General features: G+C 37.8%; 5 protein-coding genes and 1 non-coding gene across 15 annotated transcripts in view; 3 read left to right on the forward strand and 3 right to left on the reverse strand.

Moving 5' to 3' along the window:
• Positions 1–838: 838 nt before the first annotated feature.
• Positions 839–14992, reverse strand: senp2 (SUMO specific peptidase 2). 2 transcript variants are annotated; one of them, XM_067373901.1, is made up of 17 exons: positions 14657–14990; positions 14234–14289; positions 12075–12181; positions 11884–11962; positions 11396–11480; positions 9793–9952; positions 9607–9713; positions 9440–9528; positions 9224–9281; positions 9050–9128; positions 8262–8411; positions 7383–7514; positions 6096–6302; positions 5800–5879; positions 3274–3358; positions 2535–2630; positions 839–2389 (listed from the first exon to the last, which is right to left on the reverse strand). In XM_067373901.1, the coding sequence occupies exons 1-17, from the start codon at positions 14818–14820 to the stop codon at positions 2324–2326; spliced, it is 1800 nt and encodes a 599-aa protein (XP_067230002.1). In that variant the 5' UTR covers positions 14821–14990; the 3' UTR covers positions 839–2323. The 2 variants fall into 2 exon arrangements, with proteins under 2 accessions (XP_067230002.1, XP_067230003.1); XM_067373902.1 differs by lacking the exons at positions 839–2389; positions 2535–2630; positions 3274–3358 and adding an exon at positions 3394–4928 and having other exon boundaries at positions 14657–14992.
• A 2681-nt stretch (positions 14993–17673) lies between these two features.
• Positions 17674–24142, reverse strand: zgc:112416 (uncharacterized protein LOC550509 homolog). Of its 3 annotated transcripts, XM_067374643.1 has the most exons (10): positions 24095–24142; positions 22774–22823; positions 22568–22625; positions 22232–22305; positions 21001–21183; positions 20671–20782; positions 18815–18963; positions 18535–18719; positions 17907–17961; positions 17674–17806 (listed from the first exon to the last, which is right to left on the reverse strand). In XM_067374643.1, the coding sequence occupies exons 2-9, from the start codon at positions 22804–22806 to the stop codon at positions 17919–17921; spliced, it is 837 nt and encodes a 278-aa protein (XP_067230744.1). In that variant the 5' UTR covers positions 22807–22823; positions 24095–24142; the 3' UTR covers positions 17674–17806; positions 17907–17918. The 3 variants fall into 3 exon arrangements, with proteins under 3 accessions (XP_067230744.1, XP_067230742.1, XP_067230743.1); XM_067374641.1 differs by lacking the exon at positions 24095–24142 and having other exon boundaries at positions 22774–22908; XM_067374642.1 differs by lacking the exon at positions 24095–24142 and having other exon boundaries at positions 17677–17806; positions 17918–17961; positions 22774–22908.
• A 291-nt stretch (positions 24143–24433) lies between these two features.
• pcnt (pericentrin) lies at positions 24434–72902 on the forward strand. 6 transcript variants are annotated; one of them, XM_067372713.1, is made up of 55 exons: positions 24434–24638; positions 27824–27997; positions 28597–28788; positions 29561–29710; positions 31082–31177; positions 31268–33220; positions 33413–33601; positions 34317–34412; positions 34526–34669; positions 35435–35690; positions 35830–35909; positions 35998–36232; positions 36635–36735; positions 36825–36936; positions 37136–37382; positions 37921–37999; positions 38676–38892; positions 39538–39737; positions 39978–40411; positions 41155–41758; positions 41868–42077; positions 42224–42376; positions 44620–44766; positions 46793–46953; positions 47091–47272; positions 48129–48346; positions 48717–48879; positions 49009–49200; positions 50042–50068; positions 50473–50705; positions 50871–50990; positions 51892–51912; positions 53093–53329; positions 53543–53710; positions 54828–54980; positions 55150–55311; positions 56451–57446; positions 59112–59282; positions 60141–60641; positions 61490–61592; positions 61680–61852; positions 61936–62130; positions 63492–63662; positions 63772–63967; positions 64087–64309; positions 64418–64568; positions 65247–65945; positions 66371–66541; positions 67732–67890; positions 68113–68277; positions 68957–69183; positions 69780–69874; positions 70002–70149; positions 70647–70777; positions 72428–72902. In XM_067372713.1, the coding sequence occupies exons 1-55, from the start codon at positions 24591–24593 to the stop codon at positions 72469–72471; spliced, it is 12873 nt and encodes a 4290-aa protein (XP_067228814.1). In that variant the 5' UTR covers positions 24434–24590; the 3' UTR covers positions 72472–72902. The 6 variants fall into 6 exon arrangements, with proteins under 6 accessions (XP_067228814.1, XP_067228817.1, XP_067228815.1 ...); XM_067372716.1 differs by having other exon boundaries at positions 63772–63934; XM_067372714.1 differs by lacking the exon at positions 51892–51912.
• Positions 72903–73765: 863 nt separating this feature from the next.
• trnak-uuu (transfer RNA lysine (anticodon UUU)) lies at positions 73766–73838 on the forward strand. Its single transcript has one exon. It is a non-coding gene; the product is annotated as a tRNA-Lys (tRNA).
• Positions 73839–74153: 315 nt separating this feature from the next.
• Positions 74154–85044, reverse strand: atg9a (ATG9 autophagy related 9 homolog A (S. cerevisiae)). Of its 2 annotated transcripts, XM_067374152.1 has the most exons (16): positions 84910–85044; positions 84548–84609; positions 83962–84109; positions 82348–82391; positions 82158–82222; positions 81928–82077; positions 81679–81820; positions 80699–81447; positions 80413–80566; positions 79087–79266; positions 78725–78964; positions 78288–78523; positions 77303–77420; positions 76829–77033; positions 76602–76744; positions 74154–75550 (listed from the first exon to the last, which is right to left on the reverse strand). In XM_067374152.1, the coding sequence occupies exons 3-16, from the start codon at positions 84062–84064 to the stop codon at positions 75542–75544; spliced, it is 2538 nt and encodes an 845-aa protein (XP_067230253.1). In that variant the 5' UTR covers positions 84065–84109; positions 84548–84609; positions 84910–85044; the 3' UTR covers positions 74154–75541. The 2 variants fall into 2 exon arrangements, with proteins under 2 accessions (XP_067230253.1, XP_067230254.1); XM_067374153.1 differs by lacking the exon at positions 74154–75550 and having other exon boundaries at positions 76596–76744.
• A 10831-nt stretch (positions 85045–95875) lies between these two features.
• Positions 95876–144179, forward strand: part of myo10l1 (myosin X, like 1) — a 79772-nt gene continuing 31468 nt past the window's right edge. The window contains exons 1-4 of the mRNA XM_067373904.1: positions 95876–96109; positions 122940–123038; positions 137337–137495; positions 144153–144179. The exon at positions 144153–144179 is cut by the window's right edge and continues 161 nt beyond it. Coding sequence (XP_067230005.1) covers positions 96089–96109; positions 122940–123038; positions 137337–137495; positions 144153–144179 — 306 coding nt within the window. The 5' untranslated portion in view covers positions 95876–96088. The remainder of the gene's footprint in view (positions 96110–122939; positions 123039–137336; positions 137496–144152) is intronic.

A 144179-nucleotide genomic window follows, 5' to 3' on the forward strand; every position in this document is an offset into this window, starting at 1 on the left:
AGACATACAGTAGGGCAGATATTTGTTTCATCACGTGAAGACCTGCTGCTGTGTTTTCCGAACACACTGGGCTGTCTAAATAATTCAGGCTTATCAATAAATTAGCCTGTAGGTCATGTGATGGCAGAGCAGGAAGTGCATCACTGACAGTTGTCTCCTGTGAACAGTACACCATGGAACTGTTTCCAGATAGTGTGTGAAGTGAGGGCAAGGAGAGTGCAAGGTTACATTTGTGTGCTTATTTGACACCTGTTGGCCCTACTGATTAGAATAGTGTAATGGATGGAAAAATATAGGCCTACCTTAAACTTGTTGACTGTATAGCACAGAATGTCGAGAGCGCATATTAAAAGACTGCCTAATGTGCTGCCTGAAATATTTTCCATCTCTGTTCACAATGTTTACAATAAAAAATAGACTTTAAATGTTAAGTGAATATTACAATATTCAATAAATATAAATGAAAAGTTTGGTGTCTGTATGATTAACCGTTTTCTGTTCTCATACATTTTAAAATGTAATTTATTCCTGTGATGTCAAAGCTATTTTCAGCATCATTACTCCAGACTTCAGTGTCACATGATCCTTCAGAAATCATTCTAATATGCTGATTTGGCTCAAGAAATGTTTCTTATCAATGTTGAAAACAGTTGCTTAGTAATTTTGTGGAAACTGGATTATTTTCATTAAGTTCTAAAGAGCAGAATTGACTTGAAATATGAATCTTTTTGTGAAAATGTAAGTCAATTTAATGCATCCATGCAGAACAAACGTACTACATAATTTTAAGTTTCAATGACACTGCATTAACTCACTATATGTAACTAAACAAATTTATTTTGCTGCATATGGTGCTTTAATTACCAATTAACCAGATAAAACTATATGGAGACCTTCTGAAATGTTTCAGTTGAATCAACTTCTTGTGACAGGAATTTGACCTTAGTTGCTGTATTAGAGAGTGGGACTAAGACAGAAGACATGTTTCTTTTTTACATCTTTATTACTTACAAAAATAATGACCAACATTCTGCATTAATGACAAAAACGGTTCATTTGCAGTGGGCCTTTTCATTTTCTATATTAAAGCTCGCATCAGAACTCACCCTCTGCCAATCGAAACACTCTCCATTCTCACAAACAATTCCACTTCAGGATATGCACTCAAGCTCAACCTAAACCAGAAGAGCCACATACAAACAAATAAATATAGACCTTTTTCTTCTTTTTCACTTCAAGTCGGAATTAAAGCACTTTTTGATCCTTTATTACTGGATGAGAGAGGAATATTGCAGAAATGAACCACTGAAATGTCCGTTTGGCACAACTTCACTGCTCCACATTTCCAGTTCAATAAGAATGTCTAATACAGCCATTGGGATTATGAATATAGCAATTAGAATCAGAAAAATGAGACCAATGCATTCCCCTTCCCATCATCCAGCTCTGGTTTTTACTTGTGTTAAGCTCTGTTGCATTCTTACACACAAAAAACTATGTCAGGTGTGAGGCCATAACACTCAACATTTCTATCTTACGGCTTTTAAATATGAGATGCACTCGGATCAAGGCACTTGGAGGCCAGGACTGTGTAAAGACACAAAAGAAACAAAACCAATCCACTTAATACTGTTGCTTTCAGTGCAAGTACCATCATCATCATGCACATTAAAACTTGCTAGTAAGATGCTCTGAGACTAATGGGTACGATTGTTGGTTTTAAAACACACAAGTCTTGACATACTAAGCTGATATAACTGCATCTCAGTCAAACAAAATAAATATATTTACTATTCCTTATTAATCCAAATATAATGTAAAAAGAGATATGTTTATGCTAAAACATCCCCACGCTAAGAAACTCTGACAGCTTACTGAAAAAAAGGTCCATTTTGTTTTACCCCCCCATTGTAACTAAACATGGGAACATCAACAGCTACTTCTGTGAGTTGGGAAGTGCTCACAGTATAACCTGTAGGGGGCGATAAGACTACATTCTTGGAATGAGAACAATTCCGGCCTCTCAACAACTGCTAATGAGGCTTCCACCTGCACAAATCTATTCACACCCCAGTCCAGTGTTCTGCTCCTTGAACCACATTTGCGTTTTTAGTGTTTGGATTAATACAGCAGGGGTTGGTTATTTGTGCAAACAAACCCAGTCGGGAACCAGTAATCCACTGTCTGTTAATAGAATTGGGTGGAATTTTGCAACAGGCCAATATAAAGTCAAAAGTCTCTTAAAAAGAGCAGGAGGGACAGATGTATGGTGGTCCTGTGCTTTGGTCAATCTGATTCAGTCAGTACGACATTCCCAACACTCCTACTGCAGCAGCTTTTGGTTGAGGATCTCCCAGATCATAACTTTCCTGAAATATGGCATATGATTCTAGAGAGAGAATAAATAGTAAATCAAAATTCTGCAAATAATTCATATTATATATATATATATATATATATATATATATATATATATATATATATATATATATATATATATATATATAAAGTGTGTGGGTGTAAATAAGCAGTACCTGTCTGAATGTGAGATTTCGTCCTCTGGAGATATAATCAGCATATTTGCATACGAACACACCACAATCACTACCATTCTTCTGCTGCGGGATCTCCTACAAACAATAATTAAAACTGAGCTTAAAGTGCAAGTTTTATTCCTACCTCAGAATGAAACTCTTCTACAGCTGTCAAATTAAACTTTGGAACTTTGATTTTGCGTTCAAATGCGACCTATATTCAGTGTTTTGCACACATCTAGAACCAAAAGCAGACTCTATACATTTTATCTGCTTACAATATAAATCAGTGCCGTTTCATTTATATTTTGCGCCCTCTTGTGGACTGATGAGACAACGTTGGCTAAGAAGTATGGTGATTACTGAAGTCTTATTAAATTCATTTAGAATTTTGATAATATTTAAGTGAACACTTTAAATCAAGTTTCTCAGCCTGTTTGACAGTCTTAGGGTGTGTTCACACTTGTAGTTTGGTTCTCTGGATTCTTTTGGACCGGACCAAAAAAAAAAAAAAAAAAAAAAAAAACAACAGTTTGTTTGGAAACAGACCGAGACCCACCTTTTCAGGGGTCCCAGTCCACTTGTTTGGTGCGACCAGGTTTCAAACGGCAGCTTATTCTAATAAGCCGCACTAACAGCAATTGCACCAATCAAACCAAGCTTGCCAAGTGCAAACACACCCTTACACTCTTCTTATAGGATTTTTATGAACAACTTGTGTAAATATATAACTGCTTACAGAAGGACGTAAACTGCTCAAGGTCCACTTTGACATGTCCAAATCTTTTCCCTTCTTCACCTTGAACTCCTCTTTCAGATAAAGCCTAGTAGACAGATGCAGTCATTAGGTTAATACAAACGAGTAGTCACCTGTGGAAAACAAACTTAAAGGGATAGTTCACCCAAAAATGAAAATTTGATGTTTATCTGCTTACCCCCAGGGCATCCAAGATGTAACCGCTGCCGTCTGTCAGTCAAATAATAGCAGTGATTGGGAACTTGAACAATAAGAGTCGAAAAAACTTCCATAGACAAATCCAAATTAAACCCTGCGGCTCGTGACGGCACATTGATGTCCTAAGTAGGGCTGGGTACCGAACTCGATACTTTTTAGGTACCGATCGAACTGCCTCGATACTATCGAGTATCGAAAAGTGTCTTGTCATTCGGTACCAAATTTCGGTACCTCAGAATGGAGCCGAGTAACTTAGAGGGGCGGAGAAATGCTTTCGCTGTCTCGTTGAGGAGCAAGTAACGTTGCGCTACATTATTATTTATATCTAAATATATAAAACTATACGCGCGAGAGAGACCCTATGTGCGAGAGGGCGAGTGAATCAACGGTTTCGTTTTCAGTTTATCTCCGAATGGACGGGTGAGAAACGGCTGGTTATGTGAGCAGCCGGTTCACTACAGATACTGCTAACAGAAAACAAAAGTGTCGCACTGCCTGCAGAAACAGCGGAAGTCGCTGGTGTGGAAGTATGTTGGATTTCCAGTGAGTTATGTTGACAACGTTCGTGTCATCGACAAAAAAAACAACAGTTTGCAAGCTATGCTTATGTGCGTGTACCATACGAGTTTGCCGTCTTGTAAACGTGCACGCGGCAGATGATGTCAAACACAAAGCTCACCTCATTCATGTGCAGCAATGGATAACACGAGGCTTTTATTTATTTTTATTTGTTTGTTTATATGAAAATGTTGTACACTTCCCCATGTTAACAAACTTTCAAGACTATCAAGTTTATAAATGACCAACTTATGAAAACAAATTTATAGCTGTCTTTGTAAAGAAATTCTCACTATGCAGCTTTGAGCCGCTGCTGTGACACTGTACAAACGCTTCCATTGTGAATACTCGCGCGTCTCTGCTGCTGCAGTGACGGTGTAGTTACGCTCATGCGCTGCGCACGCGACGCTCACGCGACGCTCACGCTTGCAGTGTGAAACAGGCGTTAGGAGTATTCATAGCCGCAGACTTGCAACCTTATTCGGTGGTGGAAAACTCCAATCCCAAGTAGAGCGCATCTCACAGCTACGGTGATTATATTGCATAAAAGTCTAGTCTGAAAAATGGCATAGCAACCTGTGCTTTAAAAAAAATAAATGTAAAAATCGAGAATCGAATCGAATCGAACCGTGACCTTAGAATCGAAAATGTAATCGAATCGAGGATATGGAGAATCGTGACACCCCTACTTGTTAATAATAATTAATTTTTTGAAGAAGAACAATTGCTGAGTGATTTAAAAAGAGCCTCACATACTGAATTTTTGCATTGAAAACTAAACTTTATTAAAACTATTTGCACTGATTTTTTGTGTTGGGTAAATTTAGTTAATTTGTGCTTTTTTTATTCCCCGCAGTGGCTCAGGAGATGAGTCTTTGAGTCTGAAAAAAAGTCAACAAAATTAAAATATAAAACCAAATATTTTTTTTTGAGGTCATGTAATCTTGTTTAAACAGATTTTATAAAATTGGTATCGAAAAAGGTATCGTTTAGGTATCGGTATCGAAGTCAAGGTATCGGTATCGTCTCGGTATCGAAAATTTTTGAACGATACCCAGCCCTAGTCCTAAGACACGAAACGATCGGTTTGTGCGAGAAACCGAACAGTATTTATATCATTTTTTACCTCTAATACACCACTATGTCCAACTCCGTTCAACTTCCGGCTAGTGAGGTCTGATCGCGCTCTGACAACGGAAGTGATGTCTCGTGCTCATTGAAGTATATGGCCAGAGACATCACTTCCGTCTTCAGAACGCGTTTTTTGACCTCACTAACAGGAAGCTGAACGAAGTTGGACATAGTGGTGTATTAGAGGTAAAAATTATATAAATAAATGTTCGGTTTCTCGCACAAACCGATTGTTTCGTGTCTTAGGACATTAATGTGTCGTCACGAGCCGCAGGGTTTAATTTTGATTTGTCTAAGCAAGTTTTATTTACTGTTATAGTTAAAGTTCCCATCTACTGCTATTATTTGACTGACAGACAGCAGCGGTTGCAGTTAAAAAATCATAATTTGCGTTCGACTGAAGAAAAAAAAGTCACCTACATCTTGGATGCACTGGGGGTAAGCAGATAAACATCAAATTTTCATTTTTGGGTGAACTATCCCTTTAAACAGATACATTTATCAGCGCAAACAGCACAATTACACAAAACTTCTAATTTTAGCTGCAAACTGCTTGTCTTAAAATATAAATGCAGTGGGATATCATTATTAAGTATGTTGCTCCACAACATTATCACTTACAGAATCATGTTGCAGATGTCGTCATGCCGTTGACCCATGGAGTCGTACGATAGTACAGACTTTGATTTGAAGTCAACAACCTACCGAGGAAAAAGGAGGAAACTTTACACAAAGTCATCACACGGACACAAATTAAATAAAAGCTAATAAAATATTCAAATCAATCCTGTAACACTATTCATCAAGCACCAAACAATGAAAGCTTGTGTCATTTTTATTGTGCCACAACAGACTGCTACTGTTAATATAAGGGTTTCTGATGTTTGAATCCATAACACTTATAGTTAATTACTCACAGCAAGGGACCAGTGAACACCCAGGTGAAGGGGGACCAGAATGATGTCATACAGGAAGAGGTCTACAGCCTTAGTCCAGCGCCGTACTGAAGCATGTCCACCACCATGCAACTTGGGAAAGAGGAAGGTACTGAAAGAATAGACCCTTCTGCCTCCTACTTCCTGCTCACTACGGGACATCACGAGATTCATGTAGAAGTTGATCACCTGAGAGCGACAGGGTTACATGTTCAATCAAAGGTAGTGTTTCTTAAGAACTTTCAGATTATGTGTATCAATTAAACAAAATGGTCAAGTCTGACCTCTCTAAGATTATGACAGACAAAAATTATGAAAATTATTTTCATGTTACAGCCAATAACCGATAAATGACTGAATAAATTCGATACTATTTTGCCTAAAAGAAGAAGAAAAAAAACCCCCACTAAAAATACTATTAAATGCTACAAATACATTTAAATGCACAGTATGCAGCAGAGCGGAAGCAGCGCGTGAGCGTGAACTGCAGCTGCAGAGACGCGCGAGTGTTCACACTGGAAGCGTTTGTACAGCATCACAGCAGCGGCTTGAAGCTGCATATAAAGTGAGCATTTCTTTACAAAGACGGCTATAAATTTGTTTTTATAATTGGTCATAGTTAAACTTGATAGTCTTCAAAGTTTACAAGACTGCAAACTCGGCGAAAAAGGCAGCAAACTCGGGTTTGATTTGGGTATGCAAGAGCCTATATTGCAGTCTATGTAATAACTAAAATGTATATCTCATAATTTCTGGCTAGTTTAGTTTGTTTTTTTTCTATAATAGGCCTATACCATACTTTAGCCCAAACTGAATAATTAAAAACAAGTATAAATGAGTAAATCTTCTATAAATATTTTTTAATATTGATTTTCTTTCATGACATGCTTCAATTCTTGTTAAAACACACTAGATATGCTAATTCTGTGCATTTTGAGCACTTTTGGTGTGAAATCATATTTATTTTGTCCATCAAAGGTGTACTTTCACTTTAATTGAGCGTTAGCAGCGCAGCAAAAATAGACCCAGCGCCGAAACGATCGCGGCACTGCTGCTTCTGCTCTGCTCCGCTCTGCGCTGCCGCGCAGCCTCTGCGTGCGGTGTGAACCCGGCCTAACATTTTTAAAGTTTAACTTTTGGCGAACATTAGATGGTGAAAGTATTGTAAAAAGGGGGGGAGGTGGAATGCAGAACTAAATATACATTATCAGCCGAGTACCAATATGGGCACTGTGCATTCCTAATTAAAGTCTTTTGAAATGACGCTACCTCATCATTGAGCCAACTTCCTTCTTGTAGGGTTGCCAGGTCCCTCTGTGTGATACGCAGTTTGAAAGCACTGCACAGAACCAGGTTTGGATCACTTTGAGCAAGAGCAGCACTCACTTCCTGCTGCATCTCCTGTTATATAGACAACAATGACATTTAAACAAGAAGCAAATGAACAAATGTGACGATGAAACATAACTGGAAACAACCGAGACCATTACATGCACATCATTGTTCAGTAAAAGGTCTTTATTCTGAAAAAGGTTTACTCTTCACAGATATTGGAACATCCCTGTTTACATGGTGGGTGCACACTGTGCGATATATAATACTCCTTTACAATTGTTGCTTGTCAGACTGTATGAACATGATCGTCATGTCACACTGTGAGATCTCAGCTGTCCTATATGTCAGAGTGTAGGACAGTCAAGACATGTTAAAAACGGACACGCGCATGAAAACTTGTCCAGAGTTTTACATCATCAACCCACACACATTCGGTGACAGTGAGCTGCATTACACATGGGACTGAAATGGTGGCTAACAAAGAAATCTCTACCATTAATTCTGATAATGGCTTGTCTTGAAAAACAATTTGACATTCGTCGTAGGAGAGGTTACACTGCAGGACTGTGCGCTAAATCATCTGACACTGCCAGAATTTCATTGGAGGTAAAATTTGATCGCAACGGTCATTAATCGGCTGTCGGTGAACATGTCAAACTAGCGATCAAAGACTACATATTTTTGCCTAGGATTATAGGAATCTTTTAGGATTCTCAAAATTTGTCTCAGATGACCAAATCATGGCCAAAATCGCACAGTGTGCACCAGCCTTAATTGAACTTGTAAAGGGTGGGATTTTTATAAGACACTAACCTTGGTCAGTCTGGGAAACTCCTCCTCACTGCGCCTTACTGTATCTGTAATCAGTTCAGATCTGGATGGTAGCAAGGGTCCTGCAGCTGTGTCTTTCTCCTTGAGATTCAACCTGGCTTCAACCTCAGCTGACAGATCCACATCTACAGGCTAGAGAGAGGGTGAGGAAAACAGAACTACACTTGTAAATCAGACTATAAGAAGCCATTAAATACCATATAGCTTTGAAGTGTGGTCAAATTACAGCTTCATAACACTATTTTCAAAAAACATTTTAATCTTACATTTTAAAAAATTACTTATGACAGCAACACTTGCATGACATGAACTAAAATCATTTATCTTCCAATCATTAGTTTTTGATTTAATATTGAAAGCAAAAAAAAAAAAAAATTAGAAAACAGTGCCAAGAATGTGGTTTTATTTTATTTTATTTTACATTCAGGGGTAGTAAACAGCTTGAATATTCAATCTCTACATGTGAGCGGGAATGAAACCGATTGGTCAGCCAGACAATTAAACCGTGTCGACATCAGTTGTTCCTCAATTCTGCTCAACAGAATAATAGTCATTTGCTGCTTTAAGAATTCGTACGACTGCAGCAGCGGATGACTTATTCTGCTGAGCAGAATTGAGGAACAACTGATTATTCACTTTCTACTTTTGTATATAAAAACGAAAAAAAAAAAAAGGCTTTCAATAGTAATAGAAGCTTTCGGCTCCTGCTTTCAATATTAAATTAAAAAAAACTAATGATCGGAATATACACAGATTCACTGAGCACTTACGATTATTCTTGCAGTTTGATTATCCAAGGCTCCTTGCTTGACATCATTTCCTGGTGTGCTGTGATTAACATCTATTTTTCTATAGCAGATTTAAAAATAAAAGAAATTTGAATCAATAAATGTAGATGTGCATTTATCTACCAATAATGTTTATGCATCATGTTTAAGTGTTACCTGTCTTTAGTCTGCATCAGTGACACTGGATCCCGCCACACAGACATGTTAGGGGTGGCTGAAGGCAAACAGAAAATTTGATTTGAATGTAAAAAGAATCATGGAAGGTCTTCATCAAAAGGTTAAAACTGTTTCAGAGAGTTACAGGATAACAGCACAGAAGAAAAGTAAACACTCATTTGGGATGGGGCTAATTGAGATCTTAATTAATCTCACCTCTTATTGGAGCAGGTCTGCTCATGTCAGTAGTGCGATTGAGGGAGGCATGTCCATTGGCCTTATGCCCATCAAGGGAGAAATTTGTGCTAAAAGATTTTAATAAACATAGCATTAACTTCCTCCAGCAAAGCTACAATGATTTCAAAAGTGTTCTAAGGACTTACATTGGAGGCTTCATCCGTCCAAACGGCAATGGTTTGCTTTTTGAGTATTTCTCAGACGCCATCTCTACTAGCTTCCTGTAATGCTCCCGATCGCTCTCTCTCAATGCCTACTCAAAACAGAGATGCTCAAATCAAAGACATCGACTCACCAAGCTTCACAGTACATTAAAAATGGAGTTTTCCTACCTCCTCCACAGTCAGGCAAGGTTTGTGTGTGCGGCTCGGGAGCTCCATCTCAGCCGGTCTTGTGCTCAGACCGTGGGTGGTGCAAGACGGCACTAGCTTCAGGGATCGGCGCATCTCCCTGCCTCTGTCCTGGCTTGCCTTGAACAGCATTGCTCCACTGCTAAACAAGATAAATGCAGAGACTGTTACAGAACAAATCATTTTAGTAACATCAACAATCCAGAATTTTTCAGTTACGAAGCAGAAGTATGTATCTCAAGCCTTATTTTGATACTTTTGTTAGCATATGACAAGCAAGGTTCATCTGCTTATTAATGTCTGAAATGAAGGCTTCTTGATTAATTTGTAAAAATTACTTTTTAGAAGTAATTTCTGCTATCATTCACACACACGCACTTTGCAGGCAATTCACACACTGTTTAATGGCAGCAATGTACACAGTACACTAGTAAATAAGTAAACAAGTCATGGCGGAGGAAAAAAAACAAACCTCCACCTCATTTTACACTAAATTGTGTGCATACCCAATTTTCATGAATGCTTCTTATCGTTTCCATAATGCATGATTATTCATAATTACTGAGTGTTTATTGTTTGGCTGAATAAACAGCCAAACAACTGTCAGTCGACGAGACAAGGCTTAGTCGATATAAAAAAAATAAATAAAAAAAAAGGTATTAGTAAGCTGCAGTCTGTGACGGACAGATCTTTAAGGGCAGGATATCCAAACATTCGCCTATCATTCAACAACTTATGAGTTGAAACATCTAAGTAGTAGCAACTTTACAAGTATGCTCACTCTAACGTTAACCTAGATAAATGTGCGCTATTAACTGGCACATATCCAAGCGCTCTTACTGCATCGGTGCGATCAATTGCATTTAACTCAAAATACTCCATTTTTGTTCATTCAGATAAGAATATGTAATCCAACATACGATACTATAAATGGTTTGCTTTTATTTCTGTAAACTCACAATCACAACAAAATTTGTGCTTTTGTAAAATAACGAAAACAAACAGAATGCGCTTTCTGCCGTCTCGGTCTCAAGTGAAATTGAGCGTGTCACAAAAATGAACCGAAACTTAGCGTATACTTGCGTCACAGACATGAGAATATATCTATGGAAAGCTTGAAATGTCTACTTTTAAAATAACCAATTCAATCTAAAACAAATATTCTCCAGTTATGTAATCCATATGAAACTTGCATATAGTCAGCATTGTCGACTTCATCTCTGCAGCCAAAAACACACAAAAACATTAGATTATCAATAAATCATTAAAATGTTCAGACAGTTTCCTTCTGTTTTTTTTTCACACAACATTCATAATAGTTACGTTAACTGCAAGCTTTACGCCTGTGTTTGAGCGCCTATTCAAGGCTCATTAGTATGATTTATATGGTTTATTAAATATAAATATGCGATTAGTCGTCAAATCGCTTAAATGAACGACTGCTTGATGATTAGAAAGATCTCTAGTCGAGGGCAGCCCTAATTACAACTTGATATTCATTACATCAAGAAAGAAAAACACAATTTGAGAAGACCAAGAAACAGCTTAAAATTCACTTCAAAATTTTTGACTAAATGATACTTACTCAGGTTTACGTAAAGCCTGGGCATTGTGGTGGACATTGGCTGCTGTTTTTTCTTTATTTTTAAGTCCCATTTCAATCTGTTTATCTAAATAGAGATAGGCTACATTGAAATCATTACAAAACTGACAAGTATGAAATACGCTTTATGTGCACTACCATTTAAATGTTTGGGGTCAGTATGATTTTATTAATGTTTATGAAAAAAAGCATCTTACGCTCACCATTTGTTTTACAATTTAAACTGTTTCTATTTTAATATATCTTAAAATGCCAAAGCTACATTTTCAGCATCATTACTCCATTCTTCAGTGTCACATGATCCTTCAGATATCATTCTAATATGCACATTTCTATTATGAATGTTGCTTAATGGGTTCAAAAGAACAGGAAAAAACAAAAATACTACTGATCCCAAACACGTGAACTGTAGTGCATGCCTGTCAAATTTTCCACCAGATCACAGAGACATGCTGATAGGTCACACTCACCCATTCCGTCACTCTCAGTCCATGAACTCAGGCTGTTGCTGTATATGTCATCAATACCCATAAAGGCAACACTGCCAACCTGAGCCACCAGCAAGCACAAGAAACAGACAATGTGCAGAATTCATGAAACCAAGGCTGTACAACAAACAACGCATGTGTTTGCATATGCTTAGTAGTGATTATGAACATACCTGCGTAAAGGCTTTCTGCTTTTCATGTTCTACCTTTCTGCGGTGTCTCGACCGGAACAGCCCAGCAATTCCTGCAAAAGTCTTCTTGACAACCCTGATGATCACATCTGTTGACGGAAACAATGATATATTTTCTTTTTTTTTCTTTATTTAACCAGATAAAACTTTCTGAGATTAAAAATCTCTTTTACAGAAGTGACCTGGCCAAGATGAGCAGCACAGCATTCTTTATAAAAATAAATAAATAAATTAAAAAAAACCACAATAAAGACACATCATCAGTACAAATCAAAAACATTTACAAATCATTTCTTCCTTTAACAGCTCGCTAATAAAAGATTTAAAAGTGTTCATCGACACCGGGGTCTGTAATTTCAAGTCATTTTGTAAGAAGTTCCAATCATTGGGTGCCGCGTGCCGCGACAATACTTGTCAGTTTTGTAATGATTTCAATGTAGCCTATCTCTATTTAGATAAACAGATTGAAATGGGACTTAAAAATAAAGGCTTGTTTTCCAAATTCAGTTCATATAGATGGAACTGAAAGGATGTACAAATCTTGTGAACGCAAAGAATAAGCTCCAAAAGATTTATGTTGGGTAATGGAGCAAAGATATGGAGGCAACTGGCCCAAGATAGATTTATAAATAAAAAGGTACCAGTGCTTACGTCTGCGTGTTGATAATGACAACCAACCAACTCTATTATACAGCTCACAATGGTGAGTGCTATAGTCACAATTTAATATAAACCTAAGAGCACCATGATATAAAATATCCAAAGATTTTAAAAGTTTTGAAGTTGCTGATTTATACAAAATATCATCGTAATCAAGGACAGGCATAAAAGTGGCGGAAACTAATCATCTTTTTGCTTCAAAAGAGAAGTAGGATTTATTTCTAAAATAGAATCCCAGTTTTAGTTTTAATTTAGTCATTTTAAAATATTAAAAAGATTTAAAATATAAGGAGTCATCCAGCATAAAACCGACACTTATATTCTGTCACTACCTCTATTATAGTGCCTTGTTTTTTTAAGGTTTTTTAAGGGTTTTAAGAGATGGTTGATTTGCCACTTGCTTCTTTGATCTTGAGAAGAACATTGCTTTAGTTTTAGTCTCATTCTAAGTCAGGCTTAAATCACCAAGGCTTTGCTGCACATCATCCAAAGCACATTGTAGCAAGGACACAGCGTGCACTACAGTAGATCAGTGTCGTCGGCATAAAAATGAAAGTTAACATTACTAATATCAAATGGTTAGTTCACCCAAAAATGAAAATTCTGTCATTTATTACTCAGCCTCATGTCGTTCCACACCCGTAAGACCTTCGTTAATCTTTGGAACACAAATTAAGATATTTTAGTTGAAATTCGATGGCTCCATGAGGCCTGCATAAGAGCAATGACATTTCCTCTCTCAAGATCTATTAATGTACTAAAAACAAATCAGTTCATGCGAGTACAGTGGCTCAATATTATTATTATAAAGCGACAAGAATATTTTTGGAGCGCCAAAAAAACAAAATAACGACTTATTTAGTGATGGCCGATTTCAAAACACTGCTTCATGAAGCATCGGAGTATAAATGAATCAGTGTATCTAATCACGATTCAGATCGCGTGTCAAACTGCCAACGGCTGAAATCACACGACTTTGGCGCTCCGAACAGCAGATTCGACACGCTGATTCATTTGTGCTCCGAAGCTTCCTGAGGCAGTGTTTAGAAATCGGCCATCACTAAATAAGTCGTTAATTTGGTCTTTTTTTGGTGCACCAAAAATATTCTCTTCGCTTTATAATATTAATATTGAACCACTGTACTCACATAAACATTTAAATATGTTTTTAGTACCTTTAAGGATCTTGAGAGGAAGTGTCATTGCTCCCTATGCAGGCCTCACAGAGCCATCGGATTTCATCAAAAATATCTTAATTTGTGTTCCGAAGATTAACGAAGGTCTTATGGGTGTGGAACGCATTGAGGGTAAATAATTAATGACAGAATTTTCATTTTTGGGTGAACTAACCCTTAAATGTCAAGATTATTGATATAAAGAATAAAAAGTAAAGACCCCATTTTAGAAGGTAAATGAGAAATGTTCAGTTGAGTTGCATCAGGCACTGTTGTTTACATGGAAGATCTCATCTAAATGTTTACCATGTCTTGCTCTTTTGACCTCTGGATATTCTGTCACACCATCAGTAGAGTACACACTGAAACCCAGGAGAACACAAAACACTTCAGGATTAAGAAGAAAATCCACTTGGCCTTAGTCAAGAACATGCATATTTATTCATATACATATAACACTCCACATCATATAGTGCAGTTACCAAAATGACAACCAAAACTGTAATAAGACCAATTACAACAAACAGTCCATTAATTAAGTTGTAAATAGATTGTTTACATTGGACTGATTCCTGTCCTTAAAGACAAATGCTAATACTACACTGCCTATTGTTCATGTACACAAAGACACAAAATGACAAAAACAAAGCACTGTGTGTTCACAAAAACAGAAAACAAAACAAATTCAGTTCATTCAGAAATGAGGAATACAAATGACTAATACTTCACCTTTGATAGTTTCGTTTGGCGGGCCTGCTGTTCTCCTGCCGCTGCGCGTCTCCTGCCGCTGCGCGTGCTACACCGTTACCGCGCTCACTAGGCCAGGCTGCGGATTTCTCACCAGAAAAGGGCACGAACAGCGATGCTAATCCGTCAACTATCCATTCATACATCACAAACCACCACGATGAATAAGACTCTGTTTGGTTTATTAGTGCCAGGTCTCTATACTGAAGACTATGTAACCGAGAAATTGACCCACTCGCGTTTCAATAGCCTTCCGTAGCAGTTACGCTTACTGCGTCACTGATTTGTCAACTGCGACACCCCCACACCACTAACGGCTCTGAGCCCTCCCACTCTCCACCGAGAATGGCGTTCCATCACACCGCCAGTTACGGCGCTGCAGAGCCTGCTTCTTCTTCTTCTTCTTCTTCGTTAGTTTTTTGGCGCGTTGCATCCTGTGTGCATATCGCCATCTACTTTTGCTGTTATGCAGTCATGATTTTATTTTTATTAAATTTCTTCCTTGTTTTTGCTCTTATCTAATTTTTCACATATACTTATATATCTAATTAAATATTTATTGATGCTCTATACTATTCCTTTTTCCCAGGAGGACCCACCTGGCTGGCGCTGCGTGTTCAGCTCCTCCAGACTAAATCCGTGGTCTCCTAAGATCCAGTACGTAGACTAGAGCATCCGCGTTCTATATGTAAATCCATTAACTTAGCCCAGTAGTGTATGTATATTTTATTAATATCCTGTGTCCAACTCATCATAGCCTAACAAATATTCTAAATTCTTATTTACTTTTCCTTTTTTGTTTAAAAATGATATTAATTCCTTCCTTTCTTCATCATACCTTTTACAATCATATATTACACGTTCCACTGTTTCTTTCTCCCCAAAATTCTCACACAGACCAGTCTCATGTATTCCAGTTATAAACAATGAAGCATTCAATCCCATATGTCCAAGTCTCATCCTAGTAATTAATACCTCTTCTTTCCTATTCTACCACTTATATTTCTTTTAATATTTACCATTTTTTTAATAATACATAAATGCCTTCCCTTATTATCAGTATTCCATTTTTCCTGCCATTCTTTATTAATATTTTCCTTAATAATTATTTGAACTTCACTTTTACTTAAAGGAACATTAAAATCTATGACTTCCCTTTTTAAAGTAGTTTTTTGTTAATTCATCAGAAGATTCATTACCATCTATTCCTACTGTACATGTGATGGCACCCAGCAGAATCCAACTACCACACCTTTTCTTTGAATCCGCCATAATAATGTAAATATTTCACACATCAGATCTTCTCTAGAAGAAGGATGAGTTGATAGCGATCCTATTATAATAAATCTGGAATATTTATTCCTACTCCTGTAATACCCGTTTTGGGGTCTTTGGATCCATCCATATAAATGTGCATACTTGCATAAAATCTTTCCTAAATATACTTATTTACATTATATTTAATCTTATCCATTTCCTCCCATTCCCTTTTCTTCTCTAGTATCTCTAAATCAATTTTGCTACAGAGCCTTTGAAGGATCAAAGAATATACACTAACAAGAATCAATTTAATTTTCAAAGAATGTGGTGGTCTTAATTTTCTACTTACCTGTGATTTTAAATGCAACAAACTCCCAATTAAGTTGTCTAATTTTCACAAACAAGCTTTGAATGCCTGGAAATTAGTCTTCAAACATAATTTCTCTCCCCATTCCTGTGTAATTTGGAATAACCAATATATATTATTCAAAAACAAAACCATTTTTTTTGGAATGATTGGTTTGACAAAGGCTTATTTTTTGTTACAGACTTGATAAATCAGTCAGGTGACTTATATAATTATAATGACTTAAAGAATATTTAATATTCTTTAAAGAATATTTAAAACTCATTCATTATCTCACCGAAACTACAAAAAACGAAAAGATGTATAATCCTGTAATTGGTTCTCTTCCTGCTCTGACTGTTGAGAAACTTTCCATTAGGGATAAAAAATGTAATAATATGTATATCAGAAGAATATTAACCAAAGAAAAAAGTGCTTCACCTAAGGCAATGGTTAAGTGGAAACAGAATTATCACTCCCTTGTTTTTCAGAATTTGTGGTCAGATATAAATAAATTTGTAATTGCTAATAAAGTCAAAGAAACTCACTTCAAAATAATAAACAGATACTATCCATGTAACAATTTTATTAGTAAATTTAAAGAAGGGTTTTCGCCATTATGTAGTTTTTGTAAAGAAGAAACAGAAACAATTGTACACTTATTCGTCAGTTGTAAGTATACCAAATTATTTTGGTCCCAAGTTTATATTTTTCTTTTTGACTTGTTTTACAAGTTTGTCACTATAACTGATGTAATGGTCTTGTTTATGGATTGTGATACTGGTTTATTGGAAATGGATAATATAGTTAAACTTCTTATTCTATTAGGGAAATATCTTAAGCGAAATGTATATCAACTGTACCAAATGGTAGACTGTTTTCCACTGATTTGAAGATTTTTTATGACTCTAACATAAATACAGAACAATCGAAAAGCTGTTAAGACATCTAAGCTGTTGAAAAAGATACTAGAAACATGACATGTCTCAAAGCGGAAGAAAAATATTGAGTGGATGCTCTTTTACCTGTTAAATATTCTATATCTGTTAAACCTTGTTTACAGCAGAGAAGGCGTGTGTAGTATTTTAAACATCACCATCATTACTTGACATGACATACCCTCACTCATCCAGACTTATGGGCTTAAGCTCTGTGTTGCGCAAGACAGCATTACACACTGTACTGCCTGTATGACTTTGACAAGTAACCTTACCCTAGTATGACTGCACTGCACAGTAAAGATAGGGTTGTATTTTAAAAGTGTGTTGCATGGCAGAACAGCGACGAAAACTACATACCAGTGAATTTAACATTTTTATTAAACCGAGTAACACAATTGAAGCTCTTTTAAAATATCTCTGTAATAACATTTAATAAATCCTTAAATTATTAGGCTATAACGAAATTAAAAACACAATAAAATGCCTGCCGTATTGAAAACTTTAAATTAAATATAAAAACATTTATGTCAATGTGTAATCTGTTTTTGAAGATGAAGCAGGATCCATCTGCACTTGGCAATTTGGCTGGAAAAAGGGAGGAAATAAGATGTTAAACTTCTAATATCTTTAAAAAAAATAATATAAATTGTAATATAATAATATAGATAAAGAAAAGGGAGATTACTTTATGTTTACCTCAGTGTCCAAGTGGAGTTCTGGAGTTTGCATCAATTCCCATTCTTCAAGGCAAAACAAGTTAACATGAGTATATGATTCACCATGACTGACAAGTGAATGTTTTAAACCAAAAGTACCACAAAATACACCATACCTATTGAGGCTAATTTTAAAACGATGTAGTGATTTTTGTTTTTGGCAAAAACATTTGTACTGTACATCCAGTATGTGAAACATCTGGTATTGTGACCCTATATATGTATGAACAACATATGTAAACAACATGTAAATGATAAAGTTGATTTAAGGTCCTGCAGGGGCCAGTTGCATAAACTAAATCACTATTTTAAGACTGAGTATAAAGAAGTAGTCTGACCAACTAGCAGTTAGCCAAGGAGTATTCAGTCTTATTTTTCGAATTCAAATTAGACCAATCTATGGTTTATGTAACTCAATTTACTGACGATATGACCAGTCTTAAAAAATAAGACTAGTCTAAGCAGTTAATGAAACCGACTAACAAGCATATAAAGTATAGAGACAAGACTTACAAGCAACTGTTCCCAAATAATTTCTGATCCATTTTAATATTTATTTATTTTATTATTATTCATAGTTACACTGTTGACTCTTACGTGTTTAAAGGAGGCAGAGTTACAGGACCAATCACATGCTGCACTGCTGGCTGATAAGTCCCGCCTTGTCCTGCTGACATTGTAGAGGGCCAAACAGAGTAGCCAATTGGAGGGAGAGGTGGTCCATGGGAGCCGTAGTGATGGTGATGATGAACAGCCCCTCCTCTCACTGTTGAATAATGTTCCTAAACAACATCAAATTAGCATTGTAACTTACTACTACATTGAGAAATGAACACATATCAACTTTATGTTGAACACAATATCCCCTGATGGTTACCTGCCCTGAATGTGAGGCTGTGTGAGGAGTGATATGACTGGGATTTCCTCCTGGGGACACAGCCACTGGTGGAAGAGCCTTCAGCATCATATTGTGCATGATGATCTGATGCATCTGAGCATTCTGCATGAGCATCAACTCCACCATATCTGTCGTCATAAGAACAATGAAGTAAAGATCGCATGGCCTATAGCTATGTTGTTTTAACTTCATTTAGTTTGTTCTTATTGACTATTAATGTTTCAGGCATGCAACTTGAACCACCAACTACACTACTGTTGAAAAGTTTGGGTCAGTAAGATTTATTTAAGCATTTTAAAGAAGAGTCTTCTGTTCACCAAGACTGAAGAAATTTTTTTTCTGTAATGTCAAAGCTCATTTTCAGCAGACATTGCTCCAGTTTTCAATGTCACATGAAATCATTCAGAAATCATTGTGATATGCTGATTTGGTGCTTAAGAATCATTTCATATTATTACTTGAAAATGGTTGTGCTGCCTGATGAAGTATGGAAAGTATGGAAGTGCTTTATACAGGATTCTGAACAGAAAGCATGAAGAACAGCATTTCGCCACCTTGGAATTATAAGGTTCTATCTAAATTCTTTGGAGTTTTGAGATAATGAGCTTCAAAGTTTTTGCATTCCATACTCCTTTGTAGATGGAACCTTTTTATTTTCTAAAAAAAAGACCCAAAATTTACACAACTTAAAAAAAATCAAATCACATAGTATAAATAAATTGTCACAGAATAAGAATATGCGAATAACTCAATTTTGACAAAAAATGTCAGACAGAACCTTTCAATTCCAAGGTGACGATTTATTTGAAATATAAATCTTTTGGAACGTTATAAATTGTTTTTACTGTCACATTTGACTATTTTAATGTGTCCTTGCTAAATAAAACTATCAATTTCTTTCAAAAAATCTTTCTGACACCAAACTTTTAAATGGTAGTGTATTTGTTAAAGAATAATCAGAAGCAAAATATATTTTCTCTCTTATAAGTTGCTTTTTGTTGGGAAGTACCTGTAAACAAGTTTAAATGGCCTATAGTCATACTTATTATCAGTGTTGGGGAAAGTTACTTTTAAAAGTAATTACGTAAAAGTAACTAATCGCATTAGTTACTTTTTATGGAAAGTAATGTGTTACATTACTTTTGCGTTACTTTTTCTTATCTGGGCTAGTCTTGTTTGTTTGTTTTTATAACAACAAAAAAGTTCTATTTTTGGCAAATGTAAAGACCCTTTCACACCAAAAGTGAAATGAAGAAGCCTCAGGCTGAAGGAAATGCAAATTCATGCCTGTACAGTAGAGGGCGCAGCTCAAAGAAACAAGCCTTTCAGCTGCTGGCATTCTGGAATACAGAAGAATAGGATGCAGGAGAAGAAGTAAATGAGTAAATGCTTAGTTCAGAACTACAATAACCATCATGTTAACACTGCGCACACAACGCCTCTGCACTTACTCCCGATTTCTCTCAACATGGGGACAGGAGAGCTGTCAGTCAATAAATTTTAAAACAAAGTAACTTGCATTACTTTTTTAAAAAAGTAACTCAGATATTTTGTTGTAAATTTAAAAGTAATGTTACTTTACTAGTTACTTGAAAAAAGTAATCTGAAAATGTAACTCGCATTACTTGTAATGCATTACCCCCAACACTGCTTATTATTACTTAGTACTTTTATTAGTTACTTTTTGGCTTAGTACATTTACATTTATTCATTTAGCAGATGCTTTTATCCAATGTGACTTACAAATAAGTATACAATAACAGTTGTTGTAGTATACAAGGCTTAGTATACAATAACTTCTGGGGGTTTTTTCTGTATTTGATGTCTGGGTATACCTTCTTTAATACTTCCTGATCTGTAGGGAAAGGTTTGTGGGGGTGGGATTTGTGCTATGAGAGGCTGTTGCTGTGGTAACTGCTGGATAATGGTGGCTGGCTGCTGAGGAACCTTGTGGAAGGAGAAATATAAGTTATTAGAGGACAGCCAGCAATATATCATTGTTATAGACACACACACACACAAATTGTTTATATGTACTTGTATATTTTAGAACAGGTATTTCAATGAACTGGAATAGTAAATATAGATATTCTGTGCAGGATCAGGCCAGTATAAGATGCTAGAAATAGAATACAACAGCTGGAGGGTAAGAAAAGGTTTCATACGGTGTGTTGAATGATTTGAGGGGGTTGAGGGGCAGGAGGAGGAAGAGGAGCAGGTGGTGCACTTTGGTAGACATGGATGGGAGGCACATGCTGGAGTGGCCCAAGAAGAGGTTCATAATGATATTGCCTATGAGATCCACCCCATGTGTGTGGCCTTCCCAGATCCTCCATCATATGCTGTTCCTGTTACATACACATAAACATACCCAAATGCACACTTATATTTGTGATTTAAATGATAAAATGTTTCTAACTACTATTTTCATGACACTTTGTTCAAGATGAGAGGCTGTGCATTGCAGAGCCAATGTGTGGAGCTTGACTTTCAGCTCCCCATCTCTGGATGTTATGGGCAGTGCTTGAAGGTCCAATGTGACCCTAACCCTAAGCTTACCCTATACCTAAACCTAAATTAGGTTAAAGGGTTAGTTCACCCAAAAATGAAAATTCTGTCATTAATTACCCACCCTCATGCCACTCCAAACCTGTAAGACCTTCATTCATCTTTGGAACACAAATTAAGATATTTTTGATGAAATCCGTGAGCTATCTGGCCTCTGATAGACTGCAACACAACTACCACTTTCAAGGCCCAGAAAGGTAGTAAAGACATTGGTAAAATAGTCCATGTGACTACAGTCATTCATGTTATGAAGCGACAAGAAAACTCTTTGTGCGCAAAAAACAAAAAAACATAACAACTTTATTCAACAATTTCTTCTCTTCCTTGTCCGTCTCCTACACTGTTCACGTAGTAAACACAGTGCAGCGCTTCCGGGTTCTTCGTCAGAATGCCAGCACAGTATTCGCTGACGCTGAATGAAGTCATTAGTTTTGTTTGTTTTTTTGTGCACAAAATGTATTCTTGTCGCTTCATAACATTAAGGTTGAACCACTGGAGTCACATGGACTATTTTAACCACGTCTTTAATACCTTTCTGGGCCTTGAAAGTCTTAATTGTGTTGCAGTCTATCGGAGGCCAGAAAGCTCTCGGATTTCATCAAAAATATCTTAATTTGTGTTATGAAGAGAAACGAAGGTCTTACCTGTTTGGAGCAAAATGAGGGTTGATGACAGAAATTTAATTTTTGTGTGAACTAACCCTTTAAGTTCCACCCATTAGTTACTTGTTAAATTGAAAACCACTTGTTCAAGATCTTGATAATTTAACAGAAACTTTTCTTATGTGAATAATAATCACTTTAGTATCATCTCTGTGAAACATTATACCCTCAGTCTCTGTAGGAGGTTTCTCTTCCGTCTCAGAGCGCTATGTAATGCATATGCCTGACCATCATAACTTCCTGCGGAATTAAAAAACAAGGAATTAGTCTTGTTGTATTCTGTATTTACAACATCCTCATCTGCTTTTGTTTTTATTCCTTGATAGGTTTAATGTAGGCTTAGCATAAACTACTGAGATAATTAATAAACAGGCAATCTGTCTGGCAACATTTTTTTTTTCAGGTCAGAATTTTAGTAAGAGAGACAAAGCACAAATCATTTCAATCATGCAATATAGTTCAAAACTCTAAAAATACAATAATGCAGTGCACAAAAACATACTTGTGGAAAGTGCTGAACCCTCTCGTTCAGTGTTGTCATTTCTCTCATTCTCCAGTCTCTAAAGAGGAACAAACAAATGATAATGAAGCCTCATAGTCTCTTCATAAACAAGATAGTCTCATGATAGAATGTTGTCAACAGGAAAGAAAGAAAATGATGTCAGTAATGTATAACTGATAAATATTTATCACATTAAAATAACTTACCTTTTCCAGCATTTTCAATCTCAGCCTTGTCATTTGGTCAAACACTGGATCTGCCATTTTAAAAACACCTTTTAGATAAGTTTATTTAGTTATTGTCCATGCTTGCTGTCGAAAGGTGTCCGTTGTCAAAAACATTTCTGTGTTCTTTGCCCAACCCTCACGTTGCTAAGTTACATTAGAAATCCAGACAGAGGCTCTTTTGTTTATGGTGTGGTAGACCAATAGTAGACTACTCTAAAATAATAAATAAATAAATAATTAGGCTAAATGGAAGAACATATTGCAGTTTTAAACAAACTAGTTTGAATTTGCATTTAACCCTAGAATGCATAAACCAAAACAAAAAAAAAAACTACATGAATGCTTAAAGGGGGTCAAAATGAACCACTGGAACACTGTAAAACATTTCAGCTGGTTAAACTTAGAAATGAAAGTTCACCTGCTGCCTTAAAAATGTGAGTTAACTCAACTAAACATAAGTTAACTCAACTTGAAAATAACCTTTGTTTCAACTCACAAATAGTCAAGACAATGCATTACTTTAAGTTTAATTTTTCATTTAAAATAATGCATTGTCTTGACTATTCGGGAGTTGAAACAAAGGTTATTTTTAACAAAGGTTATTTTTTCATTTTTAAGGCAGCAGGTGAACTTTCATTTCTAAGTTTAACCAGCTGAAAATATTTTACAGTGAATTAATGGCTTTCAATATTCAAGAAAATAGGTATCCTATTAATGAAATCATTTAAAATGATTAGTGATACACTAATGTTTTATTATATAAAACATGTGTATTTGTCTATTTTCCTTGCATATATACATTACAAATGATGAAATGTATTCTTTTTAAAATGCAGTTGTATTTTTTCTAAACTCTAAACTAATTTAGATCTACTGTAAAGTATATTCTAGTCTGAACATTCATTCCACGTTTTTCACAGACCATGTGAAAATTATCTTTTCAGAGAGTTTGCACCTCTTCCTTTGTTTATGTATGTGTTTTAAGCATTTATAAATGTATAGCATTACGTTTTATTTGTAGCATTTTATACAACATTATCAGTATGTCATAATTAATAGAGATAATACATATAATATTACCTTTTTTGGAATTTTTTGGAACATTTTTATACCTTTATACTCAAAATAAAAGGTAATGATTACATTTGTTCTATTTTTTATAATATTATATTATCAAAAGTGTATTATATAGCATTTACAATTTATGAGACTGGGCCTTATTTTATTAAGATGATATAAAGAGAAAAAAATAACAACAACTTTTGTTATGTCGTTTCCAAACTCAGCCTTTGTTACTTACTGGTTGATCTTATTCACCCGGGCTTTTACCCGCGTCTCTCATTTGTCAATCGGATTCGAGAGTACCATAACAAATACACAACCTACGGAGGATGTCGTTTCTCACTACCGTGCTCCGCAATAGGCTCTAGAGGTTGTCAATCAAGGGGTCATGCTTGAAAACGCATTTTGATTGGCCACTCGGGCCCAATGCATTTAAAGGAGGGCGTTTTAAAAAGAGCAGGTGCATTTCTGCAACAACAAATGTCATTGGCTGCCAAGTTCACGTCCTTTGTTCTAATAGGTTCTCGCAGGCTGTCAATCCGATAAGGGCGGGGATAAACACACTTCGCGGCCATGTTGAAAATTACATTGACAGTTACTCCTTAGGAAAATCTCTCAACTCACAAAACATTGCGAAAAATTCGTTTGGAGAGTTTTACGGAAACACAGTTTTGGTCTGCTTGGCATCCGCTTGAGCGTTTCTTTCATTCCCATGAAATTCCTTGATCCAGGAGATGGATCAGGATGAAAGGCAGAGAAAATTAGAGGCCGGACGAGCAAAGGTAAGTGCTAGCATTAGCAGTAACTTTACACAGGCTTGTTTTGAATTTGAATGCTCCTTTAATATTCTTTATGCCTGTAATTACATCAGCTATTACATTTAATTAACATTAGGTGTTTTTTTCTATCCTTTTATTTCGGCTTCCCAGAGAAATCGCAGTCAATCCTATTCTTGTTCTTGTACAGTATCTTATTACAAAACTTGTTGGAACTAATCAGGCCGGATTTATTTGTCTGCACATCACTGCCTAACTGAGCCACAGTGCTGAATATTATAGAAATATGTTATTATTTAGTGATAATGGACAAAATTAGGATTAAACACTGTACCTCGTTCATTTGCAATGTTTCCCAAATTCAGAACGATATTCCTCAGCTCGAATGTTTGTTTAATGTGTTAAAATACAGATTTGGGTATTTATTTAGTTTGCATTTGGGCTGAAAAGTACAAGTTTTGTATGCGAATTGTTTTTCTTTCTAGCGGAAACTTATTTTATTTGCTTTTGGTATGTTTCAAGTTGCAATTAAAGTTATATTTGCTGTTGAATATGAAGGAAAAGTGATACAGCTCTGTCTCTAGGCAGGATCAGTGCAGCTCACAGGTATCGACAGTATATATTTAGCTCGAGAGCTTTTATGGGAACTGTGCTTTATCTGCATTGAGAGGAAAACCCCGAGATGAAGTGACCGATCTTTTCATTTGTTAGGCGTTTGTTTACGTTCCTGCTTTAAAAGGTCAAACGCTTCAAATAATGTGAACCACCCGATACTGGCTGTATTTCTGAATAATTTCTGATTGTTGAATGACACTTTTCAATCAACAGAAGAATCCAGCCTGTTATTTATTAAGAGACCTGTAGGAGGCACAATACGATTAAAATATCAACACCGCAAAGGATGCATTTCAGGACTCTTAAAATTGAAATTGTCATAATTTGCTTATGTTTCATAAGTTTAACTTCCATATTTATTTTATGTGGAACATACACATTTGTACTTTAATTGTATGGGGGAAAGTCCTCAGTCTTTTGTGTTCCATGAAAGAAAGTCATTACTGATTTTGCAGCATGAGTAATGACAGAATTCATGAATTTCATAATTTGAGGCAACATTTTTGGTCGCTAAAGAGCTTGTATTTTTCATTAAATGTTTATTATTATAAATGACATGGAACCTTATTGGTTTGTCTGTATTATTCAACTCATTCTCACTTCCAAAGGACCAAGCAATTTCATCAAATCCTCTTCTGTTATCCAGGCAGCTATAATATCCCTGTAGTGACTTGGCTGATTCTGCACCATTTGCAACAAACTTGAATACATCATGATAAAATTCTAATTATTTGGTTGTTGGTGTATGTTTACACATTCATAATCACTGTAAGATGCCCTATCGGAGGTGGCTGCTGCATTGTCAAGCATATTATCTGGCCTCAATCTCTCTTGCATTGGCTTTAGGTCATTTATCCACATTAAATGCATTAATGTTCAAGTATTTAACAGTTGACTATGGGAAGTGTCTGGACTGTTGTGTGTTTGTAGATTCATTAAGCTCAAAGATTAAACCGTTGTAGATTGGCTTGCAGGTTGCCATGGCGTTTGTTAAAAATCGTTTAACTGATTAATTGGTCAAAATTCTAACTGTCGGTTAACGGTTAACCAGTTAATTATGAGCATCCTTACTTGCAAGTGAACAAATTAGGACAAAAGTATTGTGATTTCCCTACTGTAGTGTATAGTGGTGTATACTACTTTTATATATATATATAATATAAAATCTAAAATCTAAAATTTTTCTAAATGTTTAGCATCCTAAAACACCAGGGTGAATGTAATGCAGGCTGACACAGTGTATCACAACCTTTAAAATCCAGGTACAACTCAATGAAAATACTCTTTACTCTGTTCAATTTGTACACTGATCATCGGTTGTAGCTCTTAAATTTGAACTAAAAATGCACCAAATCAGACCATTTTAACTTTAAAATGTGCATTTTCATATTGGGGACCATGCCCCCAGACCCCTCTAGAAGTACTGAGGTCCAACCTCATCTCACAAAATCCTGTGGGAAACATTGGACCTATAATGTTTAATCAATGTCATAACTGGACCTTCCATTGAAAATTAGACTTTTTCTGGTCCATTTAAAAGATATTATTATATATTTTTTTAAACGCACGGATAAGTATATTTAATATAAATAATATTTCAGATGTGCATTTTAGTGAATGTTACAGAGAATGTCCTGAATATTGAATGTAAGCCGCCGTTCCAGAAACTGTTTGTGGCTTGTCGTCCCCCAGGCTCTCTTCATATCAACATCTTATGTGATTTGACATTCAGTGGGCGAAACACAAACCGATTCCCTACATGTTTATGAAAGCAGGTCAAAAGTAATCCAGCAGAATAGCCTGCTCTTGTGATTTTTCAGGTGTATTCATACTCCGATCTGGGTTAGAGGTTTAGTCCAGAGGGTGGGTCCACACAGTATGTACGTTTATGTGAATGGTTTGCGTGTATTCACTCCTCCTCTTCCTTTTTCATTTGGTTCTCAATGAATCCTACAGAGAACAGCTCTTCACTTTGCGTTTCTTGGTTCTCATAGTCGTAGACCTGCCCAGAAATCATAAGGCATTCTGTTTGGTTGATGGATTGCTGTCATGTGACTGTAATTTAACAGCCTTAGGGGTTATGCTGATGTTTGTTCATAGAAGCACCATTGTAATATTTGGTCCAGCAGGACTCATTTCAGCTTGTTTTAATCTGGAATAAGCTTCTTAAGGCAGTTGTGAGAAACGTCTCTTGCAGAATTGTGCGTATTTCAGGCGCCACAACGTTTCCATACTTGAGGATCAGGGATTCTCCAAAGAAGGAAGAGGATGATAGTTTTTAGAAGATGAAGAGCCCATCATTTTTCCTGCCTTAAACATCATCTATTTGGATATCATATTTTTTTAAACCTGGTTTTCTTGCTGTTGTCTTTCACATTATGGATTAAATCATCCCTTAAGATGAATTTGCCTTATTTTGTTTGTTCTAATTATGAGACATTAGACATGCAGGAGATGCAGCCATTTGACGTTTGACATGGCTCATATTTCAAGCTCACCAAAATGCTGATTCTATGTTCTTGCTATCTTATCCTGATGTACGTTTCCCTCTACCTGTCCCTCAACCTCTGGCGCAGCTTGCTCACTTTAGACAGCGTCGGGCGAAAAGCGACAGTTCGAGCACGCAGAAAAAGACGGCGAAGAGGAAGGGCCCGACTGGCCAGACAAATGACCTGTCAGCGCAAGAGCGCCACCTAGAGGAACCACAGACAGACGATTGTCATGGAGAGATCAGCAAGGAATACTTGGAGGTTTGCTTCTTATTTTAAGTGTTTTTGAATTCACACAATTGCCCTGTTTCTTTGTTACAGCTTACAAATTATTTAATACAAAACGATCACTAAATATCAATAAAAAAAACTTTGTGAAGCTAAGTCAGATGCATCAACACAAACCAAAAAATAAAAAATTCCAGAGTATCTGAACATTAGAAATGAGCTTCTAAAACAAGATTCCTTAAAAAAAAAAAAAAACACACAATGGTTGTAGAAAATATGGCACAAAACTTTACTGAAATATATGTAGGCATTGGGGGAAAAATATGACCCCTTTAAAAAATGGGTCAGTTGATGATTTTATTGAATTTAATGGCTAGTCTGCTTGACAATATTAATGTAAAGTCTTTCACCATTCAGTTGTTGCATGTCATTTAATGTACATGTATATGTATATAGCATGTGCAAGTTGCACAATTTGCACAAGCAGAGGCAAATTTCAAGTCTATAGAATGTATATTTATTCTCCCTCCCCATCTGACAAAAAATAGGTCAGTTAACATAACATGGCTGGGGGGTATGTAGTCATGGTAACACAAACTGTGGAAAATATGCATGTTTGTCTGAACATTTAGGCATCACTCAGGCTTGACGGCACAGACAGCAGTGTTTCAGATGTCCATCAGTGCAGCAGAGAGGCAGATGAAACTAATGCCCAGGAAAAGAGCTCCTCTGGCTCTCTGGCAGAGTCAGAGCTGCCCGATCAGGCTGAAGGCGAACTTGCCGAAATGATTATAGTTGCACATACTGGCAAAGAACAACTGAAGGTAAACCTTAACACACAAAACGGTCCTATACACTTGAAGTTATGTTGTTTTCCCATGCTTGCTATGCACATGTAGTATGTTTGCCTATCCCATTAGATCAGCAGCTGAACAGACACTTTAGCAAAAAAAAAAAAAAAAAAAAATTATTTATTTGGCAGTATTTATTTGATTAGTTGGCAGTTTTTTAAAATTTTTTTTTTTTTTTTTTTTTTTTTGTACATGCACTACATTTCCCCCCGTTTTTGTCCATTTTTGTGTGAGGAACATGACTAACACACTTTTCTCAGATATTGCTGTTGAATAGTTTTCTCAAAATCTAAAGGAAGATTTCAGTGTGGTGTACAGCCATTATCCTGAAATAGAAACAAGAGTCTCTCCAAACTGGGTTACATCTGTCCATTTGACTGGATTAATTTGTGGTCATGGTTATGAACACATCTAGAAACCTGAGGCAGAGTACTGTTTTCTGGAGCGTAGTGTTTAAAATAATTGGTTTGCATTTCTGATGGTGCAGAGGGAAAGAAGCAACCAATCAGATTTCACAGATGAGGTTAAACGTATCCACGTTCATTGCACTCATGGATTTAAGGATTATGATTTCTTGCTCCAGTCATGTTTTGACTTACTGTGTACTCTTCCTGAGTAAGCCTCAATTTTTAGGTGCCAAAAAGTGTTTGCACTTATTCTGCAAAATGTAACTTGAGTCCAAATTAGAATTACTTTTGTTTTTAACTTAAAGAATACTGTTGAAATTGCTTAATTCTTCACTCAGCAATTGCAGGCTGCAGTAGAGAAACGGAATGAGATCATATCACAGCTTAGTAAGAACCTGCAGGTGGCGCTGCAGAGCAGAGACCAGGTACAATTGGAGGCGCAGCAGCTCACGGGTCAGATTCAGGCACTACAACAGCAACTACAGCAGGTAAAGTTCAAGCATTAAAGGGGACCTATTATGCCCCTTTTTACAAGAATTGATATAAGTCTCAGGTGTCCCTAGAATGTGTCTGTGAAGTTTCAGCTCAAAATACCCCACAGATCTTTTATACCATGTTGTAAATGCCTTTTTTCTTTTTCTTTTTTTTTTTTTAACGGAACCAAAAACAAGCTGTTTTCGTGCATGTATCTTTAAATGCAAATGAGCTGCTGCTCCCCACCCCTCCTTCAAGAAGAGGGCGGAGCCTTTACAGCTCGTGCCTTGATACGCTGCCAGAGCATCTGTTTGGGTTTGATTATCATCTCTATTGTGGTCACACTCACGTGACATTGTAGTTCTTAGTCATCATGACAGTTTATTATTTGCATGCGTTTTAAAGCCATATCAGTTTATACTTCTGATATATGGTCATATATGGCTGGCTGTCAGATGGCACGTCGCGTGAGTATTAAACAAATTTCTCTTTCACGTCTTAATATTGTGCTTAACCTTGTGTGTATTTGACAGTTTATGTCAAAAGCAATTAAAGTTCACATAAGTCTGTCTATGAACGTAAACAGCAGGGAACAAAATTGCATGTTTATTAATATATAATAAACGTAATATGCAATACCTACTGCTGTAGAAGCTGTTAATATGAATCAAACAACAAAAGAAAAACACAAAATCATTCGCTGCTCATGATTTAATATTTTTAGTAGCTTTAGTAAGAATACATTTCTTACTTGAATGCTGCTGTTAAATGCTTTAGCGAGCAGATAAACATGGAGGGCTGTGTACAACTCACTCAGGGGAGGAGCAAAGCTAATAGGGCAGATTCAGTCGCCAATTGTGGGCAGAGCTTGTTTGATGCCACATTGGAGTACATTTCTGAATGGCTTATTTTGAGATGTTGTTTCTGATTTATGGGGAAAATAACAAACTGATAGGATAGATTTTTACCACAACAGGGTGGTTGTGTACACACGCTGTGGACACATAATCACATCCATTAGTGTATCTCACTCCTGCTCCTAGAGTCCACAACACTGATTTATTCACTTATAAAGCACTCTAGTAAAAATTTAATTGGGTATATCTGGTTTAAGTTTAAAATGTATACTTTTGGGGTTGGAAAGAACCAAATAGAGAAATGCTAGTTTCACTTTGGCATGAAACATGTTCACTAGTATTGACTTCTACCGACAATACATCTAATCCTCTGAATATAGTTTGGTCTCCTGAATGGCTAAATGAGCAAACCCATAAGTTGTTAGTCCCCAATGTGCAACAAATCAGTTTTTTTTTTTTTTTTTTTTTCTTCACAATAATACACAACAGTGTAGGAGTTTAAACAAGTAAATGTTATACTCTTTGCAGGCTAAAGAATATCTACGTAGCAAAAGTCAAGGTTGTGTGGATCTGACCCAGGCTGCTCAGAATCAGCTTCACGTACAGTTGGAGGAGACACAACAGGTCAGGCCGTTTGTATCCTTTTAACAGTTAAGCTTGTCTATTAAGCAAAATATGCATTTGTGTTAGTAACATGTTTCATTTGTTTAAAAGGTGACTAAGGAGCAACAGTGCCTCTTGGCCCAAAAAGAAGCTGAGATCTCAGATCTGCAACAGAAATTGTGTGTCATGGAAAAATCCCTCTCTCAGCTTCAACATGCCTTTACCCAGAGAAGTGCTGATCAAACAGATCTAAGGCTTGACCATTACGGTGATTTGGATTTATCCACTGTGAGCCCTCTTCTCCCAGATAACGGTCTTGACTCATACTCTGAATCTTTACTGCGAAGCCTTAGAGCTGAGCTAGAGGAAGAGCGTAAGAACAGCCAGCGAGCTCAAGAACAAATAGAAGCGTTTCAGAAGAGGGTACAGAGTCTGGAAAATGAGAAGACCCTGATGGAAGCTCATCTGGCTGCGTTTGCTGAAACACAAGCCCAGGAAGCCCAGAATTATAAAGCAGAAAAAGATGAACTCAACCAAGAAATGGCCAGGTTAGATAACCTTGTCAAGGAGCTTCAAAATCGTCTTCATGAAGAGGAGGAGACGGGGCACCATATGCGTTCCAAATATGAAGCTGATATTTCCAATTATGATCTCAGGCTTCAGACTCTTGAGGAGGAAAGGGAATTGAATGTAGCTCAGCTTACCGAAGCTCACGAGGCTGCCCTTAGGCGTCTACAGGACGAGCACTCTGATGAGATCAATCGTATCAAGGAGCTTCTGAACCAGGCCCAAAGTCAACATTCTGATTCTCATCAGAACGTTTCCAAAGACAATGGTGCAGATATACCCTGGAACATAATCTCCAAAGAGCACTACAATGAGGAGACGGCCATTGAGTGTGTTGCCAGAGACTACTATAGTTTTGATGTCTCTGCAGGGGGTTTCCAGGATGTTCTGATGGAGCGATACTTGGCTTCGGAAGGGCCTCAAGAAAGTTCATTACTTGAAGGGAGTCTGGAGGAACGCAGCCTGATGGAGAACTCTGAGACGTCCAGGTTTGAGCTAGACAGTGAGGTCTTATTTCATGCTTCAGATTACCCTAACAATGTCACATCTGAAGGTGATAAGTCAGAGCCAGGACCGTCCGTAGTTTCTGGCGTTGATGTGCACCAACCGGATGAAATGTCCTTCACTGATGCCCAGTGGCAAAACTCAACCTCAGCCATTGAAGAGTTGAATGAGAGTACAGGCACTGTGGACTTGGCTAAAGAGCTTCTGATCCAGCAGTGCAGAGACCTGTCAGAGCAGTTAGAGGATCGGGAACGCCAGCTTGAGGTTCTTCAAGAAGAGGTTCGGCACTCTGCGGAAGAGGTAGAGGAGGCACGGGAGCGTTGGAGCAAAGCTTCGGAGGAGCTTGAGGAAGCTAAGTGGGAGCTGGAGATGGAACGTGAGAAAAGAATTCAGTACGAGGAAGTTATCAGCCAGAAAGCGAATGAAGACAACCTCAAGAACAAACTAAGTGATCTGCAGGTTCAAGACAATGCAAGGATAATGCCCAACAAAACTGATTCCAATAAGACCTCAATCCCTTTGTCTACAGAGGAGTTGCTAAAGGAACTAAGGGAAGAAAAGGCCCAATTGGTGCTACAGCTCAAGCTTCAGGAGCAGCTAGTAAATGATGTCCATGAGCAGAAAGCAGCAGGTGACTCTGTAAGTAGTGAGTTTTCGTCTTTGCAAGCTCAGAGAGATGAATTTCAACTTCAGCTGGAGCAGCAAAGGGAAAAACACCAAGCTACTTCAGTGCTGCTTGGTCAAAGGACCTTACAGCTGGATCAAGCCAATAGAGAGCTTCAGCAGCTCAAAGCTGAAGTAGAGGAGAAAGCTGGACTGTTGCAAGACTTGGAAGAAGAGAAGACAGACCTAGAGTCTAAACTAGTGTGCCTTAAAGAGAACCTCACCAACATGGAAGAGGAGAAAGCTAGCCTTGAAAGACGTCTTCAAGTTTTGGAGGACCAAGCAAAGAGCATGGAGATGGTTCTAGAATCAGAACTGAAGAACTTTGAGGTTTGAATCTTAATTGCTCTTTTAAAATATGCGATATATTGAATGTGTAAACTACAGTGTTGCTGGTTAAAAGCAGAGTAATAAGAACAAACAAATGCATACCTTTGTTTTTTCAGAATGTGAAAATCCTGGAATATATTATGTATTTGACATGAATGTGATCCTCCAAGTAACTCATACCTGTATCTTTAGCACCAACTTGAATCAAAGAATGCAGAGCTCAAGGAAGTAAGGGAAGCACAAGAGAAGGCAGAAGAGGAATACATGGAAAAGGAGAGTGCCTTAAGGAAAGAACTCCTCACAGTCAAACAGGATCTAGAGGAAAGACAAAAACAACATGAGGAGGAGCAGAGAATCCTGGAAGAGAAACACCAGAAAGAGGTGAGGTTTAGGTTGCTACAGTGACTAGAAGAGAATGTCCATTTAAAAAAAAAAAAAAAAAAATGGGTAAAAAATAGTTCTCATTAAGATATGGTGATGCCCCCCTTTAAACCTTTAACCCCCTCCACACCTCTGACTACCAAATAATATCACAAAAAAAACTGACAATGTAAGTTTTCATTTTATTTATATATATGATATATAATTAAAATCTACAGTGAAATACACCTGCAATTGTTAAACTTTATTGCTGTTAAATATGACAAGAGAACAGATCAGAACTTTTAAAAAAATCTTGGTGATGCTGCTTTGTATGAACAATATAAAATCAGTGGCTGCATTGAGTTCTTTTGACGGTGACCTCACAAGCACAGCTTCTTGTATGTTTTCTTCCCGGAACGTGACAGGGGAGCGTTGAGCTCACAATATCAGCTTGTGATGCTGTCTGCTGAAGAGGTGCTGTTCTACAGCAAGGGTCTTCTATATCGTGCTTGTTCAGATTGTGATTCAAATGGTGAATTGCTGTTTGGTGCTGCTTTATAAAGGCAGAAAGCCAACTGCCATTCACACACTCAAATGCCTTTTGCACCGCTGTTTTCTTTTTTGTTTTCTTTTCTGTGGCTCTCCCACACCCCCCTTACAGTGGGATCAAAGGGAATTGCGTGAAATGCTGTGCATTCATAACTATTGATCTCTTATGTTTCCCTACCTCCAGGTTAAATACTTGAATGTTCGATTTGAGCGGGAACTTTCCGAGCAATCTGCTCATCTGGAAGATGAGCAGAAAAGACAGATCAGCTTGATCAAACAGGTTAAACAACTTACTATTTACCTATTTATTCTAGCCATGTTTATTTCACCCTTTCATACGAGACTTGTCCTTTTTAAGGCATACATATGTCTTTGTCATCTCTGCTGTACTAGGTCTATGAACGGGAGCATGAGAGGGAGTTGACGCAGCTGGCAGCTCAACAAAGCGAGGAAATTGGCAGACTTAAAGATGAGCTTGTCAGGGAGCTTCAAGACGGGCTGGAGGCTGCACACCAGGCTGAGCTACTCCAAACACAAGTACCTTTTTGAACTCATTTGATTTTGTAATCTCGGGGGATGTTTTGGAATGTAATGCTAACATGCTGCAAATTGTTCAAAAGTTTGGGGTCAGTAAGAAGGTTTTTTTTTTTTTTTTTTTTTTTTTAAATAAATAAATAAATGCTTTTATTCAGCAAGTGTGCATGAAATTGATCAAGTGGTAGTAAAGCTAAATTTAATGGTTTCCACAAAAATATTAATCGGTACTGTTTGTTGTTGATAAATGTTTTTTGAGCAGCAAATCTGCATATTAGAATGATTTTTGAAGGATCATGTGGCACTAAAGACTTGAGTTATGGCTGCTGAAAATTCAGCTTTGCATCACAGGAATAAATTACATTTTAACAACAAAAAAAATGTGTTAAGTGAAAGTATTTTACTTTTTACTTTATTTTTGATCAAATAAATGCAGTCTTGGTGAGTATAGGACACTTCTTTCAAAAACATTTGAAAAATCTTACCAACCCCAAACTTTTGAACAATGGCATATGACATGGAATGCAGTATGCAGCTACTTAAATTAGTCTTTCATGTAAACATGATGGATATGTAAAAAAGATGTAAATGCATTTTTCTTGGCCAGTTGCCTACAGCTCTTCAGCAGCATGAGCACAGGAATTCAACCGCTGTCAACGTGTACTGAATTCTTAATAGCAGATCGGCAGTGTGCTATTCTAAACCTACTCATACCCTCAATTCCACTCATCAGCTAAAATGTTGGTTGATTTTACTCTTTGTAATCAGAGCCAGCACAAGCTAGAGCTTGAAGCCTTGCGTCTCAGCCTGACCAACTTGCACACAGCCCAGCTGGAGCTTTCTCAAACCAACATGCAGAAAGATAAGGAGGTGGCCCTCAGTGAGCTGCAGACCATGTTACGAGAGAAATGGGCACAGGAGAGCGCCATGCTGCAGACACGCCAACAGTTTGAGCTGGAAAGAATCCGGGAGCAGAACCAAGAGCAGGAGCAGCGAAACCAGCGTCTGCACCAACAAGAGATGGGTGAGGGTTTGGCCTGTAGTTTCTTCAAAAAAGATTCTTCTTTTTAGTTTTACACTAGTACTTTGACAATGCAGTGGGACATATTTTTGTTGGCTGAAGTATATGTGTGTGAGTGTATATATGCTCTTTCACTGCATAGATAATCTGAGTCAGGAGTGGGAGAGGAGAGTTTTGGAAGAGAAAAGCTCTGTGGAACAGTTGCAGGCCTGTAAACTGGAGGTGAACTGTTTCTCTTTTGATGGGCTAACATCTTGACCCACTAAAATATTGTGGCTGTAGTGCAATTTTATTTTTATTTTCTCTGCAGGACCTAAAAGGCAAGTTGCTATTGGAGGCTGAAGAGGCAAAAACTGAACTTCAGAGCAGATTAAATGATGCCCATCATAAACTGAGTGATACCCAAGTTGCCCTCACCGAGGCTGAAGCAGCTCTGTCTGAGACGCAGTGTAGGCTAGAAGAACTGCAGCGTTCCAGAGATCAAGACATCAAGAGTCTGGAGAAAGAGCTCAACCAGGCCTTGACTGACAGAGATGCTGCTGCACGTGAGTGTCATTTAAACCATTTTCTCACTTAGTTTTGTTCATTTAGGCATTTAAAAACAGGAGCATTGCAAGAGCTCTGTCACGTGTGTGTACAGCTACAGATAAAGCCACAATAAATAAGCCCATGTAGCTAACTAATAGTGCCATCTATCAAGATGTATTGAGCAGAACCACAGCAAATAAACAGGTGCACTCTGACCAATGAGAGGACAGTTTTAAAATGTGACTTGCATTAATGCATTTTGGTATGCTTTGAAATGTTGCTTTGAAATGTTACCTTGAACCGTGAACCGAACCAAGAAGAAAATGCAACATTGTAACAGTTTAAGTCCCTGTTTTGGAACCAAGCTAAACGTTCCGCATCTCTGAGAACACCCTAAGTTCCCATCCTTTCCCCTTCAGGTGCAGTTGAGGAGTTGGTTGCGTGTCACAAGGTAGCACTGCAGGAGCAACAGGAACGTGCCCGAGCCTTGGAACAGAGAGAAAAAGAGCTGACGCAAGAGGTACCATTCACAACTTGCATTTATTGCAACATAATTGCAATGCATATGTTTTCTTTTCGTTTGGTACTGAGGCAACATCTTTGTGAAAGGTTGATCGTCTGCAGTCAGAAAGGGAGGAACTGAAGGCCAATTCAGAGCAGGAGATCTCAAACCTCTGGTCCCAGTTGGAGTGCATGAGAACCAACAGACAGGAGCTCGGAGGCAAGCTGGGCTATTTCCCTTTGAGACTTTTCTGCTTTTGAATATCTCTTTGGACTTAGGCTGCTGTATTGTTTTACTCATTTATTATTTATAATAGAACAGTTTTATTTTCTTCTGAACTGATGTTTGTGTTTCCAGCCAAGTTCCTACTATTCAGTGCTGATGTGAATTAAAAGGAATTTGAATTTTGTCTTTATAGAGCTGAAAGAGCAGCTGTTAGCACGCTCATCACGGGTTGATGACATTGAGCGACTGAAACAAGAATTCGCTCAGCAGCGGCAGGAAATCAAAGAACAGAATGAGGCAGAGCTGGAAAACCTCCGCACCTATTTCGAGCAGAGACTCAGAGTCACAGAAGAGGGTCATCGGGAAGAAATCGCACTCCTGCAGCTGCGCCTCGTAGAGGGAGCCCTGGAGGACTCTATACTGAAGACTGGAGATGAGAGGTTTGCTTGCATTTCTTGGGGTTAGGGTCATGCACTTGTGTTCAAGGCTACATTTTAGTAATGATAGTGATTCTGTAATTTGAAATCTTTGGCTTAAGCTTACATTTACATATTATACAATTGGAAACCATTAGGCATCATTTACACCTGATACACCTGGTATGATCACCTGAGATATTGACTATCAAGTGTAAACATGGCAACCTCTATGCTATGCAATGTACAAATGGGGAATAATACAACATTATTTGGCATGCAGGCCGAAATTGGCCCTTTGTTTTGGCCCACCATGCCATTTCACAAGAGGGGTATTTGCCATTTAAAGTATTTCTTTATTTCTAAAGAATGTACAGAATGAGTGAATTTTTTTATATATAAAATAGTTGGATGTAATGCAACATTTATAATGCATTAATTCTCACAGAACAAGAAAACAAATCGTGTATCGTGTACATACTCATTTATATATTTTACATACAAAAATATGAAACTGCATCCAAGGACATAACACAGGGTAACACAATATATTGTTTTGTAGCTTTCTCTCAGAAGGGAAGAGTGAAGACGACAGGAGTGATGCTATGGCTGAGATCACAAGACAACTGGAGAAACACAAGGTGAATTGTGTTGTAGTTGGTTATGTTGTTGAGTTTTAGTGATTAACCAAGGTTCGTACGGCCATGAAAAACCTGGAAAAGTCATGGAATAATAAAATATCAATTTCCAGGCCTGGAAAAGTTTTGGAAAAATAAACCCAGAAAGTTTTGGAAAAGTTTTTCAAAATAATTATATAATATAATATGTTTAAGTGTTTCATTTTGCAGCGTTGAGCATTATATCTAATCACACACGTTTCTGTTGAGCTTATGAATGTGATGGCCAGATGTGACATTCAGATTAGTCATTGCTGAAACAAATAATTTTATATCCCATCATTCTCCCACCTTGTAGTTAAAGATGGCTTTTATTAATGATAACATTTTATTGGTACCCGTCTATATAGTATTCTGAAACTTAACTGTAAGTATTTGACATAAGAGATGACATGGGTAATCACAAAAATTGCACTTATGAAAAAAGCCCTTAGAAATCAATAGCAAGGGGCCACTTAATGGAAAAGTTCATTTCTGACCCTGGCCTGGGGTTAACGTCTGGCAGATACAGCTTGTACTTTGGTCTAAATTGCAAATGACTACCATTGACCAATTTATTAGTAATAGAATGAGTTGGGGATGAACAAATGCATGTGCGTGCATGTCACTGTTCTTTGAGTTCTTAACTGTTTTTGTACAGGAGGAGCTGGATTCCCTTCGGCTGCAGTTAGAGCAGAGACACCAGCAGGAACTGGAGCAACTGCGGTCTAGCATGACTCTGGTTTATAAAGAACAACTGCTCCAAGCTCGCACTGAGCTCACTGACCGATACTACAAAGACATCGACCAGCTCAACACCAAACACGCCCATGAACTAGAGCAGCTCCGTGCCAAACTCTCAGACAACCATATCAAAGGTGAAGCTTTGTTCAGTGTGTTCCAAACTGTTTGTCTTTTTTGAAAACCATAGCAACCACTCGGAACACCTCAGCAACCACGCTTGCACACTTAGGAAAACACCCTAGCATTGTGGCAGCAATTGCATGGGGAACACCATGTTTTCTTCAGAAAAATACACTACCGTTGAAAAGTTTGGGGTCAGTACTTTATGTAATTTTTTTTTTTTTGAAAGAAATCAATACTTTTATTTAGCAAGAATGCATTAAATTGATCAGAAGTGACAGTAAAGACATTGTATAATGCTACAAAGATTTCCATTTATAAATAAAATGAATAGAAACTCCAAAACAACAGCATTTATTTTATTTCCATTTGTCAAAGAATCCTAAAAATATATATATAATAACTTTCACAGAAATGTCAAGCAGCACTGTTTAAAAAGTGATAATACGAAATGTAACTTTATTATGAAATCAGCGTGATGCTGAAAATTCAGCTTTGACATCACGGGGATAAATAACATTTTAAAAATAACCATTTCTACTGTAATGTATTTTAAAGTGTAATATTTCACAACATTAGAGACTTTTTTCAGAAACATCTTACCAACCCCAATTTCAACGGTATATGAATTTTTTTTTTTTTTTTTTTTTTCTCATCAGAAATAAACAAGTTGCGGCTGCAGTCTGCACAGGACGTAGCAAGGCAGGTGGAGGCTGAGGTGAAGGAGAGGACTCAGCAGCACCAGGCCAAAGTGAGCCAGCTGGAAACCCAGCTATCTCAGCTCTCCCAAAAGCACTCAGAGGAACTGGAGAAAGTGGCAGAGCAACATCGTGAGCAGCTCAGACAGATGGAAGAGACAGTAAGTGTACACATAAGAGCAGGCCTTTATATGTGGGACAAAAGGGCTTTGGTGGAGATTGTAGCCAAAGGCTGGTACCAAGCACTGTCATAAGGTGGAGAAATAGTGGTCATGCTGTAGACAGATGAAACTCATGCTGTTTTTTTGTGGAGACCCTTTAGCAATACTGTAATATCAATTATCAGTGGCGTCTTTATGAATACGGTTCTTTTTTTATGCTGTGTTCTCTTCCTTTTAAAGCATCAGAAAGATGTTGCTGAAGAGTTGAGGGTGCGCCTTGAGGAGGCACAGAAGGCAGAGAGGAATCGTGTGAGTGAGGAGTTTACTAAAGAGCAGGCCCGACTGAGGGAGCAACTCCAATTGCAGGCTGAGGAGCATTTGGCTTCCCAGAGAGTGCAGCTTCAGAGATCTGCACTTGAAGAGAAAGGGGAGTTGGAGCAGAGGCTTCTGGAGGTCCAAAAGCTCCTGGATGTGGAAAGGCAGAGCCTTCAAGCACTGCAGAAGAGTCTGGAGTGTGAAGAGAACCCTCAGGTGGTGGCGTTGAAGCAGAAACTTCAGGCTCAATACGAGAGAGAGATGTGCACTGCAAAGAGTGCCATGGCAGCAGAGGTAAAAGAGCTGAACGCTCTACTTCAAGATCAGATGGAGAGCAAGCTACAAGAGGCCCTCTGCAGGTTAGAGACTGCATTACGCTGAAACTGTATACAATGTTAATACTTTGGGCAAATACAGCCCAGAGCTGCTTAAATTAAACCTCAATATAGTCCTATTACTATTATCTGTACTCTTAGTATTGCTTATTTTTTTTGAATGACCTAGGGCTACACGATATGGAAAAAGTATAATTGAGAATTAGGGGTGTAATAGTTATTTTTATATTGTGATATCTTGATATAATAATGTACCATGTATCGTTGATGATTTGCAATATAGTTATTTTTATCTCAGTTTACTGTATTATAAGGTATAATCCGCTCAATAATATAAATTCTGTCATCATGTACCCTCATGTTGTTTCAAACCTATAAGAATTTTGTTTAACTTCCAAACAGAAATGAAGATATTTATGAAACCTGAGAGATTACTGTGCCTTCATTTAAAGTCCATTCCTCTAAAATTTAAAAGATTCAAACAATGTCTTAAAGGCACCGTAAAAATAATCGAATGGTCTAAAGAGACACAATGACAATAAATGATGATCGGTTTTGCAATGACGCGCAAAGGCTTCTGTTGTAAACAAGCATGCGTGACATGCAAAAACATGAGTGAGTAAATGTAGAAATTAAACATTGCAGAATAAAATTGCACAAAATTGCAATAAAAATAACAAAAAAAAAATTATTATAACAGGACAATGCACAACAAAATTGAGAATGTAGTAAATGTGCTCATTATCATCTGTATGTCATACATGTAGGCACCAAGAAGAGCAGAAACAACTGGAAGAGAAGTTGACCCTTCAAAGAGATGCTGCCATGGGTCAACAGAGAGAACAGCATGCCGTGGAGCTGCAGGCCCAGAAAACACTCCTGGACCAGCGAGCTGCACAATTAGAGCATCTTGAAAAGGAGTGTCAAGATCTCAAAATACACCACCAGGAGGAACTGAAGTCCCTGAGGGCCAATCACAAGACCGCCTTAGAGACCTTGGAGATGGAACTTACAAATAAACACAAGGCGGAGCTCGACAAATTAGAGGCTGTCCTTCAGGAGACCAACCTGGCACAGCTTGAAGCTCAAGAGGCGGAGCTTCAGGCACGACACAAACAAGAGAGGGAGGAGCTTGAGGAGAGGCTGTTGGCAAACATGGATACACTGGAGAGCACGTACTTGAAGGAAATTCAGGCTGTACGGGATGAGAAGGAAGGAGAACTGTGTGACCTTCAAGAACACTGTACTCGAGAGATTGAGAGGGTGAGAAAGGAGGAGCAAACCATCAGAGAGGACCTCAGGAGTGAGCTTGTTAAGGTCCATATGGATAACTTCAGCGCCATGACAAGAGAGTTGCATCAAGCCCATCAGGTGAGCACTGTAATGGAGGGATAGATTTTGTGAGCATTTTTGATGCAAGTTTAGTTCATTTGGTATGTAAAGTTTATTGCAGAAGCAACATGTTAACTTGCTCATGCAGGCGGAGATATCTGAAGCGGTCTCCTCTGAGAGGGCTGCTCTGGATGATGAGCATCGACGTGCTCTGGAAGCTCTTCAGCAGCAAGTAGTTGCTTTAGAGAAGCAGCATAGCGCCGCCCTTCTGGAGATCACCGATATTGCCACTGCAGAGAAAATGCAACATGAGCAAGAACTGGATGAGCTGGCCACTAAACATCAGCAACAGCTACAGGTATATGTTCAGGAAGACAAGAGTATGTCATTTCGTTTAGAGGCGTTTAGCCTTCAGTGTGGATTTAGCATAGTTGAGTCTTGTTTTGAACTAAGATGATAAGAGCTTCTTACCTTAACTCTCCTCTCTCCCTCTTTGTACCTCAGGAGTTAAGGGGAGTGTCTGCCAGGGAGCTGGAGGCTCTGCGTAGGGAATTAGAAGAAGCAGCGTCAAGGCAACGCCTCCACTACCTGGAGGAGGCTGAACTTCTCAAATGCAAGTCTGAGGAGCAGTTGCAACAGAAAATTGCACAGTTAAAGGTGAGGAGGACGAGGTGTTGGTGTTTTAGAGTAGCCATATTCTACACTACTATTTCCCTTCATAAGTGCATGTTTATTGGTCAGGGTTTCTAACGCCAAAAACGATGGTAGGTTTTAGTTCTTAAAGGTGCCCTAGAATTAAAAATTGAATTTACCTTGGCATAGTTGAATAACAAGAGTTCAGTACATGGAAAAGACATACACTGAGTTTCAAACTCCATTGTTTCCTCCTCCTTATATAAATCCTAATTTGTTTAAAAGACCAAGCGAGAAAAGAACAGGCGAATCTCAACATAACACCGACTGTGTTACGTAACAGTCGGGGTGTACGCCCCCAATATTTGCATATGCCAGCCCATGTTCCCAACATTATGAAAGACAATTAGACAAGGGCAGCCAGTATTAACATCTGGATCTGTGCACAGCTGAATCATCAGACTAGGTAAGCAAGCAATAACAACAGCGAAAAATGGCAGATGGAGCGATAATAACTGACATGATCCATGATATTTTTAGTGATATTTGTAAATTGTCTTTCTAAATGTTTCGTTATCGTGTTGCTAATGTAGGCTACCGTTGGTTAAAGTTACCATCGTTTATAACTGTATTCACGGTGACGAGCCGTCTATTTTAATTTTTAAACACTTGCAGTCTGTAGAATTCATAAACACAACTTCATTCTTTATAAATCTCTCCAACAATGTGTAATGTTAGCTTTAGCCACGGAGTACTATCAAACTCGTTCAGAATCAAATATAAACACCCAAATAAATACTATACTCACATGACCCAAAGAATGCATGCAGCATACATGACGAACATCTTGTAAAGATCCATTTGAGGGTTATATTAGCTGTGTGAACTTTGTAAATGCATTGTTTTATAGGGTCGCGAGCTCGATGGGCAGGGAGCATGAGATTTAAAGGGCCAGCAGCCCCTGAAAGGTGCATAGTTAATGATGCCCCAAAATAGGCAGTTAAAAAAATTAATTTAAAAAAAATCTATGGAGTATTTTGAGCTGAAACTTCAGACACATTCAGGGGACACCTTAGACTTATATTACATCTTGTAAAAAAAACGTTCAATGGCACCTCTTTAAATGTTTTTATTATATTTATGTGTTTGTTTCATATACATCTCTCTGACCCTTTTTAAGTAGGTTGGCAGGGTCCCCTGAAGTCTTTTTTTTTTTTTTTTTTTTTTTTTTTATTATTATTATAGTTTTAATTTGTTATAATAATATCCCTGTATTAAATTGACATGTAAAATCGACATTGTTTAATAACAAATATTAAAATAAAACAAAAGGGAGCACGTGATACTTGGTAATTTCATTCATTTGAGGGTTTTAAAGTTCATACATGCTAAATTTGTAATTTGGGGTTTGGGTAATATTCATGAGAAATAGTAATCTACTTCTCTACACTTAAAAACTTAGGCAGTAACTATAAACATTGGCACAAAATTAGGCCTAAGAAAGAGTGGCTCATTTTACTTGCAAGCTTGCTTCGCACTTATGAAATCAGTATTAATTTATCATCATTAAATGTAACTTAGACAAGTTGCAAAAATTTTTTTTATAATTTGCAATATTTTTCCTTCCACATGTTCTTGTCATTATTGCTGTGACTATTGTTCGGTATGATAATATTTGTGTATATGTTACTCACAGCTTTTATAAACAATAGCTGAGCTCATTGGGGGAGGGAGTTAACATCTGGAGTGGGGGACGATCCACTCTAAGCTCAAATTATTTCTAATCCCCACCCTGTACTGTACATTTATAGCTTTCATCATTCACAGTAAACCTTTTCTCTGGATCTGACGCTGTCAGACTTTTGCATTTGACCTTGTAGAGCTGTTCTCTAGCTCAAATCTGTCAGCAAGGCCTTTCTGACATTTTACACTGGTTGGTTTGTCAGTTGGCCACTTTCCCATTGGAGCTTTAGAGATCCTCTGTCAGTATTAATCCTACAGATGGGAGGAATTGTAGGGACACGTGAGTGATGGCTGACTGAATGAGGATTTGAGGTTTGTGTGGGGCTTATTTTTTGGTCAATGATCACTTTTGTTTTTGTTCTTTATAGAGATCACAGGGTAAATTCAGATCGGTTACATTCAGGACATTTGGCTTATGTTTGTTTTGATTGGAGAATGAGATGCTGAAGAGTGATATGGGAGTCATCGCCTCTGCCTGTTTCTGCAGCGTTGCCCATGATTTGTGTGTGTGTGTGTTTTTTTAGGAGGAGAGTGACCAGGAAAAGGCTGTTGCTCTGGAGGAGCTGGAAAAGACTTTAAGACAGCAACATGAGCAAACCGAACTCTCCTACAGTGACAAGATGAGCCAACTTACTGCACAACTACAGCAGCTGGACACTGTAGTGTCACAGGTACAACACCCAATCAGTCAGCTTGTCACACAGCCACAGCAAATAAGCAGTCAGCTCAGTGTAGCATTAATATTTACTTAACCTTGAAGTAAACAATCAGCAGTTGAAGTTTTTCACACTTGAAGTTTTCCAGTGTTCTTTTAATTTGTATATAAAGACTTGAATACACTACACAAATTGTGCTTTTTGCCCTGATTTTTGCCCTGATTTGCAGTCTGGGTGAGAGAGCTGGCTAACAGATTTCACAGAAAATCAAGAAGTATATGATGGATGCACACACTCTGATTATCCATCCAGTCAGAGTATATTTGACATCTTTTATATTTTGAGCTGATTTTAGAACACACCTTGTGCACCTTGTTGCTAGAAGTATGACAGATGAAAACAATGCGTTTGTTGTTTTTGGAACGACTTAAAGTCTAGTTTATTTATTATCAGTCTAGTTTATTTAAAAGACTATTTTATTTATTATTAGTTTATTTATTATCAGTCATTTAGTGTATGATGCCCAGCTTTTCTCTGCAACCATTTACAAATTCAACAAGCGTAGTATGGCAGTAAAATAATGACAAATGTATTCTCCAAAAAAGCATGTTATATTGCATTAACAGTGCTTGCATTTTAATGCATTGTATTTTCAGGGCTTGCATTTTTAGGGTCTATATTTAAGCTGTGAATATTTCTATTTAAAACATTTCACACACATTTTCATTATAAAAAATTGCCTTCCAGGCCTCAGTTCTAAAATATTTAGTCTGTTTAAAAATATAACCTATAATATTTAACAGGCAATTTTTGGTCCATTTCATTTCACTTTAAATTTGCTGATTCAAATTCAGTAGAATATCCAACATTGCACATCCAGGAACTGCAGGAATAGCAGTAGAGATACAAATGTAATCTTCACCTGCTGGTGAGCTGACTAACAACAGATGATGTTAAGCATAGCAGGGCTTATTGCTAAAGATTGGTTTAAATGTTTATTTGCAACTGCCAAAATTTTCACTGGCCCCACCAAAAAAGTAATAAGTTGAAATGGTTATTGTTTAATTGTGTTTGACCCATGCAACCTTAAAAAATAAGGTTATGACTCCAAATTTCAGATACCAGTGAAATTTTACAATTCTCGATTCTACTTTTGATATCACAGCAAAAACTACTAGCCTAACTTAAAGTAAACAGTCAGTAATAAAATATGTACAAATAATGGCAATAGCACAAGTATATACAGTATATTACATAGGAAAAAGACTGTTTTTCAGGCGCCATCCGAACAGTGCGTCCGAAGCGGCTTTGTGGACATGCACTTCGGATGTGTATGCACACAACTTCTCAGTGCAAGAGTACTGAATTGAGTTCTCTTTTGCGTCTTTTTGCACTTGAATATTTAATCAGGCAGGGATTAAAAACGCATGCAAATGATAAACTTTTGTTACGACATAGTACTTGTCGTTCATGCTCGCCCTTGGCCTTCGGGCAGTCCTTATTGTCAATCTCTGCAGAGAGAGGTTTAGGTTTTACAGAATCTAGACTTTATTCATCTGTCTTTCCAGACAGATGAGTCGCTATTTTAAGGTGTTTTGGATGCTGGTACACAACATTAACCTGTACATAAGAAGTGGTGGGTGGAAATGATAACAAAGGGCCTAGTTGGTAGAGCTGGTTGTTATGGTTACATCTTTGCGGGCCTCTTGGCTGGTGAAATACATCACACATTCTTACAGGAGCCTTATTTAAATGCGTACTACATTGTCTCTTTTGGCTGTTTCCCCCCCCCTCTTTTCCCTCTTTTTGGCTTTGGATCCTTCAGGCTTAAACGGGACATGCTGTTCATTCTGTAGAATTATGGGACCATCCACAAACAAACGTTGTTTCGAAGTAGCAGCAAGGCAGCAAGCTTATTTTATGATTCTTCAAGACGTTGACCTCTTCCTTTGTTAGTTGTTGACACCTCTCAGGCAGTCACTTTCTTGCCTGTTTGATGACTGGTTTCCTGTCTGTGGTGTCTCTCTTGCCTCTTCCTCAGCTGCGAGCGGAGGTGAACGGGCTGCAGGTGGAGCTAGAGGGCAAGCGGGCAGAGATGGACACGCTGGAGACTATCTTGCAACGCAGAGACCGGGAGAACCAGGAAGGAGACAATCTACTGGCCATGCTCAGAGCAGACCTCAACACAGCCACAAAGGAAAGGTCAGCTGACCCAGAGAGATGCAGAAAGAGGGATTTTGGAGAAGCTGTAACTGACAGTCTACATGCTGTTTTTGGAGAACATCCTTGTTTTCATGCTTTTTGTTGATCAATTAAACATTTTATTTTGTCCCTATCAGACAAGACATGCAAACAGCACGTGACAAACTACAGCGGATGCTCATAGAGATGCTTCGGATCACTATGGCAACAGAAGAGCACATCAGCCACAAGTTAGGGGCTTGTGAGTCAGGTGGTCGGTCTGGAGACAAAACACCCAGCTCTATGACAGCTAGGAGTAGCCGAGATTCACATGAAACTGGTACGTTTCTGTGGGTTTGCTGAATGAAAACTATGTATTTATCAGATTCCAAAATAATTTTTCCAAAAACTTTACTTTTTACATGATTAAATGTTATTTTCGCAATGGCAGTATATTATTCATATAGAAATCGTTGAATTCTCCGTACTACTATCTTCTAAACTTCTTTCTAAAAAAAGCCTACTGCTTGTATATATTCCGAAGGTCTTTTAGGTTTGTGGAATTGCACACACAGACCAGCCACTAGTCATGTGACGATCACTGAAAACTGAGACCCACAGCATTTGATCACTGGATTTACAGAAATCATTTCACTTTTAAGAACTGTTTTCTCAACGTTGCAACATTGCATGTCTAATCGTATCTAAACTTCTGACGATCACAATAATTATTATTTGAATTATCATTCAGTGAGTCTTCTATTACTGTATTTTGGAAGGCTTTTGTCTTTCAAACACATTAAAATGTACAATTTCATTTTGCATGCAATGCAGGGATTCCCCAACGTTTTTACCAGCTGAACCTATTTTACCTAATATATTTACTGGAAATTCCCCTTGATATTTTAAGTTAATAAGTTAGGCCGATAATAATAAGTCTAATGATAATAATAAAAATAATAATAATGAAAGAATAATAAAATTAAGTTCACCGTTCCCATGTCAGTTAAAATACACATTTATATATATTTATTTGCACCATCTCTTAAGAATATTTGGAAGGAAAGCTTTGGCTGATAATCTCAATGTAATCTAGTTAAATTATTATTATTATTTTTTTTGGTTGGCTTTCAAAAGGATTTTAACATTTTAACAATAAATTTATTGTTCCCTTTTTTTTTTTTTCTTCCCTCCAGGGGAGGTGATTGGCACCGAGAGAGATGCTGATTGTAGTGTGTGGTCTTCGGCTGTGGACGAGGGGTTGGAGTTGTCTCAGAGACTGTGTGAGAGTGTGTTCTCTGGGCCAGAGGGGGAGATGGAGGCAGAAGGAGAGGAGCTCATGCTGGGAGCCTGTACACGTCTGCGCACCGCTGTGGATAAACTACTGGAGCTGCTATCTGAGTCCTCACAACAGGTGCTGCACTTAAACTCACCCCTGCCCCATCCACTGACTTTTGCTAAATTTGCATACTGCCTATTGTACAGAGTAAGCAGTGTTGGTGGCCACAAGCACATGGAAGTGCAATGCTAGAAAGGAGCGGTTAGTGATCCATTATATTTATGCATATATATGTGCACAAAATGGTTTGTGTTAACAATTTTGTGGCATCGTTTCTTCATGCTTTAATTTAAATGAACTTATTTCTAGCTTAGTATGTGGTACTTGACTACACTGCTGTTCAAAAGTTTGCCGTTGGTAATTGTTCTTTTTAGGAACTGTTTAATCCTATATTCCTCTTAAGCCATACGTCTGTCTTTTCTCTTTCTGTCTTTCTCTGCTGTAGTTGGAGCAGATGTGTGGTCTGCAGGCCGTACTAAATGAGCGATTCAGAGATGGAGGTGAGGCTGGAGCATCTCTGCTGTTTCAAAACTCTCAGCTCCTGGAGCAGCTGGATCATGAAGCCAGTCTGAAGAGCCAACTACAATTGGAGCTGCACAAGGCCGAAGGTCAGGACTTTCATGTTTATGGTCTGTTGTTAACAAAGGATTAATATTTGTGTATCCCTACTTCAATGTCAGTCACTTTTATGACTTCTCATTTGCTGTCCTGTGTGCATTTTACATGTGTGGCTTTAGGTCTGATGGAAGGCTACATAGCTGAGAAAGCTGTTTTGGAGGAGGCGCTTCAGCAGAAGGAGACGAAGGAGCAGCGTCTGGCAGAGGAGCTGGAGAGCACACGCATCCAACTCCAGCAGCTCAATGAAAATCATGCCCTCCTCCTGCGTCAGAGAGAAGCCCTGACGGCCAGCCTCGGAGACACAGAGAAGGGTGAGAGAGGAAGGGGTGTGATTTCATTTTAAGTGTTAGTTCACCCAAAAATGAAAATTCTGTCATTAATTACTCACCCTCATGTCTTTCCAAACCTGTAAGACCTTCGTTCATCTTTAGAACACAAAGACATTTTTGATGAAATCCAAGAGGTTTCTAAAGCACCCATGGGCAGCAATGTCATTGCACCTTTTAAGGCCCAGAAAGGTAGTAAAGACATTGTAAAAGTAGTCCATGTGACTACAATGGTTCCACTTTTATTGAAGCGATGAGAATACTTTTTGTGTGCAAAAAATAACAACTTCAGCAATTCAGCAATTTCTTCTCTTCCCTGTCAGTCTCCTACACTGTTGACGTAGTAAACAGTGCAGCACTTCCGGGTTCTACATCAGAACATTCGGCTTAGTATTGGCTGAAGCAGTACACATGTGCAGCACGATGCATGTGTGTGATGCTGACGCAGGAGCCTGCCAATAATGAGCCGGCGTTCTGAGGTAGAACCCGTAACCGCTGCGCTGTGTTGCACAAAAATGTCTTAATTTGTGTTCCGAAGATGAACGATGCTCTTAGGGGTTTGTACCAACATGAGGGTGAGTAATTAATGACAGAATTTCATTTTTGGGTGAACTAACCCTTTAAGATGCTGTGCTTTCATTTAATTCTCAGAATGAATTACATAACGTGCAGTTACGTAACTAGTTTTGTCATTTGGTGCATGCCGAATAGTCACGGCCTGTTTAAATATGCGTGTTATTTTGCACACAGTGAAATTTCTGTGAAAGATTCTGTGCTTAAGATGGAAGGGTTTAGTTTCATCCTACAAATTCTTTCTGCTCTGTAGGCTTCCTCGACGCAGAGGAAGAGACAGGTTTGTGACGATAATCTGCGACTGAAGTAAATGTTTGAGTTAAAAAAACATTACTTTTGCATTTTTGGACACTAAATGCATCCATTTCAGATGAAGTTTGCGATTTTATTTTTAAATTTGTGGTTTATTAATGCTCTTGCTTATCCTGTGATCTTTTTTTGCAGTCTAACTTGTTCTAAACATTTGGTTTTAAAGGTCCAAATACTTTTTAATTTCTCTTACAAATCTTTTCATCTCGATCAAGTTTTCTGTGCTTTTATTTGTGCGTTGAGAATGCACAAATGATCCGGAGCTCCTGTGCATGTTTGCATCTTAATTTGCATTTGCAGTTTGTGTGAGTGTTTTGTTGACATGGACTCTGCTGTTGCACATTTTATTCATTGGTCTTTCCGGGCTTTGTGCAGCTCTGCTGGCGGAGGCTGAGCGTCTGGGGCAGGAGTGTGTGGAGGTACAGATGCAGGCGGAGAAGGACTGCAGTGGTTTGGCGTCTCGTCTGCAGATGCTGGAGCAGGCCCTGGAGGAGCAGGAGAGCCGTGCGCATCAGCTGGAGGAACAGCACCGTCTGCAGACTGAAGACCTGCAGCAACACATTGATGCTCTTGAGAAACAGCTCAAACATAACCGCCAGTTCATAGATGTGAGTCTTTCCAACAGTTAGTTTTGGTGCAAAGAACTTCAGACAACAGAACAATTCACACCATGTCTGGTGCTGAGAGAAATGTGAATGTTTTATACTTTATTTCATTTCAGTCTTGCCAGACTTGGCGTGAGCTTAGGGAAATAAATGACTGTGATTGTACAGGAACAAGCAGTGGAACGGGAGCATGAGAGAGATGAATTTCAGCAGGAAATCAAGAATCTGGAAGCTCAGCTGAGACATCCATCTAAAGGACACACAGGAGGAGACCGCAAGGGTCAAAGGGTATGGGTCAATGTCTAGAACTTTAGATGTGTCTGACACCATTTTTGTGAATATTTGATAATCTTTGACAAGAGTATGTGAGCAGAATGGAGTGCCAACAACTTCCCCTCCTTGCTCAGTCACTTCAGCTCCACTGCGGTTTTACATTTTCTCGTTTGTAAAGAATCTTATATTTGATGAACGAATCTTTTCTCATATTTTTTTTTTTTTTTTAAATCTTTTGCTCACCAAGACTACATTTATTTGATCAAAAATAGAGTAAAAACACTAATATTGTGACCTATTTTGTTTTATTATATCTTAAAATGTAATTTATTCCTGTGATTGCAGAATGGAATAAGAATGCTGAAAATTCAGCTTTGCCGTGTCACATGATCCTTCAGATTATATTTGATATTTTTGTGGAAACTGAAAGTTATGCTTTTTTCTTCTGGATTCTTTGAATAGAAAGTTCAAAAGAATAGCATTATATTTAAAAATAAAAATTGTACAATTTTGGTAAAATTGTACAAATGTTTACTGTGTTGATTTAATGCATCCTTGCAGAATAAATAAAAAAAAATATATATAAATATATTTATAAAAAGTATAAATATTATATACAGTCTATTAACTGTTTAATGCACTGAAGTCTTTCCTGCAGTTGCTTTTTTGGCTGTTAACATCCCTGTATTTTTCTTGATTGTGAGGTAATAGACTGATCTTGGAGTAAGAGAGAACATCAAAAAAATCCATGCTTTGCAGGCAGAATCTGAGAAACAAAATTCTCTTCCGTACCACATTGCTCACGTACTCTTTGTGATGTAGCCATTCTGATACTCTGACATCTGAGTGATTTGAATGTTTTCATCTAGATACTTTTTTTTTTTTTTTTTTTTCTTTCCCTAACTGAATGATGTAGATTGAGGACTTGGTTCTTCAGGTATGTTATTCAACTGTAGTCATTAATGTGCATGTCCTGTAGCATATATGCATGGCTTATGCAGCGTTTCTAGTAGTAGAGCATGTGATGCTATTGTGCGTTACGTTGTCTTGCTTGTCACAGCCTTTTTTCAGCAGATATACAGTACATCAGTCACATCTGTATCTGTTATTTTTTCCACTTCCATCCACCCATTTAAACTCAAACACATGCTTATCCTATTTCCTCTGAAATGTCTTTGCTTACTAATGTAGTAGCTGCTGAAAGAGAGACTTTGTCTTAATTGTCCATCTTGGCTCATTATCTGTTCCTTTTTAGGATTGTCTTCTTGTAGCCCCTTTAAATGTCTCCATCCTTGGCAAAACTGTTGTTTTATTCATTCATGGCAAATTTGTGATGCTGTTTGACCTATATTCCCACATGATGCATTTGCAGGACTCCAGACTGTTACTGACCTTTTTCCTGCCAGTGTGACTACATTTTGTTAGGGTTCGCACTGGTGCCACCACCACGTTGCCCAACTGATAAACATCAAATGTCATTTTTAATGTGATGACCAAAAAAATTTGTTCTTCCATCAAATACTGTCCCCATTTGTAAAACTAAAAGTTAGGAAAACACTTGGTGGCAAACAAACACTTATTAAAAAATAAAAGACATAATTACAGCTATAACCAGCAGATGGCGCCAGAGGAGCACTTGTCTGCTTAGCCATTTCCACTCTAGTTTTGCTTTTAAATTTATATTTAGACATTTTGAAATCATTGTTATAATTTATGAAATTATCAGGAATTTTTTTTTTTTTTTTTAAAGGTTTAATTTAAAAAAAAATTGTCTTGAAGGAAGTAGGAAGTCAGTCTCATCATGAGAAATTTTTTTTACTTGCTTTGTGTAATTCAGTCGCAATTTGAAGAGCGCTCCTTTTATAACCACTGAAGCTGTTGGTCCGTTCAGTATGATGCTATAAAAAAACAGTAATAAATTTAATAGGAGTAGAATATTTACTATTTACCCTCCCCCCAGCGCTACCAAATCCGGTGTTGGTACCACCATCTGTAGAACCTAGTGGCACCGATGCTACTGCTTTCAAATGTTAGTCTGAAGCTCTGATTTGTATTCAAATATTCACACACTCATTCCATTTTGGTCCATATTCTGTATGTGTGTGATATTTGTACAGGTGGAAAGTCTTCAGGCTCTGATAAAAGATAAGATGGAGGACTATAGTGAACTCTTGTCAGCAAAAGAGCAGTGCCAGCGTGATGTGGAAGAGCGTAATGAAGAGATTGAAAAATTGGCAACTCGTATCCGTGAGTTGGAGCAGGCATTGCTGAGCTGTACGGAGGCCAGCTGGTCTGTCACACAGCTGGAGCAAGAACTTCAGAAAGCACGCAAGAACCTTCAGGAGCTCACACAGGTGCACAAAAATGCACATAAAAGTTCACATTTGTTTTGCATGTATTCTGATTTTACAAAAATACTGCCACACATTTGGGTACAAAATTAGGTTATTAGTCACTGCTTCATTTTGGGTGTTAATGTTTTGGGATATTTAGAATTCATTTTCCATTTAACACCAATATCTATGTAGTTCTAACCCGTATTGATCTGTGTGTGTTCGTTCTTTCAGGATAAAGAAGCTTTGCAGCAGCAGCAGTATGCTAATAAACTCCAGATCTCTGCTCTACAGTCCAAACTTGATGAGACCAGACACCGCTTCCCTGATATGATCCCTGACCCCAATCTCCGAGAGCAGCTGGAAGCTACACAACAGGATCTGCAGACCAAAGAACAACAGGTGTGTGTATATCAAGTGCAGAATGAGTGATAGAAATATGAGGAATGTCATGATTGAACAATCAGAGTAACCGAGTAATTTAATTACTTAAACATATACTGGTACGCATAAAGCTTGCCACAAAGCACCGACAAAAGTAATTATTATGAATGTCGAAAAAAATGGCAAGGAGATATTCGCCATCTCCGCAGTATAGTGGACGCGCCTTCAGAGAGAAATGCATCTTTCATGCGGATTATATAATCAAAGTCTGACCAAATATTGAGGTTTTTAAAGTTGTTTATGCTGTTATCAGGAAAAAATGCAAGTGATCCATGTCATGCAGTGAAGCGCACTATACTTTAGCTTCCACACTCTACACAAACACTTGGATATGCGCCTAGTAGTAGCGCACATTTATCTCGGTTAAAGTCGGAGCGAGCGGCCAAGTAAAATTGCTACTACTAACGTTTCAAATGATAAGCCACATTTAAGGTTGATGGATAATAGTTGATCGTTTTGATTTCCTGCATACTGGAAGTGAAACTTTTGTTCTCTTGAACACATGGGATGGAAATGGTGCTTTAATCCCAAATGTTTATGCGTCTTTTGTTTTCAATTTTGCACATTCGCTATGTTTCCATCCGAAAATTTTTATTTTTTTTTTTTTTTTTTTTTTTTTTTTTTTTTTTTAGCTCGTCTTTTTGAATTAGAATTAGAATTACAATTTCAGATTAAACAATTTTTACTCAATGAGCAACAAAACTGGGGCTCTGGAAATCTTCTCCTGTTCATTTCCAAAGCACACCTACCTATAACTTTATCACCACAGACCAATGGTAGTTTGAAGGTGTTTTCCAGCCATAGTGAAATTTTTAGGGAGTTTGTTTCAGGCAAGCTGTTTCAGAGTCCAGAAATGAATTCCAAATGAAATTCTTTTTTGGCCTGATTTTGTTGGAAATTGTCACCAGTTCATTTTTCGATTTCACTTGAAGTATATCGGGGCCTTAAGATTTAATTTAAGAGTACAAAACACAACACCATGATCTAACAATTGTAGGTGCAACATGTTTTCAGCATATGGTAACTCCTTGTTCTTTGTTACATTGAAATTAATACAAGACTTTTTGTCTCTTAGGTGGAGTTGCTGTCGGAACGTCTAAGTGAGCTTGAGAAGGATGTGGTAGTGAGGGAGGAAGAAGTCGGACAACTAACACTACAGTTGGAGCTCAAAAACAGAGAAAGCAGAGCTACGGAAGAGCAGCTCCACGCTCACATCACACACCTGCAGGTAAGGCTGTGGCTCAGCATAGCTGTATAATGACTGTAGTCTGGCAGTCGTATTGTGATGGCCAGTATGTTCACAACCTTGAATAAATTGTAGCGCAGTACCTTCATAGAATATGGTAGGTTATTTTATGGAGGATGTGAAAAGGTCCTCATTGTGTCTGTCCTTTTAGGAGACTGTGGAGACTCTGACAAGGCGGCTCGAAGAGGGCAGCGACGAATCCATCTTTCAGCTGCCTTCTGCCCTTCTGGAGGAGAAGAATTTGGAGATCGACCACTTAAATCAGCAGATCCTCCAGCTGCAGCAGGAGCTGGACATGACCAATGATAATAAGGTATGTCCAATTCCCAAACAAATGTGTTTTATTCATTAGATCTTTTTGGTGAATCAAAAACCCAAATCAGTCAGAGCTGTTACTGAATGTGTTTGCCTCTTACTGAACAAGTCATTGTTTGTTTTGAATCAACCAAGAATTGTTACTGTTTCTAGAATTATGTAGCACTTAAGGCTTATAACAGTCATTTTTAAAGCCTAGTAAAGATGTATAATAATGGTAACACTTAACAAGGTCTCATTTGGTAACATAAATGTTAGTTAATACATTAGAGCATTACAGTATATATTCATCTTTGTTAATTTTAATGAAAACTAGTTATTCACTGTTTGTTTGTTCATGTTAGTTCACAGTGCATTGATATTAACGAATACAACTTTTGGTTTTAATAATGTATTAGTAAATGTTGAAATTAACATGACCTAAGATTAATAAATGCTGCAGAAGTATTGCTCATTCATTCTCATACAAGTAGTTAACTAATGAAACCTTATAAAATGTGGTGTAAATATAATTTATTCTGAAGCAATATTCTCATCAGTGATTTTCTTTCAGCTTTGACATTTACATCTGCATATTTGTGATATTTATCACAAATATGCAGATGCCCCCTGAGGGCTTTTTTTTTTTTTTAGGGTGCTTTTTTCCCTAATGTTATTTAATGTATGCCTCATTCTAACTGAATTTAAGTATTTGAAATGAAAGATAAGACAGTATAGGGCTGTTACCAATCAAATTAAATGATTTTCACTGAATAATTAGTTCTATACACAGGAATAAACAAAATTGATTAATCCTTATAAACAAGTTTAAAATGATATGCATAGTTTGCAGCTATCATGCATGATATGATAGTTTGTATGATTTAGATTTATTGTAATCAGAGGTATTTTTTTATTTTATTTTATGGAAGCGAATACATCTCATTTCCTGTTTCTAAAATGTAATTGCTTTTTTTTTTCTGCACCTTTTTATACTTTTAGTTGATTCTGTTATCAAAAGTACACTTATTACAAGGAAAGTAAATCTAAGGTTTAGTGTCTTGCTTCATTTGAAGACTTCTGTCATTTATTTTGTCCTGATATATATATTTTTTAAGTATGCTGCTGGTTTGTAACTGGTCCTCCAACCATTTTCAGATTCTAGAGGAAAAGCAAGCTGAGATTGAAGAGCTGCGCTCTCTGGTCGAACGCCTTCGTTGTGACCAGGAACGTTTACAGCAGGCAAAGGAAGAGGAGACAGAGCAGCTCCATGAGGTTATTAACAAGCTTCAAGAGGAGTTGAGCCAGCTTGACCCCAACCATCATGAGGTCAGTGACCCCAGCACTGACAGCCCCGAGTCCTCGTACTTTCCCTGGTCCACTCATCCTCGCCAACAGAGGGCATCCGAGGAAAGCCTGTGCCAGGAGCTCAGCAGCCACACTCTGCAGATGTCTCGTGCTCGCTTGCAGGAGTTACAGACTGAGCTGGAGCGTGCCACCGGGGAGAAGGATTCTCTTCAGAGGCTGTTGCTGTCCCAGGAGGAACAGTATGGAAGTCAGGTGGAGGTGCTTGGCCGGAGTCTCGGAGAGGAAAGGGGGAAGGTGGTCCTGTTGGAACAAGAGGCAAATGAGCTGAAAGTACAGCTAGAGGGTAAACGGACAGAAGCTGAGCGATTGGTGGCCCATGTGGAAGAGTTGGAAGCAACAGAGCGAGCTCATCAGTCCAGCCTGAGAGAGTCGGAGCTCCAGTTGAGAAGGGTGGAGGAGAAAAAAGATGAGGTCCAGCAGGAGCTTGACAGGCTGCAGGAGGAGGCGAAGAACCAGCGTGTTGAGAAGGAGCTTCTGGAAAACCAAATCTCAGAGCTGCAGCACAAAGAGGAGCAGCATCAGAATGAGCTGGCTGCTTTACAGTCCAAACTCACAGAGCTTGAGGAGCATGTCCAAGCAGGCAGAGCCAGCATCAGTGCCTTGGAGACCAGCAACAGAGAACTGTACATGGAGAAAGAGGCTCTGAGAAAACGGGAGGGATGTCTCCAGGAGGATATAGAGCATTTGAAACAGGAAATTTCATCAAAGATGAACTATATAAAAGAACTACATGAGCAACAGGAGGAGATGGTGGCTAAACAAGGGGAAGCCCAAAAAGAAGTACTGGTGAGATCCTTTTAAAACTTTATTTATTTATTTATTTATTTAAATGAAAGGGTTAGTTCACCCAAAAATGAAATTTCTGTCATTAATTGCTCACCCTCGTGTCGTTCTAAACCTGTAAGGCCTTCGTTCATCTTCAGAACACAAATTAAGATATTTTGATGAAATCTGAGAGCCCTCCATAGAAAGCAATTTATTTACCACTTTAAAGGCCCAGAAAGGTAGTAAAGACATTGTGAAAATAGTTCATGTGACAGTTGTTCAACCTTAACATTATGAAGCGACTAGAATACTTTTTGTGCCATTAACAAAACAAAAAAATAATGACTTGTATAAAAAAATAATGATTTCTTCTCTTCCCTGTCATTCTCCTATGCTATTTAAATTGTATAGGCAGTGCAGCACTTCCGGGTTCTACCTCAGAACGCTGGCTCATTATTGGCTGGCTCCTGCATCAGTGTTAACGGTGTCGGCCAATAATGAGCCAGCGTTCTGACGTAGAACCCGGAAGCGCTGCACTGTTGCCTATACAACGTAAACAGCGTAGGAGAATGACATGAAAGAGAAGAAATTGTTGAATAAAGTCATTTGTTTTCATTTTCTTGCACACAAAAGGTATTCTTGTCATTTCTTAACATTAAGGTTGAACCTAGTCACATGGACTATTTTAACAATGTCTTTTACTACCTTTCTGGACCTTGAGAGTGGTAATAACATTGCAGTCATTTGGAGGTCAGAAAGCTCTCTGATTTCATCAAAATATCTTAATTTGGGTTCCGAAGATGAACAAAAGTCTTGCAAGATTGGAACGATGTGAGGGTGAGTAATAAATGACAGAAATGTTTCATTTTGGGGTGAACTAACCTTTTAAACCTTGCTTACTCTTGAGTATTTTAAATTAATATATAAGTTTTAATTTCTCCTTTGTGGTGGAATTTTAGCAACACAGCAATACAAACAAACTGTAGTTGATATGGATCTCTTTCCATGTGCTGTGATGTAAACACTGAGTTATGTGGGAGGTTGCCTCATGGGTTTTAAGCTTTCCAGAGTCTGTAATTAGTTGCAGATCAACCATGTTGTGTGTGCAGTCTCAGTAGTGCCTGAAATTAACAGCAGGAAAAAAGGGGAGGAACAGACTGATTTAGTCCAACCCTCTGGCACAAGAGGACCGCTAACACAGGAAGTAAACTTACAGAAAAAGGAAGTCTGTCTGAAGTCTTTTAAACGGTTTATTTTTAAGCTTGATCTAAATTTAGGATTGGTTTATCACAAGGTAAAGTGGAGAGCCGTTCTGTTTATATTTGCTGCGTTCTGAGTACAAAGGAGCGGTATTTTATCAAATAACTTCTCTTGCTAGTGACAAGTGTACTTTTTGTTGTGGTTAAACAGGAAGCAAAACACCGGTTGCTTTAACTTGTAAAAGTTATTATTATAGAAATTATTATTTGAATTGTTTCATGTTCACTAGCTACCTAGGAATAGTTTATATGTTGAGTCATGCATTTACAAGAGACTTGCTGTACATTTAAACTTGTGCATTTAAGCTCTGCTCATTTATCGTAGAATGGCTTTAGCTAAATTAAGTGACATTTGAAACTGCTGATGTTATATATTTTGAGTGAGTGGTGTAAAGGACTGTGACATTCAGTGTTTTTATGTTTGCAGACATGTGCTGAAGAGACCTTGGCTAAAGCTGAGACTGCTTTACGTGAGAGGGAACAGCAGCTGATCCACCTGAGGGCGGAGCATGATGCTCTAAGGGCGGAGCTAACAGCAGTGAAGGAGGGGCTTAGTAGCAGCACAGAGAGAGCAGAGAAGCTACGGGAAGAGGGACAGGTATGTGCATTTGTGTGTTTTTTTTTTTTGTTTTGTTTTGTTTTTTTTTTCCTTAATTAAACCAGAATATATTCTAACATGTGGATCATCAGTTATATTATTTATTTATTTATTTATTTATTCAGATTTAGGATTTATAGCCAAAGTCTTATTATCCAAGTAATACATTATCAACCATGATTTGCAAAATTATAAATTTCCGTTACTTGGAGATGCCAAGTGAATTAATTTAGTCATATGGTCATTATCATGAAATAAACAAAAAAAAAAGGGTTTGAAATATTGATTTTAGTTATTATTTTATAATCTTACCTGTATATTATCTTTTACACTTGTTTTTTATTCTTTAATATACTAATATTAAAGGGTTGGTTCACTAAAAAATGAAAATTGCTATTATTCCACCCTTATGATCCAGACCTTTTAAGAGTTTCATTTATGTTTTTATGTATTAATGAAACTTCAGAGATGGTTACTCATGGATTACTTTTACAATCTCTTTTTACAATTTTTGAAGCACCAAAGTTTTGTTAAAAATGTTCATTTGTGTTTTGAAGATGAACCAAAGTGTTATAGGTTTGTAATGACATGAGGGTGAGTAATTGATGACAGTATTGACATTTTTGGGGGGAACTAACCCTTTAATAGAATAGAGTATTCCATAGAGCCGTGCAATTCCATTATATTGCCGGTTTTAAAATCTTGACATAGTTTTACGTAATTTGTGATATAAATAACACCTCAGTAAGAACCCTGCCACTGACCTTCAACACTCCAGCAACATGGCAGCAAATTGTACACAACACCACTTTAGGAAATGTAAAAATCAAGTTTCCTGATTTGATCTTTCACCATCAGACGAAAGATCGTGCGTTGGCTGATCTCGAGGTCCATAACCAGGATCTAAAGGTGGAGCTACGGAGACTGCAGGATGACCTGGCTGTGCAGGAAGAAGAGTTGGCCTATCAGCAGAGGGAGCTAGAGCAGCTCCGACAACGTTGCAACCTGCAGGACCACCATCCCAAACGCGGCCACTGCTTCGTTGAAGGCCTTTCCCGTGACCCGTCCCTCTCCGCCTCCCTATCTTCCCCAGAAGTACTGCGCAGGTTGGACTGCAGCGAAGAGCGCCCCTCTCGTTTGCAGGTATCTCATCTCTCAGAGCTCAGTGCACTACACAACGCCAGCCTGGAGCTCCACAGCAAGCCTTCACCCATGGATCGGGACAAAGAGAGACCACATGCCAGACAAACGTTTATCCCACCTTCAGAGGAAGTTCCACCCATCACACATTCTGCATCCCCATGCTCGCTTTCTGTGTCCGAACACCTCTCTGTGCTCGATTCGCTGGATGCAGATAAGGTAAGCATGCATATAACTTTACAAAGAAATGTTTTTTTTTGGTCCCACTTTATATTGGGTGGCCTTAACTACTATGTACTTGCATATACTTATTGTGTTCATATTGTATTACAAAACACTTTTGCTGCTATTGAGGTGGGATACATGGTGAGGTGGATAGGTTTAAGGGAGGGTTAAGAGGTAAGGAATGGGTTAACAGTGTAATTATAAATGTAATCTAAATTTATCATCAGAAATGGTGTCTAAGGAAAGAAACTTGTAAATCTTTTTACCAATTTGACCAATCGTATTTAGTCAAATACAAATAATTTACAACAAAATATTTTTGTTATATGAAGTGCTTCTATACTGTATATTTAAACATGGATGAAACGGTAATGTTTTTATTATCATATCATATATTATATTTTATTATTATTATTATTATTATTATTATTATTATTTATTTTTATTTATTTTTTAAGTTGAACAGAAGTTTTATTTTGCCATTTTGTCATTTGAGTTTCTGTATCATGAACCTTCTTTTTTTTTTGCTTGCTTTTTTAATATTGATTTATCGCCCAGCCCTAATGCCAGAAAATAACATTTGACATTTAAATGCTAAATTTTACTTCATGGGTGTGAAACCAACCACTTTTCTTGCTAGATGAATTTTATTAGTTTGTCCACCATATCTGAAAATGCTCTTACTTTGGTTCCCTATGATTTTTGTTGTATTTGCAGAAAGTGTCCTAAACAAATGTCAATAGTTGGAGTTGGTGCTACATATGCTATTGGTTCTCTCAGTTGACATCATGATTAGCAAGCTAATGGTGTGATTGTCCTGATAAGTGTGCTATGTTTTTAAGGTTCATGAATTGGACAACTCGGATGTAACGCCATCTCGGTCTCCACTTGGCTCCACCTCTCCGGAGTCTGTGCCAGAGTGGGTCAGCGATGGATACGGCAGCAGTGAGTTGTCTATGCATGCGTTTGTGAAAGAGACTGCATTTGTTTAATGGAGGTTAAAATAATTTCTGTGTATTTGTGTGTGTGTAGACGTGAGCTCAGAAATAGAGGCCATGCTGAAGCTTGAGTTGGAGAATACAGAGCGTTTAGATGCTCATTTTGTAGAGTATCTGCGCTGCAGAGGAATGTCACCTGCTCAGTACACAGATAGCGCTGCAGGCAGCATGCATGAGAGCCATGATGCTCTCACACCTGAATTACAGGTAAACGGTCATCAAAATGTTGCCCTCACTTATACATAAAGAAATGGTTTATTGATTTATATTTGTCTCTGTTCCATGCATAGGCAATGTTGAAACGTGTCTACCAGGAAAGCTGCAGAATCCTGTCTTTGTCCCATCGCCCTGCCCCATCTGGCCAGTCTCGCCCAGATTCTGAGCCTGCCCCGCCCCCCTCCTGGCAAAGGGAGAGACGGGCCTTACAAGAGACCATCCTATCACTCAGAGAGCTGCTCTGCAGGATGGCTGACAGGGAACCCAGGGTAAGGCTCATTTGTGCATTACTTCCGTATCATTGTGACTTTAAGGATCTATCAGGTAAGCAGTGACAGTACTCTGACACATCCAAGTGAAACGGAATCAAATCCCCACTAATTGATTGGCATACATTGTAGAATAAGGAGCTCATACTTGAGGAATTTTATTCAGAGGCCCAAACTGAGCTAAAATATGCAATTTTGGTGCAGCTGCTGATAACAATATCTTACTTTTTGACAATGTTTATGTAAATCAATGAGTTTTGGATTGAATTGTTATTTTGTACAATTTATAAACTTGTCAAATAAATTTCAAGTATCCTTATAATGTATAGCAGACTACTTAATCATATAAATATCATTCATCACTATATAGCCCAATAATGTCTTAGTAAGATGTTTAAAAGCTTAGTTTTATGATACTTGCATTTTTAACAATTTTTATTAAAAAAAAGAGAAAAAGGTAAAGAAAGAATGGATAATCAAGTACACCTTAGTTGATTCAGTCCAGTAAGTGTTCATCTTGAAATATTACTAACAATATAAAATGTATCCTTATGTTTACTTTAATCAGTAAAGATTTCACAGCAAAAAAGACGTGTATCCTGACCTGATGGTGGACAGTTTTAGAATTATACCAAAAAACGTGGTAAAAAATACTCAATCACATGACAGAAGGCGTGTAAAAGATTCTGTAAAACAGGTTATTCAGCAAAGTTTTGACAATGTTGATAATTTAGAGGCCTTAGAAATTTGTGGATCAGTATATTACTATAGGCTTTGTAAGGGTAAAGACTTTGGGTGTGACAAGACAGTTAGTTTACGAGAACTGGACAAGATTTTTACAAACTCGTGAGCTGAGTATTTAAGAAATCCTCAGTGATGAAACGCATGAATATGAAAAATAGCCTGCAGGTGCATTTGAATTGTTTTAACTAATCAATTTTGTAATGAATGTCATTCTACAAGATAAGACATTTATTAGATGCTTAGGCTCTGTTGTGCAAAGAATCCTCCGCCATGTTCTTGTCAGTCAACTCATCACTTACTCTCGTCACATGATCAGTGAACTGCTGCACTACGTATGACTCTGCAGCTTAAGTGATTTTTATTTCTATGAAAAAAGCAAAACGACAGTGGAGGCATAATGGAAATTTAGCAGTGACGTATTGTATCCTAATTTCACCCTCACACTCAGTCATGGCAATATATCGAGACATCTTTTCACCTCAACTAGAAATCTTGTCACATTTTAATCTCGTGGCATGAGATCTCGTCACACCCCTAGTAAAGACATAACATGGAAACACAAGTGATCCAACAGTCCTTGCATTTTAATTTTGTGTTTTGTGTGTACACTCATGAAGACTGACAGTGGGGACGTGGACTGGAGGCGCGAGCTGTTGCATGCAGTCCGCAGTGTGTTTGACAGTGAACGGGAGTGGCTTCACTCTCAGCTTCAGGCTTTCATGACATCCAGCACCCAGATGGACCTCACCCCTTTGCTAGACCAGTTGAAGAAATTGTTTCAGAAACAGGTGCTGAGCAGCCCAGCATGTGATGCTGTATTCAAACCATTCATGTTCTTTCATCTTCATCTTGATGCATTCATGTGCTTTTGTCGTTCATTAACTTTTGCTCTTTCAGGAGGAGCAGCAGTGGAGATCTTTAGAGCAGTTGTTCAACGCAGACCGTCACAGTCTATTGGCTGAGGTGCGCAGCCTGCATGCGCAGCTGCATGCAAGCACCCAGCAGAGTCAAGAACAGCTGCGGCAGTTGCAGGATTCACTCCAAACCGCAAAAGAACAGGGTACGGAAACGCAACATCAGCTGCATAGAGATGGTAAATACTTCAGTGTCCTATATTGTCAAAGTGGGATAAAATTACAGCAAATATTGAAAAGAAAACAAAACAAGAAAATCGGTCATAAAGGCAGATTTTAACTTTGTGCACTGTTTTAGTTAAAGAGCTTGAGCTGCTGCTGCAAAAGGAACAGACAGTGTCAAATGATCTGCGCTCTACTCTGGAGGCTGAAAAGAGTAGAGGATTGGAGCAGCAGGGACAGTTAGAGGCAGAGCTAAAGGCTGTGTCAGTGCTGAAGGCGGACTTGGAGGAGACCAGACTGCAGCTTCAGTCAGCATACAAAATTCAAGAGGAATTAAAGAGCCAAATTCAAAAACTCGGGTACAGCAAACTTGTGCATGCACCCCTTTGAATATGAATTATCACTTTAACTGTATGATGTGAACTTTTTTTTGTTTTTTTGTTTTTTCCAATATTTTCCTTTTTAAGGCTGAACCTGGAAAATGTCGAGGCTGAACGTCAGGCCTATGTACAGGCAGTGGAGAAAGAGCAGGCCAGATTACAGGAACTGCAAGAGGACCTTCAGCAGCAGCGCCTCAACAGTCAACAAACAATTGAGCAAAACCAACAAACGCAGGAGGTAATACACATTTTTGATGTACAAACCTGATTCATCTCAGTGAATTAGTTAATCAAAGTTATTTTTTCAGATTCATTCACTGAATTGTTCAGTGGCTCTTTGTTGGGGTTACATTATTTTGCCAGTATGTGGTGGCTCTTTGTTTTGTGTGTTGTAAATGAGTCATTGAATCACTCAACTGACTGTCTTATGGGGGAAAAAAATAAATAAATCTGTAAACAGTATGCGCGCATAAAGATTATATATATATATAATATATATAATATATATATATATATAAAATATATATATATGTATATTAGTTTACATTTTGCAACAATATAAACAATCACTCATATATTTGCTCTAGTATATATTGATTTACTTCAATAAATGGTTCTAAATTAAACAAAGCAACCCTCAGTTAACACATTTCATAGCATATGAAAATATAATATATGTATATGTGTGTGTATATGCATGTATGTGTGTATATAATAAATCCACTATGAAATTTGTTAACTGAGTTTTTTTTTATATGGTGATTTTGAGGGTTGCTTTGTTTAATTTCTAATCATTTGTTGCATTAACGAACCTAATTACTGTTTGGTGATGTGTATCAGCCATGGTTAAATGATGTGTATAAATGGCACATAAAATGTGGATCATTTGCCCTTGTTTTTTTTTTTTTATAAACAGTCTTTGCACCTGGCTTTGAACGAGCAAGCATCACACGTCAATCAGCTTAACGCTGCGCTGGACCAGGAGCGCATCACATGCAGTAACCTGCGCTCTGAGCTCCAGATCGAGCAGTCTCGCTGTGAGGCCCTAATGGCCCAGGAGCGAGAACGCACTGAACTTGCACTTTCCCGCCTGGAGGAGGAACGCTCTCGATCGACGGAGCTCTCGGAATCACTTTCCCGCCAAGCCCAGGAACACGCACGCCGTTTAGAGGAGGAAGCCCGCAGACAGGAAGCAGCCAGTGCCCATGACAGAGAATTCATTCAGGACCTACGCGCACAACTAGAACAGGAGAGGCGTCAGGGGGAAGACCTGGCAGCCATGTTGGAACGTCTGCAAGGGCAGGTGCTGGAAGGAAAGCGCAGGCAAGCGGAGGAGGCAGAGCAGGAGGCACACAAGGAGCAGGAGGAAGTGAGGAGGCTCCGTGCTGCTCTGGAGGGCCTGCAGACTCAGAAGACGGAGGTCGGGCGCACTCTAGAGGCAGAGCGAGAGAGAGCCGCTCAGTTACAAGTGGAGCTGAATGTGATGAAGGAAAAGATGAGAGTGGTGAAAGAGAGGGAAAGAGTGAGGGAGGAGGAGATGGAGAGGAAGAGGAGACAGGAGAAACAGGAGCAGGTGGAAAAGGAACGACGACAGGAACACACCAACAAGAAACTGGTGAGAAAGATTAAAGGGTTCACCCAAAAATGAAAATTCTGTCATTAATTACTCACCCTCATGTTGTTCCACACCGGACAGAAGGTTAATCTTTAGAGCGCAAATTAAAATATTTTTGATTAAATCTGAGAGCTTTCTGTCCTTCCGTAGACAGCTATGAAACTGACACTTTGATGCTTCAAAAAGTTCATAAAGAGATTGAAAAACACACCCATATGAATTGAGCGGTTTTGTCCAAATTTTACTGAAGAGACTCGATCACTTTTTATGATGAACAGATTTAATTTATTCACATATAAACATTGATGAACAAATGAGAATAGATAAAAATCTTTTTTTTTCACCCCAGCCTCATTTGATATGTACGTGAGCATTATAACTTCATTGTTCTAAAAGAGTAATTGAATTTTTAAAAATTCTCTCAGTTGGAGATGGAGTTGTTGCGTCAGAAGGATCAGCAGAGATTGAGGCAGCTGCAGCAGACGCTTGCTGACTTGGAGCGGGAAGAGAAACAGCTCACATCAGAACGCCTGCAGAGAAACACACACTCAAATGGCCTGACCTTTGACCAGAAAAAACTTGTAAATATCTCTCAGGTAACGTTCTGCATCCCTAAATTTTGAATGGGTATTGAGTAACAGAGATGGTGTGTCAGACATGTACTGTCTAATTATAAACCCAAACCTAACTCAGACCATTTTTGACCCAGGAAAAAAAATTTTTGGTGGTGACAGACATGGTCATCCACACAAACAGTAAAAAGTGCCCTACCCATGTGATCTGCGAGCCCGATACTGATAATAAAGTACCTGTCATTCTCACTGTAATTCTTTCTTGCCCTCTTTGCAAAAAAAAAAAAAAAAAAAAGTGATTTTTATAGCTTTGTAAGAGAAGATGCTTTTTTGCTAAACCTGAAAAGTATTAAAAAGTAGCATTTAGAAGTTATATTAACTAATAATATAATTTTCTACCATATACAATTGAATGCACCAGCTAACAACAACTTGCTTTGTTCTGGTTTCACCTCACTCCAGTCTAAACTAACTGATTTTATAGGTAGGACTAATTTACTACACATTGTCATTTAAATAACCTGAAAATATTGTGGATTATTAAGGCTAATTTTACTAACCACTTTTGCTTAATGGGGTAAGCACACTTATGTTCTCATTTCAGTTGTTTGAGTAAATGATTCATTATAGACCGTGTGGACAGATCAGTTGTTGTCATGATTCATTAAAATGAATCTGTTCAAATGAGTCATTAGGTCACGAATTGGACATTAGCGGACGTTGACGCGTTGCGTGCGAATCGCGACTGTTATTAGGACATCGCAAAAGATTTGTCAACACAGAAAACACTTCACCGCTGGATAGGATTTTCTTTTTGTTTACTGAAAGTGTGGTTTATGTCAGTTGCACGTGCAGGGCGCCTGTCAGAGAAGATGAGGTGACGTTCTTTTGAGCATCACGCCCATCGGTTATTCAGGAAAAACATTCTCCGAATGCGCCTCGTGAAACATGGATTCGGTCTTACGAACTTTTAGCATTGTCAGTTGATTGATTTATTATGTGTGAAGTAGAGAGAGTGTAAAGACGGTGCTTACTTTGAAGACAGCTTGCTTTGAACCTGAAGAGCTTGCGCGCACGAGAACGGCTCCAGGTTCAAAGGTCAATACAGAATGAATTAATCTGTTTTGTTTTTTTACGCTGAATTTTTTCTCAGATCGAAATTAACGCGTTATTTTGACAGCCCTAATTGTAATATTTGATCCTGTGTTCCATAGGACTCTACCTCATTCACTCCCTCTCTAATGGAGCGTTTGCTGAAGGAGAACACGGAGTTCTCTGAGTGTCTCGCTGCTCTGAGTGAGGAGAAGATCTCCCTCAAACACACTATATCCTGTCTGGAGAGAGACCTACAAAGCCTGAAGCACCAGGAGCAGGTAATTTTTTATTAAAAATGCAAAAATTTAACGGCAAGCAAGACACAATGATTTTGAAAAATGTTTGCATGTGAGTGTGTAAAGGTTGAAAATGGCAGTTCATCATTTGTATGGGGTCCCAAATCTGCATCTCTGTGGGAATGTGGTGGTTAATGTTTTAGTATTTAAGTGGTTTGATATTAGTTGTGATGGTTATGTGTACATTTCTGTCTGTCCGGTCAGGTGAAGTCTCCTGATGTCACAGAGCAGTGCGTGTTATCGGAGAAACTGGCCTGGCAGAAGGAAAAAGCAGCTCTTCAGGCTGCATTACGAAAGGCAGAGGCTGAACTGTCAAAAGTCACAGCTAGCAATGAAAACCGACCCATCCATGACCTCTCGAGCAACAAGGTAAATTGCCTCAATTTCAAAATGTACAATTTGTCCCTTTATTTTAGATGTTTAATGTACAGTGATTGGCTCTTTCAGTGTTTTAGCTCGGATACCACTACTTTTTTTTTTTTTTTTTTTTAACCCTTTGACCTAAAAAAAATGTAAATTTTTATTTGAATTTTAATGTTTTATTGTACAAACTAATACTGTATGTTTTTAAGAGAACTGTAATATTTTAATAACATATTTGCATGTTTGTTTAAATTTTTTAATGAAGTTGAGGTTATATATATATATATATATTATATATATATATATATATATATATATATATATATATATATATATATATATATATATATATATATATTATATATAATTTTTTTTTTTTTTTTTTTTTTCATTCAATTAATTTTCATCAACTCTCTAACTTGTACAGTTCCCTCACAAACTATTGAATGAAGTCATAGACCTGTCTCTACTTTGAATAAGAGACAATACTTCTTTAAAAAATAGGATGTACCAGTACATTTTAGATGAAAAAGCTTAGGTCAGAGTTCAAAGAGAATTTTTACGAATGTTTGTCAATTAATGTCAATTAATTAAAAATGTTTGCCATTTTTGTTTCATAAATACAGTCTAAAACTACATTTAGAATCATGTTTGAACTGCTTGTTTTATGAACTTGTTCCTGTAGGTGCAGCGGCTCTATGAGAGATACCTGCGAGCAGAGAGTTACAGGAAGTCACTGGTGTATCAGAAGCGCTATCTGCTGTTGCTGCTGGGAGGGTTTCAAGAGTGCGAGCAAGCTACACTTGCGCTCATAGCACGTATGGGGGCACAGCCAACGTTAAGCCAATCGCACGTCTCCAGACCTCTAAACCGCTTCAGAACGTCGGTCCGAGTAGTCATCGCTGTCTCAAGGTAAGGAAAAAATGCCTGTGTCTGGCAGGGTTAGTATGATGGCATGAGATGAAAATTCACCACATCTATTTTCTAAATGTGTGTTATAGATCTTATTGTAAACAGTGTTTAATCAGAATGTACGGAAGAGGATTAGGGCCAAGCAATAATAAAAAAATAAAACCATCTCGAGATTAAAGTTGTTAAATTTCGAGAAAAAACTTGTTAAATTTAGAGTAAAAGGTCGAGATAAAATGTTGAGAATAAACTCATTAAATTGAGGAAAAAGTCGTTAAATTACGAGAACTTTTTTCTCATAATTTAATCTTTATTCTCAACATTTTATCTCGCCTTTTTTTTTTCTTTAATTTTAACGACTTTTTTCTCATAATTTAACGAATTTGTTCTCATAATTTAACAACTTTTTTTCTCGTAATTTAATGAGTTTATTCTCAACATAATCCTCTTCCGTAAGAATGTCATTATTGGACGGTGAAAAGAAACTTCTGTTTAGTGATGTGCAGAAATTCTCCAGTCAAAAATTGTGGTGCTGCTGCTGTTTCATTGTGACTTTAAAGTTAAAAATGTGCTTACTTATTGTCTTTTAACTTTTTTAGACTGAAGTTCCTGACCAGGAAATGGCAAAGAGCTACAAGGAAAATCTCAGTAGGCAGTGCCACTGTTAACGGCCATGGAACTGGACCAAGCACAGGTCAGTGTGGTCACTTGGTTAGCAGTAGCATGATTCACTTGTTCAGCTGGAGTATTCGTAAGAGACTTGATTTGGTAACTTAAATCATTAGTCATTTGTGTGCCATCTCTTCTTCCTTCTCTCTTAGTTCCTGCTTCGAGGACTGAAGTGCTGAGGCCGCAGCAGACGGGAGTTGCGTTCAACTCTCCACCCACCCGTGAACATGCCTTCGCTCAAAGGGGTGTGGTCTCATCTCTAGTGCCACCAATCAAATCACCCTTCAGGCTGAATAATAGGTGACATGTTTCTTACTACACGCAGTAATACTGAATTCCCCCCTAAACCAGTTCAGTGGAAATCCCACCCTGGAGCCAATTCTAAAGATTTCATTGGTCATGTCAATCACAGTGACAATTGCCTACACCAAACTCTGATCCCTAAACCTACCTGTCACTGTAACCTCAGCCAATGAAATTGGTTGCAGGGCAGGATTTCTGCTGAACTGGTTTGGGGGGAGAAAAATCATGCTTGATCTACACTGGGGGGGAAAAATAGGTGGAGAAACAATTTTCACTCAGAAATTGCTAGTAAATTTCACAAATAATTATAAAGAAACTGCAAGTAACACTGGATTGAACATGAAAATTTGAAGTAGAAAGAATGAAACGGTATTTTCTTGTAAAACATGCTCTAATAATCTTTCATTTACAACTTCAAAGAAGTGTAGGTTGTTTTTCCTTCTAATAAGCAAACACTGGTTTGAATAACTTTTCTCCTATTCTCTTCCTCTAAGAATGTACACAAGTTCTGTGCTGGGACCAGCTGAGCGCTCCATCAGCTCTTCCCAAGATCAGGAACGTTCCCTTACAGAGTATATCCAACATCTGGAGACTGTCCAGCAGCGTCTGGGAGCCGGTCATCCAGGTAGGATGAGGCCAATGGAAATTTACCTAACAACAATACTGTCATCTTTTACATAAACACCATCCCAATCTTAACTGCTGTAACAAAATGAATAATAACTTCATTCAGCAGCATTCGTGGAATCATGTTAATTACCATAGAAAATAATTTTCAATGTTAAAAAACAAAACAAAAAGGCACATGTAATCAACAGAATACAATTTCAAAAGACATTACTGTTCAAAAGTTTAGGATTTATTTGATCAAATAGTGAAAACGGTAAATTGTGAAAAAATTACAATTTAAAATGGCTTTTCTGTTTTAATGTTTTAAAATGTACTTTATTCTTGTGACGGTAAAGCTGAATTTTCAGAATCTTTTCAGCATCACTCAGTCTTCAGTGTCACATGATCCTTCAGAAATCATTCTAATATACTGCTTTGGTGTGCAAGAAACATTTCTGATTATCAGTGTTGAAAACAGTTGTGCTGCTTCATATTTTTGTGGAAACTGATGCATTGTTTTTTAGGATTCTTTAAGCAATATGTTAAAAAATAGCATTTATTGAAAAAATCTTTTGAAAGTCTTTAGTGTCACCTTTTGATAAATTTAAAGGGACACTTCACCCAAAAATGAGAATTATCCCATGATTTACTCACCCTCAAGCCATCCTAGGTGTATATGATTTTAAAGCAAAAAAAAGTGCATCCATCCATCATAAAAGTAATCCATACAGCTCCATGGGGTTAATAAAGGCCTTCTGAAGTGAAGCGATTGGTTTTTTGGGGGGGGCTTCAAAACATGCCCCCTTGTTCACTACCATTATAAAGCTTGGAAGAGCCAGAATATTTTTAAATATATCTCTGATTGTGTTCGTCTGAAAAAAAAAAAAGTCATGTACACCTAGGATGGCTTGAGGGTGAGTAAATCATGGGATAATTTTTGATTTTTGGGTGAACTAACCCTTTAATGACTTTGCTGAATAAAAGTATTTATTTCTGTAAAATTAATGATAAAAAAAATCTTACTGACCACAAGGTTTTAAACAGCCAATAAATACAAAATTCTAAATATATACTACTGTTTAAACCTGTAACATTTCATGAAGAGAGAAATTTGCACTGACCTCTACTGGACAACTGAAGCATGTCTCACTCTACAATCGCTCTTGAATTGTGGTCTTGCATTCAAATGGTAGTGGAATTAACATACTTTGACCTTGTTTTTGAAACTGATTACACAAGATGGGTAGGGATCCTAATAAAACACAAATACTGTTAACACTGAAGGTGAAAGGATCCAAATTAAATAATGGGCATTTGTGACTTCTGACCTTAACATCTTACAGTCCCCAGAGCGGACAGGAGGCATAGCCTCCCCGATACCATGAGCTATCGGCAGAAGTGGTTTCTAGAAAATAGAACCTGGCTGTATTTGAGTTGTTTGGCACCGGGGTCCATGCGGCCTTTAGGTGAGTGACGGTCTGGCCTCATTTCATGTTACCCAGTCACAGGAGTTCAAAGACAAATTCACCTTCTTGTGTGATCAGTCACGTTCTGGATGGGCTTGTTTCACAGAGGTGTGCATGCCTGCTCGTCTGCACCAATACTCCCCTGTGCTGCAGTTGGCAGGTTGATGTCATTTCTGATAATATTTTTTTTTTTTTCCCAGGTTCACCAACGGTGCTTCCATATGCCAGAAAATCTGACCGATGAATGAAGAAATCTGACCATTAGTGCCAGTCTGTTCAAATTTTTTTTTTTTTTTACATTTCATAAATACTTTTTAATTGCTATCTTTTTGTCGTTGTCGTGCATTTTAATTTCAGCTAAAACGTCACCAATAACATGTTATTTTATTTTTGCAACCAGTGCTTGTCATTTTTTTTTTCACTTTGTTTTTTGTAAGCAATTTTCAATGGTCTGGAAATGTTCAGTTAATATTATTTTTTTACATGTTGTCCACCATAAGCATTTAAGAGTTTTGCACTTGAATTTGTGGTTTTTAATGGATGTCACTGTTTAAATGCACATGGTTGGACATGTTTTGTAAAATGTTTTATATAGTTTTTTTATGGACGGTATTTCTATGAAAATCAATAAATATTTTAGTGAATTATTCGTTTGTAATTTCTATTGAAATAGGAGTAGCGCTGCTTAATTTTATTCATCATGGTATTATGTGTACTGTACTATAATTTTTTTTTTTTTTTAAACCCTGTGTTGCACCTCTTGGTAACAAACAAAATTTCTTAGCACATGATGCATATAAAATGGTTAATAATGAAAGGAAGATGAGAAGCACTTTTTTTACAGTATTTAAGTAATGGAGCCAGTTTTATCCATTCATTAAACAGACTTTCAGTAATAAGAACTAGTTTGCACAAATACAACCTGGTTTCTTCGATACCATAATAATGCAAAACGTTCTCAAGCACGAGGTCACATGTCTGTACAGTAGCTGTATTCATTCAACTATTCTTTCTATGCAGAAAATTGGGAAATGTAAACCTAAGGACTTTAAAGGGAAATATAGGGGTAGTTGGTATATTTTTATAAGCCGTTATTAACTTAAGGTTACAAACATAAGTCACTCGCTCTATACGACTGAAAGGATTGTGTAGCGTAGTAGACACTGCGCATGCGCTGAAACCAAGTACGTTCTGAATTGTTGAAATGCACGTTAACGAGTATGTGAATCGGATTGTGAACTTTAAGGCACACATATAATGTTCTTTTCAAAATCTGAAATCTGATTGGAGTTATTCGTATTGACGAAAATGAGAAAACATGCGTTTATATTACATTTTGTAGTGCTACCACCGTGCTTGCTGCTGTAGGTCACGTTCAGCGTTTGATGTTGTTCATATCCCACCTTTCGCGAACTCATGTAACACATTGTAGTATAGCATGTGTATTTACCTTTCTTTCTTGATTGTTTATTTATTTATTCTAGTATTGATGAAGAAAAGTGTTGGTGAAAAAAGGGGCGCCGTAGCTCGTCTTCAGGGCCCGGATAGCTCAGTCGGTAGAGCATCAGACTTTTAATCTGAGGGTCCAGGGTTCAAGTCCCTGTTCGGGCGAAACATTTTTCATTACTTTTACTAACGAAAAAGTAAGTACCAGTCTGAGTGGTTGTATTAAATGTGTCCGGTTGATTTTCAACCCTTTAATTCTCGAACTGGTAAAAACATTAAGTTCTGAATAGGTTTGCATACAAAATCATATGTATTTTATACATGCATTCATGACAAGAAAATGACTAAAACCAATCATAATGGCATCCCTAAATGCATTTTTTTTCCACAAGGATGATTTATTTTTTTGGCACAGTATTTGCACTTTGACCCTTTCAATTTTTTGAAAAGTAATGGTCTGAAATTAGAATATACACAAACTATTAAATACATTTTATTGATGCATCTTAAACTGTACAAAATGTAAATATACAACACAGTCTAGAAAACTGAAAACAAAAGAGAATGGAAAATGCACAGCTGCAGTTGCTAGTTTAGTTAAGGTCACAGAAGCATTTTACAGGCCAATTATTACAAACACATACCAGAATAAAGGTCAAGGGTCATGCACAATTTGCACCTTGAACACTCTACATTAGCACGATGTATGTGAGATATGAGAAATGATGTCAGTTCATGTGAAACAAAATGTACACTTTTGCCATTTTATGTAGTGATGGTCTATGAATGAGATCCAAACATCTTTGCAGTCACACACAAATTACACAAAGGTTTGTCTACTTCCTCTTAGTAGTTCTGGGTTTGAGGATGGAAGGTGCAGCAGTCAATCACCCAATAAGTGTCATGCACTTTTTGGGCAACTTCAGTGCCAAAAACAAGCCGGTCCTGAGATATCTGTAATATATAACACTTAAACCCCCCCATTCTCACAAATCTTGTTTTATTCACCTGAGCCATGGTAAATAAACTGAAAATGATACTGACAAAATCCCAGGGTTTTATCCTATAGACAGAAATATACAACTTCCTTTATAACTGCATGTTTATAAAGAAAAGAAATCTGATTTGCCCACTGCCTTTGAGTCATCCTTTGGATCTGAAAAATGATAAAGTGCATTCTTGTTTGATATTGTGCAAAAAATAAAACTTAAGATCATGCGCATGCATTATTTCTACAGTGCCATGCTTGAATGATCCTCAGTGGTTTTTCCTCCTCACGGAATTCTGGGTTTGACAATAAAATCGAATTTTGCAAAGCGTTACAGTTCATAATGGCACATTGCATGTTATAAATATTTCTTCATCCTATGAAAACTATTCAAAGTAGCTCAGAAATTCTAAGCACTAACTTCTTACATCAACATCGACCTGTACTTTTTGACGAGAACGGAAAAGTCAAGTGAGTGCAATCCTGCTAACTGTTTACTTGACTAATGGGAAGGCTTTCTGTCAACTGCTTAGACCAGTTTGCAAATAGACTTTCCTATTCACAATGAAATGGCAAAAAAAAAACAAAAAAAAAAGAACAGATCTAATTTTGCAACTTCTGTCAGGCAGGTCAATATGTAAATGTATGAATAATTGAATATATTGATGATGTACTTCAGTGTGTCAATTCCTAAAAAGCTCAAACCATTGTAATGCATTTTGAAATTTTGATACGATGCCACGCTGTGACATATAATGATTAGGCTCAGACTCTCAAGTTCTGTTCAGGAGTCAATAAATATGACTTTTGTGATCCAAAGTGTCCAAAAGAAAATGGATGGTGTGAGTCTCTCTTCTGAACTTCATGTACGATATACATGTTAAGTCACCTAAAAAAAACAAGAACAAATTAAGTGCAGATCAGTGCTGCTTCATATTTACCACTTGTATATGTGCCACACAAGCAGGTTTGCCAGGTCTGTGCAACAAAACTAGCCCAATGGCCAGTCAAAATGAGCCCAAAGCGAAGTTCTCCCAAATAACCTGTGGCAACAATTTAAAAGTAGCCCTGGCAACCCTGCAAGTCCTTAAAAGTGAAGCCAAAACATTTAGATCGCCCCCTGGTGGCTGGCTGCAGTATAGGTCATAAACCCCACACTCTCCATGCGAACGAACAGTAGGTGAGCCAAACTAAACAAATCAAATTACACTTGAAATAATGTTTTCCCAAAGACGTTTACTGTCATTGTAGGAAGTTCTTATCACACTGATGTATGTTCAAGTGTTCGTTTTTCTAATAAGTTTGCTTTTAGCTAGTTATTTGATGTAAAATACTACCAAAGTCCCTTTAAGACAAGTCATTTCACTCGGTGGCCATCTTTGAAACACCTCTCAGGCATGCAAGTGCAGCTCCAATCTCTTTGAATGTGGAAACATCAAATTCTCCTCAGCTGTTTGCCAAGCTTTCGATTAAATTTAATATTTGAAATCACCAATGAAATCTGACAACTGCCTCGTAAATTTTGTTTCTAAACGCTCAAATAATGACAAAAAAACTGTGTTTTTCAGGCTGGATCAAGCTAATGCACATGCGCAGTCCTAAATGCGCGTCTCTTGTGTCTCATTTCGGAGGTACGCATCTGACTGTTTCTATAGGAACCAGAGCTTCTGACGGCCGCTGCAGTGACGTGATGACTTTACCAGTCGGCGATTGGCTCTTATTTAGAAGGCAGGACTTATTCCACAATATTGCGCGTTGCATTTTCTCCCATTCTAAGCAATACGAGTGATGCGTCTTGTGTTACTCTATAGTCTTTGCTGCTGCGCAGATTCTGGCTCCAAGATGGCTGCAGCTATTTCTGTGACATTTTGGCTTCATTTTTCTACAGTGGAAGAAAGTGGTCACATCATCCATATTTTTTTAACTGTCTATGGTTATACCTTATGGATGTGTGGTGGTAGCTCGTCCTCAGACCCCTCCTCGGGCACTGGGTCATGATGCCGGCCCATTTGGTTCTCCTCAGACCAGCCACCCATAGGCATACGAGGTGTCCTCTGGACTCGAAAGCTTCCAGAAACGGGATCTACAGGAGACACAGTTTGTTGCTCATGTTATGGAGGAGTCATACTTCTCGTTCTTGTGAATTGCGAACAGTCATTTCTAGTACCCAAGGTTCCGCCAAAGCGCCGCTGGCTGCCGCTCTGCTGTGCTTCCCCCTGTTGGTGTGAGGTGGAGGCACAAGGGAAAGTGCTGGAACGGGGGAAGTTGCGAGTAGCTTCCACGTCTTCATTGACACTCTCACTGCTCTCGTCACTCTCCTGTCGGTGCCAGGTGTGTCGAGACAGCTCACCTCGCGATTGCTGCTTATGCATCTACACACACATTGGATATAGTTATTAGTCTTCAGGTGTAGACTACAGACTGAATTTTTTCAACAGAATCAGACATCACAACATCACAAATGTTTTTCGGTAATTGGTTGATTTGGATGGCTTAGTGAAGGAAAAGCAGTATAGGGAAGTGTGGGTAGTGTAAAAAAGCTTCTGCTAAATTCCATACATGTATATTTGAATCAATAAATTCATTGAATCTATTCCATAATCTAATTTTGGTTATATCAGCTGCTCATGTGTTGGTTTACCTCATGAATGTAGAGAGCATGAATGCTCATCTCTGTGGAGGCATATTCTGATAGGACCATACTAGTTAGCTGGCCTTCCCAGGCGCTACTGCCAGAGCTGATGGTACGGGCATCAGTGCTAGATGAGGACAAAACAAGATTTAAGAGGGAGAGCAAAAAACAAATGAATGATATAATGATAGTCAAATCATTTTAACGCTGACAGGGACCATTTAAAAATCATTCCAGCTATACAGATGTACAGATAAATATATTGCCATTCAAGAAAGTTTGGAGTAGGTACAAGTTATGTTTTTGAAAGAAGTCTCTTCTGCTCACCAAGGCTGTATTTATTTGATCAAAAATACAGAAAAAAACAGTAATATTGAGAAATATTATTACAATTTTAGTCTATTTTAATGTATTTTAAAATTTAATTTATTCCTGGTGATGCAAAGCTGAATTTTCAGCATCATTACTCCAGTTTTCAGTGTCACATGATCCTTCAAAATTCACTCTAAAATGCTGATTTGGTGCTCAGACACATTTCTTATTATTGTCAACAAACAGTGCTGCTTAATTTTTTTGTGAAAACCATGATGCATCATTTTTCAGGATTATTTGATGAATAGAAAGTTTAAACGAGCAGCATTTGAAGTAGAAACCTTTTGTAGCATAAAATATGTCTTTACTGCCACTTTTAATCAATTTAATGCACCCTTGCTGAATAAAAGTATTAATTTATAACTTAAAAAAATCTTACTGTCCCCAAACTTTTGAACAATAGTGTAATACACACACACAGAGATCACCAGTTCTGAAATCTTTATGTGGTTGTCAGTCTATATAAACTTGCTATTTAAAAAAAAATCATGTAGTTCTAACAAGCTGTATTAATTTGGTTCCCACTTAATAGGAAATCATTAAAGTAAAAACGTTAACAGGACTCATTCATTAATAATTGCGCACAAGTTGCGTATTTATCATGCTAAATTTTCATCATTACCTAGAGCCTGTCATTGCTCGCCCAGCCACCACAGCTGGATGATCCGGTCGTGGCAGCCTGGCAGATGGGTAACTGCCTCGGAGGTGTAGACTTGTGCTGAGAGGAGAGAGGGATCGGAGAGCAGATGCTCCCTCACTCACTCCAATGGACACAGGATTGATGGAGCCCTCTCGACCCAGATGCAGCGAGGCCAGAGAAGGGGGTCCGATGAGAAGATTTGCAATAAGACTGCGAGGCTGAAATTAAAAAATAACCAAAATTAGACCTCCTTTTAAAAAAAGAATCCATCCAGTTCTTTTTGTAATCATATTGTATTTAAACTTTAAAGTACTTGGTCCACTTTTCATCCATACTGATTACTGATATTATGTATTAATGATAATATTTGCTGTTAGATATATATCATATGTATAATCTGAGTCCAGTCATTTGAATACCTCTGAATCAGACTGTAATGAATGTGTTGAGGTAAAGACAGTGTTCTCTGCTATGACTCCCTGCTGTCCTCCGGCGGCCTCGCGGTACACCTTCTCTTTCAGAAGACTGATGAAATGTGTGCTCTCCCGAGGGGGCTGCCAGTGTGGATTTGTGATTGCAAAATGCATGAGTGACAGTTCTGTCTTCCCATCTTCTGCCTGCTGATAGATGGAGGCCTCTGTTTTCCCAGCAGACATCCACTATAGTAAACCCAAAAAAGAACATCAGAGACGTCAATAAAGAGAAAACTAGGTAGGTACATCGATCTCCAAAAAAAAGCACAATAATTGAAATAATAATAAAAAAAGGTTTGTGCCCTTACTGCAGGATGACCATGTTGACGGACATCCATCTGTGCAAAAGAGCAAGTATCACCCACACCGACCACATCCACAGTGAAGTTTCGGAAAAAATCGATTATCTCCAGAGATTTGCGGCGCAAGCAAAAAATGAGAATGAAGGGAGTGATGACAGGACTCAAAAGCTCCTCAAGAATAAACACCTACAAAAACAAGAGATCAAAGAGTCAGCATGAAATGAAAATCTCTTTTCTAAATGCACATCATTGATCGTATTGTTAAAGGTGCTAAAGAGGATGTTTTGTTTTATACATTTTTGCAATATTACTTGAAACTGTCTTTACTAACTGTTAAAAGACTATTTATTAGGTGCACTGAAAGTAATAATATTAATATACATCATCTGTGCACGAGGTAGGGCCTTAAAAACATTAGCCGTTCATCACGTAAACGATTGGCCATCTGGCTTGTCAATCACTTCCGTGACGTTCCTTGTGCGAGACGTGCGCGGCTGCGCGCTCCAGTAACTTTCCACACTCCACAGGCGCCGCATGCAATGTTTTTGTCAGGAGACAGGAGTAACAACTGCAGATTATGAGTTACCTGCGGTGAGTCCGACATAATGAATCCACTAACACAACACAGAGAATTCCAGTGGTAAACACTCGTGGCACGAGTTTTGGGAGGCGTTGCCTCGAAATGAGCTGTGAAGGAGGGGGTTTGTTCTTACGCATGCGCTCATTTCAAATTTCTCATTTCTCAGTCGACGAAAGGATGCTCTGTATCACCTTTAATGGATCACGTGTTTCATTTTTAGATTTATAATCAAAATGTCATGACTCAATCTTCTGGTGCCACGACAGACTTCTCTCTGGCTTCTCCAATCATTTAGTCTGCTTAAACCAGGGGTGTCCGAACTCGGTCCAGGAGGGCCACTGTCCAGCAGAGTTTAGCTCCAACTGCCTGGAAGTTTCTAATATGCCTAGTAAGGCCTTGATTAGCTGGTTCAGGTGTGTTTATCTGTGGTTGGAGCTAAACTTTACAGGAGCAGGACTGGAGACCCCTGGCTTAAACCTTTCTTACAAATGTCTGCAAGCACATATACATGCATCCACCCAATCAACAACTGATGGATAGAGTCAAGTTCCCGCCCTACGTTTTTTGTCCTTTTTGACAATGTTTCACAACTGTTTCTATTTCCATTTGAAGTTATACAAATGTAATTTTGTTTCTCCAATTTTTTTTTACTTCAGTTAACGAAAATGTTATCATTTGGTTTTTATTAACAATAATAACACACTGGTGTTAGGTGCAAATATAAGTATTTCTTAAACTGCTGCATTACTTACAGCCTTGTACTGAAAAAGCTGTGCGAACTCGTCTCTGGTCTCATAGCGGTGGGCATTACCCTGCCAGTGATCAGGCATGTAGTGGATGTGTGCCAGGATCACTTTAAGCAGCTGCTCTGGACAGAACACCATATGCTTGTCTGGGATAAACGACCTGGGGCAGAACAAGGATGAAAAAATGAGCACAAAACTGTTCAAAGTCAAATCTCACCAGTAAATAAAATTCAGTTCTACTGATATCTTCATTCTTGGCTTTAAAATACTATTTTTTCCTCTCTTTGCGCACCTGCAGACTGTGATGCAGACCCCAAGTAAAGTGATACTGCTGAGCACGTGTTCCACAGCCAATACATCTTCATCATAAATAGTCAAAGCAATCAAAACGGCAAGTATGGAGCCTGCAAAGAATGCCACGTTCTTGGCCACCACCGTCAGTAATGGTGACATGAAGCAGTTCATGTACTTCGAGGAGGCCTTGTAGCCCTTGCTGAGGCGTGACATCAGCTCATGGTCTAGTTCATTGAAGTGTCGGAGGTAAAAACGGCCATACAGAGACCAACATCGAGCACCCAGGCTTCCCGGCTCACGCTTGATCACCTCAGTGTAGCTGAAGAACGCGTACAGAATCTGCCAAATCAGGATGACTGGACACAAGAGAAGGTTGGCAATTCCAATCCACAAGATCCGCGAGCTCAGACGATCTGCTAGCTCTAAACGGTTCCCTCCACGTTTGTACTCTGACTTCAAACTCCACTCATTTTCAAAAAGAGATCCAGGGCCCCAGAAGAAAATCAACTCAAAGTTATACTTGAGGCCACGGGTGTAAAAAACGGTGTCGCCCAGCAGAGGCAAACGAAAGCGCACAGGTAGAAGTGACTTATTGATCATTGCGACCATGTAGTTTTTGAAACGCAGTATGCGATGGTAGATGTCAAGCTCTGTTAATTCTTTTTTGTGGATGCAAATCTGGTGCTCCTTCTGTATTTCAACAATCCTTGCCTGCACCTCCTGCCAGGTGAAATAAGGAAGGTCCGCCTACGAAAAGAAAATGGATGATTAAACATTTATAAAGAGGTTGAATAATATAATTCGATCAGGTACTCTGGTACATTTTCTCTGAAAATGATCAGCGATTTAAGTGGCTTCCTGGCATCAAGAAGACGGTAAGAAAAATGGAGTATGCTTTATTCCAGTGCTGACTCAAACGTCTGTTAGGACCAAAACGTTTTAGTAAATGTGCTACAATGAGTTAGCAGAAAAGCTCACCATGGACATTTTTAGGGCATTGATGTAAAACGATCTGATCTCCCAGTAGCAACAGATGTTGTAGATGAACTTGACAAGACGGTGGAGCCAAAATACCCCTGATATGACAAGGATGAAGATGACCAAAACACTGTCACGGATCCTAAAACATACGTTAACAAAGGACAGTTTGATTTATGAGGATTATTCTGCTAGTAAGAAACAATAACATTAATGCCACTTTAGTGTCATTTAATACATAAAATATACCGAGCACTGCACACGTCCACTGGTAGAAACGCATCGGGCAGCGTAACCTTCGAGGAATCGGTGTGATTAACAAACTTGTTGGCAAATAGGATGTCATAGTCCACACAGTTAGCCAGGAACACTGTGAATGCCACCACAAACACCAGTTGCCTAGAAAAATAAGTGTAAGACACTATTTATGACTACTATCACTTTACACAAACATGTTTAATAAATGAATTGATACTTACACAAGCTCAAATATTTCTCCCAGCAGCATACAAGTAAATCCATTCTTCTGGTGTAGATTATAGACTTATTAAATGTTAAGAAAAATATAAGATATATGTTGACTGTAATCACTAATTTTATGTCAATTTACTTGATCTAACATTTGAAAATCTATTTGACCCATAGACAATTTCAGTGCACAAAGGATATTCTCTGGAAGAAAAGGTCTAGATTTTCAATGTGGTGCCACGGAGCTGCAATAAACAAATATATTTATGAATTTTATGACAAAACAACTTGGAAAAATTCACATCTCACATCAGGTAAGAAGCATGTTACATATCCATTGCACATAGTTCACACAAAAATGAAAACTCATCCTCGTGTCGTTCCAAATCCGTAGGACTTTTGTTCATCTTCGGAACACAAATGAAGATATTATTAATGAAATCTGAGAGATTTCTGTTCCTCCATTGACAGCTATGCAACTACCACTTTCAAGCACCAGAAATGTACTAAAGACATCATAGTAAAGTAATCCATGTGACTCCAGTGGTTTGACCTGGTTTGAGAGTATGCATCAAGTGGTAAATTGTTTTTTTGAGGGGTTTTTTGTGTGTGTAAAAGCATGGATTAATTTTATGATGTCTTTACTGCCTTTCTTGGGCTTGAAAGTGGTAGTTGCATAGACTGTCAATGGAGGAAAAGAAAGCTCTCAGATTTCATCAAAAAGATCTTTATTTGTGTTCTGAAGATAAATGAAAGTCTTACAGGCTTGGGACGACATTAGGGCAGGCCTGGAGTGGCCATCGGGTGAATTCCTGGTGGGCCGCTCATAAATTGGGCAGTACCACTTCGACATGAAGGCAGTTTCATACAGGACAAGGAAAGTGCAAGTCATTTCATTTTCAATATGAGACACACAGCGGCAAATCGCAATGGCGATAGTAGTGGCGAAGACAGTGCAAGAGGTGCTTGTACATGTGAAATCCCGGCGCTTGCGCATGCACAGCTCAACATAGCGGTTATAAATATTATTATTAGGCCTATATGGCATATATTACACACACCATAAGAGGAGCCACATGACTTCTCCCCTGCTTTCTCACATACACGCAGAAAATGTAACTGCCACTGCGTTCGTTCCGTAAGTAGAATAGGGAAGGCATAGGACGTTTTGGAGAATACAGAAATGCCATTTTGGTGGAAGCACTTAGAAGGCGAACATTTGTTTATATAAAGCATACACAGTTGTATTTTTTTTTAAATGACAGATCGTTTCGCTAGATAAGACCCTTATTCCTCGTCTGGTATCGTTTAAAGCTCTTTGAAGCTGCACTGAAACTGTAATTTTGACCTTCAACCGTTTGGAGGCCATTGAAGTCCACTATAAGGAGAAAAATCCTGGAATGTTTTATATATTTTCAAGTGTAAAGACCCAATTAATACTCTGGAAAAATGAATATTATAAATCTGTCAAATGCGCTTTTTTTCTATTCTCTGTAGTTTTGTACTGTTTGTACTACATTCAAAATGTATTTATTTTTTTTGATTTTACTAATGTCATTTATTCAAAAATATGTTTATTTATTTAACTCAAAATGTATTTTTATTTGTTTATTTTGAATATTTTTACACTGCTTTTCTCTAACCTTTCCCACAGACCCCCCCCCGCACTGCACTGTGTCCCCCTGGGAGCCCCCGGACCCCAGTTTGAAAACCCCTTATTTAAGGTAAGGTTACCAAAAGAATAAAAGCATACGATTCTGTAATACAATAGACATACACACTATGCGGCGCTTTATTTAAAATTGTGAATCTTACATTTAGATCCCTCTGGAACATGCACCAGTAGATTCTCCTCTCCGGGAGGAGAGTCGCTGTAGGACGCCTCCAGGCGCTGGTACTCTGTATCAAAGTGGGCCATCCCGCTGTCAGACCCCGAATCTCCTGTCACACACTATTCTTGTGCCTTTGGGTTATAAGAACACTTATTTCATTATAAGCACTGTATCATTATATGATACAAAACATGATTGAATATGAAAGTTGTCTTTTAAGGTCATTTACATATATATGAACGTGACAGACTGTATTTCAAAAAATTCCCAGCCCACAAAAACATGTCAGGACTCTCCAGCTTTGACCTCATTGCGCAACAGCAGTGGGCCCACGCTCATTATAAACGTGCATATGACTCACAGCATAAGAATAAAATAACATACTCACCCAAAACAATGTTTAAATCACTGGATTTTGTTGCCATTACGTGAGCAGTTTTAACACAAGTGCTGGACTAGTTTGACAGCTTTGTCAAATATGCCAATCTCTCAGAAACAAACAATGCTACCTGAAGGAACGTCCCTGCGTTTAAACATATAACACTGTTTATTAAAAGATCATCTCTTACCTCGTACCTCCCGCCATTTCATTTATGAAACCAAAAGGACTAGGAGACCAATTCTGCTCTTCCTATAGATGAAATGGCAAAAACATAAACACATTCAGTCCATTCTGGCAAAAGGCACAAATCAGAGCACAGTCGCATTGTTTCCTTTAGAAGTCTTATATATTGTCTTTACGTGACATTTAATACTTTAATGTTTTAAATAATAATATTTGTTATTATCCCTGGGAGGAATCAACCAGCTATTTATGTCAACAGAAGCCTGAGGAAAATATGAGATGCGCGTCACATTGAGAAACACCTACCTATTCAGCAACAAAACAGGCGATTCGCTATTCAGAAATATTATTTGGATTAAATCTTACCTCATTCGAATATGAGGAGCGGAGATTTATGATTCGCACTCTGTTATAAATGTCAAGTTCTCTTTTGTTTTCACATTCGAAGCATTTTTGGTTTCGATTCTTGACGCACAGTATAGAGGCCGCCTCCACTGTGTGACACATTTGCTGTCCAATCAGAAGCAGGTTTTCTGTGTGAATGAGCCAATGGCATCAGGAGGCGGGTCTTATTTTTAGAAAACACTGCACTTAACATTCATCCTATCCCACGAGAGTACAGGTACTGGAATAAATACACAGAATAATTTAATTGTGCCTGAATATTTAAATGACATTGAGGGTTAAACAGAAAGTGATTAATCATAGTTGCTTGTATAAGCATTTTGCAGAATATTTTGAGGAAACTTAAACAAGAAATATGATAAAGTTATCAAGCAGTTCAAAAGTCCAAAGCATGCGATTATAGTATGAAGGCATTACAATACATTTTTTAGTGCCAACATTTTTAATTTTGGTAATGTTTACAACCTCTAGTAGAGACACTCTGCCTGGCTATACAATGGCTCCACCTTGTGACTAGTTGTTGCATTAAAAAGTAAGTCTGCTTAACCCTCTGTGGTACAGTGTTGCTTCCAGGCAACATGGTCTATTTTAGTTTGTTTTTAATAAAATAAGGCACCAATTGATTGATCAAACATATCTCAGGACAGAATAACTCAAATACTAATCAATAAAAGTGCAAAACATGACCAACAGGGGTCCATTTTGTGTCCTCTTTCAGCACATATGCACGCCACGACTCCATATTTTCTCCAATAAAAAGTGCTTTTTTCACTTGTTTGTATCAATTTAATCACCCACACAAAATATGAGTCACATTCACTGGCAAGTAAAGAAGTATTTTTAAGAACTTTACATTATATATCATCAAATGTTTTAGAGAAAATAACCAAAAACTGTGTGTTGCCTCAAGGCAATATTGTACGGAATCGCATTAGGCCATACATAATATGTTTGAATGCAAATGTATCATATTTGTAAGGAAAAGAGTTAGAATTATTTAAATATGTTGGCATTTTCACATGATTTTGTAATGCCCTTATTAGAATAGTAATTCACATATTATATCTGCATATATTATGATCTGCACATTTTCTATAGCACTTCAAAAAGGTGTAAAACACAGGCAGCACTGAAGATGATGATGATGAGGGGTCATACTGTGATGAGGAAGATGAAATCATAGTGACAATCTGTCAGGGAGAGAGTGAGGGTGAGATATATAATAACATAATAATATGATGGTTTGGTAATACTTGTGTTCCACTATGGTACAATGTTGCCTGAGGGCAACAGCTGGATATAAAATGTTACTTTTTACTAAATATTAAACTTTTAATACATTACTAATACAACTAGATAAATTTGTTTGTTTAAGTGTCTAGTTAAAGAAATTGATGTTTTCAATAAATATATTTATTTTTCTATGAAAATGCCAAATGGTTAAACTTTTCCATTGTGGTACAATGTTGCCTCGAGGCAACAAACTTATACAAATTAAATAAATTTAAAAATTATGAAAATGTTTATTGATATTGTTAAAGTGTCCAATTTTAAGCAGGAAAAACAACACAAATAATTTTATATATAAATTGTATATATATATTGTGTTCCATAGAGGGTTAAATCATTTTAAGCCTGCAGTGATATGACTTTAGATACATACATAAATGTATGGTCAACATACATAAAACTGTCAAACTTATTACAGAATAAATGCTGAAATTGTTTAAATCACGAAGATCTGTTGTATAATTTAGTCAGGAGATAATGGACTAGGACAAAGTTTAAATGAAGTGTTTTTCTTTATTGACTGCATTGAAATTAAGAATTATGGTATAGAGGATTATGGACTGAGTATAAATATGTTTTGCACTCTCTGTCATGATAGGCTAGGCTACATTCATGATGTATTCAAAAGGAGAGAACATAATAAAAAAAATGCCCCCATCACTGATTGATATGTTTATGTCTTAAGAAATAAGATCTCAATCAATTATCAGGTCATATACTAAGTATACACACAGTAATACTTTGAAATATGCATACAATCTCTTCATATATAGTGCATAATAAAACAAATTGGACATAATGTAAATTCTTGCACTTGACCTTTGTTCTGACAATGTACGGCGGGACTTGATTTTGTCCATTAGGAATCGAGTTACAGGTTGTCCCGCCCTCACGCCAGTAAACACGTCATCAGAGAAGAGATGTTGTTGCAAATGGGAGGGGAAGTTATTTTGATGGCACATGAAAAATTAATGATATGCATGGATAAATATTATAAATACTGCTTAAAAAAATAAGAATTGTCCATTTTGATTTCATAGTGATTACTAATAATAATTGTATGAATAGAAGGCATCTCTAAGCCCGGACTAAAATGGCTAACATTGCTTACAGCAACTTCAAGTAAATACGAAGATAACCATCTCATCATTTTCACTTAATTTCAATCACTTTTTGCAACCTCAAGTACTCTTTAACAACTGAGGGATTCTCATTATGTATCTGCTTTTATTAAACGACAGAGCAATTTACCTCAAATTTGATCTTTTGTAATTGCATGCAATGGACTGGGTCAGGAAAATTGTATTACTTGATAGAATAGTGTTTTTAGAAAAATGTGTGTAAAAAGGTGCTGTAGTGGAGTTTGCAGCAGCACCAGTTATGAACATTTAACACACTAGATGAAAAACAGGATTTATGATTGTGGTTCTATTCCAGCATGATTGCCCATGTTGACCTTGCATGCATTAGTGATATTGAGGACTGATTCAGATGAAATTCTGCCATACTGGGATTGACAGGAGGAAGGAAGGGAAACAGGGGTAAGTGGAGACCCCTCTTGCTCAGAGATGAAGTCATTCCTCTGGGGATCCTTAATTAAATTGAACTGCTTCTGGGAACCATATGCATCTATACACACACATACTCTTTCCTACTGCCTCTGTTGTAAACCCTATAGGAGCATTGTATATAACAATATATACAACATATTTAACAAGTTATGAAGTAAAATATAGCTTCCACTAGATGCCTTCCATATTCAGCGTACAAAGAGAGTGTAAATCTCTTGCAGTTCAAAACGCTTACAGAAGGTGTCTGGCGGAAGCTAGATATTTTACTTCACATGTTTATGATGGATGGATGTGGATGGAAGCACTTTCTTCATCTCATACTCATGACCCCTGTTCACTGCCATTATAAAGCTTGGATGCGTCAGGATATTTATTAAAATATCTCAGATTGTGTTCATCAGAAAGAAGAAAGTCATATACACCTAGGATGATAAAGCTTGGGTTAATTTTCTTTTGAAAGTGAACTAATCCTTTAAAAGTAGTGAATGAATATGGACTACTAGTGAAACTGAAACAACAATACTAGCCATTTTTGCATTACTTAATAGCACACGAAAAATAAATGCTAGTAACATGAAAATAAATACAGTAGTTCATTTGATTTTGATGCCCTCCTCTCGGATGCAGGCCTTGAAGAGGCTGGATCTTAATACAGCACATTCATTTCCTGTTGTCCATGCTTCAGTCTGGAGAGCAGTGATTGCATGTATGTGAGAGAGAGATATGAATTATATGGCACAGGGCTTTGCTCTGTTATGCTTCAGACATTTTCATATTGAGGATTGAAGAGGATCAAGGTGCATACATGAATTTATAGGACAAGCATTTATTTCTGTATTGAGGGATAATAGAAGAGAGCGTATGCTGGGGGCCAGATTCCTTTTTTTTTTTTCATAATAAATTTGAAAGATTGGATAATCTTGGATTTGGCATGCATGGGAATGAAGTGAGGTTAGCCATGCTGAAGTGTGTCTTTATATTTGTATTTATCTTTATAGGGTGGTTTAAAACATTTTGACAGTGCAAGAGCTGGAAGGGAATGTATTCTAACAATCCAATGAATAAACAGATTAGAGGTCAGGTTTGTTGATATATTCACACCTGAAGCACACACTCTCTGTCTTGGTCATATAGTGAAATCATAAATCTGTTTGCAATCCTTTCAAAACTTGTGATGATCCGAGGGCTCTCAACTTGATTCCTTCCTCATAGCTCTCTGTAAACACAATAAACATTAACTTTCCCATGGATGTTCTTCCTGTGGACCGGTTATAGTTTCAGATCACACACTTATTCTTTAATGCAACCCAAAATTGAAGACAGTGAGATTTTTTGATATTTTATGCTTTTTATGCATGTGCAGGAAATACTTAGTATTGATTTTTGAAATGCAAAGTGTTACATACACTTAATTTTTTATTTATTTTATTTTATTTTTTTAATGCTGTTCAGTTTATTTAAACCATTTATAGTAGTAAGCATTTGAAGTGGATCAAAAAAGTTTTTAGGTTTTAGGACAACTTTGATGAAATGCTTTGATCCACTTCAAATGTTGACTACTGTAGCTTAATTTAATACCATTGTATCAGGTTTCTGGTTCAGATGTGATTTCTTCATGTTCAATTGACTTGAAACGGTTTCTCTTTGACTTAACTTGATGCTTTCATTTTGAAATATCATGTTTTAATAAAGTAACCCAATCAAACAGGACTTTCGCTTCCCATCATGCTTTGCAAAGAGGCTGAATTGGGAGAGTAAATATTGAAATAAAGTGTTGATAAAGTGAAAATGGGGATACTTGTTCATGTTTAATGTTCTATTATGTTGGTATTTAAAAGTTTTGTTTGTTTTTTGGGGGTTATCATGTGGTGAAGTGGAGCTTGTGATAGGAGGAACTGCTAACAAAAATTCATATTTCTTTAATGATAAATCCACCACTGTAGTGCTCTGAGTGAAACCGGTATCACTTATGGACTGCCAACAAACATCACATGTATAAAGAAAAGTTGTATATAGATTATGTAAATCACAATTTAAATGAAAACCATATATTTAAGTTAAACTAAAACCATTTAAGTTAAATGAACACCATTGATTCTAGTTAGTGGTACATGGTTGATTCTATTTGGTTTTGTTTCAGGCACGTGGAACCACTGTCCATGGTTGAATCATGTTCAGTCAATGAGCTTTTTTTTTTTTTTTTTTTTTTGAGTGTATAAAGTAATTTAAAGACATGGCATAAATCTTTTTGATTTTAGTAAACTAACATAATTTACTGTTTTCCAAATGATTTGTCCATTGTATTTAAAAAGTAAAAAATAATAATAATAATAGCAAATTCAGATTTTTTTTCAGTGTAATTTTTTTTTAATACCAAGAATTAAGTTAAATGGAAATATATATATATATATAAACACTAAAAAATTTTACAGACTCACCATGGCAATCAATGAAAATGATTTCTGGCATCATAAAATCCACCCTCCCTGTCTATCGCAGAGCCATTATACCTCCAGACACAACACCCAGCACTTAACTACAGCATTAGTCTCATGGCCATCTAGCTCAATAATGGCTATTGATTGATCTAAGATCAATGGTGAAGACGTGTACTGGCTTATTTCTCTCAAATGTGTATCAATGTTCCATCAAAATACCTAAACATGGCTTATAGCGTTTAGCAAAGCATGTGTCAGTTATTATTATCGCAAACCTCTAGTATTAAACTTTTCAAGTGATCTGCAGATCTACCTTGTGGAACAGTAAATATGTGAAAATGTCTCAAAGATATACAGGCCTGAGCCATTTCTTGAGTCTGGAATATGACTGGCATCACACATAGGCACCTTAATGTTTCTGTTTTGGCCATTGCCAGTAGAGATAAAAAGATTTGCAGGCAAGATATCTTCAAATTCCAATGACACAACTATTTGATTGCAGAATTGCATGCATTATAAGTTATTGAAATGACTGAACAAAACTGGGGAGAGGTACCATATTGCTAGAGGCACTGTGAGATTTTAATCTGTTCCTATGCTTTAGACAAAAGGATAATCTCATTAGGCTAAGGCCTCTGTTGATTCACTGAATCAGAGGGATTTATGGTTATGTCTATTGGCTAGTGCCTTTGATTGACAGTAATCTGTTTGTTTCTCACCCAGTGATAACAACAGTATCGACAAACTTTTACTACTTTCAGCACTAAAACATCAGACTGCAGAGAGGAGAAGCGAGAAGACCAAGCCTGAAATGATTTTAAAAAGAGTAGAATAGAAATGTGGGGTAACACTTTACTTGAAGGGGTGTGCATAAGACTGACATGACACCTTTATAATCATGACATGACACATGTAATGAATATGAAGGAGGGTTTATGAATGTTTATGACAACTGTCATTAAGTGTCATTCGCTCAGTAATGTCATTTTTAATGCAAAGATGACATTGTTTGAGATGTCAGAGTTATGACAACTTGACATAAAACAATACATCATAACCTGTCAGTGTCTTTGTCATGACAACTTGACATCATTTAGCTTTATGGGTTAACATTACATTAAACTGTCATGTGGTTGGTTTTGACATTGGCTGTCATGAGGCCATTATAATAGTGTCATAAATATGTATCTTGAGCTCAAATACAGTGGTACAAATTGAACTTGTCATTAAAATGTCATTAAGTGACAATACTCTGACAAATAATTTTATAACAGCGTCATGACTATTTTTCATTTCATTTTTTTTTTTTTTTTTTTTTTTAAGTTTCCTCCAACAGAAGGTCAGATAATAGACAATTTCAAATTTCGTAAAAAAGATGACACTGTTATAAAATAATGGTAACACTTTATTTTAGGGTCTTTTAACTAGTTGCTTATTACTATTAGCGTTCATATGGCTAAAATATTGGCTATTTATTAGTACTTATAAAGCACATATTAATGCCTTATTCTGCATGACCTTATTCTACATTCTTAATCCTACCCAATACCTAAACCTAACAATTAACTATAATAAGCAGTAAATTAAGAGTTTATTGAGGGAAAAGTCATAGTTAATCATTTATATCTGTGTTCCCTATACTGAAGTGTTACCAAAATAATGTAATGTAATGTTAACCCATAAAGCTAAGTAGTTTTTTAAGTTTGATAATTAATCTGCCATGTCATGTTTATGACAGGTTATGATGTTTTGCTAATGTCAAGACACTGACAGGTTATGTGTTGGTTTATGTCAAGTTGTCGTAACAAAGACATCTCAAACAATGTCATCTTTGCATTAAAAATGACATAATTGAGCGAATGACACGAATGTCATAAACATTCATAAAACCTTCATATTCATGACATGTGTCATGTCAAGATTATGAAGGTGTCATGTCAGTCTTATGCACACCCCTTCAAGTGGCTATTCAACTGATTCACTACATGATGTGTTAATTTTAATTAGAATTCTGTATTTTGTTTTCGTTAAACTATATAGTATTTAGATTTAATTCTCAAAATATAAAATTGCAACCCATTTAAATTCAAATTACAATTCTGCATTACTTTGAATATGAATTCAATTAAATTCTGAATGGTGCATGGACTTATTACATAAAACCAGTTGTGCAAAAAATCTATGATGTTCCAACCGCAGGGCTTGTCATATAGTAAATCACTTTCTTCTCATCAGCCTATCCACTTAAAATGACATCACCCTGAGAGTCCGATTGATGTCACATTAAAATGATATTTGATTCCGAAGTACACTTTGGGATATGGCTCTCAGTTTTCTAGTTTTCTCTGGCTCTTGCTGTTAAACATGGAACCCTGTTAACTTACTGGATCTTCCCCCTTTAAGATTGCCAGTGTATCGCTTTATTGTTTTACCGTTTTAGAGGACTTTATGAGCACATGCTTGTTGAAAGCAAAGCATCAGGTGAATGATTAAGAGGCCTATTCATATTGAATTGAGTTGTCACAGTAGGAGAGTGATGTTAGTGAAGGGGGGACCATGTGGAACTGCCCCAACACTTAAAAATAAAGCAGCTCCATTGAGCAGGATGAAACAAAAGAAACAAGCTTCCTCTGAACGTGAGGCTCTGTTACAGTGGTGTGACCCCAGCCCATGTTCCACAATGGGAGGCAAGGGATAAAAGGCTGGAGGAGACAAAGAGGCGACTGCAATACGGGTGGTGTGCTGCAGGCTACCCGCTTACTGGGAGGCCCCTAAAACCTCCAGGGCCTCCAGTGACAGGCATGAGCATACAATAGAGAGGCCTATAGGGGAGGCTCATTCTTGGGTAGAGTAAGCCGCATCTGGGCTCTATAGTCTGACCGTCTGGAGCACAGACGAGCATGCTTCTTGCCATCATCACATGAGCGGATAGTTTTGGCAAGCATAAATAGATGATCATAAATATTATTTTGGTTTGCCAGGAAGCTCTATCAGTGTCAAAAAGCTATTTGACTGCCTGAAATAAAGTTTTTAAAAAAATGATGTAACCAACCCCCTCACCTTTTCTCCCAAAAGACCGCAGGTTAGAAGCATAATGGAACAGGTGGTGCTACTCACATAGCCGATACTCATTTTGACAAAAAAAGAAAAATGTTTGTGTGTGCTTTAGGGTGTAAAATGAGCATGACTTTCATTTAGTTCATTTAGTGATGTAAGTGACCATAGGGATTTCACATTGTTGTCCTCACAGCTTCTGTTTGTCAGATGATACAGACATCAATCTTCACTGGCATCTGACTTAAACAAACATGTATTGATTATACTTTGTCTTGCATGGTTTATGATGCATGCTTGTGTGTCATGAATATCATCTGAGACTTTTTGACACCTTATGACATTTATTTGATGATTTTTTAGGCGAAGTTACAGTTAGTTTGAAGACAATGAATTAATATTTTACCATTCTAATGACTCGTCTTCAGAAAAAAAGAACAAAAGAATTCCATTCATCTCAAGATGCTCATTTGGACCAAAAGAAAAAGATTGTCTATTTGTATTTGTGAAGTAGAACACCATAATTAACACCCTGAGAAAAAAAACAGAAAAAAAAAAAAAAAAACCCTGGCAGAGGTAGTACATTAACATTAAAATACATGTTCAATCCCTACAGTAGAAGAGGTAACCCAGTTCCCATCATAATCCTGCTCCATAAATACAGTATTTTAACTCTGAGAATGACATGCAGTATTTCTCCAGGGGAGCTGTTCCTGCAGTTAGTGTGCTATTAGGTGCTGAATGAAAAGTGTCTGTCAAATGGCTTGTAACTCCTCGGGAAAACCTGCTCTTTGTCTCCCTTAATTGAAAACATCACAAAGATTTACAACTCTGCAAAGTTACCAATGTATCTGCAACTCTAAAGAGTCGGCACTGAAGTTACATTGAGGCTGAGAGCATTTACATTTACTCAAGTGTCTCACTTTTTCCTAAACATTCAACAAACAAACAAAAAACTTGTTTGTTTGCATATATACAATAACTACAACACAGTTCTTCTATGTGATTAAAATGTTAAAGGATTACTTCACTTAGTAATTAAAATTTCCTGATTATTTACTCACCCTCATGTCATCCAAGATGTTCATGTCTTTCTTTCTTCAGTTGAAAAGAAATTAAGGTTTTTGAGGAAAACATTCCAAGATTTTTCTCCATATAGTGGACTTCACTGGGGTTCAACGGGTTGAAGGTCCAAATGTCAGTTTCAGTGCAGCTTCAAAGAGCTCTACATGATCCCAGACGAGGAATAAGAGTCTTATCTAGTGAAACAATTGGCCATTTTCTAAAAAAAACAAAAAAAATACTGGAATGTTTTCCTTAAGAACCTTAATTTGTGAAGAAAGAAGCATCTTGGTTGACATGGGGGTGAGTAAATTATCGGAAAATTTTAATTCTGAAGTGAACTAATCCTTTACAAATTTTTTTAAGGTAAAAAATGTCAAGGTGGTATAACCGTCCTGAAATTTTCCAGGCAATTATGTCACAGATGTTCCTCTGTATACCACTGTGTGTTCAGGTCATGTCTCCTAAAAATATCATATAATTTGGCGTTTTAATGACATGGTTAGTTTAGATTGTCAAACAGTAAAACCACAAGAAAATGTCATGATGACTTCAAAAAGTCAAGAGATATTTGTAAAAAACTTTCATAGTAAATGTTTTAAAAACCTTTATAAAAATGAAAATAATGATTGTCTTTATGTATCTGAATGTATATACAAATCTATTAAGAACGTCTTTTAAGAACAAATCTTTTAACAACTCTGCATATGCATAGTTTTAAATATTTGTCATCTTGGACATAATTATTTGTCACTGACACTTAAAAATTCCACAGTTCTTCTTGGGCTAATGAATCCGGATTACATTTTTTGTCTCAAGCTGTGGGAGATAAGAGTTTAATGATTTAATACATCTACCATCTGCTTTATATTTGACTTTAATGCAGAGAGTGACCAAACTGTCACTTTATTTAACATATAGTTTGAATATGTGGCAACTATGAACTTGTTTCAGAGCCTGCAGACACCGCAACACCTTCTATAAATGTGAATTGATGAGTGAATCTGCTCTACTCCACCCACTGCATGAGTCTCACTTCAGCTATGCATGGCGCATGCAGAAATATGTGTCAGTAGTGCTACCATGGAAACCCATCTGAGGGGCATAGCAGTAGCACATCCAACACATGGGATTTCAGATCATTCAGATGATGGAATCTTGCTTAAGTCTGTATTTTAACATATTACGCTTTCGATCTCATTTCATAACGCATCAAAACGCACTATACTATTTGCTGTATTATGGATTCAGAGTACAGCTGTAATATCTGTCATGCTGTTTATTTCTGTGAAGCCATATTTCTTTCATTTTACTACCGGTATGCACGGTAAAAAGGGCAAACTTGGGGGGCTGTCTTTGCGCGCGGTGCGCCGCCCAACCGGAGAAGCGCGAGCGGACACTGGCTCATTCGCTCTGGTGCGGACACCGGAGTCAGCGAGGCATGTGTTTGGACACCGGCGTTTAGATTAAACAGAAAAGACACTTACAGAAACGAAACACCTGAGCGTTTTCCTTTCCCACCGGCTGTTATTTGCCAACGTCCGTTTCTCGCGCCATCAGTTGTTTGAATTGCCACCTCACGCAGGATTGCAGCTCCCTGCTCTTCGTAAACATTCGTGAATGGAAAGCAACTGCAGAACAGATATACATCTTGTCAAACGTTTCTCGAATCCTCTGCAGTTTTGTGATTGATTAGCTGGATCCTCTTGCATCCTCTGAGGGAAGATGGAGACCTTCTTCGCAGAGGTGGGCTCATTTTTTTTTAATGAAGAGAACGTGTCATTTCATCTGTTGTGCTTTATGTGCAATGCAAAAACAATAGATTATGTGCAATATTTGTGAGATAATAACCGGTGGACAGCTTAATTTTCATTAGCTGTGCCTCAGGATGTTGCATGTAATGCTGTCTTCTCCTATAACAGTGCCATTCATTTTACATACACACAAGCGTTTTTAATGTTTGTCATTTCAAGTGCTTCATTAAAAGCGACCAGTGCGTTATTTCACACGTTGACAGTAGTTTATGGTGATGTCGCGTGCATCGGTGACTCGCTCTCGCCTGGGCTGTGGCGCGCGTGAGGGGGGAAGGGGCTCGCGCATTGAAGCAGAGGCAGGGTCTCTATCTGATATGATGCTTCTTCAAGCTTTTCTAAACCTCTCCCATTTTCCAAATTGTTGATTTTCATGTATCTACGTTATTTGTTATGAATTAATGACATGAAATGTCTCTGATTCCAAAACCAGCGCGTGACTGTGTTGTGAAGGCTGTCCGGACATAATTGGGATTATTCCTACATTCCATATTCAGAGCATTCACCTTGAGCCTGATAGGAATTGTTCAGGAACATATATGCAAGGGCTCATAATGAACCTGCCACAATGAATGCATGGTGGTTTTGTTTACCTGATCTGTATTCTGCAGAACAGGCCTCACAATAGCATCTATTTGTTTCATTTCTACCTCTGCTTCTGTCTGTATACCATTTGCTTCTCATTTTCATTTACAGTATACAGTTAGATTGGGATGCCCAAATCTTACTTGATTGGATGATTTTGTCATTCTGTTAAAGGGTTAGTTCACCCCAAAATGAATTTTTTGTCATTAATTACTCACCCTCATGTCGTTTCAAACCCGTAAGACCTTTGTTAATCTTCTGAAAACAAATTAAGATATTTTTGATGAAATCCGAGAGTTGTCTGACTCCTACATAGATAGCAATTTAACCACCACTTTCAAGGTCCAGAAAGGTACTGAAGACATCGTTAAAATAGTCGATGTGACTGCAGTGATTCAACCTTCATTTTATGAAGCGACAAGAATAATTTTTGTGCGCAAAAACAAAACAAAAATAATGACTTTATTCAACAATTTCTTCTCTTCTGTGTCATTCTCATATGCTGTTTACGTCCAGCGCTTCCAGGTTGTACGTCAGAATGCCGACTCATTATTGGCCAACGCTGATCAAGTGAGCAGCATGACGCATGCGTGTGACGCTGACGCAGGAGCCTGGCCAATAATGACTCGGCGTTCTGATGTATAACCTGAAAGCACACAAAAATATTCTCATCGCTTCATAAAATTAAGGTTGAATCACTGCAGCCACGTCAACTGTTTTAACGATGTCTTTAGTACCTTTCTGTATCTTGAAAGTGTTGGTTAAATTGCTGTCTATGGAGGAGTCAGACAGCTCTCGGATTTCATCAAAAATATCTTCGTGTCTTGAAATAAATTTGTGTCCTGAAGATGAACGAAGGTCTTAGGGGTTTGGAACGACATGAAGGTGAGTAATTTTTAATTTTTAATTTTAAATGCAAACAATCTATGCACAAACAAACACCTTCATTTTATCCAATACTGAATTACGGCATCCCCATTAAGCCATTTATCCTCTTGAGCACATGCTATGTGTCTCAAATGGTTTAAAGCAGTCAGCATTTAATCTGTCAGAGTGGACAGCACACTAACACAAGGCTTAGTGAGTAAATGACATTAATTTATGATGCAAATACTCTGGATATTCTATTTATCCGAGAGAGGAGTTGGAATCTATGTGTTTATCGTTATGCTATAAGAAACTGCAAAAGTAGGCTGTATGATGTCTCACAGGAAACTTTTCTGTCTATGGAACTGGAGAACTTGTATCCTTCACAGGTTACTGTCTGGAAGGGCCTTTAATTTAATTTATGGGGCATTTACGGTGAAATCTGTCTCTGAGGTTCTAATTGCTGGTCTTTCCAAGTGCTTCAGATAACCAAGATGCTTGTGATACATCAGCTAATATGAGTACAACTAGCTAGCTGGATCTTGCCCATGCCAAAATGGCTGCCAAGATGGGAGTTGCGAGTGGTTGGCAGGTGTTTCATGTTGTTTCTAAGGTGTTTTGAGTGATGTTTAGTGTGATGCTGTGCTGTTTGCTATCGGTGTTTACAAGGGCATTGAATGGTGGTTGTTTACTGGACCAAGTCAACAGCAATTACTCCCTTCTCGTTTGATTTTCTGGTCCCTAGAAATGGCTTGTTTCCATTAGCCCATAAGTCTAAAATAGTAAGTATAATTAAAAAAAAGCCTTAGCCAATGTTAATGTAAGGGTCAGAGGTTAAACTTTCCCCCAAGGGAGTTGTGTATAGACTGACACTTGAAATGGGGCAATACATGTAAGATGCAGTGAAGCACGTAAGCTCCCCAAAATACACGCCTGACCCGCCCACTAAAATCCTTATCTCTTCCCAACATCCTAATGTGTCATCACCCAAAAGAATCTCAGGAGCCCAGGGGTGTTTCTTCAGATACTGAAAGCTCAGTGACCCTTTAAAGCACAACACAGAAGCACAAACTGCTCTCGTTCTAATTTTTATTTACCTTCTTTCTTTCTACCTATCTTTTAGCACCCTTTTTTCTGCTGTCTGCTCTTCAGTGACAGTTCAGGTTATCATTTTGGTGACTCAACGGTCAACACCTCTAGTCCCCACAGCAACATTAGAAAGGAGGCATGTTTTATCTTACTGGGTCACCCCATGGTCCTAGTGCCTGGACTTTAATTTTGGAATCATATGGAGCATGTGGACTTGTTTCATATGGAGCATGTGGACTTGTGAAGGCCTACATCTTTACAGGATGTTCTATTTTTATGCACAGATTTTTACAATCTCAGTTCAAACATCAGTCTTTTTTTCTTATCCAAAGAATACTATTCCAATATAGTGTTGGGTGTAACAGCCAAATCAACAGTAAACTGAATTTCTCCCAATCTGGCATCCTGTGGTCATAACAGTTTGGCAAACCCAACCTTGACCTTGATGTCAAGAGTACCAGAGCTCCTCACTTATTTTTGACTGTGATGTAAACACTGTGTGATAGGGCTGTCAACTTTAGTCGTTTAGTCGACTAATCGGTCGATGCCGTTTTGGTCGACTGACATTCTCATTGGTCGACCACTTGCAAAAAATTTTTTTTATTATTTATTTTTTTTACCAATAAAGAAATTTTCATTGATTTACTCCTTGATATTTATTCATTTATTAGCAGTTATATATTACTGTATTCTAAATATAATTAGCCTATGTTTTATACCAAACTTTAAATGCTTTAATTTAGGCTATTTTATAACGGCGCTACAGTTTAGCGCACCACATGAACACTCGGGAACCGCACCTGTGGCTGGCTGCACTGCTGCTTCGCGCTCAGTAAGGAATATAGGTAGTTTTGCTGTATTCATTCAGTTAGAACGCTACATCCCTGCAACCTCCACTCCTGCAGAGCGCATATTTTCCAAAGCAGGATTGTTAACAAGTCGAGGAGCTGTCTTTTACCCAAGAATGTGGACATGTTAGTGTTTTTGGCCCACAACATAAAAAAGGTGGACTAGGCCTGCAGATCTTTAAGTAGCCTTAACGGCTTTATTATGCTGACTCGATAGATTTGTACACTTGACGTGTTTGAAAATAGCCTATATAATGTAACAAAACGAAAATAAATCTATAGGCCTTCCTACTATACAGCCTATTATTATTAGTGTTTTTTTTTAGGCTATTTTAGGTTTGTTTGTGTTTGTTTTAAAACGCCTAGATCGGTTGGACAAAAGTTAGCTTTGAAAGTAAAGAAGAATATAGAGCCTGTATAATCGAGAGCTTTTGTTAGGATTTTTCATTATTTGGCAGTTTTAGCAGTTATATTTTTTGTAGCGTGTGGTGTGGTCAGGTGCACGATTGTGACAGTCACTATAGACCTAGGACAGAACTCCTCATTTGCAGTTTAAAAAATAACCTAATTTTCAAAGAATTGTATTATTATTATAGTTTTATGTATTATTGATGTTTTTCGTTGTTGTTTTATAAATGCTCTATTATAATTGTTTAATAAATGTTCAATCAAAAAAGACATTACGTCTTTTTTTTTTTTTTAGTCGATGATCGTTGCGCAGGACAAGACTTTGATCGACTAAGCATTTCTTTGGTTGACTACAGCCCTACTGTGTGAGAGTAGGTGTAAATCCTAAAATCATGGACTGATATTTTATTCTATTACAACAAATATGATTTTTGAAACAACACTTAGTACTGAAAAGAGAGTCCAATTAAGTGTGTGTGTGTAAAACTTAGGGTTTTCATTAAATTTGGTTTTGTAGTAATTTTGTAGTAATTTTTTCTAGGTCAAATTCTGGCTTTAATTTAATTCCTTTATAAACTTCCTGAGTCCCTGTTCACTTAAAATGGCTCAACCAGTATTAAGGGGCCTAAAAACAGTACGGAAAACTTTTTATGTATTTTGGCTGTTCATTTACACAACAACAGCGTTTGGGGGGCCTGAAAACATAAACTTTTAAAAACGGGTTTCATAGCTTTTCAAGTTTTTGAAAACGATACGTTATCATCTCTGTAAACTACAAAAATGTGAATTAGTGAAAATGGTGATGTCATGCGCATGAGTATTACGTTTAGTCTATAGGTGCGTAGTTTTTCTTTACAAAGTGACATCGCCAACTACTGGCCTGGCATGCATTATACAGTGTTTCTAATCGTTTTAATGGATCTGTGTGAATGGGGATCGTTTTGACAATGTTGTCATCTGTATGTGAAAAATGCAACATTGTTGTTGTGTAAATGTACTTCAATATATGCAGAAATGCTTGCAGACACAGTTGTGCCACTTTGGCATGTCCACAATCAGAAGCAACACAGCAGTGGTAAGTGGAGGGTGCCAACCCAAACTGTTTCTCACCAGACACAGAGACCTATTTATAAACATGGGCTGGGGGGTAAAAGCAGAAAAGGACAGGAAGTCAGAGAAAAGAGTGCTAAAGAATTGAAGGGGAAAATGGAGAAATAAAAGATACTAGAGCAAACACTGACTATCTCTGAACTTATGAATGGAATGGATGTTGGGATGTCATTTACATTTTTACTGGCCATTAATATAGAATTCTAGTGTGGGAAAAGTAATATATAAAAATAGAAACTCGTGATGTCTGTATGACCATGTATTATCGGCCGACGTTAGAGTTTTTTTTAATTATTTATATGTATTGGCCTGTATTTGATATTAAGGCTCATTTTTACATTTAGATTAACGTCATCCAACACCTACTAATCTAGTTATTTCAATAACGCTGTTACATAATCTTTAGCAAATCTCAAAACAAATATTCTTTTCCTTATGGATTCTTGTGAATTTTCTGTTGAAAGTTCACCTCTTCATCTTTAATGGTGATAAATATTCAGGATATGATGGTGGATTGTGTTTTTGTAGTTTTTATTTTGTATATTATAATGTTATCATGCCTAAATTGACTTGTAGCTTTTAAATTTTAGTTTTTAGTATTTTTAGCATTTTGTACCTCCCTATATGAAGTTGTTTGGTAGATAAAGTGTGAGAAAGGTAAAAGTGTGATTTGTTGACAGGTGGCAGGAGCTTCAGCAGTTATTTCAAAGAGCAGAAAATGAAAATAATTTGATGTGTCAAATGAGAAATCTGTACGATCCTCTATTACAGCATTACAGAACCTGTGTGTCTGTTCTTCCAGGTCAGAGCAGAATTCATGTTTCATGATGACATGAATTGGGTGTCCTCTCTCGCTCTCTGTGTCGCTGGTTCTGAGGAAATCAGCCACTGGAGATGTGTGACCTATATTTCCTAAGCAGCTTCATTTGAAATGACTGCCTTGATTCGTTCCAGTGTGAATCTCTCTCTCTTTCCCTCTCTCTGTATATCATTCTCTTTACCGCTGTCTTTCCTCTCTTTTCATTCATCCATTGCTGCAATGCACTAATTTCACAGGTTGTTTGAAGTAGAGGGCTCTAGCATTGACTTATCACATACTGTGTAGCTTTGGAAAAGACTGGTACCATCAGCTCTTAGAGATATTCTCTCTGTCTCCTTTGATTTTTTCCCCCTGCACTTGTTTGGTTGCTTTGTGTTTACCACCTCTTATCTTGGAAAGTTTTCCTTCCTTCAAGGGCATAACTATTGATCATCAGTGTGTCAGATTCTCATTTTCAGATTAGAAAAGGCATTTCTCACGGATTCTTGTGAGGTTCCACTTTCCTCTGGAGCGGAACCTCATATTATAGCAAAGTGTGTATTAAATCTTCAGAATCTTGCCAGAACTATTACATTTGGAATTAAATTAAATTAAACTAGTATTTTATTTATCTTACCTGGGAAACCATTAATTGTTCTCAGACATCCAAGGACTATCAGCTGAAAATATTTCTTATATGTTTGTTTTTACAAAAGACATTTTGTGGTCAGATATTTTCAGGTGATGGTCAATAAACTGTGCAATCGACTGTTTTCTACACTGCTGTGCTTGTTTCATGTCTTTTGTATATCACATAATTTCAATTCTAATCATTATTTATTTATTTTTTATTATTTTAGACACTGTAAAAAGTGAAACAATCGCATCATTTAAAGGAGTCATGAACTGCATTATTTTATTATTTGATGTTTCCTGGGGTGCACTAATAATGTTAGTATGATTTTTTACATCAAAAATGGTCATAATTTAGAAAATAAAAGGCTTTTTTCCTAACCTGACTTTATCCCTCTCATTTGAACACACTGTTTTAAGGGGCGAGTCTGCTGTGAGACTTCAGTGTAAATGCCCACTGCTGTGATTGGCTAACATTTTTGCATATGAAATAGTGAAGTATTACATGTGGAATATTCTTGAAAACTTTTAGCACCTTTTTACTATTAGAGTTCTCAAGGTTTACTAATTGTGAAAAATGTTGATTATAGCATTATATTTAGATTGTGGCATGAAAAGTTGCAGTGATGAGCATGTAGTTGATCACAGACATGTTGAGTGTATGAATGCAGTGATCTCGTAATTGTAACTCGATTTGAATGCTTTCATCATGACTAACAAAGCAAACACAATGTAAATAAGAGATCAATTGATTCTAATGGGAGTTTTGGCGAGAGTCCAGAACACTTGCGCAGTTTGACGGTTCCAGCGATTGTAAATGGAGCATTCTTTGAATGTTCAAATAACATATTATTTTATCCTACTAAGAGAAACAATATGAAGTTGACCGTTTAGTCACTGTTTTGTTTTTTGTTAGACATGTATACATAATCCATACCTATCAAACGATCTGTAACAAAGCAATAGTGACACAGTAAAAACTTTTTACTCACATAAGTGTGTTGCGCCATTCCTGTCGGATACAATAGAGAAGGCACAGCATTGTTTTTTAATTTCAGGCTCTCTGCAAATCCAATGCAGCTACTGTGTTTTTCACATTCCACAATGAGTCGTTATCTGGGCTTGGTCTCAATGAAAGCTGTTTTTGTATAAGGCCCTGATATACTTCAAACAAAGTTCGAAATGCGTGACCAGCGATATACTGTAATTGAACATCTGACGCCGCCCACACTGCTGTGATCGACTTTTAGATGAATATGTAAATATGTGCCATGCACTTTCTTCTCAGTAACAAACCAACCCCAACAAAAATGACAAAACAGCATGCATCTATTATAGAAAGCATAAGAAAAGCATCTGATCATAACAACATTAGTATGTTAGCACGAGCTCTGCAAAGTAGCACTCCAGTCACGTCACGTTTTCATATAGCACTTTATTAAATAGATTGCTTAAAATCAAGCAGCTTTACAGTATCAAACATGAAAAACAGTGTTAGTGCCTCATTTCATCAGAAGCACAACTTCATTTTGTACTATAAGCAGCTATCTAGTCTGTTCATGTTTTCATGGAGCTCTTACCTCAACAAACTCTACAGATCAAATGAGTCAGAGAAGACTTCCATGCCAATGAAGGCGAAGCCTCAGCGCACACCACCTATTACGTTATCGTGACTGACCAATGGTATTACGAAGGTGTTTTGCAGCTGGAGCGAACTTTTCTTGAAAGTTCGCTTTGGCAAGCCGTTTCAAACTTCCAAAAAGAACACAAAACGAACTTCGTTTTGGCCTGATTTTGTTCGAAATGACGTCACATCAGTTCGTTCTTCGATTTCGTTTGAAGTATACCGGGGCCTTAAGAAGGAATTTTTCAGTTCTCAAACTTACAGGATATTCTTGTAGGATGATGAGCTGTTACATGTCAAAAGCTCAAGGAAAATTTGATTTCTCAACTAAGGACCCGATGCATCTTCATATTGGTCCAATTGTAAACCATGATTTTTGGTTTTGTTCCATTTGGCTAAAAGCAAATAACACTCCCCATAGAAAAAAATTTAAATAAATTTTTATTTATTTATTGTACATAGCAAAATGCATATTTTAAAAAGGCATCACAATAAACAGTAAGATCTTTCGAAGAGAAAATTCCTGTCTTTTTTTATAGTAAGTAAACTAAATTAAACATTTACTAACAAAAATGTTTTTAGTTTTATATCAAATGAAAATTATACTTAAATAATGACCTACCTAGGGCCCTATTTTAACGATCTAAACGCAAAGTGTAAAGCGCACGGCGCAGGTTCACTCAGGGCGTGTCCAAATCCACTTTTGCTATTTTTACGACAGAAAAGCGGTCCGTGCACCGGGGCGCATTTTTTAAATGGGTTGTCCCTATTCTCTGTTACAGATCCCTTGTTCCCCTGGACTCCATTTCCCAGTATCCTCCTGTTCTCCACACCTGCACTCACTTCCCTCGTCATCTCCCTATCTTCACGGATCACCTGCACCTGGACTCTCTCATTAACACACCCTTTATATTGCACTCACTCCATTCACTCCTGGTCGGTTCTTTGTTGTGTACATGTGTATGTTGGTGTTCCTGCCTTTGTTTATTGAAGTAAAGAGTACATGTTTGTGGAAATCCGTATCTGCCTCGTCTCTCGACCTACATACCGTAACATTCTCTTAATGAGTAATGGGCGTAACGTTCAATAAACCAATCAGAGTGTCATCTCCCATTCCCTTTAAGAGCGAGATGTGCTCGCGCCATGGCGGATTGCTATTTACATGTCGGAATTTGTTGGCGGAAAAGCTGAACGCTTTTCAAGCGACGAAACCGATCTGCGCGTGCTCAAAGTTAAACGTTTAGTTAGAAGTTAAATGAAGTTACATTTTTATATCTATGTAGCCTACACAATAATATTCTTTTACACTGTAATCCTTTTGTTTTTAATATTTGGCATGTTTTTGTGATGTGCATCCCTGTGTGTAATAAGCAAAGTCCGCAGTGGACGCGCCCAGAGGCGCAGTTTCTACCAACTTGCTCTAACAAAAAAATATTGCGCCATTGACTTTAGACTTTAGACCAGGGGCCTGTACCATGAAGCTGGATTAGCTGGCTAGCCAGGTAAGTTTCAGATTAGTTTGCACCAATCCTGGGTTTTAGGTACCATGAAAGTGACTTGGCTTTTAGCGGTGTTCATCGCCATGGTAACTTACGCTCCACGGCTAACCTGCTCCGGGGCAGGTTATGTTCAGGGTTAGAGATCTCAAACTGAAATTGGACCAATCAGGTGTAAGCTAAGTGACACTGACACACCCAACGCAATAAAGTCACTCCCCCAGTTTCTCTTCCTCCAAATTAAAGGTCATTATATAGTAAAAACAAATATTTAATGATGAAATTGTCTGGTTTTAATGATAATATAATTTATATATGATTTGTATATGATCTATATTTTTATTAATCCATTACACACATGCAAGTTTAGTTTAACAGTCTTTATTAAGCACTTAGTTTCAATGAATATTGATCATATGTAGGCTAATATAAATAAGGTGTAAATATACTATTTAAATATGACTACATGTGAGCTTGTATGTTTGAGTCTCTATCGCTATATATTATTAACCATATAAACTAACTTCACTTGGACTGATAGAGAAAGATCATTTCTTTTATTTGTCCTCTTTCAAAGATAAGTATTTTCCATTAGTGTAAATGCGTTTAAATTCTTAATTTTCAGTTAATTGAATCTCGCTGGCTCTCTCGTGAGAAGTGAATCACAGTTTATTTCTGTTGCAAGGCATGTGATTGGCTGTTCACCACTGATGTCACAGATTCATGTGCACACACTTCACAGACTCAGGATCAAAGCCTGAGTTGACAGAGAAAGTTGATGATCAGCATCATGGTACCAACAAAGCCGAATTGGAGTGGTTTGGTTTTGTCAACTCGAAACTAATCCTATAACCCTGAGTTTGTTCATCTACCATCATGGTACAGGCCCCAGGTTTGAGTTGGTCTATGGCGCAGTCTATTTTCAGCACCTTAAAATAGCAATGCGCCAGCAATGCGTCTGAACACACCTCTTTTTTAGACCAGCACGCGCATGGGTGCCCTAACTGGCGCAAATGCATTTACTAATTTAAGGACGTTCTTTTTAATAAATATTCTTTGGCTGTAAAAATAAATAAATTTAAGTTGGTCCAAAACAAAGTATAATTTTTTTTCAGTGTAGGTATCCATATAATAAGCAGGATAATGATTACTGATTCACCCTGTCAGGATTTATTTTGCAATAGTGATTGGCTGACTGTACATTATCCCTCCCTTAAAATATTGTAGCCATATTTAGTTCCAGTTCACCCACATAACCATGTTACAGGATCACAAGCAGGATATACAGTGACTATGAAGGGTCTGGAAATCAGGACGGAGGCAGATACATACCTAGAGAAAAACTACTGCATGTGTGCGCACTTGTGTTCACAGTTAGAGAGACCAGCAGAGAGAAGCACTGAGCAAAGTTCTCTCTCCTGACCCAGATCAGCCGCCTCCGCCTGCCTGTGAAGAGCAGATCTGACAGACCGCTCCAGGGAAAACTGCAAATCTCTTTCTACCACAGCTGATGCATGTGTGCCCCTTCCCATGTCTCCATTCCTCCTTTACCTCTCTCTCTGTACATTCATGGCATCATTATATGGTCTAGTCATTGTCCCGGTCCCTTGTGTATAATTAAAACAGTCTCTCATAAAGTCTCACTCATCTGAGATGATAGCTTTTTCTTTTATTCAAGTCTTTTTCTTTGAGGCTGTCAGAATATGAACTAAACCCCATGCAGAGAGAAACCAGGGTGCCTCAATCCCAACATTAAGTCTCAACCTGTGATCATTGCAGGGTTTTAACCTGGGCTCATTTTAGAACCAGAGGCCCTGGAAAATAAGGGTCACACTTGGTTTCTTGGGAAAATATAGGTTCAAAATGTCTGACTACCAAGTCAAGTCAAATCAAATTTATTTATATAGCACTTTTCACAGTACACATTGTTTCAAAGCATCTTTACAGACGATCATGATACAAGCTATATAGTATGTATTGCTTTGAGTGTACTGGGTCTATGTGGATGAAGTTGGACATTCTTATGGCGCTTTTCCACTGCACGGTAGGGTTCGGTACGGCTCAATTTGTCTCTCTTTTTGGTGTTTTCCAACTGCATGAGACGGCTCAGTACGGAACGGTACGGTTCGCTTAAATAGTATCACCTCGGTGGAGGTTCCAAGTGTGCCGAAACGATACTAAATGTGATGTGGTGAGGTGCAGACTTGTTGGTAGATGAGTAACGGATTCACGGCAGTAGAGGCGCCGCAACTGTACAATCAGTCTATAATCAATAGACTTCAGCAAATGATTTTCATAGTATTTATCTTTAATGTTGTTTAGTGTTGTGACATCTTGGATTTTTTTTTTGTCACTGTGAGTGACAACAGCATCTGAAATGTTGACCTTTTCAAGATGGCAGACATGTTGATGTGTGGAGCAGTCGAATGTGGCATGTAGGTTTAAATATTTAAGAAGTAAATTATAGAATTTTCATTTTTGGCTTCTAAGCAATCCTTTTAAATTGAGAAAACTAAAATAAAAAAAAAATATTATCACTGTGTGTTTTCTTAAGTGGTTTGTTGCAACTATCAGCTTAGTCTGCTCAAGAGCTAAAACAGTCTGACCTGATGTGGCCATGCCGTTTGAGGCTGAGACTAGTTGGCAGGTGCTAACAACACTGACAGAGTTGCTGTTATAAGAGGTTTTCCTACATAATAATATCATGTGGCTTATATTGTAACTGACTGTTTATATGTATAGATATACTACTGTTCAACATTTTCAAAGAAATTGACTTTTGATGATTAAATTGATCAAAAGTTGCAAATGTTTTTTATAATATTTATAAAATAACTCAAGATTTATGTTTCAAACAAGTGATATTCTTTTGAACTTTCTATTCATCAAAGAAATTTGAAAAACAACGTATCATGGTTTCCATCAAAAATGTTAAGTACCACAACATTCCCAATATTGATAATAATAAGAAATGTTACTTTAGCACCATATCAGAATTAAAATTCTTAACTGAAGACAGGAGTAATGAAAAATCAGTTTGCCATCACAAGAAATAAATTACATACATAAAATATATTAATATGGAATAAAGTTATTTTAAATTGTAATATGTGACCCTGGAACACAAAACCAGTCATAAGTCGCATGGGTATATTTGTAGCAATAACCAACAATACATTGTATGGATCAAAATTATCGATTTTTCTTTTATGCCAAAAATCATTAGGATATTAATTAAAGTTCATGTTCCATGAAGATATTTTGTAAATTTCCTAACATAAATATATAAAAAAATGTATTTTTGTGAGTGGATATGCATTGGTAAGGACTTAATTTGACAACTTTAAAGGCGCATTTTCTTAATATTTTGATTTTTTTGCAACCTCAGATTCCAGATTTTCAAATAGTTGTATCTGGACCAAATATAGTCCTGTCCTAACAAACCACACATCAATGGAAAGAATATTTATTCAGATAGCTTTCAGATGAGATAAATCTCAGTTTCAAAAAATTGACCCTTATGATTGATTTTGTAGTCCATGGTCACATATTTCACAGTACTGCAGCCTTGGTGACCAAAAAACTTACCAACCCCAATCTTTTAAACAGTGTAGTGTACAGTATATGGACAAAACTTTCTGTATGTTCAGGAAGATGAGCTGAGTAAGGTGAGAGGAAGGCGTCAGCACATGCAGAAGAATATGTGTGTATGGGAGAGGGAGAAGTACCCATCAGAAGTGAGGTGAGGTGGCTTGCATCAACAGTACAGACACAAACATGCAGGCTAAAAATATACCCATGCTGCATTTGACTTTTCCCTGCAATATTTTCTTGATCCTCTGCACAGGCATTCAAATATCAGTCCAGTTTTATTTATTATCCATCTGTGTCTTAAATCAGTCCAATTCCCAATGCAATATTTCAACTTTAATATGTAACCTTCTGCCCTGTCCACTCCACTATTGCCCTAGTTCACACCCAACACCTCCTGCCCCTCTGTTGCTATGGCAGCCATGTGCTTGTGCTAAACCCTCAGATGGAGAGGTGGCAGCTCGGTGGGATTATTGTAACACGGCGGGTTATTATAGTGATTATAGTACCTTTATAATGTTCACAGAGGCCAGGGTCATCCATCTGAATCTTCCTAGGGAAATTTTGTGGGAAATTGCTCTTGTGTTATGTCTATGAAACCGGACAAATTGCACAAGCCTGCGTGTAACCTTTTGGTAGATTACCAGCTTGTGTATTCTCTTTCTTGCTGGCTGTATAGGCCTATAATTATCAGAACGCAAACAGCTAGGCCTTGCGATGTAATTAACTCCCTTTGTCATTACAACTGCAGCTTTGGCTTTCCTGATTTAGCATCGTTTCCCCTGTGATTTCACCCTGCTGTGATTAGAGCCAAAATGGATGACTTCATGAGCGTACCATGTTAACCCAACACTTTTTTGTGGGTCACATATTATGAGACACTGCTGTGCTTTTAAGGATGAATTTCACATTATGTCCACATCACATTTTATATCATAAAAAATAGTTTTGCATAATGAAATTTAAGCCTACAGTATCTTATGAGCATTTGAACTTTGGCATTAGTTTTATGGATTATACGCACATTATCCCCTAGATTCTCATGACTGTAATACATCAAAATTTGTTACATTTTTTTTGTAATTCCACTTATTCTCAATGGTGATTCACATAATAATCACATTACTGTAATAGTGTAATTTTTGGATGTTTCTAATCCACATAAATTAGGTACAACAATGCATAATAAGTACACATAATGAGAATCGAGGACAAATTGTGAAGAAACTGCCAAAATGATGAATTCAAAAAAGTTAAAGGTGCCATCGAACGTTTTTTTTTACAAGATGTAATATAAATTTAAGGTGTCCCCTGAATGTGTCTGTGAAGTTTCAGCTCAAAATACCCCATTTTTTTTAATTAATTTTTTTAACTGCCTATTTTGGGGCATCATTAACTATGCACCGATTCAGGCTGCGGCCCCTTTAAATCCTCACGCTCCCCACCCACGGAGCTCGCGCTTGCCTTAAACAGCTAATATAACCCTCAAATGGATCTTTACAAAGTGTTCATCATGCAACATGTCTGATCGCGTAAGTATGGTATTTATTTGGATGTTTACATTTGATTCTGAATGAGTTTGATGGTGCTCCGTGGCTAAAGCTAACATTACACACTGTTGGAGAGATTTATAAAGAATAAAGATGTGTTTATGAATTACACAGACTTCAAGTGTTTAATAATGAAAATAGCGACGGCTCTTGTCTCCGTGAATACAGTAATAAACGATGGTAACTTTAACCACATTTAACAGTACATTAGCAACATGCTAATGAAACATTTAGAAAGACAATTTACAAATATCACTAAAAATATCATGATATCATGGACCATGTCAGTTATTATCGCTCCATCTGCCATTTTTCGCTATTGTTCTTGCTTGCTTACCTAGTCTGATGATTCAGCTGTGCACAGATCCAGATGTTAATACTGGCTTGCGTAATGCCTTGAACATGGGCTGGCATATGCAAATATTGGGGGCGTACATATTAATGATCCTGACTGTTACGTAACGGTGTTATGTTGAGATTCACCTGTTCCTTGGAGGTCTTTTAAACAAATAAGATTTACATAAGAAGGAGGAAACAATGGAGTTTGAGACTCACTGTATTTCCATATACTGAACTATTATTATTTAACTATGCTGAGATAAATTCAATTTTTAATTCTAGGGCACCTTTAATGGTTTTTACGATTAGACTTCAGTTCCTTTTTGAAGGAATTGTCCAAAAAAGACCTTGATATATTTATAGGTTTCATGAGATTCGTCCATAAATCACTTTAAAGGAACACTAGATTCCCAAGATGTGCTCCAGACATATTTACTCATTTAAAAGAAGTGTGATATGGCTTGTTTCTAACAAAAATGTAAACTTAAAAGCAATCAAGCATGCAGTCAATTTATAAGTATCCAAATCTACCTAAAAGATTTCCTTTTTTGCATATATCGATCGTTTGACACTCAAGAAAGAACAATGCAGCACTTCCAGAAATGCTGCATACTGTAACATCTGTCCTTTTCTGTACCAGTAGTCCACACATTCCCACTCTGTCCGGCAGAGAACATATATCTGCCCTTGATGGACAATTTACTCCTCTATTGCCATGGTGAACCGCTTGACCGTTTAGATCTCTGTCTCGCTCCTTTTCCAGATGCATAAATCTGTCAGCAGGTCGTTAAAAAAAGACATACTGGCTTGGCAGGATGGGGGTCTCCAGACAGGTGTCTCATTTCTTAGTCTTCAGTGTTCCTGCTTTTAAAATAGGGCATAGGAGTAAGAGAGAGCAACTGAGTGAAGGACAGAGTGAGAGGAAGGAATTGAGAGGATGAGGAGAAAAGAGTGTTGAGATTGAGACTAAAAACATTACAACATTTTGTTTCACATATTGTATGCATAAAATGATTTCTTTAATAGCTGTTTTTAATTGAACAATTCCATTATATGCCTACACTGAAAAAAAATATAGTTTGAGTCAACTTATCATAAATAATTTAATTTGTTACAGCCAAATTTATTCGTTCTTCTCAAATTCTATTTATATAAATTTTGATTTAATATTAAAGGAACACTCCACTTTTTTTGAAAATAGGCTCATTTTCCAACTCCCCTAGAGTTATACAGTTGAGTTTTACCGTTTTCGAATCCATTCAGCCGATCTCCGGTTCTGGCGGTACCACTTTTAGCATAGCTTAGCATAGTTCATTGAATCTGATTAGACCGTTAGCATTGCGCTTAAAAATGACCAAAGAGTTTTGATATTTTTCCTATTTAAAACTTGACTCTTCTGTAGTTACATCATGTACTAAGACCGGCGGAAAATGAAAAGTTGCGATTTTCTAGGCTGATATGGCTAGGAACTATACTCTCATTCAGGCGTAATAATCAAGGAACTTTGCTGCCGTATCATGGCTGCAGCAGTGCAATGATATTACGCAGCGTTTCTCACAAACGTCTCCATGGTTGCAAGGCACGTTCCCTGTGCAAGCAGGGGCTCACGAGCGCTGCGTAATATCATTGCACTGCTGCAGCCATGGAACGGCGGCAAAGTTCCTTGATTATTATGCCTGAATGAGAGTATAGTTCCTAGCCATATCAGCCTAGAAAATCACAACTTTTTATTTTCCGTCGGTCTTAGTACACGATTTAACTACAGAAGAGTCAAGTTTTAAATAGGAAAAATATCAAAACTCTTTGGTCATTTTTAGCGCGATGCTAACGGTCTAATCAGATTCAATGAACTATGCTAAGCTATGCTAAAAGTGGTACCGCCAGAACCGGAGATTGGCTGAATGGATTCGAAAACGGTAAAACTCAACTGTTTAACTCTAGGGGAGTTGGAAAATGAGCCTATTTTCAAAAAAAGTGGAGTGTTCCTCTAATCAAAAATATTTTGTTTTCCAAAGACAAAAACATTCATACAAAGTAAAAAGATTATTTATTACAAAAACCATATACTTAATCAATATATTTCCTTTAGACATAAGCCAAAATGTTACTTAATATAGGTCAGTATAATAATTTTTTTGTTTTTTTACAACTTAATTTCACCATAAACTAAAAAGCTAAATTATGTAAACAAAACTGTTTCTTTTATTTATGTATTTTTTTGTGGAAAGTGTTTACTTTTACTATTTACTTTTAGACAAACTGAACAAAACAGTTCAAAATGGAAACCATGATTTTCACTTTTTTCAAATACATAGAGAGTAGGCAACCACCTAACAACCACATAAAAACATGCTTAAAACCACTCAGGACATCATAGTATCTTAACCTTGTCATTGTGGCAACTTCTGGCAAGCCCTGCACGTTTCCTTCAGAAAATCTCAAAATTCATTTTGGACTTGTATCTCATCTCTTGTGTTCCAGTTTCTCCTGTTAACATCAATGACCTTGTTCAGGCTGAGAATAAAATGCCCCATAAAACCAGTGTGTGTCTTTAGTGAGTGTTAGTATGTAGGCCATAAATTAAAGGAGGAGGGGAGAGGCGTAGCAATGTGTAGCCAAGTCTAGTCTCCTCATCATCTCTCTGTATTCTTGCATATGGTGGGAATCTCTCAGGCACAGCTTTTAGCCTAACAGCTTCATCTATCATTAATTTCTCTCACTCTTTCTCTTTCTGGCTCTCTGTCCTTCTGTCATGTATATTTGATAGCTGCACAGGAAGTGCAGTGTAATGTCATTTTCACACTGCTATGTGTGAACATACATGAGGTTAGGAGACGAGAGTGAGATAAAGGAGATATGAAGGGAAGGAAAGAAGAAAGGAAGGACGTGGAAGGTATACCAATGTATTAGCTAATCATCGGTGTCAGATATTGAGCAATTGTTTATAAACAGCGACAAAGTCAGTTATGTCCTGTCAATCAAAAGAGAGCAGAACACAGGTTTGTGTGAAAATGAGTTGCGATTTGTAGCATGAAAAAGCTGTTATTCACTGAAAGGAAACAATTTGACACTTTTGCAAACCAACAAATCTGTCTACATTGCATAATAAATCTCCAACTGATGTATTCTTGTTGATTATAATACTATACTGCTTTAAACACATTAGAAGCAGTTGTCATTACTGAATTAAATGCTTTTGATTATTTATTCGTCTTAATATATTGTGCTTTTTCCTTTTAAAGTCATATAAAAATTAATTACATGTATTTCTAACATCTCCGCTGGTCTGGTTGAGAAGTTATAAAGCACTTTATGTTAAATGTGTAAAACATACTTGGCAATAAAATTATAATTTAAATTTCATTTAAAGCTGTGTAATTAATTGTTAATGTTTTTAAAGCAGCAGAAAAAAGCCACCAAACTATTGGCAGATGCCGTTCAAAATAATTGGATATCGGTATCATCTCAGTATTTTGTTTTTCATTTGTTTAATTTTTCTTGGCTTTGTTTGAATATTATAGTTTTATTCAAATGTATACACTAAAATTGCCTGAACTGTGTAAAAGTTCTTAATTATATTCTTACACACATGAAGTATTTTGGAAGTTAAGTAGAAATTAATAAATGTGGTTATTACACTCGTTCAGCTTTTGCGTTCTTTCAGGCTTCATTTTAGTGTGCGGAGCTGCAGAAATGAAATTCTGAGAGAAACTCGCAGGGTGAATCATAGTCATTTGTGTCTTCAGGGCAATGTGCCTACAATAAGGACAGAAGCTGCTTTTCAGATCACCTGAGCAGCTAAAATTCTCCCTACAGGGCAGAAAGATGGGCAGAATGTTGGCATTATAACTGAGTGATGTCTGAAATGGAGCAGAAATATCTCAGAATGGTCATGTTGCAGTAACTGAGACTCCACTGGTGAACACTGAAATGTCAGCATGTTTAGGGCTATAGAGGTGGGTGATGGGCTGCAGAATTTTCCTTGGGCCAATGAGTTTATTTTCCCTTTACCGTCAATACCCTCCCTCTTTCCTTTGCCATTTCTCTCCCTCCCTATCCTCTTGCTGGCTATATCACAATATGCTTCTATTCTGCATTTTTAACACATTGCCAAGCGTGCCAATTTCCGTAATGCTATATTAATCCTCACAGACTCATTCAGGCACTGTCTGTTTCTCAATGTGAACATTATTGTCTGGTGGAATTGGTAAATCCCCCCATTGAAGGTTGATAAGAGGTTGAGAGGCTGTCTGGTGATGAATTAGGTTGGTCATTAGATGAAGGGTAATAATGGCAAGTATCTGTGCAGGGAGGTTTTAGAAGCCTGTGGTTTGTCAAGGTTGAGTAGATGTTCCATAACAGTTACCTGATGGGTTCCATGAGTCTCTGGCTGTTTTACATAGTGGTGGAAGATAACACTGGGTGTGAGTGGTTGCCATAACTTGAGATTTTTCTGAAAAAAATGATCTCAAAATGGAAATATGAATAATTAATCATAACTCATCATAATTAATTATAAATATTTGCATCAGTTAATTGAATTAATTTCATGTAGCTTAATTAATGGTCCCCTAGAATTAAAAATGGAATTTACCTTGGCATAGTTGAATAACAAGAGTTCAGTACATGGAAAAGACATACATTGAGTTTCAAACTCCATTGTTTGCTCCTTCTTATATAAATCTCATTTGTTTAAAAGACCTCCGAAGAACAGGCGAATCTCAACATAACACCGACTGTTACGTAACAGTCGGGGTGTACGTCCCCAATATTTGCATATGCCAGCCCATGTTCCCAACATTATGAAAGGCATTAGACAAGGGCAGCCAGTATTAACGTCTGGATCTGTGCACAGCTGAATCATCAGACTAGGTAAGCAAGCAATAACAACAGCGAAAAATGGCAGATGGAGCAATAATAACTGACATGAGCCATGATATCATGATATTTTTAGTGATATTTGTAAATTGTCTTTCTAAATGTTTCGTTAGCATGTTGCTAATGTAGGCTACTGTTGGTTAAAGTTACCATCGTTTCTTACTGTATTCACGGAGACAAGAGCCATCGCTATTTTCATTATTAAACACTTGCAGTCTGTATAATTCATAAACACAACTTCATTCTTTATAAATCTCTCCAACAGTGTGTAATGTTAGCTTTAGCCACGGAGTACTATCAAACTCGTTCAGAATCAAAATTAAACATCCAAATAAATACTATACTCACATGACCATACAAGCATGCATGTAGCATACATGACGAACATCTTGTAAAGATCCATTTGAGGGTTATATTAGCTGTGTGAACTTTGTAAATCCACTGTATTATAGAGTCGCAAGCTCGATGGGCAGGGAGCACAAGATTTAAAGGGCCAGCAGCCCCTGAATCGGTGCATAGTTAATGATGCCCCAAAATAGGCAGTTAAAAAAATTAAAAACAAAAATCGATGGGGTATTTGGAGCTGAAACTTCACAGACACATTCAGGGGACACCTTAGACTTATATTACATCTTGTAAAAAAACGTTCGATGGCACCTTTAATATTACAATCAATTATTCTGTTCGGCCAGCGAACACTCAGTATTGATTGTCTATCGACTCTTCAGAAAGGATATTTTCTGTGGCCACAGAAAAATAACGCTTACTTAGCATGTAGCTGTGATCATAATCATTAAATTGAGATTGGTTTATAAGCAGATCAGAATCAACTCGCAAGAATGTGCTCAAAAGTTTTATTTAACTAAGTCACAAACACATAACTAATCAGTTACACATCATAACAAAACAGACACACATCACACAAAAATAGGAAATGAGAAAGTGGAAGTGAATGAAACTATAGCATAACAGAGGAATTGAGCTATTAAAGAGTCATTTAACGACCTGGAAGAACCATCAGTTTCTGACTATAAAGCACCTTTGTTAACAAAGGGGTTCACAACTTAATACTAAATCGCTGTTTAGTGTTCAAATGTACGATACTTGCAAATGCCTTAGCTGTTGAAGAGTGACCGGATCTGCAGTCTCAGGAGAAATTCTTGATGGTTCGGTCCGATGGTGCTGAAGTTGTAATCAACATCTTCTGTGTTAAATGAAGAAATGACAACGAACTTGCACTGTTAATTTGACTCTGTTCTGGTAGAGAGAATTGTGAATGGCTTGCTTGTGATGTCTCGATGAGAAAAAAGTAACCGTGAAAGTCATGGTACAGTACTGGTGTAAACTTATTTTGGTTTTATTTCAATTAATCTTACAGCCCTATGGTCAGGTCATTAATGTCGCTGGTTCCTCAGGGGCTGCATCATATAGACACTCTTGCATACCTTCTCCCAATGAGAGCATGCTCTCCTTATTCTCACATATGTGAGTATATGCGAGTGGTTGGGTGATGCTTTTATATTTTCCAGCATTATAACCATTTTCTACTGACAGCTGTGCGAGTGCAACAGCAGAAATATCTGTTGATGAAGACGTTGAATTCTTTCATCTCTGTTCTGTTCATGCATGATTACCCGCTCCTGCTCTCCGTAGGGTCTGAGCTCTCATTAATGATTCATTCGTTCAGATCAGGGAACAGACCAACAGCCTCTGCATCTGTGCTAATTAGAAGCTCCTGATCCCTGTTAGAGATGCTATCTGCGGCAATGCAAAGCCAAGAGTTTCTGATAAGAACATGAACGCTTAAGAGGAAGACAAGTCAAACATCGCTAAGTCATTTTCAGTTTCTGTACTTTTTCCCATGCATACAACACACATAATGGCATGCGTGTTTAGGGCTGCACGATTAATTTAAAAAAAATTTAATTTGCAGTATGGCCGAGTGAATCATGGTACTGTGTTCATTTACACACGTGCAGCTTTTGATGCAATGTTTTCAGTGGCTCGGTTTGGAATAAATGCTGCTCTAAACACATCTCTGCATCTCTTTGAGTCACTTATAACCTGCATTTGGGATGCAACATGCGTCAAACATATTCCCAAACTGTTTATAAACCAATTTTGTTCAACAAAAGTCCGTGGATTTCCCGTGGAATTGGAGAACTTTTACACTGTTGCTGCAGGTTGTTTTTTTAGTCTGCGGGTTGAAGCGACCCCAACCCCCAAACTCGATTTTTTTATCTCCCCAGAATACGATTTTTACTGTTACATTTGGGCTAGTTTTGCTGCGCAACCCTGTCCTGTGGTTTTCCACAAAAATAAAAGCTGGTTTAATGTTGAAAAAATAAGAAATTAAGACATAATTATTAGTATTTTAATTTTACAGTTGTAATGTAAAATAAAATGATTATTATATTTTCTAAAAATATATATATAATTTTTTTATATTTATATAGTGAAATATAACAGTAATATGTCTTTTTTGTTTAATATTAGTATTTAGTAAAGTAATCATCATAATCTTTTTTTTTTTTTTTCAAAATTGTACATTTTTTGCATCTTTGTTTCAGTAAATAGTCTGGACAAATCCCTTAAAAGAGCCGGGAAATCAGCAAGTGTTAATTTTTTTTAAAACTCTTAGTACTAATATCACAACAGATCATCAAATGTGCACTTTTTTCAAACATTTCGTCAGGTCTTCAATTGTGTTAGTACAATTCACAAAATCACAAAGTATCCTGTGCATGTGTGTCTGTGTGTGTGTGTGGTCCTGTACGTTGCTGGGACAAATGTGGTAACAAAGGTGGTAATCCAGTAATTTTGGATTGTGTGGGGACATCTTTTGGTCCCCATGAGGAAAATGCTAAACTGATAAAAAATGATATTTTTTATAAAATGCAAAAATAGCAGAAAGTTTTCTGTGATGGGTAGGTTTAGGGGATAGAATATACAGTGTACAAATCAACATGGAAACCCAACATGTGTGTGTGTGTTTTTTGTGATTTATGAGGACACAAATTTGTATAATGACATGGGTATTACACTGTTATTACGACGTAAACATGTTTACAATGACGTAAAAATTTCATGAGTCCTCATATTTAAAATAGCTTTAGAAACATACTAAACAATGTTTTATTAAAAATGTAAAAAATACACAATGTTTTCTGTGATGGGTAGGTTTAGGAGTAGGGGTAGTGTAAGGGGATAAAATATACAGTTTGTACATTATAAAAAACATTACGCCTATGGAATGTCCTTAATAAGATAGCAAAACAAACCTGCGTGTGTGTGTGTGTGTGTGTGTGTGTGTGTGTATGACACAATTTATGAACATAGAGCAGGATAGAGTTGAGTACAATGGAGTACAGTCATAGACTGTATAATATCAGATTGATCAGAGATGCATCAGAAGAAAGGATGGTATCAAATTTTACATTACAAAATGTATGCCATTTGGTACTTTAAACAGATTACCATAGTAAAGACTGCCACATTACTGTAACTCACCCTAATAAAGGTCGACTACAGTATTCAGTCATATTCAACATTTACTGAAATTAACAGCAAACTCTATCCTACATCAAAACCTCATGACTATGTTATACTTCATCACACCTTTTGATAAAACACTGAACAGATACTATTACAAACATTATGGGTTTTATGTTACTTAAGTTATGTAAGTGTATTTTCTAATGTGGCATCTGTATCCCGTGTTACTGTAACTATTTCAGCAACTGTTGTGTTTTGGTGATTAAACCAAATGTTCTCATTACATATTTTTGAAACGATGATCATGAAGAATGAAAATATATACACCTCTTATGAAAGCATGAGATCAGGTTTTGAAAGAACGACTAGCTGTGTTACAAGTGTGATCAGTTTGGAGTTTTGTACTTAGAGTTTTGAAAATGTACGCCTGTAATGAACTGTAATGTCTTCTAATGGAAATGAAATGTGTAAAAGACAGCCCAGCTGTCTGTTGTATGTGATTTTCTGCCTGGCTTGGTTCCTTTACCCAGAGGCAGAGCAGCCTGCTTTTTGTCTTCACCACTGTAGTTCCTCTGACTGGAGGTGGGACGGCCCGTCATAGTCAACCATCTGTTGACAAAGAGCAGTTTCTGTTTATCTGTCTGTCTTTCGGTCTGTCTGCCTGTCTGTCTGCCTAGTTGTCGTCTAGAAATGCATGTGGCGTAGAGGAGGTCATCAACTCAGAATCAGTGTGGCTAATGTCCATGTCTGGGAAACTCACACTCATTGTCTTGGTTGTGGTTTGGGGTGGATTCACACATTATTCTCTGTTTGTTTGTGAGCAGGAGTGAGTATATGTATGTCCAATGAGTCAAAATTTAAACTGCATGCTTGTGTTCACTAGCAGTGGTTTTCTGTGTTGATTTTTAAACATTCAGTAGAATAATATTTTTGAATTCTGTCTTCCAAGATAAAATTCTAATATCATATTTTTGTAACAGCCGATGTGCAAAAAACTTGCAACTGCATGTCAACTTACTGGTTAAATAGTGTTTTTAGGGCAAGGGTATTTTTCATAAACTTTGGGTTAGGGCAAGTTGTCATGTACATTTATTCAATTAACTAATTTCACTTTCGTTTTTGGTTTGTTACCATTTACATTTAGTCAGAATTGTGAGATATAAACTCACAGTTATGAGTTATAAAGTCAGAATTGCTAGATATAAACTCACAATTGTGAGTTATAAAGTCAGAATTGTGAGTTATAAAGTCAGAATTGCAACATATAAACACAATTCTGAGAAAAAAAAGTCAGAATTGTAAGATAAAAAGTCGCAATTACCTTTTTTCTTTCTTCAGTGGCAGAAACAAGCCTCCATATGCATTTTATAATTGTATTAGTGTTTACATTTTATTTAATAGCAGGTTTTTTTTTACAGTTTTTTAAATTGCTTGTTACAACCTACTTTATATCTGCGACTATTAGGGCATGTTGAATAAATCTTTTTTATTATTGAAAATATTACTGTAAATGTTAACCAAAGGTGGATGTGTCTTCTGGGTCATTTAATACTTTGGAAGTAGGCTAATATGTGACTTTCTGCTGGAGCTGGTGATTGTGTATTGAGTTTCCTCTCTGAAGCTGAGGGCTTATCGATCCATTTTCCAATTATTAGTAGTTAACTTCATGCAGCTGGCCATAATTCAGTCCGGCCCTCACATAGAACAGCGCTCTACTGCTGTGGAGAAGAGCAGGCGGACACATCTGAAATGACATCAGTGCTCATTGTGCTGTGTGTTATTGCATTTACAAACTATAACGTGGGAAAATTCAGTAAAGCACAAAACACACATAGTCTGAATCTTTCATGCTTCATTTGTAAATGTTTCTTTGCTATCTTTGTGAATGTTTCGTTTCATTCTATCCATTCTATGAAATCTCCAGTGCAGTGTTTCCCAAAAGCATATTAAGCCTAAGTTGATCGTAGCTCCATTGGTTTCAGGCTGATAGTGAGATATTTTGTAAGGTTTTTAACATTTTATTTGTGATGTATTTAACTGTAAATGAATTGTTTCTTCTGTCATTTCTAATTAAATTCAAATATTTTAATGTCAGAATATAGCATACACTGAAGAAAAAAATGGTGTAGGATTTACTTTGAACAATTTTCACTCAGAAATAGTAAATTTCACAAATAATTCCAAAGAAACAGCAAGTAACACATTGAATTAAACATACCATTTTGAAGTTGAATGCACCCCAATAATCTTTGTTTTATTTTTTGGGAAAAACTGTAAGAATATAATATAAATCCTGTCAGAATGCTAACAGGATTGAAGATAAGAGGGTTTAACAGTTTATAGCTCACTTAAGATTATGAAACTCCTAAGATGTTTAGAAAGAGAAATGAATTCTGAAATGTATCCACTTTTCAATTGTAAAAGGGATGACACTTTAAGTTCGTAACCTTGATCATACATTTGATGGTATAACAGTATAGACTTTTTATTATCAGTGAGATTAGCCTATTTGATTTTAAAAATAGGGAAAATATAATGGTAACAGGGTTGATACTGTATAAGTCTTTTGAATGTTATATTTTATAAACAAACTGAAGTTTTAATGTTAAAATTTTAAAGACAATTTTTAAAATTAGTTTTCATCAAGATGTGCATATTTGCTAATATAGAAACACTGTAAAAAATTCCATATTATCCAGTAATTTTACAGACATTTACGTTAACACTAAAACACAACACAATGAAGTTGAAAATTCAAAATACAGGTAAAACACCTGTAAAACATTCTGTCAAATTAATACAGTACATTCTGCCCTATTTTTATATATTTTTTAAGAGTGAAGGTGAACAGGCCAAGATATCTTCATCAAGAAAGAAAAAATTAAAATACAGTAAAAAAACATTATAATACTACACTCTAAAAAATGCTGGGTTGTTTCAACCCAAATTTGGGTCAAATATGGACAAACCCAACCGTTGGGTTAAAAGATGCATTTAAAAATTTAACCCAATGGTTGGGTTTGACCATTTTTGACCCAAACTTGGGTTGAAACAACCCAGAATTTTTTAGAGTGTATAGATTTTTGTTGATCTATTTGGAAAAATAAAAGGGGGAAGACTTTTTATTCTTTTTTCTTTATATATTCTACTTCCTAATGTGCTCTAAGGGTATTAGTTTGGACTTCACTTCAATGCTCTGGAATAATAAAAGGTAAAAAAAAAAAAAAATCAGGCTATGTCTGAGCTCTGTTTGTGGGCATCTGTGAGTGTTTGTGTCTGAAAGGCCACCCATAGGTCACCCTAAAAGTTTCGACATTCAATAGTGAATGGCTACATGAAGATTTTGTGTTTTATTGTTGTGTTTTATTGTTCTGTAACTCTCACAAGCAACTGGGACATATAATCTGGGATTGTGCTGATTTGTGTCTGCCTGCTTTTGTGTGTGTTTTGCAGGGTTCTCGAGTGTGGGTGAAGCATAAAGATCAGCTGGTTCCGTCTACAGTGAACTCCTGTGGAGATGGAACCGTGGTGCTCACCACCGACTACGGGGAGGTAAGACTCAGCAATCTGTCATAACACACACATGCAAGCACACAGATGTTGCCCTTTATGGCTGAATGGGTGTTGTGTGAGTCAGAGATTACACTGGTTTGGTATTATGCTCTGAATGTCATCATAACAGAGCTGAGGAGCTGTGTGTGTGTGTGTGCATATGCATGTTCATGCGTGTGTATGTCTGCCAACTGCACGTCTGAGGCTAAATCAATACATTCAACCTTCGATAAACGTTCATGTGAAAGAGACTATATCTTAAAACCCTAATGTACTCCACCATTCGACATGAGATTCTGGCCTGTTTTGGTGCAATATGATTTATGCAGAAAAATAATCACAGGAAACATGAAAGAGAGAGACAGAGTTGAAGAGAGAGAACACTCTGCTTTTAGTGCAGACTCAGAGTTATCCACTAATATGTGTTGTCATGGTAACAGGGTGTCCTTTGAAAGGTGATACAGCTGGAAAAAAAATGTACCATACCTTTTATACAATATACAGCTGGTATGCAACAATATCATTCATTATCACTGTAAAATACCAGTATATAAATACGATAACCTCAACTGCTTGATTGCTTGTATCATATATATTATTGCCCAGCTCTAGGGCCGGATTTACTAACAGCTTGCGCCAACGCAAACCCTCTTTTGGTGTCGGGATTTTCCCATTCCAATGGTTGTGAGCAGATGGATGATCATAAATATTCCACTGTTCTTTCTTTTGCTGCACTGTACATGGTACCGTTCCGAATTCTAAACTGGAGAATAGAGATTCATTACATTTTCATGTTAAACTCACCTTTGAGAGATTTAAATAGTTAATAGTTTTATCAGTGTAATGAAGTCTGTGCACCAACCCTTTAACTTACAGATGTCTGTTACAGTTGAGTGGGCAGAACTGCCTCAGCTTGAAGATTTAATTGTAATCAAACAGTCGCATTAGCAGTTAGACTCCCACACAAACACACACACAGTGCTGATAGAGGTAAGTAGTTTTTGACGGCTGTGTGTTGTTGGTAGAACTGTGATGTCAGGCTAATAATAACAGCTGTGCTGGCCTGGATTCAGCTCAGAGAGAGAGACTGCACAGCAGGGAAGGGTTATCTGTATGTACAGATGCATACTGGAAGCCTGTTTGCATTTGTGTTTTTGTCTACAAACATTTGTTTTTGCATGTATGTTTATTCATGTGTGTGTGTGTGTGTGCAGGGGTAGATGTCATCACAATTTCTTTCAGGTAAACATAAACATAAAAGAATGACATAACTTTGGGTTGAAATGAACAGTGGAAGAATTTACTGCAGTCCTACATCTGTCATCTTGATCTAGAATGATCCTTAAATATGACTTTGTTCTTAAATGTATAAAAACTATACCAAAATCTATTTAAAATACATAGTAAGTGTATTTCAAATCCATTAACATATTTATTGACATTTCACTTAAGACTTAATGATCACTTGAGACTTACTTACTAAAATTATAATTAAACTTTATTTATTGCACAATGCACATTATGCAATATTATGGCTAAAATGTGTTTTCATATCACTGTTAAAGGTACAATTTGTGATATTTTTTTCCGCTAGAGGTCGCTAGAAGCCTATTCAAAACATAGGCATAGTTTGATGACGCCAAGTTTTAGAGCGGAAATTTGGGACATGTGGTCTCCATCTCAACGGACGGTGCAAAAGAATAGGGATTGGAGTCTGGAAGAACTCATGTTCGTGGATGCGATTATTAACGTTACTGTATAGGGATGATCATTTCGGTTAAATTTCTCGACCGACAACCGACGCTCGTTATCCGATTATTAACCGTTGATAAGATTATAATATTGTATAGCGTATATGATGATAATATGACATATATATGACATTAAATAAAAAAATACAATTGACGAGTGTCTGTGTCTTCCACGGGTTTATTTTAACATGCAAACAGCAGCATAGAACAGATAAACAACAGAACCTGGATTCACATTATCAAATTGTCACGCACCTGCATAATTTAAATAAAAAGGCATAAAATAAATAGGCCTACACTAAATATTTTTCACTTAAATGTTTAACAAATTAAGATATAATAAAAAATAAAAATAAAAACACGGTGAATCGATTGAAGCTTTGAACAACCGGTATTTTAGACATTTTTTCCGTCAAATAAAAATAGCAGGCCTACCTCAAGGATTGTTATTTGTTATGACCACGGACGGTGTACGGTGTCCATAAACTACAAATCCTCACGAAAACTTCAGTCAAGCCAGCTCGCGCGTCAATCTGAGAGACCAGCCTCTTACCTTAAAGTGTCAAATTTCTTGGTTTCTGAATGGAAGGTTTTGCTTGATTGACAAACGCTAACGTTCGGCCACGATTTATATACCATCGACCTGTCCTAAAACATTAGCACGCTGTGATCGATTGCTTGGAGATCGCGTGTTTCTCTGTTCGAGAGCGCATTTCCTCTTCTTCACATCTGCGACAAAACAGTTGATTATTTATGAACGAAAGCTCACAGAAACATGAAAATGGTCTCATTTGAAAGAAAATATCCTAAGCTAAAAGATGATATATTCTGTCTTTTCAAAAGTGCGGGGTCGTCTTGACCCCCCTGTCCCCCGTGCCTATCGAAATGGTCAGTACTTCTTTTCGCTCGCTTCATTTTGCTTGTTGCTTAGCAAAATATGTCTGGCACGTGTGAAACGCCCCGCGAGTTAACAAACAAGCATATATGTATATATAGCATATTTTTCTTTAACCATTATTACTTTAACCATGCAGCAAAAAAAACAAACAAACAAAAAAAACGTTTAACTGATAGTATTAATCAACTAAAATTCTTACTTTCGGTTAACGGTTAAACGGTCAATGTGAGCATCCCTATTACTGTAGTATGAAGCAGAGCAGGAACGAGTGTTGCGGGAGCTGAACGAGGAGCTGGAGCGATTGATCAACACACGCCTCACGAGCAGCGGGACTTTTATTATGACACAGTCGCCGGCGCCGCTTCCGCTTTTCCGGTCATGAGTTTACGGGAGCTGTCCTTGTCGACAGAACCAGCGGCAGATGGTAAACGGTAATTATGTTCCATAAATAAGTAACACAATCCACCATAAAACGTGCAAGAAGTAAATAAGGAACTGCTTGAAGCAAGCTAGTGGTTTGCTGGACACTAGACACTACTTCCGCATTTGTCCACGGCACTGTTGTCATGTGGTTTCTACGTCAGTAAAGGCGGCAACAAAGGTAACTGACGTCATTGACAGGCGACTGCACTGCCCCGTGTCACTGTTTAGAATGGGAATTTTCTCATGATTTGCAAGTAGTTGAAAACATTAGAGATATTGTTTGTAATCAGCTGGACAAAATATATATCACTAGCCTAGTGCTTTTTTGGATATTTTACTGCAAAAAATGTACATATTGTACCTTTAATAAGGATTGTATGATCACTGTTTAATATCTTTATGCAAGATATTTAAAGTGTATCTGAAGTATACTTGCAATAGTTCTACATTAACACAATCAAGTATACTTCAGTATATCTTTAGTTGGGTCTCAGCACTACTTCTGCACAATTAAAGTGCACTAAGTACAACATTTATTGTTCCAGTGTAGCAGACTTTAAGTATACCAGTTTATATACCAAAAGTACAATTGCAGGGTATTTTTATTTAGCACATAAATATGTAAATGTATTTGTAGTACACAGGTGAAGGGAGTGTTGGAAAAAAACGTCTTGGGTTACGAGTGTAACCCTTGTTCCCTGAGTAAGGGAACGAGACGCTACGTCGTTGACGTGATGGGAATCCTCTGTGTTTTTGTGTTCGTGAAGCACCACTGTATCCAACCAATGAGAGAGAGAGAACGTGACGTCATAGGCGGGCGACGTCGCGGACTATAAAGCACGCCCAAAAACAGAGAACGCTAGCTTCTGTGATATGTCTGAAGGAAGCGCTCCAGGCATGCAGGAGGTACGGCAACATGACGTAGCGTCTCGTTCCCTTACTCAGGGAACAAGGGTTACACTCGTAACCCAAGACGTTCCCTTTCGTGGGAACTATCGACGCTACGTCGTTGACGTGATGGGAACGCTGTCCCAACTATGCCGTGCCTCCGAGTGCCTGGCTGCCATCTTGTAGCACCAAAGCACCCGGAGTAATACTAACATTTAGGTCATAAAACCTAACAAAAGTATGCTGGGATGACCACCCCGCAGCACCACAAATATCAGCCAGGGAAACACCCGACCTGTGAGCTGTTGATGCCGCCATACCTCTTGTTGAGTGCGCCCTAATGTTCAAAGGACACGGAAGCCCTAAGGCTCTATAAGAAAGTGTGATGGCCTCAACCACCCACTTACTCATTCTTTGTTTGGAGGCTGGGCCCCCCCGATTCGGGGACCCATAACATACAAAAAGCTGGTCAGATTTTCTCCACAGGGCAGCTCTGTGGACGTAAGTATCCAGCGCCCTCACTGGGCACAGCAGGTTAAGTCTCCCCTGATCCGGTGTAGTAAACGGAGGGGGATAAAAAGCCTCCAGAACAATGGGACCTGGGACCCTGGTGGGGACTTTGGGTATGTAACCAGGCCTTGTATGCAGGAAGGCCTTAACCATACCTGGTGCAAACTCTAAACATGATGGTAACACCGAAAGAGCTTGAAGGTCACCTATTCTTTTCAATGAAGAAATGGCTAATAAGAACACAGTCTTCAATGTTAGCATTTTGTCCGACACATCTTCCAAAGGTTCAAAGGGCGCCTCAGCCAACCCTTGTAACACAATGGCCAAGTCCCAGGTCGGAGATTTTGGGCGCACTGAGGGCCTCAACCTCAGTGCGCCACGAAGGAAGCGTACAACTAAGGGGTCTCGACTTACCGAGACACCCTCCATAGAAATGTGGTAAGCCGAAATAGCAGCAACATACACTTTTAGTGTGGAGTACGTTAGACCCTCTGAAAGTTTTCCTTGAAGGAATTGAAGCACATGGCTAATAGAAGAATGGACCGGGTCCACTCTGAGATGACTACACCATGTAGAAAACACATTCCATTTATACATGTAAAGCTTCCTTGTAGATGGAGCCCTGGACTGAAGGATGGTTTCCACCACCTCCGTTGGGAGACCAGAATCTATGAGTCTTGCCCCCTCAGAGGCCAGGCCCACAGTTTCCACATTTCTGGACGGGGATGAAAGATCGTGCCGCCCGCTTGGGACAGGAGATCCTGTCTGAACGGAAGCTCCAGAGGAGAGCCGTAAAGGAGAGAAACTAGGTCCGCAAACCAAATTCTCGTTGGCCAGCAAGGAGCCACCAATATTAGATGCACCCCTTCCTGGCGTACTTTGTCCAGAACTCCCGGGAGCAGAGAGACTGGGGGAAACGCATACAGGCGTCGCCTCGGCCACGTCTGTATCATGGCATCCAACCCCAGAGGAGCTGGGTGCCTCAGAGAATACCACAGAGGGCAATGGGTTGACTCCTCTGTGGCAAAGAGATCGACTTCCGCTCGACCGAACACTTTCCATATGAGCTCCACTACCTCGGAGTGGAGCTTCCATTCCCCCGGACTCGCGCCTTGCCTCGACAGGGCGTCCGCCCCCATATTCAGATACCCTGGGATATACGCCGCTTTCAACGAGAGTAACTTCCCCTGGGTCCAAAGGAGGATACGGCTGACTAGCTCGCACAGTGGACGAGACCGCAGCCCCCTTGGTGATTTATATAAGAGACCACCGTAGTGTTGTCTGTCTGGATCAACACATGGTGGCCCCTCAGGTCGGATAGGAAGTGTTTCAGAGCCTGAAACACTGCCAGCATCTCCAGCCGATTTATGTGCCAGGAGGCCTGGTGTATATCCCACCGACCTTGAGCTGAGCGACCACTCATGATCGCTCCCCAGCCCGTGAGGGACGCATCTGTCGTAAGCATTACGCGACGACATGAAGTTCCCAACACGGGTCCCTGGGACAGGAACCAAGGCTTTTTCCACATGACCAGAGCACGAAGGCATCGCCGCGTGACTTTGATCATGCGAAAAGGATTTCCCCTCGGGGAAAACCCCTTGGTCCTGAGCCACCACTGTAAGGGTCTCATGTGCAGAAGGCCAAAAGTAATAACGTTGGACGCAGCTGCCATCAGACCCAACAGTCTCTGAAACTGTTTTACAGTGAGTGACTGGCCTAACTTCACCCCTTTCACGGCCCCGAGGATGGAATCCACACGAGCAGGGGACAATTGCGCCTGCATCGTGGTGGAATCCCAGATTACACCTAGGTAGTTTGCAACCTGCCTCGGGACCAGCACACTCTTTTTGGCATTGAGCCTCAACCCAAGCCTTTTCATGTGCGACAGAACCACATCTCGATGTAGAACTGCCTGACGTTCCGTTTGAGCTAATATCAACCAATCGTCGATATAGTTCAGTACACGGATGCCCCGGAGTCTCAGCGGAGCCAAGGCTGCATCCATGCACTTCGTGAACGTGCGGGGTGACAGTGATAGGCCGAAGGGAAGAACCTTGTATTGGTATGCTTCGCCCCCGAAAGCAAACCTGAGGAACTTCCTGTGAGAAGGATGGATGGATATGTGAAAATACGCGTCCTTCAGATCTATCGCCACAAACCAGTCCTCGGATCTGATCTGTGGAATAATCTGTCTGAGTGTAAGCATCTTGAACTTCAACTTCTTTACAGATCGATTTAGTATGCGTAAATCTAGAATCGGACGCAACCCTCCATCCTTCTTTGGAACAATGAAGTAGCGGCTGTAAAAGCCCGACATTTTGCTGGGAGGAGAAACCCTTTCTATAGCTCCTTTTTGCAAAAGCGTCGCAACTTCTTGTTCCATAACCAGAGACTGCTCTGGAGCGACCACAGTGTGAATCACTCCACTGAACTTGGGGGGAAGAGAACCGAACTGAATTCTGTACCCCCGTTCTACTATGAACAGCACCCATTTCGAAACATTCGGAAGACATTTCCACTCCTCTGAATGATCTACTAAGGGTACCAGCCTCTCGAGACTGGTCTCTGGTGTTTTTTGAGCACTTGGCTCGTTTATCTGACGCGGCGCACCGGCAGATAAACGAATCACGTGCTGGCCGAACCTCCTCGGAGGATCGACAGGGACTGCTGCGCCCTGTCGCACACTGGGTGGCAGGGTTGGCAGAACAGTCCCTTGAGGGCGCCGAAGGGGAACGATAGAAATTAATCGTCGAACCCCTTCGGAGGGGGCTGCCCTCAGAAACCCTGGCCCACGAGCGTCAGGATTTCTTTTGGGAAGCCTTCCGGGAAATAATGACGGTCCTCAGATCCGCCCTACCCCCGGAAGGCTTCGGCTGTGCAGCACGCTCCGGTCCCCAAGCTTTCCGCGGGGAGCACGGGCGGCCACACTGGCCTTTTGTTGGGGTCTGTGCCCCGAGGAGCCGGCTGTCGGCTGAGGCTGCCCCCGCCCGGCAGCCTCAGGGGGATGAGTTTTTCGAGGGAGGAACCTTTGAAACGCCGCCTTCTGCTTCTTTGCCTCCTCGAACCTGTCGACGACAGTATTAACTGCGTCACCGAACAGGCCCTCGGAGGAAAGCGGCGCATCCATGAGGACATATTTATCTTTGTCCTTTATGTCAGCTAGATTGAGCCACAGATGTCTCTCCGTGCCCACCATTGCTGCCATGGAGCGGCCCACTGACTTGGCCGTCTCCTTGGTGGCACGGAGAGCTAAATCCGTGGCTCTCCTCAGCTCTTGGATTGTCTCAAAGGTTACCTCCCCACTTTCATCAATTTCCCCCAGCAGATCAGCTTGGTATGCCTGCAGTATACTCATCGTGTGCAGACACGCCGCAGCCTGACCCGCTGCCGAGTAAGCCTTGCCCACCAGATTTGATGTTTGCTTTAATGGTCTGGTGGGCAATGTCGGGATTTCAGGGACGATGCAGACTCGGGCGAGAGATAGCTCGCAAGCGTCTCTTCAACCCGAGGCATCGCCCCATAACCGTGTTGTTTCAGCCCGTTAATATTGCTGTACATGGATGTTTGCGGGCTGAAGACACGGTACTGCACGGGTCTGTTCCACGACCTCGACACCTCGGCGTGGAGGTCGGGAAAGAACGGCAGTCCCCGACGCTGAGGCAATGACCTGGCTGGAAGAAAGCGTTCGTCCAGTTTGCTCTTTATTTTGGGAACGCTTTCCTCCACGGGCCAGTTTATATTCAACTTTTTTACTGCCCGGGCCATAACCTCAGCAAGCTCCTCATGGGCTGGAGATGAGGATGACGGTCCCTCATCTCCACCCTCGATACCTTCAATATCAACCTCCTCGGAGGAAGATATATTCAGTATCGGTGTCTCTCTTCGGGGGAAGAAACCGCAGCGCGTGCTTCCACCACCAAAGAAGAGACACTAGATCTAGCAGGTAAGGGGAGCGATAAGGCAAAGCCCGTCTCTCCCCCTCTGCTAGATCCATTTGTGAACCCCACGAGTGCAGCCTTCGCTGTGCCTCGGCAGCAGCGGGACCAGACCCGCGGGGAACACTCGCCGCGGCGCCCTCCTCAAAGAGCGCCCGGCGTGAGCGCAGCGCCCTGAGAGTGAGCCGCTCACAGTGCACACAGACAGCCCCCTCAAGAGCTGCCTGTGCGTGCTCAACTCCCAGGCATTTCACACACATCTCGTGTGTATCTCCCTCCACGATGAATCGCGGACAAGGAGGTGCACACTTAGTGAAACGCTGGCTTTTCTCCGTCATTTTATATATATATATGTCTTTTTTATGTGTCTATTTCACTTGTTAGAAACTCTTGTCCTCAGACAAAGAGATCACTTTCTGGCGAGATGGTAGACAGACAACAGTAAATAAGACAGACAAGATACAGATAGCGCTTACTGAAGACAACAGAAGCTAGCGTTCTCTGTTTTTGGGCGTGCTTTATAGTCCGCGACGTCGCCCGCCTATGACGTCACGTTCTCTCTCTCTCATTGGTTGGATACAGTGGTGCTTCACGAACACAAAAACACAGAGGATTCCCATCACGTCAACGACGTAGCGTCGATAGTTCCCACGAAAGGGAACAATTATTTTTACAATTATATTTTCTGATGCTAGTGATGCAGAAGTTTTAGTTTTAAGGAGACAGTTCACTCTAAAATGATTCAGTCAAAATGTACTCCCCCTTATATTTATGAAAAATGTCAGTAGGGTCCATGCTGTTTTTGACCCCATTGACTTTCATTGTATCGGCAAAAACAGTTGAAATAACTTACAGAATAAAGCCAGTCATGTAGCTTTGAAACAACATGAAGGTGAATAAATGATGACAGGCAGAACTTTGTTTGGTTGAAACTGCAAAATAATTCTCAGAATCATAAACAGTTGTCAATTTTTTTTCATTTTCACCTTTTTTTTTTACATAGCGCTTTATACAATACAGATTCTTTTGAAGCAGCTTTACAATAATAAACAGGAAAGTAATTTAGCTGTAAAGCAGCTCTAAAATATGACAATAGTGTCACTGGGAGAAACCAGGCTCATTCAGAATATTTAATCCCGTTCCTTCTGCTTGTAGATCTGGAGACATCATGTCGGAATATGGAGGAAGAATGTGTAAAATACAGTAGAAACACTTTTAAGTAGATTTTTCCCCCCACCAAATTAACTGAAATGGACATTTGAAAGAACTGAATCACTAAGGAAGGTTCCAGAAACACATTCAAATTTTCCTCCTAGGTTTTATCTAAGGCTGCATTTCCCAAAGTTTCCCATGCTGGAAATGATAATTCATGTCCTGCACACCAGAATATTGTGCTGACAATATTCAGTAGCATTCTCTGCAGCAGTCCAAACCCTCCTCCATAAATCAATACACAGATCTCGCCCTCTGCTGGGTCTCAAGCAGCTTCTCCAGAAAACCCCAATGCTGTCTCCCAGGAGGTCTTTCACCCATTGTTTTAGCCCAGAGCTAATCTGAAGGATTCAGTCCAAAAGGGTTGAGAAATTGTTTTCCATTTGTGTGGGATTCGTTTTGAAATGGCAATGAATGCTGAATTTTTTATGTAGATTTAAAGGGATGTTATAGCACAGGGCTGGATGCACAGCAATTTCTCGTTTCTGCTGTGGTTAATAATTTAGTTAAGTATGGGTGTGTAACCCCATTCCTGCAGTGGTTCTGACCGAGTTACCGAAAACAGAAAGCATGCTATAAATACATGCATGATTGTGTGTATTATACATGCGAGTGTGTTTTTACAGCAAGCACAAAATGTTTTCCAAACATTGCATTTTTTGCAGTTAGGTTCTGTCCAATTTTAATGTTACATTAAAAAAGTTGCCTAAAAAAGCAATACCCGGCCTTATTAGGGGAATAAAGTGTTATGATAACCTTTTCAGGACGTAAAAATGTTTTTGTAGTGTAGTTATGCTAACAGCATCTTCTGACTTTGTTTTCACGCTTTATTGTGTTTGATTCCGTCATAGTAGATTACATTGTCGGCCTTGTCCTTTCAGGTTGAATTTGAGGATGTGGAAAAGGTCACTTAAAATGTTGGTGATCCTAATGTTGCCTTTGTCCATTCAGGTTGATTGTGAATGTAAGTGAAAGAGTTTGTATATTTTTTCAGTATATCAGTAAATCTAGTGAGTTTTCCCATATTTCTCTGTATCAGTTGGAAAAACTGTGTGTTTGTGTGTGTGTGTGTGTGTGGGGGGGGGGGGGGGGTGTACCCTCCGGAATATTGGTCAGTGAGTATCTCCTTCCTACCATTCACGCTGAGGTGAGTCTTCTGCTTCAGTGCTTCAGCGTGTGTGTAAGTTCACCTAAAGCGTTCACAGGTTTGTTATAGGATAAGAACTCTGAGGCACAAATATAGACTGTGACCTAAATTTTGAGAAGTTAACTGTAAGAGTTCACAATAAACTCTGAGCTACAGTGCTCAAAGGCTTCTCACCCACCCCCTCCTGAGATCTCCTTTCTGTGTGTCATCATGTAAGAGCAATTTCTAATTCATTTACATTGAGGCACAACATATCAGCAGATGTTGACTCTAAGCTTGGCTGATGGGATGAAAATGTAAAAAGATTAAATCATCCTTTATTGGGGACATCAATTAAAAAGTGTAATGAAATCAATTGCATTATAATGATTATATGCTAAATAATTAATAGAAATGCATCTCAAGACCCCTGCGTTGCTCTGTTCTGACATGGTTCTGTTTGTCTATAGGTGTGAATGTAGGTCACTGGTGCATAGTCTCTCTCTCTCATGATATTTTTTCAGCTTTCGTCTGAATCATGCAAAGCAGCTTGAAACATCAAACAGATTTGCAGGAATATCCATGTGCTGAGGGGAGAGAGGCAGAGCGGCTGTGTGCTTGTGTGAGTGGGTGGGTGGATGGAGAAAATGGAGCATGAAGACCTCCTCATCTCCTCTTTTCAGCATCTAAACTTACAATCATCACAGACTCACAACCAAACCACAGCTTCTTGGGGCTTATTGCTTTTATAAAATGGTTCTTCCAAAAAAATATTTATTTTAATACTGATGTAGTGAGGTCACAGGTGTATGATTGTAGTAGAGTAATTTATAATGGCTTCGTACTCCGCTCAACCAATCAGAATCAAGGACTGGAACTATCCATTTTATAAAAATACTGTAACCCAACAGAGTAGTATGTCCAAATTCATAGCATTCGAAGCATTCCGGTGAGATTCTGAAGTGCGCATTCAATGGACACTTTACTATCTCATGAGGCCACAGGAGAGGATTTATAAATGGAGGTGAAGCAACGTAACTGAGACGGTAGGTCATGTGATAATGACAACATGTCCACACGAATTACATTCAAACTACCCCCATTCATACTATATAGAACATACTTTTTTAACAGCAGCGAAGTAAGTTCAAATTCAAATGTAGTACCTATTCTGACAGTACGTGATTTCGGATGCACCTATAGTCTCTCCCCTTTGTGTTGTCAAGTCAAATAAAGCAGAGAACCTTTCAGCAAAGTTCATGTAATATACATGGATATTTAAGTAAAAGTGTGTAATCTCTGCTTCAGCATCACCAAATGGATTTTATACCAAAAATAATGAGTGTTTTTACTTCATCTGTCTGCAGACACTCAGTAATTACATTTTTTGAGGAAATCAACATACGGCTTAATTATAGTTGTCTGCTGACTTTTGTTCATGGTATTCAGCTGCAACAGAAGGTTTTGCAAAAAGACACAGAATAAATATGTTTCATATCTAAATGTTTGACTTTTTTCCCATATTGGAATCGAAACTGGGATTCGATAATAATCGGAATTGATAAGCAGAATCGAAATTGGAATTGAAATAGCTAAAACTCAAATGATACCTAACCCTTGTTCTATCCATCGGTTTTTGATTGGATGGAGGCAGCTCTGTATACGAGTTTGCAGTCGATTATAAGAAAGGTGCGTGGTTTAAGAGGGCTCAATAACTGGAGAAGTCCAGCATACTTTACCAGAGAGAAGTAAAAATGACAGGCTCAAAAAAAAGAAACATATTCATTAGGGGTGTCACGAGATCTCGCAAGACTAAATTGTGACGAGATTTCTCGTCGAGGCGAAAAGCAGTCTCGTGATAGTGTGAAGGTGAAATTAGGAAAGAATATGCTACAACTATGTTTACATTATGCCTCCACTGTCGTTTAGCTTTTTATAGGAATAAAAAAACATTTAATTCAGTTGGATAACGGTCGCCGCCACTCCCTATTCACAGAGTACACGCGGTCGCGAAAGTGAAAGTAAATGCGAGCGCGTATTGAAGCTCGATGTCAATACCCCACATTTGAAAGCGGCTCCCTGATGCATGCAAATATCTTCCAATATGAAAGCCATCTTAGGCTGGGCCGTGTAGTTGTAAGCATCTCTCAGCTCTGTATCATGCTTGAAGAAAAATTTGGTCTCTATTTGCACTTTGAATTTTGAGAGAGTACTTTGATTATGCTTGCACTTATAGATTGCACTTAAGAAATTTTTTATTTATTTTTATGGTAACATTTTACAGTAAGGATTCATTAGTTAACGTTAGTTAACTTTACATGAACTAAGGAAGAACAATACTTCTACACTATTTTATTTAATGTTAATTTCAACATTTACTAATATATTGTTAAAATCAAAAGTTGTATTTGTTAACATTACTTAATGCACTATCATGAACTAACCATGAATGACTATTTTTATGTTTAACTAACATTAACAAAGATTAATAAATACTGTAGCAAAGATATTGCTCATTGTTGATGTTGGTTAATACAGTACATTGTTTATAAATGAGACCTTATTGTAAAGTTTTACCATTTTTAGTTATACTCTTTTTATTTCTATAAACAATGTGTGGAAAGGAGTTCAGTTAGGAGGTCAAAAGTTGTAGAAGCTCATAAATCATGTACAGTAAGGCCTTAAGAGACTCATATGAAATCATACAGGAGAGAAGTCAGTCAGTTGAGTTTGCGGCAAAACCTTTTACAGCGCTTGAATATTGTTGTGTTTTACTGCATATGATAATTCATACTCAGAAATTAGAACTGAAATTACAAGATGATTAGTTGAAACATTTCAAATGCACCTGCAGATTATTTTTCTAATCATCTTTGAGGATTTCTTAAAAATAGTGTGTAAAAATCTCGTCTCGTTCTCGTGAACTCAGTCTCGTGTCTCGTCTCGTGTGCTACCTGTCTCGTCACACCCCTAATATGCATGGATGAATCGTTCACAATAAGATCAATGACATGAAAATAGATGTGAATTTCCATTTCATACCACTGTGATTGGAGAACTTTATAATTGAAGAAATATATAATTTTATACTTTATACTTTTAAAATGGAACAAAATTACTTCAGCTTTAACATGTTGCTATCTCAAACACTGCTGCATATTATTACACATGCAAAAACATGTTTAATGTTAACTCCTGCACACAGGTACACTGGTTAACATTTATCTTAATTGTTAAGAATTTAATTTTTGCTGAGTTTAAATAGGCCAGACTGTACTCTGCTTGGCAAAATGTCTGGTGTTTTTGTCAGGAAGTGCCTGTTGGGTATAAAGGGTAAAGAAAGGCCTCAGCACGCTGAAACTCTGTGGAATAGAAATACAGAAACCCTGCTGTCTGACTAATGCATTATTCAACTGCAGGCATTCCCTTAAAATGGCCCCGGCAGGATCCTCTCCCCTTTTGTGATGTACTACTCATGCATCTGTGTATATATCTGCGGATTGGGTATGTGTGAGCTCTGTTTTGTTAAACCCACTCTGTCTTTCTCTCTTTCAGGTGGTGTACTTGCAGCAGGCAGAAGTGAACAGGGAGAAGGTGTCCCCTATGCACCAGAGCAGCATTGATGGAGTGGAGGACATGTCCACGTTGGCAGAGCTTCATGAGGCCGCCATCATGCACAACCTTCATCAGCGATACCAGAAAGACAACATCTATGTAAGAAACGTACAGACACTTGACCTCACAATGCTCCATGAGACCTCATCAGGGTTATTATTATATGCTACAACAAAAAACACTTCTGTTAGCTGAAATCAAATAATTTATTGGTGTATAATAATTCATGTGTTTCAGTGTCTTCAGGTTACTTGTCCTGTCCTCTTAAAAATAGTAAATGCCTCTTAGATATCTTGAAATCTCCTCTTCCCTCAGATGTTCTTGTCAAGCCATATGATATCTCTTCTGCTGTTATCTGTCTCCCCATTAAAAGTCACTTTAACTTTTAGAGGCCAAAAGTGAATGATCCTTCTGAATGTTAATAGCGCTGCTCCACTGAGGTCATCAAACTGGTAAAATCGCAAAATGAAACTAAATACACCACGCTTAATTTAAAAACAACAACACAGAACCTCTTCCACCCAATGAGTCACAAGACCAACTAAACTTTTGTCTTCACCACTGACATTTTTATTTGTTGTATATATAAATCATATATAGGCATTATGTCTAGCCTTGACAAGATTATTTTAGATGTTAATATAAACTCTGGCAATGATTCCTCAACTGATTCCTTATCTATACTATCTATACTGAAGCTGAAGTACACCATTGTTCAAAAGTTTTGGGGTCAGTCAATTTTTTTTAAAGGGGACCTATAATACCCCTTTTCACAATATGTAATATAAGTCTCTGAGGTCACCAGAATGTGTCTGTGAAGTTTCAGCTCAAAATACTCCACAGATCATTTATTATAGCTTGTCAAATTTGCCCATATTTGGGTGTGAACAAAAACACGCCGTTTTTTGTGTCCCTTCAAATGCAAATGAGCTGCTGCTCCCGGCCCGCTTTCCAGAAGAGGGCGGATTTTAACAGCTTGCGTTTCGGTTGTTCAACAACAACAAAGTTGGAGAATCTCACGCAGCCAAAATGAGGATTGTCAGTAACAGTGTTCAGCTTTACATTGTTCAAACCGGAGTCGACACTGATGGAGAGACTCAGGAAGAAGTTACAATTTCTAGAATGAAATTGGACATTTCTGAATGATGCTGTGATTGGTCTAATATGCTGTGAATGGTCTAATATCTTTTCCAAAATGTCGCTCCTTTTTAGCAACGAGCTTGCCAGGGTAAATTTTCAGGCTATCCAAGCTAACAAGACTCTAAATAGTGTTCAGTGCTCGTCTGTGCAGTCAATGACAGAACAGTTATCATGCTTTGCTCAAACTTTTGCCATGGTGTTAGAACTGGCACACCGTTTTCGCTTGCAGAAAACAAAATGATGATGCTGTGGGTGGAAACATGCAGATTAAGGGGCGGTAACATTATAATTAGATCCCCTTCCTATGTCACTAGGGAAGCGAAATCTAAGAGTGTGTTCACACTTGTAGTTCGGTTCGTTTGTTTCATTTGGTCCGGACCAAAGAAGGAAAAAAAAAAAAACATTTAGTCCTGGTCCAATTAGTGTTCAGATTAGCAATTTTATCACCGAACCAAAATATACCGAACCTTCAGGCATAGGGATACATTCACAATGTGATTGGTCGGATTTTATGACGTATTGCCTATTTTGAGACGGAAATTACCGAACATCCAAAACAATGCAGTTTTCTGAGGTAAATGCGCTCGTTGTGTGTGTGCAGCTGTCTGTAGCCTGCATGTGATGGTATTTTGGCCAGCTGGAAACTCGTGAAGAGTTTGTAAAATGTGTAAAGTAGTCAAAACAGTGGCGGGAATCCCTCCGTCACACACACAAACGATCTGCTGCGTGAAACAGGGAAAAAATTTATCACTATTTCCACAAAAATATTAAGCAACACAACTGTTTTTAACATTGATAATAATAAGAAATGTTTCTTGAGCAGCAAATCAGCACATTAGAATGATTTCTGAAGGATCATGTGACACTGAAGACTGGAGTAATGATGCTAAAAAGTCAGCTTTTTCGTCACAGGAACAAATTACTTTTTAAAATATATTAAAATAGAAAACGGTTATTTTAAATTGCAATTACAGTTCACAATGTTAGGTTTTACTGTACTTCAAGTAAATGCAATATTGGTGAGCATTAGACATTTTTAAAAAACATCTTAAAAATCTTACCAACCCAAACTAAAATTTTATGGTACTACAATAGAATTTGTCTTCAGACAAGAGTAAGAAAGGAATGATAAGTCAAAGCTGTGGCATTGTGGTAGGACCTAGTGTGGTAGGCCTAAGTGTTCGCTCCGTCTTTCCTGTGTAATCAATCCAGTGTTGTTTTGTATTCTTAATTTTAGGGTGGACAGCTCTCTGACTGACTGAGAGAGGAACTGGAGTTTCCTGCCTTAGTTTAGCAGAGTGATATTAACTCAAAACATCTCAGGCTGAGACTGAAAGGAAACCCTGTTTGATTAAGGAATTTTCCTTCTTCAACAAAAACATCCGAAGCCTAATACATCCCAAAATGGGTTTTCAGACAAAACTGATGTGATGCCGGATTTATTTATAAATATTTACTGTAAATGATAGCCTGAGTAAATGTTCCATTGTCTGCTTTTATTTCCATTGTTTAAAGTGAGTTTATAAGATTAGATACCAAGATGTTTATACAGTTTTTTGTAATTAGGGACTAGCATTTATGCTAAAAAATACTACTAAGTTTTAGTTTACAAGTGAATAACCAAATCCAGAAGCTGACTATTAACAATCAAACAATCTTAAATTTTTAAAGTGAATAGTGGCCTTCGATGCACTGAAGTCCAAAGTATCCTTCGGCCGGCCATGTTTTGTGACGGTCTGCACAGGGTGCGATTTGTGAAAAAAACAGAGGGGGGGATGTTTTGAAAAGTTTTTTTTTTTTTGGAAAATGTGTTAAAAACCACAGTGGAGCTATATACTATTTTTGGCAGCTGTTACAGAAACATTATTACAAAAAATCTTCTGATTTAACCTTGAGATTTGAAGTATTAGATAGCTTAGATATTTGCACCACTACAATGACACTAATAATAATTCTTAATTTCTGATAGAAATGCAAAATCATTCGGGAGTTAGAATAACGAGACACAAACCTTTACATTCAATCGCGTTTGGTCCCATCTATTTTTGATCACAGTGCACACATACAAACTTTAAGTCCAAAAGTGCGCACATTTGGAGAAATGCACATTTACCTCAGATTTTATTAGATAGAATATAAGCCGGGCCATACGCAAGCGTTTCATATTTACCGAGGTCAGAAAATGTTGTTTGCTAGGGGTACGGGGGCATGCTCCTCCGAGAAAATTTAGATTTCCCTGGTGTACATATGTGCATTTTTGAGACGTTTTAAGGCCAACAAATTGGATAACAATAACTTTAAAACCATGTCATGCACAGTTTTGAGGCAGCTTTAATCGCATGTTTGGTAATTTCATGAATTAACTTACAACAGAAAACTGACGGTCATTGCTCGTAGTTTCTTTTGCGCTTTATTTAAGCTAGATAAAGTAATTATGCAGCGCGCGCTAGCGCATTTGCGCATGCAATTCTTGAATGTGCGCCACGAGCACAGTATAACAGCTGATTGGACAGTCATGTTAATTTTACCGACATAGCCTGACAACATCTCATCTGACCGGAGTTCACTGTTGTTCAACTAAAGATCCCTCGTCGTCACGCTTACTGCTAAAGGAGTATACTTTGAAAGGCAAAGTAGTGTGAAGTACAGTATACCCGGGCCTTAGTGCTCTTATGTGGGTAATTCAACTCACTTTTAGCCTTCATATATATGTATACTGTATAGTTAACCTAGTATCACTGCTGTGTATGCCCCATAAAGCTGTTTTTTAATGAACAGATTCAAATCTAATTTTAAATTTGGTTTTATGCGCACTGTAGTAACCAGTAATCTGCAAGTAATAGAGCAGTTTGTGCTCTTTTTTTCCACTCAACAAACATTGCAGTCCTACTGTACATTTACTTGAGATAACACCAATTATAGAACATTTATTCACAAGACAAACATGTTAATCCACAAGAAACAGTGCAACATAAACTGTAACTGACTGTCATAGAACTCTGAACGCTGGCCACTGATGTCACTGCCATTTTGTGATAGACTTTTTCCAAGAGCCACAGATCTCTGCTATAGGGTCTTACTGATGATGTTGCCAAAGAGTGGGGTCATGTGATCGGGTGGCTAGGGCAAACTGGAACCTCATTGGTCTAGACAGAGACATACATCCCAGACTGCTGGTTTAGAGTTGTAGCCTGGAGGAACTGGTATGACTCATTGTCTGCATTATGATCCAAACATTCAAGCTTGACCTTTGCAAAATCCATAGAACAAGAGTCAGTAAATCCGTCTTTGTAAGGATTGACTGGGACAGAGACATGTATAATGAAACTTTTCAGCATGGTTACACAGCTTTTACAGTATTTATCAGATTCTTTTTAATCTTCCATAATGTGGTTTTAACAAACCCAGAACAAGTGATAAAATTATGTAACTTAACCAAACACAAAAATATAGGCCTATATAAAAAATGTATTATTTAGTGTTATATACAATTATGTTATTTAGCATTCAGTGCTAGCTGAAATGAGAGATTTTAAAGGGATAGTCCACCCAAAATTGAAAATTCAGTCATTACTCACCCTCATAACTTTATTTCTTCTATGTAACACAAAGGAAGATATTTTGAAGAATGTTGGTAACCAAACAGTATGGAATCAAAACAAAACAAAACAAAACAATTGAAGTCAATAGGAACCAAAACTGTTTGTTTACCAATTTTCTAATAGTTTTTTTGTGTTTTTTTTTTTTTAAAAAAAGGTATCTGTTCTGCCGTTTTTATCTCACAATTCCGACTTTTTTCTATAAAACAATATCATACAAAATAAAACACATTACAAAATGTACAGTTATAGCATCTAATTCTGATTAGATGACATCTTCAAAAAAGTAATTATAAAATAAACAACTTACCTGTAAATGCAAATAACCACACATCAGTTGAATTATGTATTAATAGAGCTACATTACTTGGCAACTATAATCGGCCTAATCAGAATCATATTGCATGTCTCCCTGCTGTTATTTCATATATCATATTGTTTAAAACTTGTATTGGTATTTTACCACAGATAATTGGTGTTTTTAGAAGCACAGGCACCATTTATAAACTATCAAGTAATTGTATATTTTTCACTCCAGACTATGCAATTGATTCCAATAACATGATTGTCTGTGATGTTTGATATGCATACTGTATTGTTTCTTTTATTTTCCTGTTGTTATCAATCCCAGTGTCAGAGGTAATTACTTGCAACAGTTGTGAACATGATCTGCCCTGTTTAGTTTACTGGACAAAAACATCGACAGTCATCTATAACCAAAACACATCATGCAGTCCAAACCTATTTCATAGTATGGTATAGTCCAATAACCTGCTCTAACAAGTCAGATAATGGCTCTATTGTTGTTTATCTTGATATATTTGTGCTGGTGATGAAATGGCAAGCCTTATGAGACACAGTATGATGAATAGCTCTAGTTTTCATATGCAATAGAGGAAATTATGAATGGATGTTTTTTTTTTTATGATTAGCAAAGGTCAGTGTAATGGTTTTATTAATTTTTTTTAGTAGAGCTTATAAAACATATCTCTATCAGTGTCTGAAAATAGCTTATAATTTTCCCTGTTATTTGAATATAAAACTAAAACAGCATGCAAGGCTTTATTTGTCAGCGGTATTGTTGATCTTGCTTTAGACTGGAGATTTGTGTCATGTTGTGCTCAATGGAGTGAATGTGAAGGGGCTATCTTATCCCATCTTGGTAAATGGATACTGTAATTTACCTTTCCCAGGATGCATGCATTGGAGTTGATGACTGATAGCTAGTAGTTATCTGATTTATCATAGTGTAGTGTCACGATTAATCGTTTGCAAAATAAAAGTCTGTGTTTACGTAATAAATGTGTGTGTTCTGTGTATAATAATTATGTATATATAAATACACACACATGCATGTATAAATTTAAGAAATATATGCATGTATAAATAAATATATATATTTAAATATATTTTATTTTATATATAAATATAACATTTTTCTTAAATATACATATGTATGTGTGTGTATTTATATATACATAATTATCATACACAGAACACACACATTTATTACATAAACACAGACTTTTATTTTGCAAACGATTAATCGCGATTAATCGTTGTGCAGCCCTAAGTATCCAGGAAAATCTCATTTAATCTCATCACGGTGCCGTTGTTAAGATTAGCAAGTCATATTACTGCTGGTGGCCAGTGAGCATGGGTGTTGTTTGCCTCAATATATGAAAATTGCAATCACACACCTGCAGATAAACACCTGCATGTACTGATGCATTCAATATTAAAAGAGATGGATTTATGTTGTTACAGTGCGTGTAGATAAGGACACACATCATCCACAATCCTCTCATGGCCTACTGACCCTGACACAACCAGCTTCTGATGTGGAATATGACCTGATCACATTCTGATTGTTAAAGTTCCCTTTAAATTTCCTTTTATTTGTGGATATAAACTAAAATGTGCACTGATCACAAATGTTTCAATTTGCTGGTTTTATTGTTTTACAATTTGCTGGCTTTCAATAGTCCTTAACTGCCTCTCTTCCTCTGTCTCTCAGACTAACATAGGTTCTATCCTGGCGGCT

This window comes from Chanodichthys erythropterus, chromosome 21 (genome assembly GCF_024489055.1).
Source record: "Chanodichthys erythropterus isolate Z2021 chromosome 21, ASM2448905v1, whole genome shotgun sequence".
NCBI classification, from domain to species: domain Eukaryota; kingdom Metazoa; phylum Chordata; class Actinopteri; order Cypriniformes; family Xenocyprididae; genus Chanodichthys; species Chanodichthys erythropterus.

What these genes read in the sequence shown, in the direction of transcription:
- senp2 (XM_067373901.1), bottom strand. Translation starts at nt 14,820, where the DNA reads ATGTATGAATGGATAGTTGACGGATTAGCATCGCTGTTCGTGCCCTTT. An exon ending in CAGGCTTTACGTAAACCTGA is followed by an intron (nt 9,953 to 11,395) that starts GTAAGTATCATT and finishes TATCTTGTTTAG; the next exon opens with CAGTGGAGCAATGCTGTTCA. An exon ending in GAAGTTGGCTCAATGATGAG is followed by an intron (nt 6,303 to 7,382) that starts GTAGCGTCATTT and finishes TGTCGCTCTCAG; the next exon opens with GTGATCAACTTCTACATGAA.
- zgc:112416 (XM_067374641.1), bottom strand. Translation starts at nt 22,830, where the DNA reads ATGGCAGATCCAGTGTTTGACCAAATGACAAGGCTGAGATTGAAAATG. An exon ending in GGGTTCAGCACTTTCCACAA is followed by an intron (nt 22,306 to 22,567) that starts GTATGTTTTTGT and finishes TTAATTCCGCAG; the next exon opens with GAAGTTATGATGGTCAGGCA. An exon ending in ACTCTGCCTCCTTTAAACAC is followed by an intron (nt 17,962 to 18,534) that starts GTAAGAGTCAAC and finishes TTTGCCTTGAAG; the next exon opens with AATGGGAATTGATGCAAACT.
- pcnt (XM_067372713.1), top strand. Translation starts at nt 24,591, where the DNA reads ATGGATCAGGATGAAAGGCAGAGAAAATTAGAGGCCGGACGAGCAAAG. An exon ending in CTACAAGAGGCCCTCTGCAG is followed by an intron (nt 40,412 to 41,154) that starts GTTAGAGACTGC and finishes TCATACATGTAG; the next exon opens with GCACCAAGAAGAGCAGAAAC. An exon ending in CAGCGATGGATACGGCAGCA is followed by an intron (nt 61,593 to 61,679) that starts GTGAGTTGTCTA and finishes GTGTGTGTGTAG; the next exon opens with ACGTGAGCTCAGAAATAGAG.
- atg9a (XM_067374152.1), bottom strand. Translation starts at nt 84,064, where the DNA reads ATGGCCCACTTTGATACAGAGTACCAGCGCCTGGAGGCGTCCTACAGC. An exon ending in GTCAACATGGTCATCCTGCA is followed by an intron (nt 78,965 to 79,086) that starts GTAAGGGCACAA and finishes GGTTTACTATAG; the next exon opens with TGGATGTCTGCTGGGAAAAC. An exon ending in CGAGCAATGACAGGCTCTAG is followed by an intron (nt 77,421 to 78,287) that starts GTAATGATGAAA and finishes GTCCTCATCTAG; the next exon opens with CACTGATGCCCGTACCATCA.